The sequence below is a fragment of the Saccoglossus kowalevskii genome, chromosome 19, assembly GCF_978046115.1.
Source record: "Saccoglossus kowalevskii chromosome 19, keSacKowa6.1, whole genome shotgun sequence".
In the NCBI taxonomy this organism is placed as follows: Eukaryota; Metazoa; Hemichordata; class Enteropneusta; family Harrimaniidae; genus Saccoglossus; species Saccoglossus kowalevskii.
The window spans coordinates 8,258,346-8,399,877 of record NC_140659.1 but is presented as its reverse complement, the minus strand read 5'-3'; the positions used below and the strand labels follow the sequence as shown (position 1 = coordinate 8,399,877).

Below are 141,532 nucleotides of genomic sequence, written 5' to 3'. Positions count from 1 at the left end.
AATTGGTTTAAAATTTAATCATGTATCATGGCATAATTGTTAAACAGCAGATTGTTGTGTTTTTCATCATCTTTGTTTGGTGAGTGAACAGTTCTTTATGTATTTTGCCGCTTCAATTCTTGTTTAATAATCTTTATTAGTTCAAATTTTCTGATGTGCTCCCAAATGAGTTAGTATGTTTGTTTTACAAGAATACTGTTACTAAACGTAAAACATTATTCGTTTTCCAAGGCATGTTCATCACGAAATGAACATTTATATGTGTCGGTGTTGTTATAACTCACATTTGTAATGTGTGGACACTTATTTATGATTCTGTTATCGATTACCTGTAATATGTGTTTCAATCGCCTAACTAACAAGCACATATGTCGGGTTTCAATTCTTAATTACGGGCTGTATTGCGCGTGGCACTCTGAACTTTATACGTCATCACCTTGCAGCCTCGTTCAAAGTTATTTCTTAAATAAATAAACGCTGCTCGGACTGATAAATATGATATATAGAAGATAATATTTGGTAATCGTAGTCCTAAATAACTATTAAAAATAGCTATTATTTATTATTTAGCTATAATAGCTAGTTATTTCTTCACGCGCATGGTTACGTTCTGTCAATAAAAATCAATTAATTGAATGCAATTGTTTTCAGGGTTTTACCTAACACTGTGTGTTATAGATATGCATTTGGAGAAAGATAGCTATGATCGAGACGGCAGAGTTTATGATATGTCGTGGCAAAAATACCAAGTGACACTGAAATCCAATAAATTATGAAAAATAAAAATATATCATACGAGTTTTCTGCCAGCCACGGTGTTGCATGTAATAAACTACCAATAACGTAATTATGATAACATTCTATTTTTAAGTTGGCCACCTGCCGGAAATAATAGGATATTATGGGAAATAATCAGATTGCAAAACTTTCTTAATACACTGGAAGATTTGTGGCGGCGAGCCGCGTGACAGGTTTCCCGCAGAATGTGATATATCAAACAATAAACAAGAGTACTGGTGATGGTTGTAGAACCATAACTGCCTCAGCTCAAAGATTGTTATGTAATATAGGGGAATGTGAAGGGAAATGTATATTTAATGTTACCTCTGTGTAATTTACAATATATCTGCATTAACCTTCACTGTGAAGGACAATATGGGAGTTGACTTAAATGACTGGTAAAAGCAAGGCTGGTCAAATTCTGCGAATTAGTAGTTAGAATTTCCAGATACACAATCGACACATTGTGAGATATCAAAATATGGATGATAAACAGCAAGTGATATTTCCAGAGATGTAGTTGGAATTGAAGCAAAGGAGTGGCCTATTAATCCATGAAACATACTCACACATATCCGTACATATCATCCTGTCTTATTGTGTGTGGGCAAAGCTGTCATGCACACAATCGGAAAAATATGTTATTACTGTAAATAATTATGAACAATGAAAACTGAAAATAAAAACTATGAACAATTAATAAGGAAAATATGTGATTTGCTATGCAGTTTCCAGAAAATTATTACAAGTCCCAGAAGTGCATACGAGTCGTCAAAAAACGTACAGTTTGGTAACAGAACCCAAATGAGAAGTCTGGAGTCACGGCGAATACTTCTAGCGAGTCACCCCTCTAAAAACGTCATCACTGTGCCAATGACATTGAACTTTGCTCTTCCATAAAGCAGCAGTTTCCATCTTCAAATAATCAAAATAAACTTGATACCCTGGCGAGGCATGTCTATTGTTTTACAACGACTGTCCCAGGGGATTTTCGTCTTCTCAATTTCTCAAGATAAACTCCCAGGGTTGTTTGGTGTACTAGAAGGGCATGTTTATTGGCAGCATTTCTTGTATTAATTTCCATTGCACAAAAAAAGAAGAAGCAAATACTGTTACTGAAGCACAGAATTTGCATGCATTTTTCTTCCCGGCCATTCACGCAAACTGCAAACGAAGTCTTTTACCGCATCCATAGTTGTTGACACTTTGCATCCGCCTTGATGGATGTATTGTGACGTATTTTGACCCCGGATTCTGACCTTGCGTTCCGGCTACATGTACTGCCCTTTCATACCAGTTCAATTTTCTTTCATTATTACATCTAAATATCATGATATTTAATATCTAAAACCAACCTTTATTTCACAGTCACTTTAGTTTTCACTTTTCTAAAATTAATTTACTGATCAAAAGACTTTTCACTCCCGTCATGCAATCTCCCATAGTACTTCCGCAGACACAGCGTCGATCGCCAACATATCTACAAATAACCTCGCTCTCAGGAGCTGAGGAATCACAAGTTTATTCCATGGATTGAATTACAAATCTTTTTAGAGGCGAGGAAATAAAATATTCAAAGCAGGTTGGCACATGTGGTGCGTAGAACGATCTACAGCTCACTGGCTTGTAATTTCAAAATGCAGCTGTCACCAACCTTGCTTTCACGATTCAGGAGGATTAAATTGGCGAGTTGACGATTTCTAGTCGTCATGGCAACTCAATTATAGTGCGTTTACATCTGTATTGTTATTGAACGATGGAAGATGAAACATAAAATAAAATGAGGACTACTTTATAGAAAATCGTGGTATTGGATAATTCAATATGTTAATTGTTGATCACTGAGAGTTAATAATGAAAAACAATATTAATTAAAGATGTAGCATGGATGAAAACATGTCGCTGACAATAACGTTGTTTGCTACTGTATGTTGAAATTATGACAAATTATGATTTATCGTAAAGTCGAAATGCTGCCTCGTAGCATGCACCGAAGTGCTCGTTCGATTAACAATTTTATGTACGTACCGAAAACAGTCAGCGCACGTGCGTAGAGAATTTAATTGTTTTATTTTTAACAATATTAATTAATCGTGGTCCAATGTATTCATGAGATTATAGTATCGAACAACAATACTAAAAATGACGTGGTAATTTCTGTGAGAAGCCTCTATTATTCAAATAAGCAAAACGATTATTGTCTAAATTTGGTAGACAATATATTTGTGACGTTGTGGTGGTACAATAGTGCAAATAGATGCATGGATTTTACAACTCAAACGCACGTATCTCCAAATATTGTGTGAATTGCATAAAAATTGTAAAATTTCTTTTGAAAAAACAACAGTGCAGCAATACACCCTCGAAAATTTCCCCTTCCCCTTGACCTTTAATGGAAAACATGATATTCCGTTTGTATATAATATGAGCCTCCCTCTCATTGGCGCTCTCAATGTAGAGGGGGTGGTGCTGGAATAACGTTGCTCACTAAAGCACAGAATTATATATATCATCAAGAATTCTGTGTACTGTTCACTGATAGCAAAATAAACAGTAATATGCTAATGTGAACATTTTATAATGCGAAACCATCACGATAAACAAACAAAAAAGTATTTTTCCCGCGGACGAAATATTTTCAGTCCTGACTGATCATGCGCTCTGAACTCTGAACTTTCTGTTGCAAGGTTTTAGACTCACGAAAGCGAATATTTTTTTATTGGCGAACAAAGCAGAGCCCATAAAATTATTTAGACCCAATTTCTGCGATAAACCTGTGACCTTTCGCCGTGATTCAAGGACACATATACTGATAAAACTTATTTTGTGTCTCATTATTTTTAATGTCAAATGTGACAGTTTTAGTTAGGTAGGAGAACAGAACCCCCGATTGTCAAAAATGGTTCTGTTTGTTTCGTAAATTAGTCGTTTGAGTGGATAAAGACTTGAAATGTATTCAGGCGTAATCATATGCCCACCAACTTCAAGGAAATATATACATTGCCATGGTTACATCATTAACTTACAGGGAGCAATTTAATTGCCAATTATAATCTATTTTCTCAATCTCTACCTCGAAGATGAATATGAATAAGAAAAAAGTCATTGTTAATAACGATGTTTGCTAACGCGTCTTGAAATGACCAAATTTATCGTAAACCAAAATATGTTGCCTTGCAGCACACACAATGTTTCGATGAAAAACACTAATACACATGCGCAGTGATTATTATTGTACGTACTAAAAACAACTGAAATCACAGAATGTCATTGTTTCAAGTTATTTATGTGCTGAAAAAACAACATTTTTAGGTCGTGATGATTCATTATTCAATCAACATTTCTTCTCCATATTTCCACTTTAAAAACCTAAATTATGTAAATATTACATTTTTTCTCAATTATTCAAAAGAATATATCCCAGAACGGTTTGACTGTGTTGTATAATATAATGTAAGAAGTATTTGTTACGGGACAATCCTTCCAGACACTTTTAAATTGTATCAGCGCGGAGAGTTATATTACAGAGTCTTTTAGATTCTCTTTATGCTGATATCAACAAAATGTCTCACAGTTGATTTCCGTCTTTTTAAAAACATGAAATGTTTTGAGCCCATCCGAAGTTGCAGCCTTTTCTCGCTATTCTGTCAAAACCATAACCATTTTTTTCTAAATCGATAGGAATGTAAGATCTCAGTTGCCACGTTACATTCAATATCTGTTCACGCACTTCATACTGCGATTTATACTGGACTCAGTGTGATCCAATCGTGGAGTCAACTTATCAAGAGCGGATGCGAATTCCTGGTTTGGCGCACTTTTTTAATGACGTCACTACAATAGGCAATATAGTGTACTTGTAATTGCTAATGAAGACCAAACGAGGGCGTTGGACTCATCTGCTCCATCTCAGTTCAATTCACTCAGTCATTTCTTCAAACAGTAACTTGTTCTACAACCTGTAGACTTCTTTCAATAATAAACTGCGCGCAATTCCGTGTTCTATCAATAAACGCCCTCTAGTGGTATTCATTTAAACAAATACTACTCCAATACTACTTTATCTCTCCGTGATTGGTCTTTGTATATTTACTCACTTCTGTCTGTTTCACATTAAGTCAAACACGTATATCACAACACTCGCATTTACTTTTTGTTATTTGTTTCATAACAAGTTCAGCATCGGAATATATGAGCCGCCTTTAAACACATAATAAAATACAAACATTTAAAAAAATTATACATTAGTCGGTGGCACCAGCATGACTGGGATGCGCGTATACAGTTTGTGTGCATTTACTATCTTATATTACGTTCACGGATCACTGACTTTCAACTAGGGTGAAGAATTGTTTACTCTTTGTGACGTGGCAAATTGGCGATTCTAATACGAGCGCAGGACTGGCACTAACGAATGTACACATGCATAAACGAATGTTTCGTGAATCACGGTATTTTGCCAGCAGCATAATTAAAAGACGGGAAATACTGCTATCCGTTCGAGCACTACTTGTTTTGTACAAATACGCGGTACTATTTAATTGTACGCGGTACTATTTAATTGTACGCGTGCGGGCTACGTCTGCATTACGTCATATATGCCTCTTAGTAGCACTGCGAGTGTATTCCCGACAGACAAGATCATTCACCTCGACATATGGTTGTGAAGTTGTCTTCCTGTTAGTACATATCACATTTATAATACAGTATTATCACTGGGATGCGATTACAATAACAACGTTATAAAAAGCATTTCTTTCACCCACCTACGTCACAGAAATATCATGTCGGTAGAGGGCATGCCATTCAAGAAGGTGTATCAGGCTCATAGTTGATGTTAAAATCAATTACACACAGTTTCGTGGAAACCAGGCCGGGGATAAGCATATACGAACAACAAATTTAAGGTATTGATACATGTTCGTCCGCACTCGCACGGTCAAAATACCATGAAAAGGGCAAAATAATTTGGCTGATGTCAGATCAGTAATCGATCTTTTTTACGTGAGAATCATCATAACTTCATTATAAGTATCTCATTTGCTCGTGGGGTTTTGCCTTGTTGTCTGTAAAACATTCAAACTACGTTGGAGTCTCGCTCGTGGGGTTTTGCCCTGTTGTCTGTAAAACATCCAAACTACGTTGGAGTCTTGCTCGTGGGGTTTTGCCTTATTCTCTGTGAAACATTCAAACTATGTTGGAGTCTTCTACAAAAGACGACGTTGGCAACGCGTTTTGTTTACTTGTACATCAATACAGTGTGCCCTCTAACAGAACTTATTTTATAGAAATTCTGAGTCAAACTGGAATGTTCCAACATCAAGTTTAGTCATCTTGTTGGCTGCTGAGTAGGTCAGACTTATAGTAAATACATTGTATGGGTCGGTATAGATTTCCTTCGTATTTACATATTTCACAAGTTAGCATTACGTGTCGTGATCTAATTCGTTGACGTGTACCCCTATAATCGACTTTATATCGAATTATATTTTTATCATTTGCGAATTATTAATTGCAGAAAAACTACGCATAAAGTGCACAAAATCTATTTTTAAACATTATTTTATAGCAAATAAAAATTATTAATTAGAATGTACATGAGATTTTGTCACCGAATGCAACCGGGCGAATGGTAACAAGCTTAAAGTCATTATAATATCACGTATGTATAACCTATTTTTTTTCCAAAAAAGTAGTTCGCTGACCATATAGTTTTATCTGATTTTTAACCTACTGGCCAGGTACCGTCGATGATGACATTCCAACAACGGTGTCAGGTTTCTGGTATGTAATACGAAACCACCTTAGCAAAACAAAATGAACATTCAACTACAACTACTGCTTAAAACAAAGAAAACACAACTTCTTTTGTGTGCAACCGACATGGATAAAAACCTTCAATACAGCTAATACAATTAATGCCTATAACAGTCGAATTCAGCATCTAAAAACTTTTATTATTAAATTTACGCATGCGCAGCGCCAATATTTACACTTGTAACGATACTATGTATGCTTAATTGGTGTAAGCTGGTAGGATCGATAAATATAATATATATGAAATGGCAGCAGGTAATTGTAGTCCTAGGTAATTATTCAATGTAACTAGACATTTTGGGACAAAATAACCTTTCTCATTGATAAATAAATCTCCGTACGGTTCCAAACATATACTTGTTATAACGATGCAACGTTTGCAGATCTAGACCACTTTTTTGGCAATACCTTACACCCAAAACTGGCCCCTATATTGGATTAACAAAATTTGCATTTTAACAAATTGTATATTATTCTGATTACTTTAGTAATTAATGTAAGATCTTGATACAGCGTTATTAGTACCTTTTTAAGGTTAAAATTGGCGTTGTGGTGAGTGGCTTATAACATAACTGACCTACATTTTTATGCCCATGTTTTCTAGTAATCATGCATAACAATTCAAATCCGTGATTACTAAAAAAGAAAAGCTATTAGCTGTCACTGAATTAATAACTAAATGCATATGAGCGTTGTCGTATTCCACGTTGTGCGCTTGGATAAAAACCACATTTACCCCGGAGAGTTACTTATATAATCATCTATCAGTGTCGTCTTTATTGTGTCTGTCACGCGCAGAAAGATGTGTACCCAAGATTCACCAAAAATTGTAATAATATATCTGACAAATTTTTTTTTCATTATTATAATATAGTACACTACTCAGGCATCGAAATATTTAATTCCATTGGAAATATTGTCTCAAATATTATCTCTAGGAAGGATCCGTTTAAGCGATTGTGGAGTATGACCCTGCAATTGTGACATGATAAGTTCCACTCGCACCACTACAGTACAAATAGGTTGCACTACTTTTTTCTACAGTTGTGATTAGGTTAGGTTAGGTTAATCTACTGCGCTGAGTGTCATTTTCCAATAGAGGTAAACACCCTATCGCCTTCATTTTTTTCTTTTTGAAACAGATGCATAACAGATTGCTCATTGCCACAATTTGTTGCGTGGAATGTGAACAAATGTCCATCTTATTAACAATATTTAAATAGAGTGATAATTGTCACAGTTATCCACTTACATTTTTGCCACTGTAACATTTGTCCTCTTAGTCCGTCAGTTTATTAAATCGAAAACTATTTTTGACGACAATATATTGCGATTCTGGAGAGCACTAGAATATTTTCAACCGGGTTGAAAAAATTAGTCACACATAAAGCTCCTGGTGAGTGTGGTTTTCGAGTTTCAATATTCATGTAGTTGTGTATTAATTCCTCTATTACCGTATTTATCCGTTCTACATATACTTTGTATTTAGCACTTTTGTTTTGGAATAATCGACTAGTCCAATACTATACATCAGTCATGATACTTGAACACCTACGGGGGAGCAAGCCACGCACGCATTTTCTAGTTAGTACCTTGGGCAATGACTGTAACATCTGGAGATATTGATAAAGATTTATGTAGGTTTTTTTGAAAAAAATAACCTTGGTTGTGATACACAGGTGTAGGTAAAGTGCATAAATGCCCTGGAGTAATGCAAGTGAATTTACATCACATTTATCAACCACACTTTGTAGTCTTCAAGTAGATGTATTCTCACGATGTCGTGTTTGGCGCTGTACTACTCGTATGTTTGAACATTTATTAAATAAATAAATAAATAAATAAATAAATAAATAAATAAATAAATAAATAAATAAATAAATAAATAAATAAATAAATAAATAAATAAATAAATAAATAAATAAATAAATAAATAAATAAATAAATAAATAAATAAGGGTTATATTCGTTAATAATTTTAAAATGCAATTAAATTAATTGTGAATTCGTGAAATGCAAAAGAAATAAAAAAAAAAACGTGACACTTTTCAAAAAGCATGACGGTAACCGTGCTGGGTTGCTACAGTCCATCGTTAGCAAGATTAAAAATCCTGGGACGACAATTTCAATAGACTCGATATCATTCCATCTGTACATCTGTTCGATCTTATTTCATACAAGTATCTGGTCCACTAGTTGTTATTCCACCTCCAATAACCCCACAAATCTGAGCAACTTCAGAAGTGTGTCATAATCGAGACAAGATGGCGAATCGAACCGCTTTAATCAGTATGCAATGAAATTGTATTAAGTCCGTAACTCAGAATTGTTATGTAAATGAAGGTGGAATATTTATCCACAAATGTAAATTTGGATTAATAAGATAAATGAAAAATGCAGTAAAATGTTACATTGGTTGTCTCGTTTTTCGAAAAACAATGTGTTATCACAGGTGACCTACATCAGTATTATGAGGTACATATGCTGTCTAATAATAGATCCTCCTTAGATTGAGCTTGTGAAGTGTAAAACATCATCATGCATGATTTGGGCTTAATTCTAATAAATCTACTTACAAACAATTTTTATCAACGACGAAATTCAGAAGAGACTAATTATGCCTCAGGGTTTTTTTTTTCTTTACTCACCTTGAAAAAGATTTTTTATAAGTTGGCTTCAATGGGTAGACTCAATCTAAGTCCTTCAAATGGACATTCAGATTACATCATTGGTGACTATTTCTTTCCACTAACAATTGATTCTTATGAATGTACCAACAACTGAAATTGAAATTAAAGAACATAAATATGCACGGAAATTGTCAGCTTTCTATTTGTCTGCAAGTGAATGAATGAAAAAGATTATTTTAATTGTGCAGCGTCATAAAGTCTGAGATATTGATTATTTGTACAGATGTACAGAGTTCTTGGAGTGACAGCCATTCTTAAGGCAACGAACGCACCGAGCAGCACAGACACAATAACAGGTACACTAAGCGACTGACTGTGACGACGGGCGACTAGTTGTTTTTCAGGCTACGTTGCCAGACCCATCTTGGCGACTCAATCATACCATACACACGAGACGTTACCTCATGCACTGCTCCGTGTGAACTTGCCATACAAGGACGTATTGGTGTAAACCGTAGTTTCTGGCACGAATTTACATGAATGGCTGAGATTGATATACAGCGAATATTATGTATATATTATGATATAATGTTCGTGGCCTATATATCCCTCGTTTAGCGATTCAACCACGTAACTGTCAGTCGCTCATTGCTTACAATTTAGAAATTGATAACTAATTAGAAATTGATCTATTATAGAAAAGTAAATTGGAAACACGTGAGAATGAAGGTGAAGTTCTTATTCTGATTAACGGAGACCTGTTAGGCATCAAGGACACGATGCTTATAATAACATAATTTTACGTCTATTAAATACATTTTCCCTCTGGCAATAAGTACACACATAATACGACCTCGTTCATGTTGCAATAAACTATTTTTGCTCGTCCAATATATTTGTGTTGTTACAGCGCTAATGAGAACCTGGATGACTTGAAGAAAATCAGAAGGCGATGCTCTCAAACTGAAACGTGAACATAATCTTTGATTTTCCGAAATGCAATGCAAACGTCACTCTTACGAGTAGACAGGGGACAATAGCTAGAATTGAAAAAAAACTGCGAAATGTACTTATAGCCTCATTCGGGTTGCATGTAATTAGGTGCCTGGCAATCACGTAATTGTACGCGATACATGTATTACAGTGACGGATCTACTTATACAGTTAACGAGGCATTGAAACCAAATTCAACAATTACTCATGATTATTTTTTTTTCACGTAACTGCGTATTGTTCAATACTGTTATTGCCTGCGAATCTGCATTATAAATTTTGATTTATATTAACTTTCGATTCACGTATTAGTAACTTTCGATATTCTCACAAGGTTTGTTTGTAATCTGAAAAAAACGAGGTGTACAGATATCTAGGGAAAGATTGTATTCGCTCTTTTGCCGGCTCCCCCTATACCTAAAATGAGGCAAAAGTAAACAACATACAGTACACTATACCGCAGAGTTCATTATGATTTTGAACATTTCTTGGACAGCAGTGATATGGTGATTTCAAATGACTCAAATCTCCTTATTCAAACATTGCTAAGAACAAAGTAGAGACGACGTGTTCAATACAACCAAAATGTACAATGCAAAAATACGACAAACAATCTTTTTAGACTTCTGTAGTTTAAACATATAACCGAGGCAGGAGTCAGCTTATACGGAAATAAATCTAGCTTAATCATTTTTATGGCCTTGTTACGTCAATTTCCCGGAACGCCAATTTCCTTAGGGTGTTGTGATCGTGTTGCGTGGAGGATACATTTCATGTGTTAGTCTCGGTCCATGCTGTGAGTTATTAAATAAGTTTCTACTCAAGTAAGAAAAGAGGAATATTGAGCGAATAAGTGTTTGATAAATATCATAATTAATTAAAAATGTTGGGCCTTTCCAGTTCCTCGTGTTATTGGACTTTGCTGATTTCGACAAAATAACATACTTTATAAATATTATCTGCTTTCATTTTTTTTAACAGAAAAACAATAATTTACAATTATAGTCAGCATTTCCGCGTTATGCATTTAAATATTTCTTTTAAAAACAAAAATACTCATTCCGGTAATTGATGCGAATCAGCCGAATTTCAATTGTCTCACTCCCTGTCAACCGAAGTACTAGCACGCAGTCTGGTGATATGATACGTGCTTTTGTTAGACAGTATGTGACATTAGGCACAGACCCTAAGAGTGTGTATCAGGGGTCCAACAGAGCCGGGTTGTGTGCTTTTATTTGAGCTGGCGTCAATCTTAAGCTCTAGGGTTCTATCTAATCCAATACCTCTCTTTGCACGTTCGGTTTTCACGATACCATACTTTAGTATTGTGAAGTGGAAATAACATACCGAACCGTAGATCTTTAGACAAGGTTCGTCTAGGAAAATTTACAATTACAAAAAGTCAAAAACAAAACTGACATGTACACTATATCACACTACATATTCATGGTATATTTCAGGTATATTTCATGGTATATTTCATGGTATACATAGAGTGATGTCAGATGTTTGGAAATCAGTAAACACATCCTGCTCCACATTAAATCCAAGTGTACTATGGCTATATCAGATTGAAACCTGGGGATTGGGGATGCTAGATTATTCTTGAACCAAATGTTGTCAAGGGTGAATTGAAAAAAAGTAAAATTTTGTACGACAAATGCATTATAAAAGAATTGGGAAAACGTGAATTCAATAGCTGTCGTCAGGCATATGAGAAAAAAATATCTGAAAAACAAATTCTTGCTCCCGAATCCAAATGGGAAAACCCCTTAGTAACAGGAATGACATTCAAATATGTACCGTACGTGGAATAGTCCAAATACAACTCACAAACAAACTGCACACCAAGATCATAGCGATGTGTCAATTTGAAAGCAGAGTGTACGCCATTGTGTGGCATCAGATTTACTCGCTGTAGACTGTAGTTTGACAAACAACGTCGTGACAGACATTTGTATTTGTGATATTAGCGGAAATACCACTTTGGTTATCATGTACGAATAAAAGTGACATGACGTCATACCCGATTCTGTCTGAATGTATCTCACAACGATTAATATATCCGGGCTGGTTTCAGTTCTCCTGGTGGAAGGGAGGGATATATGTTAGGCTGCAATTTTGTTTAACATAACGACATTTTTAATCGAATTTCGCCATTCTTTTAAATTATTCATCCATTATGCGCAATTTGTTATTTGTTCTCTATACTCTCGACAGTTTATTTTCGAAAATCCCCTCTCAGCCTTAAAACTGGGAACCCCTAAATCATTAAATGAAAATTGGCCACGTCATCTATTACGTTGTCAATTGTGCGGCGCGTAGATATTCAATATTGATTATTTAAATAGAGTTACATTTCAATTACGCAACATAAATCATTATACAGTGACATCTCTCTCGATTATTCTCAATTATAGTGGACAATTAAGGTAAATAGTATTATTTTAATCGCGCAACTTTTCCACCTGCCCCAGATATCTATCGATTTCGCAGCATAATGTTTATCATGTTGGATAGACTTTTTAGGCGGATCACAACACATGCTGAAACAAGGTGAACTCCATGATTATATCGATTTGACAATAATTATCCATACACAGCACATGTCTACTGCTAACGTTATTGTGTTGACCGTGATAAATTATACATATACGTACGTATATGGTATCTTTTGAATGGAATATTTCAGGCTTAATAACGACATATTTTCCTTGACACTTGAAGGTCACAGTGTCATTGCTGCAAACTGGTTTAGTAGTAGAATGCAGACTTCGTCAACTCTTGTTTTAGAGTCTCGCTCTTATCTCCATCCACAGAGATTTTGATGTCAAATTCTAAATTACAAATATCGACAACGAAATCACCAATGTGGTATGAAATTGCAGTCATTCGGAATAAGTAAAAGGTTAAACGATTTGAATTAAATTTTTCATGCAAATGTTCGAGAGTGGCTAGGTTAAAGAAGCACTCCGAAGAAGAACATTTTTGGTATTGTTGTTTGATAATGTATGTTGGTAAAAATACCTGACTCTGACTTATATTGAATTATTTTGCGTACACCTCAATTTGAGTATTCGTTCGACGAAACAATAAAATTCTCCTATACGCATGTGCACTGCTTTTTACACGTACAATAACAATGAATGCACATGCGCATAATCTTTTAAACCATTGGAAAAAAACACTGATATCAGATTTAAGTCGAGCCCAATATTCGCACGTGCAATCAAATTGATTGTAAAAGACGGACTGGTCAGAATTTCAATACACTTTTTAATTAAATGTTGTATTATTTTACGGCATTTGAGTGTTCTTTCTCGATTTACTTCCAAAACGCATACATCGTGCACAGGTACATCAGAGAGTGTACACGAAGTAATTTATAGGTAAGGGTTGTGATTTCCCTTAAAAATCAATACTGATTTAGCTTCAGCACAGTCTCTTTCGATGTATTTGAAACGAAACCATGCACACATGATTGTATAAGTCATCTAATCTAATAAATATATTATAATAGAATGTCACCTGCTTCTGAAAGTGTATGTATATGGTTGAATTGTTTATTATTTGAATAATTATCATATTCTAAGAAAAGATTGAATGAACAGATTTGAAAATTCTGAAGACCATCACAATCCGAAGCAAGTTAAGTAGTCAATCACGAAGTGTGAATTCAGATAGAAATGCACATACCGCAACGGCTGTAAGTGATTGTAAAAGAAATAAACATTGCCATTATACGAACGAATGATATCGTCTCCTTACTCCGACAAATAAATCGCATCAAGTATAACAGATTTATTGTAAATCAATACATTTAATGGCGACATAGTCGATGGATCAATAATTTGATTTATATAATTCGTGAAAGCCAACCTGCATTGTTGAAACTGAGCATGGCAAAGTATCAGGGATTGTTTTTCCTCTGCATCTTCAGCCGTGACTTATAGGTGCCAACAACTCTATATAATATATCATTAGCCTTCTATTGTCTGTCGCAAGAATTAGCCATGATCAGTTCATTGACTCGAATTACTGTTACTGAACACACTGTTAATATTCACACTATTGTCAACAGTGTTATAAGCTCATACCTATTACAAGCGCGGTGTCGTTAACTAGTTTAGAGTCGACTTTAGTGCGACGCAGATTTTATTTGGACTTCATCTGATTTGGTTTGTTCTGATATTAATAGCGGTATGTACACTCAGTTCAGAATCTCGTTTCTAGTTCCGATATATTCGTCAGACTGTATACTGTAAAATACGTCTTTTTAGCTAGCATGTCATTTTAGCTAATTTAGCTAACCTGTAATTTCGCTAATTCAAGATGTCGCTAATTTAGAACAAAGTATATTCTCACAATGAGTTTATTGGCATTTTAGCTAAATTAAGATTTTGATAATTTATGTATTGAGTCAAATTCGCTAAAAAAGCGGGTAGATATTTCAGAGTGTTTTACAGTATTTAATTTGTTATGCTTTATATTCATTCAATATGAACTTCAGATTCCATGTGCGAGTTGAATTATTAATGTATTAGGAATATGTAATGTATTATGAACAGTGTGATGCATAGCAACAAGACGATGGGGATGTTTAACAACAGAGACAGTAAAATCTGGGTCGAGTTCATTTTGTTATAAAGTACAGTATGTTGTAACAGCAAATATGAATATCAGATTACTTGAGTATTATCCAACAAATTTGCTTATTAAGCACACCGATTCCATCTCGACCAATCAGAATGCACCAATGTCGAATTGTATGAACAATTAATGTACCGTTTCGGAGTCGGACTCGTTTACTCAAGAACAACGCGGAGTACTGTATTCAGGCAATGCGGAGTACTGTATTCAGGCAATGCGGAGTACTGTATTCACTCAATGTGGAGTACTGTATTCACTCAATGCGGAGTACTGTATTCACGCAATGCGGAGTACTGTATTCACGCAATGCGGAGTACTGTATTCACACAATGCGGAGTACTGTATTCACGCAATGTGGTGTACTGTATTCACGCAATGCGGAGTACTCTATTCACGCAATGCGGAGTACTGTATTCACTCAATGCGGAGTACTGTATTCACGCAATACGTAGTACTGTATTCACACAATGCGGAGTACTGTATTCACACAATGCGGAGTACTGTATTCACGCAATACTTAGTACTGTATTCACGCAATGCGAAGTACTGTATTCACGCAACGCGGAGTACTGTATTCACGCAATGCGGATCACGTACTGTATTCACGCAATGCGGAGTACTGTATTCACGCAATGCGGAGTACTGTATTCACACAATGCGGAGTACTGTATTCACGCAATGTGGTGTACTGTATTCACGCAATGCGGAGTACTCTATTCACGCAATGCGGAGTACTGTATTCACTCAATGCGGAGTATTGTATTCACGCAATGCGGAGTACTGTATTCACGCAATGCGGAGTATTGTATTCACGCAATGCGGAGTACTGTATTCACTCAATGCGGAGTATTGCATTCACGCAATGTGGAATACTGTATTCACGTAATGCGGAGTACTGTAATCACGCAATGCGGAGTACTGTATTCACTCAATGCGGAGTATTGTATTCACGCAATGCGGGGTACTGTATTCACGCAATGCGGAGTACTGTATTCACGCAATGTGGAATACTGTATTCACTCAATGCGGAGTATTGTATTCACGCAATGCGGAGTACTGTATTCACGCAATGCGGAGTATTGTATTCACGCAATGCGGAGTATTGTATTCACGCAATGCGGAGTACTGTATTCACGCAATGCGGAGTACTGTATTCACGCAATGCGGAGTATTGTATTCACGCAATGCGGAGTACTGTATTCACGCAATGCGGAGTACTGTATTCACTCAATGCGGAGTACTGTATTCACGCAATGCGGAGTATTGTATTCACGCAATGCGGAGTACTGTATTCACGCAATGCGGAGTACTGTATTCACGCAATGCGGAGTATTGTATTCACGCAATGCGGAGTACTGTATTCACGCAATGCGGAGTACTGTATTCACGCAATGCGGAGTACTGTATTCACTCAATGCGGAGTACTGTATTCACGCAATGCGGAGTACTGTATTCACGCAATGCGAAGTACTGTATTCACGCAATACGTAGTACTGCATTCACACAATGCGGAGTACTGTATTCACACAATGCGGAGTACTGTATTCACGCAATACGTAGTACTGTATTCACGCAATGCGAAGTACTGTATTCACGCAATGCGAAGTACTGTATTCACGCAATGCGGAGTACTGTATTCACGCAATGCGGAGTACTGTATTCACGCAATGCGAAGTACTGTATTCACGCAATGCGGAGTACTGTATTCACACAATGCGGAGTACTGTATTCACGCAATACGTAGTACTGTATTCACGGAATGCGAAGTACTGTATTCACGCAACGCGGAATACTGTATTCACGCAATGCGGATCACGTACTGTATTCACGCAATGCGGAGTACTGTATTCACGCAATGCGGAGTACTGTATTCACACAATGTGGAGTACTGTATTCACGCAATGTGGAGTACTGTATTCACGCAATGCGGAGTACTGTATTCACGCAATGCGGAGTACTGTATTCACGCAATGCGGAGTACTTACTGTATTCACGCAATGTGGAGTACTGTATTCACGCAATGCGGAGTACTGTATTCACGCAATGCGGAGTACTGTATTCACGCAATGCGGAGTACTGTATTCACTCAATGCGGAGTACTGTATTCACGCAATGCGGAGTACTGTATTCACGCAATGCGAAGTATTGTATTCACGCAATACGTAGTACTGTATTCACACAATGCGGAGTACTGTATTCACACAACGCGGAGTACTGTATTCACGCAATACGTAGTACTGTATTCACGTAATGCGGAGTATTGTAGTCACGCAATGCGGAGTACTGTATTCACGCAATGCGGAGTACTGTATTCACGCAATGCGGAGTACTGTATTCACGCAATGCGAAGTACTGTATTCACGCAATGCGGAGTACTGTATTCACTCAATGCGGAGTATTGTATTCACGCAATGTGGAATACTGTATTCACGTAATGCGGAGTACTGTATTCACGCAATACGGAGTACTGTATTCACTTAATGCGGAGTACTGTATTCACGCAATGCGGAGTACTTACTGTATTCACGCAATGCGAAGTACTTACTGTATTCACGCAATGCGAAGTACTTACTGTGTTCACGCAATGCGGAGTACTGTATTCACGCAATGCGGATCACGTACTGTATTCACGTAATGCGGAGTACTGTATTCACGCAATGCGGAGTACTGTATTCACGCAATGCGGAGTACTGTATTCACGCAATGCGGAGTACTGTATTCACGCAATGCGGAGTACTTACTGTATTCACGCAATGCGGAGTACTGTATTCACGCAATGCGGAGTACTGTATTCACGCAATGCGGAGTACTGTATTCAGGCAACGCGGAGTACTGTATTCACGCAATGCGGAGTACTGTATTCACACAATGCGGAGTACTGTATTCACGCAATGCGGAGTACTGTATTCACATAATGCGGAGTACTGTATTCACGCAATGTGGAGTACTGTATTCACGCAATGTGGAGTACTGTATTCACGCAATGTGGAGTACTGTATTCACGCAATGCGGAGTACTGTATTCACGCAATGCGGATCACGTACTGTATTCACGCAATGCGGAGTACTGTATTCACGCAATGCGGAGTACTGTATTCACACAATGCGGAGTACTGTATTCACGCAATGTGGAGTACTGTATTCACGCAATGCGGAGTACTGTATTCACGCAATGCGGAGTACTGTATTCACGCAATGCGAAGTATTGTATTCACGCAATGCGGAGTACTGTATTCACGCAATGCGGAGTACTGTATTCACGCAATATGGAGTACTGTATTCACGCAATGTGGAGTACTGTTTTCACGCAATGCGGAGTACTGTATTCACGCAATGCGGAGTACTGTATTCACGCAATATGGAGTACTGTATTCACGCAATGTGGAGTACTGTATTCACACAATGCGGAGTACTGTATTCACGCAATATGGAGTACTGTTTTCACGCAATGCGGAGTACTGTATTCACACAATGCGGGATAACATTTATATAAATACTATATCATAAATCATATAGGGGCATGGCTCCCGTTTTCCAGCATACAATGTGTATATTGTTATGGCGGTAGACTATAACATTTTGAGTCAGATCAAACCCTCGACTTTATATTCCGAAAAATTCCTTGTAGGTAATTTAGTATTAAATTGACAAAAATAATCTAACACATACAGAAACGTGCTCGTATTCAGATGCGTCCTCAAATATATTTAATTTAAAAGAAAGATGCCTAGAAACTTGTACTCAAGTGTGATTACATCAATTGAGCAGGCCCGTAAGATATCATCAAGTAACACACAACAGTTAGACCAGCTAAACAATCCTTACTTAGGGTCAACCGATGCAAAAGACAGAACAGTTCTTGCGATTGGATTGTTGTTGTTTAATAGATTCCTGATCTATCAAATGAAAATGCTATCAACATAAAACATACAAGTAGACCTCACTCATTTCTGCAATCTTCACGCAGCGTAGACAATTACAACTCAAGCAACAACAACCTTCCACTGTATGTTATGATGTAAGTGTTAAGACACAGCAATTGTGAAGTGAATTCCTCACTTAATTTCTAGTTCGTATAGTTGACCCCCACAGGGCGTGTTTGTTGTGAATGACGTGTTTTGATGACGCGGTAATGCGAACGCAGTCTTTACGAATTTATGAATCCAGTGATGATAGCACACGTGAGCGTACTCGATATTTGCTGTTTGCAAAATATGCGCACTCACCCACAGCCAAGGTAATCGTTCCCGTTTGGCACTATACCTTGGGTTGGAATAAACTACACTACACCATTTATAGTTACCGCCTCACGTTGTTTTAAATATGTGAAACATCACTTTCAGAACACGTTGATAACCTAGCCTGACATTTCTACACATTTTATTTCGTGTGCACTGGAAGTTAGACCCTTAGACTAACACACCTACAATGTAACTGCTCTTCAAAGACAAAAAAGCCCCCTAACTCAGTGAGTGTTTACAACCCTTTAAACATTATCAAAGTAGAACATACATTATGACAAGAAAAAGCACTGAACCTAATTTAAGAGACCCGCTCAAATGCATATTATGTAATTATTTTCTCTCTACCCATCTAAAGTCTCAACATTTTTGGTGAATATAATGGTCAGGGGTTATACCTGAATTGTGAATGTTCCCGTCGAACACCGTGCACCCTGGAGTAACCACGATTGTAGGCATACTGCAGACATGTTTGATCGCATTTCTTTGCACGCGAAGACTTCCAAATAATTTGAAGACTTCTAAACGCTAATATTTTAAAATCAATTAATTAAAATATCATTATTTTCCGTGCTTCTGTGTTTCTGAATACATTTCACGGGAATTATTTTCTTCTCTTACACGCATTGACGAATGATTGAATAATAATTGGTTTTGGAAATGACTGACGATATATTCATAACAACGTAATCAATTCGACTGGGGTTCATCGAAACGCCGATTTCTTGATTTGATCACTCATCTCCTTTTGTCGTATCATGGATCTAAAAAAAGAGTTAGGTTTAGTTCACTTGCTAAAACACTAAAAAAATAAAATGACGATATTCAAACAATAGTTTCATGTTTTTTCTCGTTTTTAGGCAAGAATCATTGAATTGTACCGTCAGCTGCTGCTTTTCATCAACAAAAAATCGATAACCATGGAATGGTCACAGCTGATATTTAAGAAGATATAAATAAATTAATAAAAATGTGTGACGCGGGAACGACATTACCCCTACATGATGGAGATGATTTCCCCGTGCTTAACAAGGCCTACTGGGGCACTGTAAACATCGGCTTACAGGTCAGCTTAGAAGATCTCGACACACTGTCAAGGCGGCGCGTGAACACAGCATCCCCGAAGAGCGCCGCCGACAGAATAGTTCAATTAGAAACTGGAATTATAACTGGAGTACCAGGGAACAATGCCGACTACCCGATCGATTCCGAATCCGACAGCGACAATTGGGGGATGAGTTCGGAATATCCTTCGAGTGACAAGAATGAAAATTCTTTGGATGCCGATGACAACTTTGAGCTTAGGGACAAAACGCTGGGAAGTAAACGCGACAACGGAAATGGGAGCTTAGCAACGAGGGGCAGGAGCTCGAAGGGAAAACGGCGGTTCATCTCGGTGAATATGGACGAGGGAAGACAACACAACAATGTGGAGCTCGAGATGACGGAGGCTGAACATGTCAGGCCCCATGGCAGACCAAGTAGCGCGGGCATGACACTGGCGCAAGTAGTTGAGCTCGCACAGACCAAAGAGAGAAAAATACCGGCACACAATTTAGGTGAGTACTTTCAATTATTGGAATTAATGTTGTTTCTGCATTACGTCACTTCATATTGAATTATGGCACGCACTCGAAAAACGGATAACTCTCTCGAATCGTCACACTATACACAACTAACATATTAATCCCCTCCAAAGTCGTGTCTAGTCCAGGTCAGCGCCGGGTTGAATAAACATGACACGATTGCACACGAATTGGAAATTTCCGGAAAGCATTTCATAGGCATTACATTCTTTCCTGAGATGGTATAGTATACGATTAAACTTTGACGTCTGATAGGTGTTTGTTAACATATAAAAGATAAACGGTAACCAACCACAAGACAAGTGCATACTATTTATCCCATTTCAGAGTTTGAAATCGTATTCAAATAGTGTCCATTTTTCTGTAAATATACATTATGTACAATGAATTGAATTTGCGTAATTGAATTCAAACGTAAGACGCATGCAAGAAAATTATTTAAAAATGAGTTACCCTCCTTTTATACGGAGCTCGACTTTGTTAAATTAATGTGACACAGAAAAAAAATATTGGATACCGTCTCAATTTCTATCGCAAACAAAAGGGGGAATACTTATAGTCCCGGGTGACCTTCACAGCGAGGAATTCTGAAACAAGTTTATCAAGGTCGAGTAAAAACACGCTTATGGTCTGTTTTACCCTAATATTAAGCACGATTAATGCGCAGTATGTATGTAGGTTATCGACACTGTTTCTTTCTTGCAAGATTCATTAAATGTGGTGGAGAGTTACTGAAGAGCTCTTTCATCGAAATTCGATTTCCACCGTTACATTCACAGACACAGTAATGATAATTTCGACTACCGCATGTCGTATGATTATAATAATAATAATAATACGAAAAGAAAACATTCCTATTATACCAAGAGTCTCGGAGGGTTTCGAATACCGCACTGAGGTCGCCTGGTTAATGGACAACTCGCGCCATATTGTCGTTTTTTTTTTAAATGACGTCACGGCTGCTAACAATTGAATGCGTTATATTTGTGTGGCATCATTACGACGTAACACAATTACATTGCGTAGTAACGTGAAAAGAACATTTGCTGAGAATTAAATAAAAGTGTAAATACATTGATAAAATATGTTACCATTTATTGGTCTCCTGCTTTCCATGCGACGTCACTTTCAGTTTGCAGTTATGCACGCACTGTGAAAATACTTCGACGACAAGTCCCTATTATATAGTTAAAGTACACACGTGTCTCAGCCAACACTTAGAACGTGGTGTTTTCATCCAGTTTCTCGTATAATTATTATTCAAAATAACGGCGGGACACTAATATGGCGATGGAATCGCGTGCGAGTTGTATTGACCCGAGGTCGGGCCATGTGACCTCTCATATTAGCCTGTCGATGATGATGCGGGGATCAAGAACCCCATCTTGAGTTTTAATTTTCGCGGAAGATTGCTTTCAAATTTAAAATTCACAACTATATTACAAATAAGTATGAAGCAAAAAATAAACGTGGTTCAGTCTTAATTATTTTGTTGAAATAATAACGCATGTACGAGGGTAAAAAGCACAGAAGGCTGCCACCCGGCATCTGTAACCCGTTACCTTTACACTATCATGTAATAAACACGACACTGTTGGTTATTTGACCCTCTGTGCACGTGGTTTGTTGAACGTAGCTAATTCGTCCCAAGCTAGTCTAGCTCGCTCCGACGCGCATCACTCAAATGGTTGTGTCGTAAAATACAATAATATACAGTTGTTCTATTCAGATGTAGCTCCAGTTACAAATATTTACGCCTCTTTTGTTTTTATCAAACACACAAAAAGTTTATAGCCACATATGTGTGTAAGTAGAAACCAATACTAGTATATATTATTACAATATGCAACGCCGTACCACGTATAAAAGGCAATGAATACGGATTCATAACAAACAACTAGTTACTGGAATTCTCGTCCGAAGGATTTTTACATTGATACGAAGTATTTTCTTCAGATTGCATGACTTCAAACATGACCGTTTATGGTTGTGCTTGTATGGTTTGAGGCGATGTTCAGTTAATTGGTCAACACCGACAGTTATTGACTTTTTTTTTGAATTATTATATCACTTTTCATTCCACTTAATCGCCCATTTACGTATTGCACGAATTGGTTTATGGCAGTCAGCAATATCATTGTTTAATCTGTATTGTATGAACAATTTTAAAAACCTCCAATTACGTACGTAGTAACTTACGTGTATTTCAAACTATTAGTATATTTATTGCATCATCACGACGGGATGACATAAATGCCATAATTAATGAGACATGAGAACAGTCACATTATCTTATTTTGTTTGCAATAAATGTATGGACCTGTAAATATAAACAGAAATGTAATTAGAATTTGTCATCTCCACGTATACGTGCGATGCGCTATGAGAGTAAACTTCCCATGGAACACAGGGATTACTCATAATTAGACTGGAACACTCTAAACTAAATGTCAACTTTTTGAATATTGTTGGTTATATATTAATGACAATAGATATTTATTTTTTCAAATAATTTCGCTCAGTAATATTTCTAGATACGAATAATTATAAATGTTTCCATCTTCCAAGTCATTGTTTACTCGATGCTTGAAAAATCAAACGAATTGTTTTATTTTTTATTTATTTTGTTATTTATTTATTTGAGATACCAACAGGTTTCCACAATTACAGGCACTCATAAAATACAAATACAAACGTACTTACAAAAATGATCTAAAATAAAAAGAAAGACCCAAAGCTCAACTTATGGCATTAAAACAGATGTCTTAAAAGACGACAGACTCGTAAAAATGTCTACTGAACCAGCAATATAATTACAATTTAAAAAGTCAAGACATGGAGAGATAAAAGAATATTTTTTGAGATTACTGCGACAAAGAGATATTTTGAAGAGATATACGGAGCGGAGATTTCTGGAGGGGGCATAAAAAGAAATGTTGGAAATAGTGTAGGATGAATCAAAATTATTATTAAGGCATTTATACAAAAAGACGGAATCAAGGACATTTCTACGATTCTCAAGTGACAATAAATTAAAACGAAGGCATAATTCACGATACTGCGATGATCCAAATGGGCGAGAAATAAGATAACATAAGTGTTTGACAAACTTTTGTTGAACCCGCTCAACTTTACCAACCAGGTATTTTTTGATGTGGTGACCAGATTTGAGTACAGTATTCAAGACGACTTCTAATTAGCGAAATATACAAATTGCGTAGACATGTAATACTGGTAAATTGTCTACATGTGCGCTTTATTAGACCCAGCATTTTGTATGCCTTTGTCGCAATAGTGCCAACATGAGCGGATCAACTAAGGTTATCCATCAATATGATACCAAGGTCGTATTGTACATAATCAGGTCACGAACCCATTATAAGGATGAATTTCAAAGTATAAAATATTAAAACATACGTAAGCTTTGTATTTGCGCTGACTGACGAATCCAGTGACACAATGATTCTATACTTAAATTGTAACAGTTTATTTAATATTATAAGGTTATATGAGGCGTCAGAAACGCACTTCACAAAAACGGTTGTTTCTCGGCAGTCGTTGAGTATGTATCCCCTAGATGACTGACTCCGCTGATAGAAGTACAGATCGGGTAACTGTGTACATTATAGGTGTATTACATCAGTGACCTTACATGCGAAAAGGGGCTGTAGTTTTATATGTCTTGGTAATTGACTGCGTGAATGCAAAGTTACATTTAGTTTTACTTTCACATTGCATCACTCTTAAACCCTCTGAATGAACCATTGAATGGTGTCCGAATCAGTATCCATGGTGACACATTCCTATTGTTTCTATTATATTCAAATAATATTAGCTTGGACACATGGTTTTCATCATTTTGACGTCAAACTTGAAAATCATCCTCTAAATAAAACTTGATGGTGAGGAACACTTTGCACAAAATGCTAATCGGATTTATCTTTAAAACAACAACAATCTGTCACAATCACATACAATATTATATTTTACGCGCATAATAATCAGTATTTCTCATGTCCAACTGAGACAATCGTATTTTAATGGTCGTGAAATTGTTCTTTCTGTGCCCTTCCAATTGCATATTAATCCAATTATTCGATTACTGTAGTCTAGAATCGGGCTTTATAATTTCACCGGTGACTGGCGTTTTCCTAATCAGTTTTTTTTTTTACTCCGAACTGGGACTTAAGTTGGGTGTAATTGATTTCTTTAGCGTTTCAAATCTATCGCGGTATCTGTAGAGTACATTCTATTCACGACACATATCTGTAAGATCAGTCTTGTATAGACTTCTGATTTAATTATATACCACAACCACAGTGTTAGGAATGTCTACTGAGATTATTCAGTAAATTGAAGTATTTTAAATTTGTAAAGCACGCCAACGGAGAAGACTTTTAGTTACATTGAACATTTGTATCGCATTCGTAGCTGCGTGTGTGTGTTTCGGTATGAGATATCATAGCCATATCACAAGACAATTTCAAATCTTGTTGATATCTGTCTGTTCCATTGAATTTATTAAATTTGGCGAAGACCATAATGTTTCACTATAAGAGTACATGTATTATGATTATAATTTTGATTACTAGAGACAACTTTTATCACCTCGCACACAATTAACCGAATGGACATTTTTCCAAAACATTTAGAAATTGAAGTTGCAGGGAAATTGGCTAATTTGTCCAAATGAATAAAGGAACTAATACAACGTTGCGTCAACATTGAATAAACTAATGGATTTATCATCTTAAAATAACAATTTTACGTCATCGGTGGGTTCAGGATTTATGTTGGCACGATGCCCATAAAGTGGCCACATGGACGGTGAAATTAACATGCGTATCTCTTCGCCACGAACTTGTAAAGAAATCACATACGCATTCGACAATTACGTATTACTATGTGGTTTTGCTTCATATCTATATATCTGCCTGAGCTGCCTGGAACCGTTCTCTTCTGAACCTTATTCGCCGAGCAAACAAACCACTCTAAGTGTACGAGGTAAACAGTGACGAGGAGAATGGTACAGAAACGTAATGGAACACTAATGATATAAGAATGATACGTGTACTGATCTCTTCTTGCCTTATGAATATGTAAATTTATATGAGTTTCTACTTCAAAATCAAATGAGTGCGGAAACCATGTGAATCTCAGCAGGGCACTCTGTCTTTGAATTGTGACACGCAGCTCAAAAATGCTTCCAATTTCAAAAATGTTGAATAGACTTAAATTAAAGTTCCTATTAACTGTAACACTGACGCTGAGTATAGGAGGTGAAATATAGCAGTTATCATTCAGTTCGTAATTTAAAATACTAACAAGTCCCATATACATGTTTTTGATCACACAAATGCAAAATTGCATCCAATTTATTTTATATTGATCTATATGTATGATATATGTCTGCACTTGATACATACGAATTACCCTTTAAGAATTGATATGTGAATTGTTCAGTGGTAAGCATAACATTTGACCAATTCGTATATATTACACGAACGCTTGTACAATTTGTAATTGTAGATTTTATATATATCCCATATATCTAGCAGCTAATAGTGGCTTTCCTGTCAATTTGTAAGCGTGTAGACGCAAATAGACGCAAATACACAAACAAACAAACAAATAAACAAATAAAATAAATAAATAAATAAATAAATAAATAAATAAATAAATAAATAAATAAATTATTTATTTATTAAATAAATTATTTATTTATTAAATAAATAAATAAATAAATAAATAAATAAATAAATAAATAAATAAATAAATAAATAAATAAATAAATAAATAAATAAATAAATAAATAAATAAATAAATAAATAAATAAATAAATAAATAAATAAATAAATAAATAAATAAATAAATAAATAAATAAATAAATAAATAAATAAAATCTCGACTAATTGTAGTGTTATTTCAACCGAACAGTCAATTTATTCAATTCACAAACACATGCGGTTGTACACAACAGTCAGGAGTAGTAGCCTTTCTCGATGCGAGAACTCCTGCTGTGAACCACGACTTCAAGTAATTAAATTAAAGTAACCACAAAGTTCACGTATAAAAGCTTAAAGGAACAGCAGAGAAACAAAAGTGTTAAACACTTGCCTGTGATTCAGACACTATCTGCACATTATCAGGCATGCTATTATAACAATCTAATCTTTAACAATCTTTGATACAGTAGTGCATACGCCACAGCAATAATCTGACAGTCAATCGTACATCAAAGAAATATAGAGGTAGTTGTATCCTTTGTGTGGTTTGCAGCTCCACATTCATTCTTGAGTGTTTTGTTATTTTGTGAGCAATTTTCTCGATAATGTACCTGGACCAGCCTGCGTATGGAGTTGTCATCATTCATGCTTTAGTTTTGTAATTACAGTCCGTCCGTCAAACCTGTCAAACAAATTATCGGTAGCATGTCAGTAGTCATTTGACCGTAACTAGAAAACAAAGGTAGATTGCGAACGTCCAAGGCAATTCATGAAGCCATTCACGTGTCTGAAAGTGTTAAAAAAACAGCGTTTTCAATGAACAAAATAGCGAAATTGTCTGTCGGGTGATTCCTTGAACAAAAAAATATGTCGGATGTACTGCCATATTCGTATATATTTAAGAATTCAGATTATGCATAGATTTTTATAGTAGCATTGCTCAGTAACATTTGGAAAATGGTGTCTATCAATTTTAAATCTTCTTTTTCCTGTTGCTACCTTAAACGTGTGAAGAAATAGAAGTAAATTGGCGAAATGCATTCTGTTTGGTGATCGGCTGTGCAAAGTCAGCTTGACATGATTAGTAATCAACACCGCACTGGATATACATGTCATCGCCGCCGACTCGCTAAAGTGAAGTACTTGAAGTAGATCGTTTACTTGCATATGAATATTATTAAACTAACATGGTCACATCGGATGGATCGGAAAGTTGTTTTTTTGGTCTTTATGGTTGGAAAGCCTTATGCACTCACTGCTGAACCCGGCAATTATGGGACGAGATTTATTTACTTGTATCCGCAAAACTGTGATGATTGTTGATATACTACTGTCCTAGATGAAATGATCTATTCTGGTCACGTAAAGCTTGCACGTATATTTGCCACACAATCAACACGAATCTACTCAGTAGACTGTTAGACAGCCGGCCTCGGGCCCGTTTCTCAGCACCATAAATTAGCTTAATTTGACTAATTTTATGGAAATAACAATCTCCCAAACTGGAACGAAGATAACAGATATAAAAGCCTATTGCCTTGCAATATGTTAATGGTCGTGCAAGGTTCATCCCGTGACTACTGATCTCGAGATATGTATTAATAGTTAAGAACATGTCAGTTTGTGGTCCCATGTTTTTGTCAATGCGTTGTATGTTGGCAGAACGTCTCACCTAAATTGAATATATGTTAATATAGCCCTCAAGGCTCGATTATTCGGATTTTACTCACGGGATTGTTAACAATTATTGTACGCCTGTCACGAAGTCTGGACATTTGCAATTTAGAATATTTAATAAAGCTCATGGCAATGATTTCGTATTATAAAAGAATAATTAATACGCCAAATATACATACTGTATAATAACTGATAAATATGCACCATAACAAATTTTTAGCAGAGGCGGCGGCACGACATTTTGCATGGGAGGCGAGATCTTCTCACCAACCTCACGTCGAAGACGCGACCTTACTAAGCGGTCCGTGGGCATGCTCCCCCTATTTCCTGCATTTCGAGGGACAGATTTTGCTGACACAAAGGGTTTCAGCTTGATTTTGGAGGGGCGACGCTTCCAACAAGTGTTCGAGGGGTGAACTCCCCCATATATGCCGCCGCCACTGCATAGTAACCATGGCAATCGACCTCCGCCAGTAACTACTGAACTTATTGTTTGAGATAGAAAGATAATCCCTTGGGTGAAATAGACGCACTTGATTAGAGTTGCCGGCTACGCTTAGTTATTGGGAATTATGATTAAGTGTCACGATTACCAATTATTTTGTTCTAGACCTTTCGACGCATGCCAACACAGTGACAAAGGTTGAACAGTATAAGAAAAAATAATTGCTTAGCCAAACAAAACATTCAAAAAAGCATCATGCTTAGCAATACGGTTACCACGATGAACATGGTTTAAATTTTACCATGGCCGCTTTGACGTGTATCACTCGTCAACCCATGCGTAACTGCCTGCGTAAATATCTCGTAATATGTATAATAGTAAACTAATTTTTGCCTAGTATGTTATATGGTTATGACACTCGTTTAAATGTTATAGGATAGGATTGTGTGTCATTTGGTTGTGGGAAGTGTTAGCTTAAAGCGCCGCAGTTGCCACACTGCGCCGTGTTGGATGTGAATACCACACGAACGTATACAACGCATGTTGATAAAATACATTGTTTGTTTACACGCTATAAAAAGGCGCGCAGAGTAACTACCGTGGCACTTTAAAATCAAATATAATCCATAAAGTTTTATTGGGCTTGCTCTGAACTATTATATCAAATATATAATGGTATGAATATGCGCGAATCGCAGGAAACGTTTGAGAAATCGCCCTGATTCACACCTGTTTGGAATTACTGCGGAAGCGATTTTTTGCGAATCCAGGAACTTTGGATTAGAAGGAAATATGAGCATATAATCGAATGGGAAGTCGAAACGATTGCCAGCATTCGGGAGCTGCAACTTCAGTATGATTGATTTCAAAGTGCATCTTAAAAACGGCGAATTAATTTAAATATTTTTATTCTGTATTGCATTTTGATATACAAACTACATTATTATTATTTTTACTTATGTTTGTACGATGCGGCATGACACAAAACCGTAGTGTGGTTTGATTTTATGGTACGTACCCGTAAATCTAAACGCATGTACATTTTCACCCCAAATTAGCTGATTTGGGCGTCAGTATTGACAACATTTTCAGTTCACAATGCATCGCAATCCAGCGTGCATATCAACGTGCAATATCGGGCAGCGGTTGTCATGTAGTGCTCGTCAGAACTGTGGGTGAACAGGAAATGCAATTTTATACACACGTTGTATACGTCGCATGAGGGGACCGTCTCAAACACATCGCAACGACCACCGTCTTTTAACCAAGTAGTAATGTTGGCGCCCACTCTTTTCAAGAAAGGCTAGAATTAACAACACATTCTCAAGTTTTAATCAATTGATGTCAATCATACACAGCGAGATATTTGTTGGTAAAAATCTGAAATAAATTGATGACCAACCAGGTTCGTTTCTACCCTCAATCATGATGCAGTTGAAATGTTATTTTATAAAATATATAGATATACACATTTTTTCTCATAGTACTTACGAGTTATAAATGCGCATGCGCATCCACGTAGTTCATTATTTACCAAATACACGAGACCACTTTAGTTATCGATTATTATATTCGATTACTATTCAATGTGCGCAGGAGCATGATTAATACCCGGAGCACTAGCGACTGCAATTAAATACGTACTAGATTAAAAATGGAAACTCCTGGGTGCAATAACATCCATTGCCAAATTACGCTGGAAAATAAGTTAGTTATATCCATGTCAAGGTGGATTACAATTAATCAAATTAGATTTCAAATGATTAAAAAAAATAATCATCGATGTCTCTCGTTAAGTAATGTACACTGTTGAATAATTTGTTATCTAGTGAGATGCCGATGGGATTGTTAGGCTTATGGTCGTGGTCGCGTTTTGATCATTATTATGCTTAATTTATACTTAAATTATTTAAATCTGTAATGTATATTTATCGATACATTATATGCATTTAGGTAAGGCAAATAACGTAAACTCATTTATATATAATAATATAATATGTTTTGGTGTAACACATTAATTCATTGGTAAGTCCCGAGTTTAAGTTTCACTCGTGGTCGACCCCTAACCTGGGTGAGTATTCAATAGGAAGGCCAAAGCCCTGAGATTCAGTCACTTGCGGATCCAACTGCGAGGTAAACTTTGTTAAGGTCCAATGAATATTGTGTTCAACCGGGCCTGCCAGTGAGTGGTTAACGCGGTTTGATGGTCACACAGCTCAGTCACGTCGCAGAATGTTGCCTTTGTATTATGGATAGATTGATAAATAAATTATTAAATAATTGAATTAGATATTGAAGTTTTCTTGGTGTACAATTATTGCTTGCCCAATAAAAAGAGACAACAGTGACACACAGTGTCCCAAACAACCGTCTGAAATTGATTCATTGGTTCAATACTTTAGTTATGGACTCTTAAGGTCACGTGCTTGCTATTTGAACAAATCACTTAGTTCAAACAATGTACTTAAAATCAAAGAATACATATTCCGTGCTCTCGACGACATTGCGTGAAATCGGAAAACTAGACTTTTGTCCATGCACAACAAAATGATTTCTATACTTCTGCATGTCACTTTGCCCAAAGCAGCGGCTAGTTTGTGAAAACTTGGGTAAACTTTGAACTTGAGGGACGGAAGACTGTAGTCAATGCTCGAGATATTTGATTGAATGTTTGACTCATGTAATTTTTCAGAAATGTCCATTGTTTTTACCAACTTTCCTGGAGGTGGAGTCGCCAGCCTCGTTCAAGGACAATACAGACAATGGTGCTGTTAATCACACAATTTATGTTTGAATAATTGCACACAGTTTTCACCTTGCGACATTCAATTCCTTCAAAACCAATATGTCATATTCTCTTGAAACAAAAGAGAATATGACATATTGGTTTTGAATGACAATTTCTAGTTGCGATTAACGTACGAACAAGCGAACAAACAAACCAACAAATGCAAATATGCGTGCACTTTGAACTTATTATGCTAATTACGCACATGCGCGTTATCGTAGTTGATTATATTAATATCATTTGTGTACGACCAGCAAATATTCAGGAAAAGTTATAATATAGTGTGTATGAAATAATACAAATATATTCTTTGTATTTAAACTCGATAACCAGATAATACAGCTATTTTTACAAAGTCAAGTTTCTTTTCAGAAAGAATGTTTCAGATATTGCTCGGTATCTCATAGCAACAAGCATACTGTGATTATTTACATGCACGGTGACAGAAACATCACTTGGGATCAACGCCACTACCCCAAACATAACCTAGTTTGTCTTTGCGGAGTCATTGCCACACCCGACAGTGGGTGTGGTGTGGCCTGTCTATTGGCCATCGTTCGTAATCGTATGTACGATTTCAGATCGAATTGAGATTGAAATGACTCTTACCATTGTTCGCGGCATACGTCATACCTGGTATCTTTCATTACGCAACTTAGGCAAGTACTGACACGTCATCACCGATTAGAGGATAATTAGGATTTATGTGCTATTTATTGCATTTTGCATGAAAGACGTGTCGGCGGCTACTAACAATTCAATTTGTCGCGCTAGTTTACGTGTGAACCAAGTCAGTTTTTCAGTCGCCATGTGACCGATGGGAACATTTAATTTCCGGCGTGCCTTCGCCTGGGGAGGGGGGGGGGGGTAACCTTGACATCAATTCTCGGGTCTGAGCTTTGAACAATTTCCACTGTCTCGGGAGTATTTTTTCCGCCTAACCTGTTAGCCTCGTTCGAAGACTCAGTAGGGGCGAATTACGTAACGAGAGACTGTCCTTCGCATTTTCACATATTTATTAACATTATTAAGCTAAATTGAATTGGATTGTCGGAATGACAGTATTGTTCAATCAAAGTTAGTTTGATATGATGTCCATTTTTACCGAGTGTATGCAATTTATGTCAGCGCCTGTCACATACCACTTTCATCTTAGAAGCTGGGTTTGCAACATTTTGGTTTATACGGACACGCCGACGTTCATTCGCCGTTTATACCGGGATCGACATTTCCGCTCAAAGCTGTCTATTCCCGGGCGAGATAAATATTTTACTTCGTCTATTATTGTTGTTAGGATACCGATTAATTTGTGCATTTAATTTATAATTATACATTAAGAATCATGGACACACATATTACATCTGAGCGGCGCATAATAACGATGCACGATCACTCATTTACACTTCTGTCCTTGAATTTTCAGACGCCGACAAGCCAGACCAATTGCTTATTTTAAAATACATATTTAATCGTTTATCGGCATTAGCGTTTCGCGCAGTTGGGAAAAGTAGCTACTTAACAGAATGTCAACATAGGAAACGAGGTTTGCCGTCAGTCACAACAGCGAACGAATACAATCTCCAATGCACGTCATTGATGACTGCCTTTGCAAAGCCATTGCAATTTTTGATAGCAGCCGTGCTCAGTTAATCGAAGTTGCCTTGAACTGGTATAAAAGGGTCAGCCAGTCTGTGATATTCAGAAAGGACTGGCCCCATTTAGACGTGCGTTGATAGTTATAACGGAGGCGGGTGCCTCCCGCGCTGACGATACCAATTAGGAAACCAAAACGTCAACATTTAATAGCCAGTTATCAGTATGGAGTCCGTCAGTTGGTAATGATAATTATATTTTATGTATTTTAACGAACAACAGTTTGCTTCAGTGTTATATTAGAAGTTAATAGTGGCATATCGAATGCTTCCATGTACTAGTCGTAGATGTGTATTAAAATTGAAGGTGTGTGTGTGAGTGAGATATTATTCTTTATGGACTGGATACGGCTTTTGCGGCCCGAGGTCGTGCGGCGGAAGCGCCCGAGCTTGCGAGGGCGCGTAAGCCGTACGATCGAGGGCAGCAAAAGCCGTATCCAGTCCATAAAGGTTTTATCATATACCTTATATGAAAAAAAAGTCTTTAGTTATGTTATTTTTCGCTCGTCTGGCCCAAAAGAAAACCTATTCTATTTCATCCGGGTTTCGATACGGGCCTTTTTACTGGTGCGGATTTATACAATGGATTCTAAATGACGCAAACGCGTCAACATCTCGCACACAATAGACCGGTACCGCATGACAGGGATCTATAGACAAACGGATGTCACCAAATATATCCACACATTACGTTTTAATGAGACAGCAAATGAACATAAATTTATAACAATATTTTAACGGTAATAAATACGAACTCATTATAAACTTTTTTTCTTAAGAATGGACACTACAGTCCAGCTAAGTTGGTCATTTACTGACCGTCCGACAACGGACGATTTCTTGGAGCTGATGTTGTTGTAGCCACAGGTAAAGACGGGTAAAAACACGCTAATTTCACAGTTGTTAAAAACCTTAGTCGGTGAACGAGAAACAATTGCTTGACAAGAAGCAGTTTGGTTTACAGTTCCAGATTCTGGCGCAACCAAGAATATCTGAAATGCGCCGACGATCTTCCGTTGAGATGGCATCGGTGTCGCTGGGTGTATACCGCAACACCGATGCCAGCTGAATGTGAGTATCGTAGTGCTGTAAATTTATATTTATGATTGGTTGTGGTGGAATGCCGGCTTTCGTCAGGTTAATAATGAGTCCAACCCGTGTTTTCGGTATATTTTCCATTCACAGAATAATATCGTCAGCCATTATCGAAGCGCAGACGCAAATTACGCGCGTTGTTTATAAACAGAAAGTAGTTCCGGGAAATAGACGCGTTTACCAAATATGGTAAACGGGGCCCGGGCGTGATATGGAAAATTATTGCACGGCTCGCGCATCGGGATTCCCATAGCGTTACGAGGCCGGGCAATACGAGGTATATGATAAAATGAGAAACGAATTGGCATGTTTTTTTTATCACACTCGTGAGACTTGGTAAAGCTACTGCAATTGAATCAAACTAAGTTTAAGCACGGGAACGTCAGGCATGAATACGTTTTTATCAATTGCATAGAAACTGAATCAATACACGTTATGGTGCCAAATTATCCAATTCAAACAAAACGAAAGTCCTATTTCTATCGGACATTTGTTTTGTTTACGCCGGACTAGAATTCTTGTTCATTTCCCGTCGCTGTAAGCGTGATATTTTGAAACACCTGAGACGAATGTTCACCGGTAAGCTTTGGATGAATTCACTCTCAGACTAGTAAATTGATCCAATATAAGGAGCAATTCAGGATACAGTTAAGTATCCAGTACGAATATTGATTGCACCATGACTTTTTTTATAGCATTTAGTTTTCCTGGCTAATCTCTGAACGTTTCAACTCTTGGCATAAAATTGGGACCAAAGTTGACATTTATTCGTCATAGTTTTAGTTACACCATTTGCATATTTGCAGTTATTTAAATAATAACAGCAACATTTACATTCGCTTATATATGTATAACACGATCTATCTTTAGAATTGCATGTAAAAAAATAACGTTTTACCATTTCTTCTGTTTTCATTGATAATTAGTTTCCATTCGTCGATACAATGAATTAGTACCATACATTCACGTGGTATGCTAATTACACTGTCATATGCCACACAAACATGTATGGACTACTCTGATTTCATTTTTTGTAAATACGCAGTTTTTTTTTTTTTTTTACTGAATACCAACATATTTTTGATAGACTATTACTCAAATAATCAATATATATCAAATATTTAGACCTATTGGTATGCAAACTTGTCTACGTCGTTGTCCTAATTAAATCACTTCGTCTTTAAATAAAATAATCCGTGAAATAACCCATCAGATAATTTTAAGTCAGTAAACAATTCCCTGTGGGATCTTTATGAAAGCATAATTATTCAGGGCACCATGGATCTGCCCGTTGGTTAAAAAAACAAAACGTCATAAATAAATTGATATTATAACGTTTCCTATGGTTTATTTTTTGGTATGAAACGTAACACCAATTAGTTTACTTTGTGGTCACGTGACTACATTTATTTGTAATTGCTAATAATTTACGTAATATTTGTTACTAATATATTAGTATTACATATTGTCATCCACAGCGTTTACACGATCTTTAAATGGATTATGGCTTGACCTATTTTTATTTTTTGTTTCCAAAGGTTAATTTTAGCCCCGGGATTATTCATAACGCTTTATATTTGAACAAATTGTGTCTGAAATTTCAGAAAGAAATACCAACGATCGGATGATTGATTCACTATTCATATAGTTTAAGGTTTCACACCATTATTAGTTACAAATCTCCATTTATTTATTTAACTGCCATTCACGTGTTCACACTTAATTTTATCTCCTGTCTCATGTGTAGAACTATTCTCAAGATTTTTCCATTTTTTTCAAATTCAAAGTTTAATTAACTTAAAATACAGTTTCTAATTTTGATTAAAATCGTTCATGGAAACTATGGAAAGGATTAATTTGAAGAAGAGGTGACGATAACGGTCGAACCTGGAATATGCATCAATGGGAGTAGTTCGGTTTATGCAAATCGCTTCATCAAATAACACTTCGTCTCAAGGGTTTATCACAACTTTAAAGTTGCGTTGACCCACTGACCTAAATAAATTAAAACGCGTGCTCCAGACCTAATGACACAAAATTGTAAATTGTTCTTCACAAGTTACAATGAACAGTGTCCTGGCTTCTCTACTACAAAGAATACTATAGTATACTGATAAAAACAATAATATGTTATTTATTTTATTTGCCATGCTGTATATATTATTGATAGCCATACATGGACCCAACTTTATCTTAAAAGATTCATGAATGAATAATGATTGTTGAGATCTGATATAAGTTCATCGCTGTAAATTAGACTGAAGCGCGTGAATCACGTTCGAGTCGGTGATCATGTAAAGCACATGCGCAGTCAGTTCATTGAGAATAGTCTGTGCCATTATCTCACGATACATTTTAAATCGAAGTAAACTTCTTGTTCTTCCAGTGCATTATTATGTGTGTAAAGCTTGCTTAGTGCATGTGTCGGCCCATGTGTTTTGGCCCGTTTTAAGTCCGTGTTTGCCATGGGCTAATAAATCGAGGGGAAATAATGCGCTAAGTATGACTGTAATCCATCAACGTGCCCAGGGGACTCGTATATGCAAACATTTATGTTTACACTATAGAAATTAGGTCGCAGATAACCTGATAACTATCGTCAGCCATGCTAGAGTTTTTTATGTGTTTCTATATATATATATATATATATATATATATATATATATATATATATATATATATATATATATATATACAGATATATACACGATCGATACCCTCCAATACTCCACATAGTCTCGACATGTACCAGTCATAACGTTTGTTAATTGATCAATAAATCGAAAGAGAAATGCACAAAATATGGCAGCAATCCATCAACTCGCCCATGGGGATCACATATGCAAACATTTATTTTACATTATAGACGTTATATTAGGTCACTGCCGGTGGGCGTCATACTAGAAGTTTTATATGTGTTGGTCAGGTCATGATATCATTTCTTGCACTTCAATTGGGCCATGTCACATATCGTTTCTTGCACACATATTATATATTTATATTTGATTTATATGCGTGTCTTGTGCACATAAGATAGTGTACAAATAAAGCAGTTACCATTATTGTTTAATTGTGATTTATTGCAACACAATTTAATACTCCTTTAGTGACCTTTAATGCGCATGCTCTGTAAATATAGAGTAGATGTAACGTAGTCAAAGTACGCGTTTAGTTATACACTTCATCTATGAATAATCAAATAAATTCTCCAACAAAATCTTGAAGTACAAGTAATTTAATAATATAATATGAAATTTCGCACCAATTTTTACCTTGCCCGTACCATCAAAGATGGAAGAGAAAGGTATATTAAGGGAAAAATTTTGTCCGGCGTTGTCGTCGTCGTCGTCGTCGTTGTTGTTGTCGTCGTCGTTAATAATTGTTATTGTGTGCATAATAACATTACTAATTCTATTCCAAACTTTATCAAACTTGGTCACCTTATTCATCAGTATAAAGTCTTCCCTGAGTTTGAACAACAGATTTCCCGTATGAAAATATCATGCAAAAATTGAGAAAATCTGATAAAATATTTTGACTATTTCTACTTGACTGATCACTGGTGATACACATCAAAGGTCACTGATCTCAGTGGAAATATGCATTGTTGTATGTGTTCAATGAAGCAAATGATTTATCTTGTAATAATATCCCTGGTAATGTATCTCAGAATCCCATACTGGGTTTCAAAACCAACTCATGGAGAGATTGCACAGTCTGATACACATTTGCAAACCTACCAATAAAATCTTTACAGAAAACAAGATGTCAGAAAATCAATATAAACACTGCTATGAACTGGGTGCCTAACTTTGATCAAGATCTGAAGCTATTAGAAAATCTGTTTAGTTCAAAGTTATCAAATCAAAAACAATACATAAAAAATACATTAAAAGCAAAACATTTCATCCACATTTTAAAAAGAAAATTATTCTAAAATATATGTATTCTGTATTTGACAAACAGTTCATTCGACAAATGAAAACTCACAGGAATATGTTTCAGCTATTAGAACAGAATGATAGAGTTTTTATAATACTAGTTTAAAAACGCACTTCAGAGATTGCAGTGTTTGAAGATGCAGTTTCTCAGGAGGCAACAGTACTGTTGACTTCTCCCTCCACTGGACACCAACTATTTAAGTTGATTTGCATACAAAGCAGAGCTTGCAACATGATAGCTATTCATAAAGGGTGTTTTTTTTACTTTTCATATAATACAGTAGTCACACAATGAGGCAGTTCATATTTGTCTCAGTGAATCATTCATTTTTGACAGACACCTGTAAAAAATACTTGAACTAAAGCCAGCTAAATTTTTCTGTTATCTTGCATGTTTTATGAATCTATTCACATCTAAATGCAGCACTTTTTTGTGCAATGAGACATTTGTTTTTATTCTAAAATATCTCAATTACTTTCAATAAAGCTGGAAATTATGTTCCTTAAAATAATTAAACAAATAAGGCACCAATGTTTTTGTAAGATATTTACATCTTTTAAGGACATTCGGTAGACTGATTCCCCACTGTTGGTTCAACCCCAAAACTTGTTTGTATTCAAAATTAATTATGACAATGCATATTTATATTGAAACAAACTATGATAAAGGGAATTATATTATATAACAAAGGGCAAGGTCACCAGAGTTCAACTATGTTGTTGCCATTACGACCCGGAATGCTCGGGCCAAAACCGAGTCGTTGTAGGTTTCATCCTCTCGGACGTAAACAATAATCATGAACAAAATACTTGTACAACCGCAAGTAAAAGAAACTTAATTTAAATACAATGCAACGACCACGTTAGGCTCGTTCGCAGTTGGTTTATTTTGCTCACGACTTTGCCAGGCTCGTTCGCAATTGGTTAATGTTGCTCACGGCTACGTCAGGCTCTTTCGCAGTTAGTTCATGTTGCACACGACTCTGCCAGGCTCGTTCGCAATTGGTTCGTGTTGCTCACGGTTACCGGTTCATTCATGCGATTTGTAAGGTTTCGGATTTATTTATCTGCCTTGGAGATATATATTTTAATGACGGTTTAGGTGATTGCTAAACAACTCGCTGCGAACAAGACTGACTAAAATAGCAGATTTTACGACGTACTCAACTAAAAATAACACGTGATATTGAAACTCGTAAATAAATTCATTCAGTCGTAGAGGATTGACTAACACGCTTATATTGTTACAGTAGATTACAATAGACTTTTTTCAGTACCACGAGATTATACGCATGCGTAATATGCGAGGGTCGAACTCGTGCCGCAAAAATCGAATGATTTGAAATTGAGCTTGAATTTCTTTTTTGTATATCATTCCTACAGTGGGAAACATGGCGTCGCGATTGCTTTCACTTAATTAAATTTCACCGAATGCGTATAGCGTTACGTCTTTGTCGAATCCCACGTTGTGACTACACCTCTCATTTGTTTGTCCTGTTTTACGTTCGATTTCACTCATCACGCGTCTATTTTATTGATGCTATGAAATAATGTACAATTCAGATCTACAGTCAGGTCAAAGCATATATACAAGGCGGAATTGATACGTCAAAAAAAACAAAAACAAAATGTCAACGAACAAGTTGCTTTCTGATTGAACTGATTGGCTAAATCAGGCACACTTATGTTCACGCGACTTCGCATTTACTTCAGAGTTACAAAACCCACTAACACACATTCAAGGAAATCAATATTCCCACTGTCTCATTTAAAATTTACATTTTATTTAAATTACCTTATTCTTTAAAATCTACATATCGATGTCCGTTTTAGCCTCGGATCGATTACATATTTCGATTTGTTGGCATGCTGTAAAGCTTTCAGAGTAATATTTCTCAGATGTTAGCCAAAATAGAAATGCGTTTTAAATCACGTGTTTTAAAGTATATTGGGTTGTGTGCGAACAGACACAGAAGCGTATGTTTCAAATAACAACCCTGACGTTTTAGTCTAAAGGAAACTGACCCATATAAGAAAGGTTGCATGCTGTGCGTCGCGTAAAATAATTTTCCAATTACTATGAGGAGCTATGAGGATATTTGTGTAATATTGAACATGGTAACTTCTCATGATGGTTTGTAGACCTCAGGGGACGTGTCAATTGGATCATATATCATAGAAACTCAGACCGCAACTCGGTGTTATCTGTTATGACAGACGAGCTCGATAAGTATCGTTTACGTCTCTGGAGTCCGGGGGTGATCTGGGTGAATTCAAACAAGTCGACGAACTTTAACTAAAGGAAGCATTCAATACGGTATGATGATAGTGGCAGTGGAAGGTGTTATTTTTAACGATTTCATTTCATGCCTGTATATACGCTTATATTTATTTCCTGCCCAATACGAGAATCGTTACACGGTGGCGTACGTATAAATTCAAACAGGAAGTGTGCTTACGTAACCGGTCACCTCAACAACATAATACGTCAATCCACTTTGTTCTTGTCGAATGCCGTGCTGGTAATTTAACGTTAAATGAAGCCGCGCATTTATTCGTTTTTTTACCTTGCCCGTACCATCAAAGATGGAAGGGAAAGGTATATTAAGGGAAAAATGTTGTCCTGCGTTGTCGTTGTTGTTGTTGTTGTTGTTGTTGTTGTTGTTGTTGTTGTTGTTGTTGTTGTTGTTATTGTTGTCGTCGTCGTTGTCGTCGTCGTCGTCGTCGTTAATAATTGTTATTGTGTGCATAATAACTTTACTAATTCTATTTCAAACTCATCAAACTTGGTCACCTTATTCATCAGTATAAAGTCTTCCCTGAGTTTGAACAACAGATGTCCTGTATGAAAATATCATGCAAAAATTGAGAAAATCTGATAAAATATTTTGACTGTTTCTACTTGACTGATCACTGGTGATACACATCAAAGGTCACTGATCTCAGTGGAAATATGCATTGTTGTATGCGTTCAATGAAGCAAATGATTTATCTTGTAATAATATCCTTGGTAATGTATCTCAGAATCCCATACTGGGTTTCAAAACCAACTCATGGAGAGATTGCACAGTCTGATACACATTTGCAAACCTACCAATAAAATCTTTACAGAAAACAAGATGTCAGAAAATCAATATAAGCACTCCTATGAACTGGGTGCCAAACTTTGATCAAGATCTGAAGCTAATAGAAAATCTGTTTAGTTCAAAGTTATCAAATCAAAAACAATACATAAAAAATGCATAAAAAGCAAAACATTTCATCCACATTTTAAAAAGAAAATTGTTCTAAAATATATGTATTCTGTATTTGACAAACAGTTCATTCGACAAATGAAAACTCACAGGAATATGTTTCAGCTATTAGAACAAAATGATAGAGTTTTTATAATACTGGTTTAAAAACGCACTTCAAAGATTGCAGTGTTTGAAGATGTAGATTTTCAGGAGGCAACAGTATTGTTGACTTCTCCCTCCACTGGACACCAACTAACTATTTAAGTTGATTTGCATACAAAGCAGAGCTTGCAACATGATAGCTATTCATAGAGGGTGTTTTTTTTTACTTTTCATATAATACAGTAGTAGTCACACAATGAGGCAGTTCATATTTGTCTCAGTAAATCATTAATTTTTGACAGATACCTGTACAAAATACTTGGATAAAAGCCAGCTAATATTTTCTGTTATCTTGCATGTTTTATGAATCTATTCACGTCTAAATGCAGCACTTTTTTTGCGATGAGGCATTTGTTTTTATACTAAAATATCTGAATTACTTTGAATAAAGCTGGAAATGATGTCCCTTAAAATAATTAAACAAATGAGGCACCAATGTTTTTGTAAGATATTTACATCTTTAAAGGACATTCGGTAGACTGATTCCCCACTGTTGGTTCAACCCCAAAACTTGTTAGTATTCAAAATTAATTATGACAATGCATATTTATATTGAAACAAAATATGTTAAAGGGAATTATATTATATAACAAAGGGCAAGGTCACCAGAGTTCAACTATGTTTATGCTAATGTCATAACACGTGACGAGCCTTGAAAGCAACGGAATTCTCGTTAGCTACACGATCCGCCGGCATTGCCATAACCACATGAAGCCGCTGTTATTACCTGTCATATCTAAAACTAATTATGAGGCGTCGATTGAGTGAGTATGAATTTCAAAAAAAAAAAAAAATAATAATCAGTTCAGGCACTCGCTCCCCTCCACCTGAGGGCGCTATTCAGCTTTCTATACGTTTCAGGCGTAACACCACGCGGAGATCAGCAAGGCCATGCATGGAGCCAGCTATGTAAGATAATTTTACCGGTTAGCGTTGTATTGAGTTATATTTCACGTGGACATTGTCTACAGCATGTATGTTAATAGCGAGTTTGTCTATTACTGTGCCAGTGTCATAACATTTGCAGAAAGCTATACGCATCTATACATTAATAGCATTTTCAGAAAAAACGTAGGACAAATATATGAAATTCTTCGTGTCAGGAAAACTAGACGTTGACACGAGATTGTTGATTTACGTTCGGTCAACTGTGTACGCGAAACAAAATGGCCGACATTCAGCCCATTCGCAGGGTTCGAAAAATTCATTTTTGAAATATGCCGAACAATGAATAAGTATTGTTTGGCCCATTCGATTCTCTCGGTGCTTTATGTACATTGTGTAATAAAAATTTAATGAACGGCAACTTAAAATTACTCCATTTTCTGTTCTGCGTTCGAATCATAAACACGCCACATTATTGGTTCCAGCGCACCATATCATATTTGTTTCTAATCATATATGTATCATTGACTTCGTGTTTTCGCATGCCTAAGATAGAATCATCATGTTTTCCCAAACGAAAGTCAAATACAAATTTACTCAATCTACGCAGCAGGGAACTTGACCTCAATTGACTTCCAAGGTAAATCATTACTTTATAAAAGTCTCCATATTCAGTCAGGTTTATTCAGCTCTCTTATTTTTTCTAATAAAACTAACAAGACGATTCCGTCACTGTCATCTTTGGTATAAGTAGTTTGATCACTGATGTTACTTATTAATTACCTGACAACACAAATTAATTTCGAATGACAGACAGAATGATGAAATTCTTAAGTGAGTCTTCAATGGGTGAACATTGACAATGTTCACTGTCAGAAGATAGCGTCAGCGTAGTGATCACGGAACCTATACACTGCGAATTTCATTCAAATGTATTGCATTACTATAAATGATTCAGTAGCAATTGGGTTATCTTAGGTACGATAAAACGATATAGGAATCATTTTCAATATACATATCTCGTAGTTTTTTATAGAAAGATAGCATGATGATTCATACAAAGCAAGATTCATAGGATCTCAAATTGCTTAGCAACGAAATGGTGAATATGGTTGGTTTTAATTTACCTGTTTAAGAAATTTTCTTTATTCTCTCGAACACTTTTTCCGAGCTTATTTTATCTTTATCGCATAATTCGTCCAACACGATGATAGACTTCACTAATTCAAATATGCTATATACTAGTATCACAACAATTCGATCATGTTGTACTTAAAATTGTTCACTCAAGCGAAGTACAGGCAAAATACAAAAAAATGTGTTTCCATGGACACGAACAGATCTTTGGCGTCATCTATTATGTACACATATATTACGAATCTGTGCATTTCACGGAAAATTTGTATTAACGGAAGTAATTAGTGCATTTGTTAGAACCGACAGTTTTCAAATAGGACCATTACGTTTTCCTCTGAGTGTTGTAACCATGACGTACAATTATATGCATTGCCGACTCGCCAATTCTAGTTGAATCATTTAGAGGGCTGTACGTACTTTGTTACTGGCAGTATTAATATTGATCGCATAATTCAAGTATTCTAATATTAAAGTTACCACGGTGAAAATCCCCCAGCTGTTACAATAACGCACATAGAGTTTGAATAACTTTGCACAAAGAATTTAAAAATAATTTTTTTTTTTCGAACCTCCATTACTCTTGTTACAGTTCAAGCCCATTTACGCCGTCATTACGTGTTTACACCTGTTTTTCTCTTACACCGGTGTAAAATGATACAAAAAACATATTTAAACACGCCTGTAATCTCGACATTTGATCTGGGATCGGACTTTATATCCCAGAAGAGGCCCATGAAGGGGATTATACTTATAATTTGTATAATGTCCGAGTCGAGAGTTGTTAACCCAGAAGTTTAACACCAAATAATGATCGCTGATAACATTCTAGTGGGAGTTATTCAAACTCCCTATATATATATATATATATATATATATATATATAACACGTGACTACAACACAGAGCATGGAGATCTATCCCATCCACAGAAGATGCTAAACTTGCATCTCTGTTCAACCATTTGTTTCATCGGAACGTAAATCAAAAAAAGTTCCCTTTCATGTACTTTGAAATTCACAATGTTTTTGTCACACTTTTTAATTAAACTAAATTTATTACGCTAATTAACTATGAAAATGTATCATGTAATTAAATTTGAAAATAATGAAAGCCATGTACATGGCGTATACCAAGCCTCGACATGCACGACGACTGATGTGTTGACTAGTATGATGTGTTTCTCGCATCTTTCATCCTTGGTTCAATAAGTCTCTCTCTATACAGATGAAATTTTCAGACGAAGCCAAAAACAACTCGAGCCTTTATTGTTCTTGTTTGGCTCACAATCCCTCGTTAGTGTCAGTATACTAAATGAGCGTGTATTCACGTATTCCAACTGTGTAGTAATAACACGCTTCTTAGAATGGCAATGAACTCGTGCGCACTTAGCTAACCCAAACCAAGCTACATGGCTATTAACCGTCAAAATCGATCGAAACCACATGATTAACATGACCACCGAAATACACATTTCTGTATACGCATGCGCTGAAAAGAAGGCTGTTGAAAATCATGATCTTTAAAAACTACTTAAAAACAATTTAACAGAAGTCGAGATACGCCATAGACCATCATATGATCTATGAGTTACGGGTGGTTTAGATTGAAACTACCAGTTACTGTGAAATACAGATAATTCGTGTTAACAACCACGATATTCCCGGTACATGCCCTAGAATCATGTTGGCGAGTAGTTCGAGTTAAAAATCGTATTTACGCGTGATTCAATTCACGTTACGAGATGCAGGTAGTTAGAGTTCAAACCCACAAGTTCGATACGGCAAGTTCGAATTAAAAACGACGAGTTACTGGTACTGCGAGTTAAAAACTAGGGCTTACAAGGAGGTCGAGTTACGCTGCGAGTTACGGGCAGCTTGAGTTGAAAACTATGAGCTAGCTACGGGTAGTCTGCGAGTTACAAGTAATTCTAGTTACGCTGGGATCTGACGGGTAGTTCGGTTAATAAAACTGAACGTTACTTAACGACCCCGGCAGTCTCTTTCTCACTTGTAATCCCAATAAGGAGTACTTCCTTATTATTATTATTATATCTATATATATGGTTATTATCTCGCGTGTAGCAGAATGTACATACTCATTTTGGAGTTACCTGGTTTCACTACTCGGCTCTTTACCTCGATCTACATATATTTGATGTCACTGATTTGACCATGTAACATGTTTGTTCTCGAGTAGCTTCATTTGATATACAACTCACTGAAAACACTATAACAGCTGCGCATGCTTCTCCACTCCGACCTCCATGACAAGTGATCTTTTTTTTAAAGTTCTAGCTCCCGCAGTGTATTTAAAACCTTTGCTCGACTACACATTAAATATTCAATAACGAATCGTGAATTTAAAAAAACAACAACAAGTGTTTTTTATATGAAAAAATGTGAAAACGTATATATTTAGCAATAGAGTGAACAGCTGCAGCTTGAGGCGTTTATTGATTACATATTATCTTCGACGAGAATGTCGTGACGATGGACTTTCGGTATTTTCAACTGCCTTTAGGGATTGAGAAGGTAAAACGCATGCGCAGTAACAGTGTTTCCGCTCCCGGTTCGCAATGTACTCTGATTTACGAGTACAGCCACAGACTATAGAAAACTACATATAATGTTAAGTGTCATGCACTGAAAACACTGCATTCACACATGTTGACAACGAATAGCCATGACTTCCACAGTTACCTTCTGCTTGCCATGATACATCATATATTTGCTCGACGAACCAAGAATATTGTTACAATGATTAATCGCAATGGATCAGTTACTTTTTCTACTCACTGCTCATCAAATACACATTTTTCTTACATTTAGAGATGCTGTGTTCGAAATACACTTCCGGTTATAATGATATATTAGTGGTTCACAGCAATTTGTGATGTACACCATTCAAATAAGTCACGCCCTCTAGCGACATAAATGGGTGGAAGTAAAGTGGTTTAAATTATTTGTTCTGCAGTTGGTCGTCAATAAAATTAATATATTTGAGACATTAACTCTATTTTAAATGACAAAAGACTAAGCTACTAAACATAACTGTCGGTTTTCGAGACATTGATTTCACCCGTTGTCTTGACGTCACAGAAGCACTATGTCACTAGAGGGCGTATTATTGTATTGCGCAATCAAAAGGGTACCCAACGTCAGCTATTAAATTGGTACATCTTGTCATGCAACATTATACATTAATGAACACTTTCTGTATTTTATCAATATTAGGTGGGTGGGGTAAAGTGAAACGGTTGGTGCGAGGGATAGCGGATATGAAGAAAAGTATGCTTGTTCATACCAAAAGACAGGTTAGTAGTAGTACCGGCAGTTGTTGCATATGCACGCATGCGCAAGCTTCCACTTACATATAGTTATACAAGTCTAAATTCGAAGTATTTTCTTCCCCGTAGAATAATGTTTTGCTAAAGGCAGTTCCCTGTGTATTGAAACCCACCTTCTGTTAGCAGATATTCTCATTTAAAGCGGGGGAGTCGTCACCTGCACATGCATCAGATGGCCATAGCGTGTCATTGTTTATAAACAAGCATCTATCATTTTCTAACGGGCTAGTCTGTATTTAACATTAAATGCTTGATAAAAGTTACCATTGACAAACTTTATCCGAGGTAACCAATCTAACCAACCTCGAGAATTGTAAAATCGATTTACCTCATTGAGATTGCTGAAACATACAGCAATAACAAATTATAGAGATCCGGATATTGTACTTCATAATTGACTTTCTGACGTCATTATTCAAATCAACGAAAGACAAAAAAAAACTAAAATAAACGGGAAAACAGCTGTAGGCATCGATTTGTCTTGAGAACGAATGAAACAATCAAGAAATATCATCGGGATCTAATCGACCTACTGGCTTGGACTGAGATTATGTAAACCAAAACATGCCACTTCTCCGTAATGGGATTGGGAACGCGTACAACCTCGAGTTTCTAAACACGACACGGAAGTAATCTGTTAACTGTTGATATTGTGGATTGAACCGTTACAATCTGATTAAAATCTGATGTAGTGTACGGGCTTTAATTATTTTGGCTATAAACTTATTTTAATTTTATTTTTTATTACTTTTGTTATTAATGCCTTTTTATTTTATTATTTTACTTTGATTTTGATTTTTTTTATTTCCGCCCTACATACATCTGAGCCGACGCCTACGTAAGTCCCGTTCAAATCTCGCGTAAGTAACAGCCAATCACAGGCCCCCTTTTATAGAGGCTGTCGGTTGCTTACTTTTCAGTGTAGCGATACTCTACGGGCAATCTTTCTGTACATTATATTTTGCCCACTTGAATAAACCATTAATAGAAAATTGCTAGTATATTTTTATTTACAAAAGAAATTCCACAGCATTTTCCAATTTTTGTCATTACATTGAATATTGTGTTCACTTCCAACAAATGTGTACACTTCCTGATACATCTTCGCCAGCCAAGGTTCGTTTATTCAGTCATCGCTTCAATTTTACATCAAACACTGAGCATAATTATCTAGAATGGAAGCAAAAAAATAAGTAAATCGTAATGATTAGAACACTGTAAACAGCTATAGTAAACAATGCAAATTTTAAATTGTATAACGGTCACCGGCCCACGGCATCGACGCAGAAAATTGGAGCAATAAAATATTTCCTGATCAATTGCGATGTATTCCAAATAAAAAATATGTTATTCCAGTCCAAATCAGCTCAATTACTTTAATAAAGAGTTATTGTATAATGTACAAAATGTTGATACATTTTGATGAATATTTACAGCTACGGCTTCAATACCGTAGACGGTTTTGACCCGATCGTCAACAAAAAAAAACCCGTCTCCAGGGCAAGCGACTGGAAAAAGACACCGGTGTTCGGTCGAACCGGTGGAAACAAACGTCACTCCCAGAATAACTACGCAAAGTAACGATCTTCGAGCCACAATATAAACATAAAAAAATGACTTTCGTTGCATTTGACAATGATAAACTTACCGAAAAGCCGTGTTCTTCTCGGTCCTAACGTCGGTATAATCCGCCATTTTATGTTTGAGTGTGTTTGCCACCTGACTCTGCCCAGTGACGTCATCATGTGCGCTATAGAAGAAGGTCTGTGATTCGTTGACTAAAATCGTCGACAGTGGGTCTCGTTGAAATCTCGTTACATAGGCATCGGCTCAGATGTATGTAGGGCGGAATTTTAAAAAAAATCACAAAATCAAAATCAAAGTAAAATAATAAAATAAAAAGGCATTAATAACAAAAGTAATAAAACATAAAATTAAAATAAGTTTATAGCCAAAATAATTAAAGCCCGTACACTACATCAGATTTTAATCAGATTGGAACCGTTAATACCTAGAAGTCCTAACTTGAATTGTCATCTCTTTGACATAATATCAACATTATGGGAATTCTACCTCCATTTCATTTTTTTTTCAAAACAAATTAGATGCCATAATTCTTGTTTCGTTCCAGTTTCTTATTATTATGTACAGAAACAACGGCCAACGTGTGCACAGGCGCAGCGCGTGTTCGAATTCCATGTAAACAAAAAAATTATTTAGACTTGTTGTGTACTTCGCTGAGTCCCATATCTAATCCCATGCTAATGTGAAAAAAAAAATGGCGGACAAAGTCCTTATAGCTGAACACCGGTCGTGCTCGCACACATTCCCTGTCAGCTTTTGTGAGAACATTAGCTTTCTTCAAATAACACTATTATAAATTATATCTTTTTCCAGTTCAAATTATTTTCGAATTTTTACAGATGTAAATCAGATTTAAATTAACGAGCTATAGTTCGGAACCATTATTTAAATGCACTAAAGACTGAATGGGAAGTAACGATATCTCAAATTTAATGTGTATGAGGGGAATAAAAATCTGTGGCTGTTCCATGATCTGTCGACACACCCTGTCGTCCTTCGTAATTGCGTTAATGTACAAAGACGAACTCGAAGATATGGAAACAGTCAATTATAGCGTCAAAGTTGTTCGCCGAAGGTGTGGAGAAAATGATTGCAATTATCTATCTGCCTCTGCATGCGGTCGTCTTTTAAGTAATCGAATATGCTCTCCAGATTTGAAATTCTAATATTAAAGACAGGACGCCATAAGCTAAACATTTTTATCAGGAAACCCGAAGCAATATGTGTAGCGCTATATGTAAAACACGATGCACGTGACCATGTTTGATAAACGTATTCCGCGTTAGGATTACAGCACGCTCTCACGAAATTTTACTAGCCAGTCACCGGCACTCGGTACTGTCACAGCTGAAAACTATCACGAAGATATTTGAATTCGAATAAATATTGATGTAGTTCCGTATTTCAAGTATTTCAGAACATCGGTCAAATTACCCACGCGGCTTCAGTTACAGAAATATATATTAATTGCATATATATAGCAGAATAGATACGCGACGCGTTCTGTTCGATATGGGTCCCATGCGACATATACAACGCGTGTAAAATACACTGTTTGTTTACACGAAATTCAAAAACGCAACGAATGTGGTACTTTAATTTAACATACTGTAGACTACGTCATTTGCCTTCCCAGAGTTCCCTGCGTAAAGAATGTCGAAATTACTTCAGGCATCATATGGCATTTGGATGCTGTGAAAAGACCACATCACGCGCGTTTCACTACCTATGCAAAATTATTTCATTTGGACACTCATGTTGATTTTTTGTCAATGGTGAAAAGGTTTTAAAATGGTTTATCGACTATATTAAAAAATAGTGTGCACCCTTTTTCATGTGACTAGTAAAATCAGGTCACGAGAGTTAAATCTGGCACACAACGCATGCTTGTCCGACTACCAATCACTTTGTATAACAGAAAGTCAAGAAAACAGTCATAATCTTCAAATATTTTACGTCGTGTGTTTAAGCAACGAGTTATTGAATGGTGTTCATATTCAAAAGTAGTGCCTCTCTGATGCATCAACATCAGAAACGAGATGCTCACCTTCCCGTGCGTAAGCGCAAGTGGTCGCGTTTTATGTTGGGGGGGGGGTCACTGGTCGTGTTAGTTTCAGTTGACCTTTAACCTGAGATGTATGTCATGTGTTATATGTTCTATGTCATTAATTTCTCCAACGGAAGAGGAGAAAGCTTTACCAAACCCATGAACATTAGAGAACAATATTCAACGATGCATACTACCCCCGCCCAGCGTGTCATTGACAAGGCCAGACGCCAAGATTGTCTAAAGATGTGTTTAGAAGACTTGAGGTCTAGACGTGGTGCCTCGGTGGGCTCATCAAAGCAAGTCGATATCGGCGATCACACTCAACTATACAATTAAATTATATGATACATTGCATTTGTTACCTCCGCCAAGGATATTGTGTTTTTGCTGACGTTGGTTTCTAGGTTTATTTGACTGGCGGGATGTTAATGTGAACAGTTATGGACGAATGAAACAATTGAAAAACAACATTTTAGGAGGGGTTACCTAGTATGAGACAAGGACCTCGTCATTGCCAAAACTATTGAAAACAGTTGTAGATGAATTTTCAGGACATTTTCCGAGGGGCTATTCTTTTATTTGAGGGCATATTTATTAGGAAAGATGGAAACTCTAGTTTTGTATTTAGCTTTTCTGTTTAGGAAAAATGATCTCTGTGTTTGAGTGCCACTCATAAACAAATGATTCAGCGTAGCGAAATTCACAATATGGTCATGGAAATTCTCTTCTTATGTAATCTGTAAAGTTGGAATGACAAAAGAGAATAGCGAAACTTATAAGCTTGGTATCAGGGAACACATGAGTAATAAAAACTGGAGCAGTTCATTTGGCAATATACACCTACTTCAGGTTCCATTAGAATTGTGATTACTGCTTGGTATTTCGCCAGGTACATAAGTGGACGGAACTTTAGACTGTAAACCTACAGTACATAATAGACGTACTATCTTCAGAAATTATGCTAAATATTACTTCTAGTAAATAAATGTACGCGACGTCGGAAATTCGCGCACGTGTCACTGTAGGTGCGTGTTCATTGCACGCTATATCGAACAGTGTTTTTTGGACGTATAGTCTGGCGTAGTGCGGTGCGCGTCTTCTTTGTGTTACGTATTGATATGTTCGGAATATAACTATTAACAGTTTATTTTAATCACTACTGATCAGATATTTATACATAGTTTTGAAATATAGTGTCTGAATGAAATGATTGTGACCATAGACTGATTGACATATTGTTGATTTAGCTTACAGTTAAAAAAAAATGAAGAATTTTACAAAAATATTTTATTTTCCCCCAGAGATTAGAGGAGCGCGACTTTCATAGGGAAGTCCGACCTACTCAAGACATCAAGAATTTCATGAATGAAGCTACGGTGATCTTTCATCTCCCAGGTACTAATATCCATGACGTCATCATGCCAATGTTAACAAAAGTGCTGACCAACGAGTCAGGGATTAAATTAGAAGAAGCAAGACGGGCACTATTTACTGACGAATCTTGTAAGTTTGCAGTCATCCTCATATTTTCACCTCGTACCAGGATTCATGCGTGACCCCGAAATGTCACACATCCTGGTACCTTTTAGGAATATTGTTGTACTAATCGCAATAACAGTGGATTACAACTGCCTCCTATTAGACATTGAACCAAATGACCACTGAGAGCTAGTTGAGGACAAGGAATCCACTCTCCCTCTCTCTCTCTCTCGTGGCTATTGTCCCCTATAATTGTACAAGTAACTACAATATTTGGAACAATGAACACAAAGTAGGGGTAGAACGAACACTTTGAGGGCGCTGTAACAAACTCGCGCGGCTTTCTCGCTCTCAACGAAATCTCGACGGCCATTCGCGACAAAGCCTGCGCGTGATATTTTTGTTCGATTCGGCAACAAACGTTCAAGCTTGTATGAGTTGTGTTCACGTTGTGTAGTCCTACATACACAAATTTGCACCAAACATCAAATAAAACATTCAGTAATTTATTAGGATACCATAAGATCTTTCTGCGAAATAGGAAAAACAAGATAGCGGCTTGGTGACATACTCGGACGAAAATAATCACTTTACACTGAAACCCGCCAATAGTCCATTGAGTGTGTCCGCAACTTGTCTCTCCTGATATCGTAGGCACCCGCCGTGCTTTGCAAAACATTCATTTTACCTCCGCAGATTATCCACCATTCATTCATGCATCGTCTTTTCCCTCCAGCTTCATTACTTTCCCATTCACTGCAGTCCAGTGTGATGCTTGGCGGCGGTATGTTTTTTGAAGAAAGTTGGTTATGTGCCTTGTAAGTAAGCAACCAAGTACTTAAAGCAGGGGACTAGTCATCTGCGCATGCGTCAGACGGCCTTGGCGTGTCATTGTTAATTACCATCAAGCGTCTAACCATGAGCCTTTGCGTTTTTAGCGTGTGTTGTCATCGTCGCTTGGGACTCGATTTCCGCGCGTGCGCAGGTGACGACCCTCCCGCTTTAATATAGATGTTTTTCCTACTATCTTTCTTTCTTCTGTCTAAAAAGAGTGACTAATTTAAGGCCACGAAGAATTAATGAAAACATTTCTGTCATAAATTTTACGAATTTTATGAAATTTCGGACGACTGTATTCTTTAATACGATATAGTGTAGTTTTATTGGATGAGCGATTGACTTCGAATAGAGCATGGCGCTGAGGTAAATGGGCGTTTACCCTTTGCGTTTTCAGCGTACGTTGTTATCGTCGATTGGGACCCAATTCCCCGCGTGCGAAGGTGACGACCCCTCTACTTTAACAAGATAACCGATGTGAACAAGCACATGTGTTATTCACACGAGAATACACAAATTGCTTGCACAATTCAAACGTCTTTTAAAGCCGGTCTACCATGCGAATGTCTTGTTTTGTCTCTATTACGCAAGATCACTATGATTAAAAACAAATACATGAGTGTAAGTTACGTTGCCAAAAAGATTTCTTAACATATTTCGAAAGGTACGTACAAGAATACAACAATTGTGACAAATAACGTGCAGAAAACCAGGATAAAAATAAAAAAAAAAACAATAATGGCGGGACTGAATGTCTTTACAACCGCCACATGATAGAATTCACTTGGTGGATGATGGTGGTTTTAACCATAGTCTATATTTAACTTAACTTAAAAGAACATTTTTTAAAAAAAAGTGTGGTCGTTTGATATAAATGTCACGAACAATATTCTAAGGAGCTTACGCGATGTTGTAGCAATAGAAGAGAGTATCACATGTGCCAAACACATCAGACGGTATTTTATTTCGTTGTCAGGGAAGGATTGAGACTGTAAACGAACGGGGGTGGTGTGAACCGGAGATCTTTATTCGGAGTCGTGACATCATATAAGTACAAAAGTTGTATCTGGGCGTTGGCCCAACGGCCAAGCCCAGAGAGCAAACAAGTGGACCAGGTCCGGTGTGTCTCCCTGAGTCTATATCTGTGTATCTCTAAGTCTAGAGTAACATGTCTTTTTATAAGCTAAATCACGTGATCCAATTTGACACGTTACATGACTCAAAACAACTTTATGTTAGGACAGTGATTCAATACACACGCATAAGTTTCCCGAAATAAAATACATTGAATAAAAAATACAAAAGTGATTTTAGCACTTCCACATCGTGGGTAATTGCTTTACCTGCTGATTTATCGCAGGTGATAATGTCATACACTGTCAGCTGCCCATATACCACATACGTGCTAAAAGCGATACGGATATTGTTTTAGAAACCACGCTTATTGATAGCAATGTGAAGATACGCTTGATATTGTTTCAGTACAAGCGTCATCCCGTGGGAATCCTGACAAAGTCCATGACGGGTGTCCGTACGAGCGATATGACATCGTCATTCGAAAACGCGCACATTAGAGAAGAGACAATATAATGACTATTTAACCCTTTTCACCACAAGACTTTCTCACACAATTGTTTCTGCAATTTCTTGATAATATTTTGCATTATTTCTGAAAATAGACTCTAATTTTGGAGCCAACAGACAAAATATGACTCTTTTACTCACAAAATTTGTCTATTTTTGTCCCAATCATGTGAAGGAAAGTGTAGACAATAAACGCGACTATTTTATGAATTTGTGATGAAACGAGAGGGAACTGGTGGTGAAAAGTGTAAATAGTTCATGTGTAAATTGCAGACTTAAATGCAAATTTTCAAATTGAAGCAGGTAAACTACTTACAGTTGTAAAACGTTTATCTCGGCAAATGAAATGTTATACTATTATATGCATTATCCGTCTTTTTTTTTCTTTCAGTGCAAGTCACAAAAATTTACAAAGACGCCACGTGGCAATAGGCAGACTTCGGAGACCGACCAACTTGGGTTTTACCTGCAGCGATGTACGGTTTGTTGTATTAGTATTGGCGCCCGCAGTTGAGGTAATGTGTATTCCTAATACTTAATCAATGGACCTGATATGCAAATGGCCGCCGTAATCGAGATCTCGGCGAGTGCATTGTTAGCAACATAAACTACATATTTTCCTCATCTGCATTATTTGCATTCTTGTATTCAAAATTATAGAACCTTGCTAAAATGTCCAAATATTGTAAATGAACATTTTCGATTAGTGTGAGATTTGAGCAATTCCTTCGCAAAGCCTGTATGAAAAAGCGTATGTTTCCCTACTCGAAGCATAATGTATCACGTATGTGTTTTATTCTAGAAAGGGACCAAGAATTCTATGGAAACAGCCATCACATTTGGTACACTGTTCACGGATATTAATTTTCGCGTGTCTCTCTGGGAAGAGGCTGGAAATGAAGAAGAGTTCTTGAAGGTGAGACCAGTCATGACTAACAGTACATAGCTGCGAGATTCATCGATGTGGTCTGTGTAACGGGCAACCCTTCGAACGCCATATTTTGTCTCACCAAAATAATTGTGCCCACGTGCATTTTTCTGTAATTTCCGCGTTTAGTTTGGACTACATATTTTGAGTAAAAAGTTGTTAAAAATGTTGCACAGGTCGCAGGGTTGGATTTGTGAATTGTGACACAATGCGCCCTGTTCGATATGAGACTCATAGCGACGTACACAACGCGTGTAAAGTACATTGTTCGTTTACACGAAATTCGAACACCGACCACCACCATTTGAAGTATACGTATATTACTAAAATGTGTTGGTTAATTGATGTTATTGGCGTGTTGGTACGGATGAAGTGACCATAGGTGCATTGTGGAAAACGATTTTTGTATAATCTTTGTGTAGTTAGGATGTACAAACTATTCTCATGTATGTAGCTTATTATTTGCATCTATTAGCATAAGCATGCCCGCATTTTGTGCTACAAATGTCATTTTGGCTCAGTCACTACATTGGTTATAATATACGAACAAAATGGTAGCTCATGTTTCTTCAATACAACTGATATGACATCTGATTCATTTCAGATACTGCGAGTCCGGGTCAATGAACTTTCTGACAACAAAAATATCCGTAATGTGGTAAGGCGGCGAGATAGCCAAACGGATACACACAATCCTTTCCTCCAAGCAGATACAGTGAGTAACCACGTGACACACATATGCTACTTCACACAGAAATAAAAAAATCTCCCCCAATAGGCCGGGGGTAGTGTGGATTTGTTTGCGGGGTTTCGTCATAACATCACACAATTTCAATTTCAATTTATTAAAGAACGCTTAAAACTCCGCAGAAGGTATTGAACTACAAAAAATACAATTATAAAAAACAGAATTCAAAATATAACACTGTAATAAGCAGAACAATTAAAAAAGTTAATTTGGAAGGAGGTGTTGCTGTATTTTCTACGATAAATGTGTTTATATGTTACACACGACTTATTAATCTCAACTTTGCGAGGCTGTGAACAGGACCCCTTATCTTACTGCATATAGTACACTTTCCTGTAATATAGTTTGTTGTAATGCACGTCGACCTTGGACATTGCCGATTAATTATCTCTAAAGAAAACATATAAAACTTAATTTAATCTGCAAAATTTGATTTTAATTTAGTGAATCCAGTTTATGTCAATAATATTAAATACATAATTTAATAATTTTATTTTTACTCCTTGTAGAGAAAACGCTGCACTGTTCTCAAAGGTGTCCGAGAGGACATGAAAAGACGCATTCCAAAATATAAAAGTGATTTCAGGGACGGTAAGTCGATGGCAAATACTCGGAGCAAATTCGAGCTCGGTTCAATTTGTCGTAGACGGCAATCACACTCGCAACAACTCACGCGTGATGAGCTATGTGGCCACATTGTTCGCGCGAGCTCCAACATGGTGTTACTAATAAAAGCAAGTGATTCGTTGTGTGTTCAGACAACTAGTTAGAGATTTGTGTTGACATGATTGATGTCATACTGTGTCTGTGATTGCGTGCGAATAAGTAGTATCGAACCTAGATCGGCTCACGCTTGGTCGACGAATCTAGGAACCACGGTGACCACCAAACCCAGCAAGTTATACGAAAGAGTCACAAAAATGTTTGTTCGCGGCGAATGAAGCAGAATAATTCTTGTATAGCTGTTAATGTAGGCATGGCGCTTTGTTCAACGAATTGAAATGCTGTGTATTACGTTGTTGCTCTAGATTTTCCAAGGAACATTGGGATATATAACATGTACTTTATGATTATATGATCATACGTGTTGAGTGACCTTTTTCAAGTTCATGCTGTTTCACAGCATGAACTATTAAGTACTATTACTATTGATACTATTAAGCAAAGTATCGTGATTTCTAAGCAGTCATCTATTTCTTAAAAGAAGCAATGCATTTGGGATAAAGCCGGAAGCCATCACGATGTTTTGATCAAACTCGAAATATTCTGAATGCAACACACATCTCGGCTCATTAGGCTCATGGCGAAAACTAGTTTCCGATTAAAGAAAACGTACAAAACACATTAGATTTGTCGATGTGTAAAGCCCATGAATTTTCCCAACGTATGGAGAATAAAAGCTTAAGTGGATGTAAACTACTGAATACATTTGTGGTACCCTAACGCGATTCTGATTTGTAATATAATCGAGAGTTCCTCTCATTTTGCATGCACATGAAGATTACAAGATTATACTGACCTCATATCAAGCAGACGACGTCAATGTGAGCGACATGGACATTTTACAGTCTAATTGTATTTTCATCGTCACATTCTGCATTCAAAGTTGCCACCTTCACTCAGTGATCGGTTCATTAGGGTAGAATCCTATTCTGCGATATGAATACGAAATTCTCTGAATCTGTAGAGTTCAAATTAAACTCTTATGAGGATATTAATCGTGCTGTACTTGCAGAAAATATTGTTTCTAAATTAATTTCGATTTTTTTTTATCACGGTTTTTCAAAGATATTTAACAATTCTGGGTCGGGTCAGGATTTAAAATCGGATCACAATAAAATAATATGTTATCGTTCTCATGGAAATTGGAATTAGAATACAAATCATTATGTAATATTCATATTTTCTCTAAAATATATAATGTTGTATCGCGTTGCATCATCGCTTGTATTGTTACAATCTATATATAATTATGACGAAATTCCGTTTACGGGAAGATTATTTTCTGGCTATTTGGCCAACTACACGCTATTTCTCCTGCTTGACAAGCGTCAGGAAATATTGTAACTTACTAAAAGGTTAAGAAGGTGGAGTTCGTACGTAGACGCTATGACATACAACGAAAACAGCGTTTTTCCATTTGTATTTTTCAGGTATTTACGGCGGAGCTTACACACTGCGGGTCCTGATCACCACGATTATATTTCTATACTTTTCATGTTTACTGTTCGCCTTGTCTCTGGGCGTGTTGAATGACAAGAACACACATGGATATATTGGTAAGAATACATTACCCGTCGTACAACAGTTAGTTGGTTTTATCTTTCGCGAAGTCACGTTCGGGCGTACTCGGATTACCGAACTAATCCGACTGATCAATGTCATGATATTTGTTCTCGGAAACATCATTTTAACACGTTTTTAACCGTTTCGCATGCCTGACTAATTGCTTTTAAACCTGACATGAATTTAATACAAATTGGATTGTCGATGCGCCGCAGGCGTGTGTCGCGATTGGTTTCAACATGAAAATGGCCGACTGACAGCCGCTCTGTTGTATATGCGTATGCATGTGTTTCAGTGACTCTTTTCCCGGCTGTCACTGACCCGGATGTTGTTCAACGTCGGTAAAATTACGACAATTAGAAATGTGCAAAAAAAAATGTATCTCATTTCCACCTGACCTTATGCGGATGACTGACGTCATAGACAAAATACTTGAACATGTCAGTGACTTTTTGTCGGACATACCTGGGGTTGTTTAATTCAAAAGTATTATTATTTTATGAATGACTTTTTTTATAATGTTGTTATTAAATATGATATTAGAATGCAAGCCGAGAGGTGTGAACACAGGGAGCCCAGGAACTATAACCAACTGTAATACGCAGTCTCTATGAGCGCGGGGGGGGGGGTTATCGGCTAGTATCTAGTGTAAGAAATAGACAAGGGATGAAGGCTCCAGCCAGCTCACATTTTTTAAACTCGAAAAAACAGACGAAAGAAATAAAAAAATGAAATCTAAAAAAAATACCAGGTTGAAGAATATTAGTTGCTCCTTCGAATTTCGCCAAAGCCTTACCTACATTTTACCGATATCTGCAGAATAAATCAAGAAAACTACACAAATTTACTCCTTTTACGAATTCCTAACGGTTAGTCCGAACGCACGACACCGTTGGAGGCGTGACCTGTTCAGCATTTGTCAACAACCAATCACAAGACTGGTTACTGACCCCCCCCCCCCCGCTCATAGAGACTGCGTATTACAGTTGATTATAGTTCCTGGGCTCCCTGTGGTGTGAATAGGCATTTCATGTGAACTAGTCAGATTCGAAACAGACACTAGCCTTATCTTTTCCAAAATGTGAATTCATAAGAGGATTGTTTGGTTTAGTTTTAATAAAAAATAACGAAGCATGTGCCATACAAATGAATTCTTGATCCGATATTGCTTCATATATTCTGTTCTACAGTGTTATGAACAGTGTATATATTGTACGAAACCCACAGCTGTTTTTTGAGTTGTCATCCGCACTTAGTTGGCTAAGGCTAGCAATATGTATATTTCGATGACATTCTTGCAGGCGAATTCAGTTTAGATTAATTATTTTACTGGGTACGCACCTGCTTTTAATTGAGATTAGTTGCGAATAATAGAGCTGTCACGTGGCATGGACTGTACATTCGAATTGCGCAGTGATGGCGAGTTTTACTGCAGATGCGGCGGCTGGAAATAGTGCATGCCTGGGCGAGATCTGCTTGCCATCCCTTGCTCCCCATGGGCGGAATGATTCTCGCATTGTTTATATTGTATGCACATGCTCTGTTTTGCAACTCGGGATAATAACGGGAAATATTTGTTATTGTTTTTGAGGGAAAACTTTTTTTCCACAAATACATAATAATAAGTCTTTATGGTTACGTTTTAAAAACTTGCGGCTGAACGTTTTTTGACTTATGTTTTCAGGGTGGTATTTACTTTCTTCCCCAATAAATTGCATCGATCGTTTCACATACATTCAGTGAACACTCTGTTTATTCACTTATGAATGTCTCGTCTATTTTAAGTGGAAACATATCGTCAGATCTGCAACTATCAACAAAACATGGCAGCCATCTTGAATCACGCGCGCCTAGCTATTTTTAGCGATGATCATATTCGTCCGACACCGGAGCGCTAAGTGCATGCGTAGTGAGGAAATCGAGGTACAAATTCAAACGATATACTCAGAGTTTTTGAAAATGCATGTGTGCGCATGGCTGTATATACATGTACCGGTGAGAGCTAAGGACCTTACTCAAATACATTCAAAATGTATGTTATGCGGTTTTATAAAAACACTGCGTTTTTCTATCGTTGTGCGTATTAGATTTTGGATTTATATACTTGATACACGAGAGGAGAAAATAAATCCTAACAAATAAAATATTTCTAAAATATTTCTTCAAATTTGCATCATGCATGCAGTCGTACGAGGCTAAATTTGAACGAGCGGGGACTGCGTCCCAGAGCGCTAGCGGCGCGCCGTGTCTTGTGCACATCGCAAAAACGAAACTGTATCGAACATGTTTAATCGGTTCTCTAAATCGTATTAGCCTGAATTTATAAGATAGTGGTAAAAATGACGGGAAATAACGCAGACGACACACCGCCTGCTCACGAGAGTTTCAATAGTTACCCGAGTAAATACTTATACAGTTTATTATCTATTGATCTATGCATTCAATTTTGTTTTGTAAAATGTAATTACATTTCGTATGATCGCACATCCAAAGATCCATCACATCGAGTTTTAACAAGCGCTTTATATTTGACATCAATTGACAGGTATATTGGTTTTTTGACGCTCTCCTCAGTCCGCGAGTGAACATTCAGGACATCGATATTGTGACGTTACAATATCGCGCGATACTCATTTGACACGGCATTTGTACTCGTTGACTCGTGATCATTCACATGTTTTTCATTTTAGGTGTCAAGAAAGCCCTTGTTGGTCAGATAATAGCGGGGTTGGTTGGAGGCATATTCGGTGGACAGCCTTTAATGGTTTTGGCGACATCGGCACCATTGGCGCTCTTCACAAAAGGTACATCTTGTAGTCCAGGGCTTTGGGTGTATGTAGCCCTGTACCATGAATTGTTATAGTAATTTACGGTACTAGTAAATTACTGTGTGCAAGCAATCATGGGGCTATACTTCCATGGAAACATGGGAAGACATCGTTTCATGTGTTACAGATAAAATCATATTCTGTTAGAACAAAAATAGCATTTTTTATCCCCAGACTGTTGAAGTGAGTCAATATATATTTTTCTTTCATCCCACCATGTCGCCAGCCTATATTAATTCGATATGACATAATATCTCCACCATATAAACTAATAGTGAAGAGTTCTATTACGGACAAAATGGCTGCCAACAAAGAAGCTGCTGGGGACCTCAAACTGTCAATATCCTTATATTAACCGGAAGTACACATTATGCATTTTGCATGTTCACGCCGAGTGCTATCGGAATGTAACATTCATGAACACATGGAGACTAGTGGTATATTTTAATACATTTGCATTTACAAACGACGAAGTAAATGCCACCGAATCTGGGTGTAGTATCCAGTCCGAGTTTTCATGATACTTGCCGGATACCGTGATAATAATAAAAAAAAAACTTTGGTAATACACTTTCGGTTATTATGATGATGCAATTATGGGCAGAAAATAATATTTGTATTTTGATACGCACATTGTAAAATGTCTCCAAGCAAGTTTTGTATTCCACTGAACGATTTCTCAGACAACTGTTATAAAAAAAAAATGTTCGCGGCCACGCACAGTTCTGGATCTCTGTGTTCTTTGATTGTTAAGATGACGCATACCATAACACCTTATGGGGGGGGGGGGTTATAATGAAGTTAAAAAAATCGTAAATATCTAAAAGCTGCCTGGGCGGTATATGCAAATGAACGACATCGAACCGAGCAATACGAGGACTTTTGTCAACCTAACGCAAGTTACGCCCTCTGCCGGCAGCTGAACAATCATTACCGGGAGAGGGCATACTTTGAAACGATTCATCTTAACATTTTGATTACAACTACTTTTACGTGTTTTAATATAGCGACGAATAAAACGCTTGTAAAATGTGTATTTCCACTGACAAAAACCTAACGTTCTCTTTTTAAATAAAAGTGTTATTTTAAACAAATATACGTACTTCTTTGTGGTCATTATTGTGTTCATTCACTTGAAGTTAGAATTTAAAAAAAATATAATTAGATATTTACAGCGAATCATTCACTAGTTACAATCACCACACTTTATCTGTCACGTGGTTATCATTTCTTGATGGCGCTATGAATGGTTTGTTTGTTTGTTTTTTATTTTAGTTATTTACATGTTCTGCGAGGAGCGTGTCTGGGACTTCCACCTCGTGTACGGGTCGATAGGTATATGCAGCTCTGGATTTCTCATTCTCTTTGCCGTGCTCGACCTCAGTAAATACATGAAATGGTCGACTAGATCCGTCGATGAAGTGTTCTCCGTATTTGTGTCTTGTACGCTCATTAAAGAAGCCATCGACGCACTACGATACAGTAAGTCAAACTCGACTGTGGAGGGGGAGGTGTTTATCGGGGTCTCCGCTAAATATTTCGACTCTGTCACTACACTCCACTGCCACGATTCTTGGTCTACTTTTATTGCGCTGGCAACGAACACCACCTAGCGATAGGTTTTGTGAATGCTTTCGTTTGTGTGAATGAATGATGTTTAACAACTGACCGTTATTCTGTGGTGTTTGTTTCATTTTCCAGATTTCAACCAGAATTATAGTTGCCTTAAAGGCATATCGGAAAACATGTACGTTGCAACAAACGTCACCTGGGAGATGACGAAGACGAATATCACCCACGAGAAGTACGAAAACGAAACGGGCACTGTAGAGGGCGTTTTACCTGGCATGATCATTCACAACACCACGACCATTGTGCGAGAATGCGTACACGGCACTTGTTACCCAGAAAACAGTTTGTTGTTTTTAATGCTGATGCTGGGCGTCCCTTGGGTAGGCATAACACTATATAGATTTAAAAAAAGGTAAGTGATAAATGAATGAATTAGACTAATCATGTACAAGAAAATGTGTTACATGACGTGTCCAGACCAATCATGTACAAGTGAATGTGTCACATGACGTGCCAGACCAATCAGGTAAAAGTGAATATGTCGCATGACATGTTCAAACCAATTACCGAGTTTCGATTAATTACTGAACAAAAGTCATTTGAAGTTTGTGCACGGCTATTGATGTTGTAAATAACCTTATTTGGCTGCTACAAAACGACATTTTGACAACAGCTTGCGTCAAAGTAAACGTGTTTTGTTTTCGTTTCGTTCGATATGCACCCGGATGATGCTTTTGCGTAAGTTATTTTTTTGTTTGTTAAATACGGCTTTAATGAGTTACATTTTAATACTAAACATGTACGAGACATTACTGTCGGCTATGTTCTCATTGAAAATGCACGTACAACAAACAGACAAATAAACACACGCGAATACCAATAGACCATTTTCCGTTCACTGCGAGAATCACGCGTTATGCGTGAAATCGAACGTAAAAACAGGACAAACAAAGGTCATAGCGTCGTAGTCGCGTCAAACATCGCGTGGGATTCGACAAACACGAAAGTATTTTGGGGGACATTTCCATGCTTAATAATGTGCTGTCCACATTTGATGATAGGCAATTTCGATTAAATAAGGGTATTCGGAAGCAATATTCCTCTGTCGAAGATCGGCCGGTCGATGTGAGCTACGAAATAAAGAAATTCGAGTTCAAAATCAAATTGTTCGATTTTTGCGGCAGACGTTCGACGCTCGTCTTTCATGCATCTCGCGAGAACTCGCAATTGTACGGAAAATCACCTATTGAAGAAACTATTTTTCAAATCATAATGTGTAATGTAGCACCAACTTCGAGTCGTCATAAGGTGCGTCGTCACCTCCAGTGCACTGGACCTCACGATTTATCAAGGCCGTAGGAAGCAAAAATTAGTTGGTCCGGCCATCCATCGAGGACCGTAGGCCCGAGGCGTATGTTGACGTATGCCGAAATAGAGGGATGGGCAGAAGTGGTCTGGCCATAGCCGGTGCGGTTCCTATGGCCTTGCTCAGAAGTCGTGCACATACCATATATAGGGTGCAGCGTAAACATACACCGCGTCAAATTGTGCGCGTTGTGTGGATGTACCTAGCCAGCAATCAAGCCATACCGAGTACAACCATCGTACAACCTAGTTTCACAATCATAGGCACACCCTACAATATCGGGTAGGAACTATGGACTATAGGGACTACGAAAGGAATACAGTGTGGGAACTTAGCCGATGGCGCTTACACTGTAGAGATACCAGGAATACACATTAGTTCATTACACAGATAGTCCAGCTTTATTTATCCAAACGGGTAGCTGAGGTGAAATCTTACAAAATTACAAAATCTTACATACTCTCCAATAACAATCTAAGGCGTGGCAGAGTAAACATGTGATCAGCCGTTGACATGATCACGTGACTACCTGGGATATGTCTCAAAGGTTAAAACCTCACTGGAATTCCCATTACTGAATACAATAAGTAAACAACTTGAATGCATTTATAAAAATTCTGAAATATGATGTTCATAATGTCTACTTTAAAGCGCGGTGGTCGTCGCTCAGCGCGTGTTCGAATTTCATGTAATTAAACAATGTATTTTACACGCGTTGTATACGTCGCTATGAGTCCCATATCGAACAGGACGCGGCACGACGACTGCCGCACTTTAAACATGCAATTGTTGATCCTAAATAATACTGCAACGTCGTGTGAACTAAAGAGAACGTTGGGTGCGTGATGTCATCATGGTAACAGGTGTATCAACAATTCTGGCTTTGAGATAGACATCCGTGAAAGCGGTCCATGATCGTCACGGTATCCAATACTTAACTCTAATTATGTTTTTTTTTTCCCAGTCCTTTTTTAGCAACACTGTATCGAGAACTACTTTCAAACCAAGCTTTAGCAATAACCGTTATATTGTGGTCCTTTATCGGCTCTTACTGCTTTAAAGATGTCCATTGTGAGTTAATCAATTATAGTATCCAATTTATTGTTGTCATGATTCGCGCCCTGTAGCGACGATACGCGTTTGTGAAATAAAAAAGGCTGTTAGAGGGAAAATAATTATCGACAATAATTGCTGCGTAGTTGTTTACCACAAGCTAGTATTTTTTTTCTAAAAGCATCAATATTATGATTTATTGATGGGGTTATACAGATCAAAAGAATATCGACGCGGTGAACAGCCTTTCTTCAGCCCATTTACGCCACAGAAGCGCATCGTCGTTAGAGGGCTAGTATTCTGTATCGTTAGTCGTGTTTAAATCGAATATGCGGGACGTAATGTTTCTGCCAGTATACGCACCTCAATATACGGTATGTTTGGCGGTTTTACTTTTATCATATAATATTTCAGAATCGGATGTACTCTATATAAATAGAAACCATGACTTCACCGCGATATCACACTTATATGGGCTGGTGTGCACTCTGGAGTAGCGATAACTTCCAATATTGGCGTATACTGTTAAGCTGCTGAGCTACACAATTGACATCATATATCATATTTCACATCTTAGTAACTCGACATATACCAATCATTTATCTTACAGTAACACCATTCCCATACAATCACAAAGCCGATGTGTTTACGGTCAGTAAATATAGGGAAGCTGGCTACGCTATCTGGCTATCTGCGCTGGGCCTTGGTCTTTCTCACGCTCTAATGGTATTCATGGAACACAATATAACGGGTTCCATTCTCAACTCGCCAGAAAATAAGTAAGTTACCTAGTTACGTAGGATTAGTTTCGCTACCGATATCATTCATCGATATTGAGTCATGGTTTTAATAGCGTAATTCGAAAATGACGTCACAAAACATCATGTAATGTTATTAATTATTCAATTTTCCTTGTAGATTAAAGAAGGGGACATCGTATCACTGGGATCTGCTCCTGTGTGGCATCCTTAATTTATTCTTCGCTATATTCGGACTTCCAATGGTACATGGTATTGTACCTTTATCACCTATGCACGTGCGAGCGTTAGCAGACGTAGAGGAAAGAGTTCATTATGGCTACGTGCAAACAATGTGAGTCTGGGTATCAGTGGCGCTGTAGTGTGGCAGTACTAATGCAAACGCAAATTTGAAAACTATTATTTTGCCTAGTCAATGACTCACGTTCGAAGTGTTGTTGAATCACCTGTATGATTCTAAAACGATAAATTTTATGTAAATACAATGTGGATCACCATATGCTATTCTCACTAGAATAAGGGCATTGATTATTTCAATTATAACCCATTCCAGAACTACTTTTGTTCAAAGAGGTTGGCAACCATCTTGGAACGTCACCCCATATTTGTTATGGTACAAACCGCTTGATTGGTTTCTTCAACACATAATGGAGACGTGCGCTGATTGGTGAACAACAGGAGCCGCAAAATGGCCACGGTTTACGACGATACTATCATTCAAATACCTGTATAGTATGCTATATCATTTCATAACTGTATTTGTTTGTCTTCTTGTTTTACAGTATTGTGCGAGTCCGAGAAACTCGTCTCACTGTCATAGTGTCTCACATATTTCTTGGCGTGTCACTGCTAATGCTGCCGCTACCTTTGCAATATATACCAATGGCAGTGCTGGCAGGAGTGTATATATTTCTAGCAATACAACTATTCGTCGGCAATCAGCTATTTGAGAGGATGTTACTTTTTATTACCGAACAAGTAAGTACCGAAATTTGCAGCAGAGTCGAAGCACATATGCAAGGTAGAATTTGTTACGTCAGAACAATTTTGAATAAACGCCCTGCTCATTGATTGGCATTGTCGCAGTATGTACATTGCTGAATTTATTCATTTGGATAATTTCAGATATCGAGACTCGGTGAAAATACTGAACAATCGATGTCAGTGATCACATTTGAAAGAAAACACAAAAATTCAGTCCAAAAGATTGACAAAACCGTTGCATACAGTGGAGTGTATTTCACTTGTCGTTCTTCACCGATTTTTATCTTTTTTTGTTACAGTCGGCGTATCCGCCGAGCCATTACGTTAGACGAGTACCTCAAAGAAAGATGCATCTATTTACATTAATTGAGGTCGTTGAGTTGATAGTGCTGTGCGTGTTTGGTTTCTCATCGATATCCTACATGAAGATGGTTTTCCCGGTCATATTAATACTCTATATACCTATAAGGTGAGACTAATAATTACTCAAGACCAGTTACGGGTTGTCTGAGTACGGCATGAAATCCGTCATTTTCTTTCAGCCTCGTTCATAGCATCCAGTGTAATAATCAGAAAATCCCCCTAACAACTACTCGGAATTGCTACTTTCACATCAGGCGAATGTTGCATTTGACTACCACAACAACAGAAAAATACGTGTGGTTATTTTGTACAGTATACTGTTGACCTTTCATTTCAATATAACAGCATAAACCATGTGTTCTTACTGTTTCAGACAACTGTTAATACCACGGATTATCGAGAAAAAATATCTCGAGTCGTTAGACATGCATTGAGGGATACTGTCCTCTACTTTGCGAGATTAGGAGAATGTATTTGAGTAGGTACCGTGATGGAATTGCTGACATCGTCTGCAGCGGCTAAAGGTTTCTGCACAGGAATACAATCTACGTCGGCGCTACGTACATATGATTTTGGATGTTTGACAAATATTGAAACAGTTGATGGAATGTGGATTTGGGAAAAAGTGTATCGTCATCATCAACGTCGATGAATTGGCTTTAAACTGTTTTTACGATTAAGAAACATCACCGGGAAAAAATGTCGTTGTTACAGTATGAATGTCACCCGTGAGTGAGAACATTAACACTCGGACAACAAAACTTGTTGTCAATCAGCAATATTTTACATTATTTACCAGTATTTTAACTGAACTATGCATCACTTGATATGAAGTTAAGATGACCTGCCATATTTGTGCATTTATCACTCCGTGGATACCATTGTGTTATATTTATTAACAGTGGATTCGTGTAACTTATTGTAAAACGCCGCCTGGATGCACAACATATTTGATTGGTCGAAAACTCCTCACGTTCGTTACGTGGTCATACCATGTATGGCTTTGCGTTGATCTGGTAACACCCATGTACACGTATAACTGTACATATTGATTACAATTATGCACTGCATGACCATATGACCATCTACTCAATTCTCGCTTTGAGCAAACCAGGACAAATTTCACACTTTGTTAAATACCTAACGAAGTTTCTTTATACTGGAGAAAACATGCGCGTTTAAAAAATCGCGGATATTAAGTAAAACAGTATTTAGTTCATGCAAATGCAAGTAATTAATCATCTTCGCCAGACAAGGGAGGTATATTCGGCCAAAACCTCGCCACTATTTCCTTGCAATTGGCGAGTGTGTACTAAAGTGCGCCCTCTTTGGCAATTTGGACAACCCGCCATTTTGTTTTATGCTCATTGACACAATCGATGCAGGCATTGATTGAGTGCGTGCTTGATATTCAATCGAAGTCAAATACTCGATTTCTTGGTAGAATCACGCACGGCTTTATAACATAAAGTTAAATAAAATTTTTCAAAAATCAGGATATTGTCAGGATTTTGAAAAGCGAAAATATCCGACGATTCCCAGAGAGCTGTACAACATTTTCTGTTATTTTTAATTCTGCCAGGCAGATGTTTCGGAATATATATTATGTTGCCGAGCCATCGGTGGTTTGGCATCAAAGTTCGGCATATTTTTGACGTAGAAAATAAGACTTTAAAAATAAAAATCCACAAAGATACTGCACGGCGTTTACTAACTTGCATCATTCCGTATACACGGCAATATCCCGGTGTTTGGTAAAGATAGTGATAAGTGATTTTAAACATGCACTCTATTTTACAGCCTTTTGATATGCACGTCGTCCTTTTGACAACATGGAAACTATTTTATGAGCGAACCTACAATTTGCCCAGAGCTTAGCTCGACGAGGAACAAAAAGTAATCACTGCACGAGTTTAATACTAGTAATTGTAGAGTTACGGATTAAATATTCCGTTTATCCCATAAATTCGTTTAGAAGCTTCTAATTTGAAAGCGTATTCAAGGTATCGTTTTATATGTTTCAGTCTCATTTTCATGAATAGACACTTTTTTACTACACGTTTACCTTCACGCAATTACTGATTCAATTTGTGCCACCATCCGTGAGAAATAACCACAAGAATGAGAAACGCACGTACGAGAATTAAAAACGGTGCCTAGTGTATATTCAGCTTAATAACACAAATTTGTTTCACTGATATCCGAGACTACAATACATATTCGAAGCAACATAATTGTAGTAATATGATAACAACCCATAAAAACAACAACCTATTGAACAATTTGCGTATTTTTGATAGTCAGCCATGATGTCAGAAGTTTAACCTGCATGGACCAATCAGATTTCATAGTATGAAGATATCGTACAATATTACACTGCTTTATAAAACAGAACTGTCAGGATATATGGAATAAATGGTATTTCATTTTTAATATTTTTTTAAATTTCTGCCTTGAATTGAAGTTTGTGAGCACGCCCGTCATGTCTCCACTTGTGGTCGCTCTCGATGCTGAGTATTGCCAAAACCGCGGGTATGCGACTTCCGCTGAAGCTGGTGCTGAAAACACGTTTTCAACGCATGTAATTTTCATTGTTTACACGGAATTGGAACACGCGTTGTATGCGTCGCTATAGGGTCCATGTCGAATTCGAATAGGACGCCACATGGAGAATTTGTCAGTCATTAATGCATACACAATAATGACAAATTGCTTGTTTCATTTTTAGATTTTACATATATGAAAGACGTTTCCCCTCGGTGTGTAAATATTCCAGCTTTTTTATTTTTCTTCATCATTCTTGATATTTAACTTGAAACTTTAATATTTCATCTTGCAAACGTTTTAATAAAATTTCAAAAATTGTAGTAGAATGTCTTTTTTCTTTTCAATCATATGATCAAATGATTCCTATTGGATTCACTTTAGCTTAAACTTAATATCTTTATAGCACTAACACTGCTCTAAATAAAGAACAAAATGATCTCCTAATGTCAATGGATGGCCAACACGTTTCTGTTTTGTTACTTCTCAATTTAACAGTGGTATTTGGCACTTTGAAACATGATATACTATAATTGTAAAAATTGCAAAGTATTTCGGTATCTCTCAAACGTCTGCTTCTGTTAGAGGGCCAGTTGAGCAAGGCTAACCGAGTCGTGACCTCGATGTGGTTCGTAACTAGTCTTGTGATTGGTTGTTGACAAATGCTGAACAGGCCACGCCTTCAACTGTGCCGCGCGTTCGGGCAAACCGTTAGGAATTCCTAAATGGAGTCAATTTGTGTAGTTTTCTTGATTTATTCTACAGATATCGGTAAAATGTAGGCAAGGCTTTGGCGAAATTTGAAGGAGCAACTAATATTCTTCAACCTGGTATTTTTTTAGATTTTATTTTTCATTCTTTTCGTCTGTTTTTTCGAGTTTAAAAAATGTGAGCTGGCTGGAGCCTTCATCCCTTGTCTATTTCTTACACTAGATACCAGGCGATACCCCCCCCCCCCCGCTCATAGAGACTGTATACTACAGTTGATTATAGTTCCTGGGCTCCCTGTGGTTTAATAGTGCAGTGAAAAAGAGTGACGAAACGACAACCTCCTTGGTGTACCTCTTTGATGGTTTATCAGCAGACAACGGCAACCAATGACCACAGTCGACGGGTCGTTTGATGGTTCACAGCGTCGAAGTGTTTACGTCCGGTGATCACAGATTTTTACAACAATTTATTTATGTCAATCGTTCTAGGTGTTAAAAACTTTGCTGAATCCAATAAAATCGGGACATCTTGTAGCAGTTTACCATTCGAAAATCCACGAGCAATCTGGTAACATCGAGTTGATCTATACACAGCGAATACGATGCGACCTTTCACCTGTTTACTTTATCAGCGTCTTTTATCTAGCGTTGGCATGGCTACCCCAGTGAAACGCAAACGCTGTGTGCTCGATTTGGACGCGAAGGTGTCAATTATAAATCGACTAGAACGTGGCGAAACCGCAAGCAATCTATCTACCGAGTATTATGTGTTGGTAAATCGACGATATCCGATATCAAGGCAAAACGAAAGCTGCAGAGTGCCATCTGTTCAAATTGTAAGATCTCTAGCTAACATACCTACGTACATTTACTTGATTATTCTCCATTATTAATTCGGATATATATTCGACTTAATTAGCTTAATGGGAGGTTAATTTGAGCGTCTCCTGGTTTTAAATGCTTCAGCAATGATCAAAGTGAATAACTACCGTTGCTAACACGCAAACGCTGTGTGCTCGATTTGGACGCGAAGGTGTCAATTATAAATCGACTAGAACGTGGCGAAACCGCAAGCAATCTATCTACCGAGTATTATGTGTTGGTAAATCGACGATATCCGATATCAAGGCAAAACGAAAGCTGCAGAATTTTTTCAGTAAAATGTCCCCCAAACAGTACGGATAATCGACGTTCTAGTGTACTTCGTTTATGCTCTAGCTAACATACCTACGTACATTTACTTGATTATTCTCCATTATTAATTCGGATATATATTCGACTTAATTAGCTTAATGGGAGGTTAATTTGAGCGTCTCCTGGTTTTAAATGCTTCAGCAATGATCAAAGTGAATAACTACCGTTGCTAACACGCAAACGCTGTGTGCTCGATTTGGACGCGAAGGTGTCAATTATAAATCGACTAGAACGTGGCGAAACCGCAAGCAATCTATCTACCGAGTATTATGTGTTGGTAAATCGACGATATCCGATATCAAGGCAAAACGAAAGCTGCAGAATTTTTTCAGTAAAATGTCCCCCAAACAGTACGGATAATCGACGTTCTAGTGTACTTCGTTTATGCGCCACGCCTTTGAAATGCAATTCCAAACAATATTGTTTTGTTTCACGAAAAGGCTGGTCAAGCTCAAACCACAACATTAATCAAAGTAGCCTCTAACGACTGAACTATTCCCGGCAAATACATACATTAGTCTCTTCAGTATCATGTAGCATGCGTGAAGTATTGTTCATATAAATGTCTTTGCTGTAGTGTGCAAGGTAATTGTTTGCTGATTTGAAATCTTTTTCCCGTTTGCAAGATTCCAACTCAAACAACGGCCATGAGTTTGAACTTCTTATATAAAGTTTAGCACTGGCACATGACAGTCATGTGACTAAATGTGATGGCTTATGGTTAGGGGCGTGTTGGCACACTGTTACTATAACAATGGCGCAATCATCATATAGAATATAATTCATAATATTATGCAATTAATGTTAACGTATATGTTTTATGATGACGGAGAATATAGCCTTAGATGATGACAATGTGATAGGCGTGTATATGTTTATGGCTATGGTTATTAGAAAGTCACTCACGAGAATGGACGAGCAGTGATATTAACAAAAGATTAGAGCAGCACTGGCATGTTTATTTCTGACACGTGTCACCTTATTAGATACTAACTGCGCTACCAATATATTGATTGTTAAAAGTAGTGGCACACTATTACAAGTAATTTGAACTCGCTGACCAAATAACCGGTCATTAAAGTGACTTTGACTGTTATTGAGACAGATAACACTCAAATTGATCTCCCATTGGGTTAATTATGGCAAATAAAAAAATGCGAACTGAGCCGATTGTATCAATCGAGAAAATTCACGATATTATGGGAAGTTGGTAAGATAGAGATCTAAAATTCTTGACAGATGACACCCAGAAATAATTGTAGACATGGAACACAATTTATGTTTGTTTTATGTCCGTGTTCTATTGGTGAATTAATTCGTGTAGAGTGTTCAGTGAATACGAGACCAGTCTCTGATGCATATTTGATATGGTGTTGCAAAAATTCTTTTTTGTTTATGACAGCCTGCCATGGAATTTACAAACATCTTGAAAAAGTTTGTTGTGAGTATGTTTGATTGATGGACAAATTGCATTTACTGCCAATCTACAAAGTAGTTTAAACATTTCGATCATTTATATGCAAGGATACTAGTAAACGCTGGAATAAAATACTGTAACATGTGTTTGCTCAAATAGTTGGAAATTTTTACTTGTAAATACAGGTCTTACGAAATCAATTTGGGTGAAATAAGTTAGAGATGACACTGTAGAAATGCCCTATACATAGCAGACAATTATATGGAGTTGCTGACGTATTGATGGTTTATAAAATCTACAGATGATATTCACATTAATTTTATCGTAAATTATGTTACATTACACTATTATTATCATTTTGTGTGTATCAACATTATTGAACACATGCTGGATCGACATTATATCCTAGAATTCAGTTTGCAATCGACGTAACAGTTGAATGCATATCATTGTAACAGATCATTTCATGTATATATGTATTGCTGAGTGCCATCTGTTCAAATTGTAAGATCTCTAGCTAACATACCTACGTACATTTACTTGATTATTCTCCATTATTAATTCGGATATATATTCGACTTAATTAGCTTAATGGGAGGTTAATTTGAGCGTCTCCTGGTTTTAAATGCTTCAGCAATGATCAAAGTGAATAACTACCGTTGCTAACACCTGCTAACATTTTGTTCTCTCTCAAAAACGATATAATTAGATTTTGTCACCACTCAACTTGTTCTAACAACACAAAACATATACATTGTAGACTGGGAAAGCTTTTGGAGGAAGGCGATTCTCGACAATAGACGTCATCAAGACATTTTAGTGTAATATTGTACAACAAGTTCAGTGTCATGTGTTATGATAATAATTATCTTGTGATAATGTGTGATTCCTTCGTCTGAGTGACACTTCACTTGATTAGTGCCAATACTATACAAATCATGTCATGTTATAACAAACATGTCTCTCACTGAATGTTGTGTCGTTGCTCATGAATGAACTTTTGAATTGTGTAATAGTATGAGCGATGCATCCTTTAAAGGCGATGGCGATTGATGTCTTCTATACGTCATCGCTGTCATTTATTTTAATTGATCTCATGTAATTATATGAGAGGATTTCGTTCGTAGATAAAGGTTGAAGATTTAATTAAATTCTTCGAACGTGTCTTACATGTTTACACACACAAACGCTATTATTAAATTATCTACCGACATTTCGTGTCTCGAATATACATGTTTAAGGTAGAAGTCTAATATAGAAAGTTATCTATCAACATTAATGATTTCCAAAAAATAAGTGGTCATTAACATATTTAAAATTCTGGATTTCAAGATTTTTGAAGGGTTTAAAAATAACTAAAATACACCACCAGTCGCGATAAGTAATCTTTCATCCTAAGTCATCAGACAACTGGACCGTGTATTGCTGTAGTGTAAACCAATCATTCTTGAATGGTAAACCAGGCTTTCTAGCAGTGTGAACCTGACATTCTCGCAGTGAAAACAGGCAATACTCTCAGTGTAACAAAATATTGATTCACTTGGGCCAATCATTCTTGCAGTGTGAATCATGCATTCATTTATTACGAACCAAACATTAATGGATTATGAATCAGACATTCGTGCAGTAAAAACCATGAATACTTACAGTGTGAACCAAACGTTCTTGTAGTGTGAATCAGACATGTTTTCAGCGCGAACCAGTCTTTCCTGCAGTGTGAATGAAGCACTCTTGCATTGTGAACCTGGCATTCTTTCAGTGAAAATCAGGCATTCTTGCAGTGTGAACCTGGAATTCGTGATGTGTAAACCTAACATTTTTGAACTATACATGAACCTGGCGTTCTCGCTGTGTGAACCAGTCATCAGTCATTCTTGAACCACTCATTATTGAACTAGTCATTCTTGTAGTGTGAACAAGTATATTTTGCAGTGAGAACTTGACGTTAATCTACACTATCGCTTGGACGTTCCTGTAATTCATTCATATCATAAGAATCAGTTTGTGACCAACTAATATTCCAAATTGCATAATATTGATCAAACTGACAGTTTTATTTGAACAGTTGTATATCTCCGCCATATTGTTTATTTTTTGCAAACCAATGAAAGCATAATATATAAACTAGATTGTAGTACATTGTAATGGCGGTTAGTTAGCTATAATTAACAAAGTATTCAAAAGGATACTTTCATGGATGATATACTATGATAAGTTTAATCAGCTTGTAAACTGAAATGCCGAAAGATGTGATCATCGAGATGTAATCACAAAACACGAAAATTCAATTTCGACTTAAAATATGTTATTTCCTATCTTAAAAAAAAGCTTTATCCAAGCATGTAATGCGTTGTATTTATACAAAGAAGTGTCACTAATCAGTCGTCTTGATCTTCCAACAAAAAGGTCCTGACATGTGGCATCAGTGTACTTCCTTGAACCATACCTGTCCATGACTGTGCACTAAGCAGACGCGGGCAAGTCTAACATATGTGTAATCTCTGTTATCCCGACTTTGTTTAATTGTGGAGAGTGGAGAACCTTGAGTTTACTTTCCATCCACAAAGCTACTTTGGTTACATACTAGAAGAAATAATCAATTAACTGAAAGCGGCTTTACGAGGTTGACCTAAACAAGTGTATATTTTGTTGTCTAGAATATTAATCAGCAAAAAGACTTGTGTTAGGACGACACAATACCATAGATTCAATGCGGAGTGCATATAACAATTCTTTGTGTTGGCGACTAAATAGAAACAAAAAATGTTACTGCTGATCAATACACATTTCAATCAATCTTATGAAAATTGTGTGCAATATTTAAAAATGTTATTCGTTAAGCAAATAATAACCTTGTTAACCCATCTATCAATCGAGTAAATGACATTCACAAACGACGCGACAAAGTGACGTAGTCGTTTCGTAAAGCGCGCCATCTTTTTTTTTATCTTGCTGATCGATGTTCTTCTGCTCGTTAATTCATGTTTAATTAAATTGAAAGATGACAAGAAATGATGTAATGTATAGTTTTTTACAAATGATTGAATATGTTTGTTTAAAAAGGACAAACACTGAATTAATGCGTTGAATTTATATGTTAGCAAAGGCCCGTTTAAACATTTTACGTCGAACTAGGGAGTTTTGCAGTAGGGAGCAAACTTGGAGTCTTTTTTTCAGATTAAAAACTAAACATCACCAAGCACTAACCAGCAGTCCAATCAACGGTCACTATCCATGTAGGCACATGAGTACGTCTACATTGATTACACACCCTTCAATTTACATTCTTTTGGAAAATAGTCGGCGGGACGAAACGTCCATGCGAAATTCAGGGAAGACAGATTTTATTGTTAATAGCGTTGTGTATATTCATATATAGTAGTAATAATAATACAAACGAGATAACGTCAACTGAATTGCGCAAAATAATAAAAATTTGTAAAATGAGGTTTTGTCACATTTCAAGCACATTTTTGCCTTAGTTGTGTTTGTAGTCACAAACACGTTAATCATACATGAGTTTAAACAATGGGAACCATGGCAGTAGTATATTAGTAATATGGTGCAACAAACGAATGTTAACTGAAAAAAAACATAATTTTGTTTTAAAATATTGGATCTTCATGGGGAAAGAACATATACCAATGATGTGAGAGTTAGCTTCCAAACGATTATCCATGATACTATTAATGTTGTAGGCATATACGAACAAAATACACAAATACCCTTTCAGAGTGAATAGGCGGTTTAGTTAGTGTAGAAGCAAGTGCCGGGTATATAAATTGCTAATATGACGAGGAACTGGCTTAGTACCCTGAGCTTTTGCCTTCAGCGTTGCGTGAGAACGACGACACCACATATACGCATATTTTGAGTGGATGTGGCGGGAATTAAATCCAACAGCTGGTCTATATTTAGAATATTTTATTCAATCCATCCTGGATTAAATATCCAGAATTGACATTCCGGTCTTATCAACCATTCTAACAAATAAATATAATCAGTCAAATGGTATTATTCAACGGTAACAGACTGTAGAATATTGACACAATGTGTGTATAACGTCTGTGGAACTGGAAGTACCCACGTTGGTCTCTCTTCGTTTCCTTTTTTTCGGCACACTCCAATGTTGTTGAACTGTGGTTACATTTCAGTTACAAATCACTGAGTGAGTCGCATGTCTTCTAATTCATTGAAGCGATGATTTGAGTGTGGACCATATCCACATGTTTCGTCATACGTACGTTTAACGACACATGCGTGTTATATATAAAATACATTATTTTTAGGCAAAAGCACTTTAAAGTAAAAAATATAATAGAAAATGACTTGAATCAATTGTTCAAGTATTTTGTTCATTACAGACTGGGTGCTATATTGTTAGGACGATTGTCTATTGTATTAATAAACTGTGGCGGCGCGATATGTTATCAAAAACCACCCAATAGTTCGTCTATCACTCGTGCGTATATGTGGCAGAACTATTCAAAATCCTTCGACAAACTAGCCAACGAAGTGATATGAACATATTATATAGCAAATCCTTTAGTAAAATCAAAATTTGATTCGATTTTCTTCTAATTTATTGCGAGATTTGAATGCAAATTGAATTACTGGTAACTCAATTTAAAGTACATTTTTGAGAACCAGATGTGTCCACTGTGACCAAAATTCAGAACATCACTCTACTGTGCCTAATTAAGCATTTCCTATGAAGTCATCCGTATATCTCAGTACATCAAACAATTAATTCTAAATTTTGAGTTTCACACCAATTGACAGCAACTCAAACGGTCAGAAATGTTATCAATGGTAATCACAAAAATATGAAGTGTATTTAAACCATTTTTACTAGACAAACAGTAAGTGGCATATCATGTACTGATTTAACCGCACATCAAAGTATTGTGTTTTGGTCTGTTTCATTCTGTAATTGCGAATTGATTTGCTCAATGTACAATTATGAAGTTTCCGCTAAATGTATTCTTCAAAGCACTTGGTAATTTTATTTAAGATTTATGCCAGTAACGGTATGTTTCTCGAGAGTCAACTCATTGGTACATTCATAAATAACTGATCAATGTTTACCCAGAAGATTTACACTTTGCTCTAATCTAAAAATTGATTTTAGAATTCAAATAATGTTAGATGTTTATATTAAATCAATGGGTGAATTATATTTCATTTTGAATAACGACTTGCAGTATCATAGTAGTAATTTAGAATGAAGTCTCCATAATAAATCACATAACGAGGAAAATTGGAAGGCAAAACAGCATAGAAATATAGCAAATTTTACGAGAGATTAATATTCGCATTTTTCTAATATTTCTTTTTCGACACGCATTTTGTGGTTGCTGCAAATACTTTTAAGAAATTTATTTTTGGAACGATGCGACCAAAATGGCATGATGGTTTCGATATATAATGTTAAACTTTGTAAAAATAATATATCTGATTACATGCAATGCAAAACCTTAAAAAAATAATTGTACCACGTGTTTCAGAATGTCGAAAAATTACATTTATCCACAATATTTTTGTAGCCATGTTGTCAATACAAATGAAAATACAAATGCAAAAACTCAGCCAAATTTAAATTTGGCATTCATCATGCATCGTTAACAATAGATGTGCTGTCACTGTGACAACATTCCTCGTAGCCGAACCAAATTAATATGCGATTTCTGCTCGAGAATATAGCACTCATACATAATAAAAGATGTATTTGATATTTTAACTAAGATAGATAAGACTTGATTATTAATAACTTTGTATATCTTGGTCTCAATATTTGATATTATGATAGTCATATCTGTATTTGTTGTTTATTGCATAGCCATAGACACTTCCTTTTTTCCAATATAGCGGTTATAGTTGAAAAGTGAACGAGGCCATAATACCCACTTGTGAATTGTATAAATCATACTATACTGGCATAAACCTGCCAGTACGCATGAATATCACTACTCGACTAAAATGCGGAATATTGAACTCTTGAGGCTAATATTTCAAATAATTCCAAATGCAGTCAATTACTGCAGATTAAGTACTTGATTGAAACGATTATTTTTATTAGAAATGTCATCTCATGTGCCACATGATGCCAAGATGAGCCTTCGACGTATTCAAGGAGACAGGTCAATTTCACTTGTCGCTTAGATATGTCATGTTTCAATGCCTGTAATGCTTGCTTATATACGTAGATATTGTTGTTGCTATTGCAGACAGAAATGTATAATCAATTCTAAACCATCAAAACCCCGACCCGGTTGCAAATTTGAATCGCATTTGTCCAAGTTGCCAACACCGTACTTCAGATAACTCGACGTACTATCAAGTTTATTTGCCGTCGACTTTAAACGCTAATAGCAAAACAAGGCATGGAACCATTTAAAACGTTAACAGTTGGGATTAGAACCACTTTTTGAGATATTCATGCATGTAATGAAAGAGCCAATCAATTTATTTTTCACGCCATCAGATATTGATGTAGGAATACTAAACCACCTCAGTAATATGATTGAATAAACTAACGGGTTTAAAAAACAAAACACGATCTAGAGTTTTTTTTATTGTCAACATTCACCCCCTCAACTTATTGTTGTCCTGACTATCGCGATTTTCATGGTTGAAACTACTAACCAAATTACTGTACAACCTCTGATCCAATATTGTTCACCAGATCACTTCATAATGACAGCGGGGTCGTTGACAGAATACGGCTCAGCTCGACGCAAATTTAATGATTTCTTCACACATCCAATTGGCAGGAAAACAAATAAACACAAGTCCAATTTCTAATATAACCCCCAGTGATGAGGCTATTACGACGTGCATGTATCAACGCTGCCGCAGTTAAATCGCTACAATTGTTACGTGGCGCGCGTCCCAATTTTGTCCTTTTTTCAAGATTCATTTTACTGATTGTAAATGCCCATATTTATTGATCTTTGTAAAACAGCATGTACATTATATACGTGGAAAACATGTAAAATGCTGCATACATGTAAACACCACCTAGACAACTGGAAAATGAAAATTTCAAACAAAAACTTGTATACAGCTATTTGCATGTCATTATCTTCAGTAACGTGTTTATTTAGTTACGCGATAGTATTATAATTATAATATTAATATTATAACAGATTACTCACACCCCTAGAAATTATGCGAAATTGTGTTATATTTCCCATTCCCGAATTTTGTTGTAATGTGAGCAGTTTTATAAGTGGTGAGTTCAAGAACGAATTCGGGAAACATAGCTGCTCCCAACATGTGTTCAAGTCACCCAAAAGTATGTATTCACACTAATACAACTATATGACTGCAATATCGTTTTATTTAAAACGGTACGTGCGCCATCTAATGGCCGTATAATTCACTTGACAGGCGAGTGTGTAAACATTTGGAGTCAAGCACGGTTGTGAAATTCGAGTTTATATTAAAGGGCGGTAGTCGTCGCACCACACATGCGTGAGATATATGGGTCTCATATCAACAAAGATGGCGACTTCGACTGTTGCGCAGATCAACAAGTACAAACTGATACGATTCTAAGCTTTAATTAGGTAATTTTAAGGTTATTGGAAGGAGTCGCTGACGATAATCATTGCGTACCCAGATAAAACTTATGATTTCCATTTGAAGAGTACATTGGATCGTAAGAAAATCAATGTTTATCAACACAAGTGCGCAGCGCGACGACCACCGCGCTTTAAAACAATGCAGTTTGATATCTGGCCAATCTGATATCTGATGTAAAATATGGGGTCATTGAACTACTTTTTGACAGCCAATTTGATTGCAAATTGAGTGAACGGATTATTCTCATCACAGCTCGGTAATCGCAGTTCTAAGGGTGATAGCGTGTTGAGTGCGGCCTGCTGTCATACCGTTTGTCGGCGTCCTTTGCTCGTAGGATGTTTTCTCTCGAGGTGAGTGTCTACCTGATTTGATAATTTATTGTATATCATATTTACGAAAATCAGTCGGTACCTTTATGATAGATTTTAAGGGCGGTGATCGCCGCGCAGCGCGTGTTCGAAAGTTACGTAAACAGATAATGTATGTTACACGCGTTGTGTACGAACGCGGCGCGACGAGCGCCTAAATTGAGCTGTTATCAATATATGGCTAATATTCTGTTAAGCTTGTAATTCAATGATTTTAGCAGATCCTACGCGTACGGCTTATGGCAAATAAACGTTCCAAGATTTTTTTGACGTCAAATATACGTAACGAATGCAAGCAATGTCATTCATGTCAATGGTTTACCGTAATTGCTGTTATAGGGTATGAACCTATTATTATATTGTGAGTAGTAATTCGACATTCCTGATACTTTGGGTTATTATGGGATATCTCCGTAAGAATGTGTTTTCGATTAATAGGTTTATGGGTTAATCAACAAGACGCCTAGTAAAACTGCACCAGGAAAACTCCAGTTAATGATTTTTTTTCAAACTCTTTGTGTTGTCGAGTGGTAGAACTACATTTGATGTTTTATTCAATTTCACCACCCACGTCGACAATCTATACTGCGCATCCGGCTTATGTTCTCATTTTCTCTTTTATGTTTGCTCAGCAAATTTTGTCCCTGGTTTTCTTTGTTCGTCAGATAGAGTACTCTGATGTACTGTCGACAACTTGAGTTTTCTTTTCGTCATGGGGTTTTGGAAACTCTTCACCCTGTCCAATAACCTTTTCTATTTTTACCAAGCATATATACTATTTCTTGAGAAAACTCTAATTTCCATGCTTTTAATTTAATACCCAGTGACATAGAGGAGTCAGTTTTGTAATTTGTATTGTAGTTATTGGTATACTGCCCTGGCACTGGATTCTTAAAATATTGGTGAAACTTAGCCGAAAGTTAAATCTGAAAGTTATGGCGTTAGCGAGATATACTGATCAAAAGTCTGTTATGCTTCTTAGATTATATAGATGTTTTTGGTCACGTGATATTCTGTATCGCAGGCTCGTTCCAAGTTGTTTTATAACTCACACAATTGTTTATCCCTACTACGTTTCACCCTGTAACTCATACATGCTCAAGTATGTACCATGGGAAATATATCTCTGTATACATTTGCCCGCCAAGTCTAATAATTTGAAGGACTTGTTGACATATTCGGTAAATAATACCACATGACCCTGATACAATCGTCAGTGTGCCCGCATTTACATAGAATATAATCTAAACAGATTTTATATTCATATATGGCAGAGCTACATAACTTAGTGGACTCTAATCATAAAAACACATGCCGAATTACGTATACAATGTTTAGGTTTCAACAGTGATTATCCAGCACATTGGTAAATGATGTCATGACGACGATGACGTCACAGTAGAAGCTCGTCACCATTCATGTGCAGCTCGTAGTAAACGATAGTCGGCAGTCGCTAGACTACTTACACATTGCTGTGCACTTTATTATCGTGGCATTGCTGCAATTGTATCTACCAATAGAAAGGTCGTTTTTCATCGAAAAGCGGCAAAAAAACATACAGCCTGACAAACCTGGTGGAAAGTCTACGAGAAGCGTACCACTTTCTTATGGTCATTGACAAATGCCGTCACGTAATATGGAGGGCAGTTATTTCACGGACCCATGTGACGAGAATGCAAAATACGTTGGTAAGTTTGAATTAAAGCGTCGTTATTGTCATACAGCGCATTTAAATTTGTGTACATATGTATTTTGCACGCGTTTTATACGTCGCATGAGACCCATATTGAACACGACGCGTGGCGACGAACACCGCCCTTTAACTATACTATGCTCACATTATTGCTTTCTTTGCAAATATTGAATAATTCTTAATAGTGCTGCACTAGTTGACGAAAGGGACAACATATTTGTGTTTTCTGTTTTTATTTGTTCAATGATGGATTATTCAGTCAGACTCTATTTTCGCATTGTTTTACAATTGTGGTTCAGGATAACACCGAGTATCAGAATAATAAAATATGCATCTTTACCAAATCTGATTGCGATTAATACGGCTTACCGAGTTGTTCTCGATGCAGACGTGGGGATTTGTTTATCTAGTAAAATAGGTTCTGTGTAGCTTGGCTTTGTACAATGACACAAGGGAATAAACTGAATTAATTTGATAATAATACGTGTACACTGTAATCCATATGCTGCGTGGAACTTGTTAACTAACGCGTACAACTGATGTGGTTATTACTCTAATCGGAAACATCGTTGTGTGGCTACGCTACCTAGGGCTAATAAAAACATGTAATATCTTGGGGGAATAAATAATTTAATAAACAACACAATATTGTTTCAACAATATTGATGACAGGCACCTAAAGGAACCTGCATTTGTCGATATTATTGTTAGGCGGGTGATTTATATTTTATATCTACTCGTTGAAACACGACTTATCGACGCCCGCTCAATTTATTTGTACAGGGCACCTAGTGCAGTTCGTTCAACGATATTATTAAAATGTACTTACCGTTTAACTAATAATGTGCATGCGCGCAAGAGGTAACAAACGTCGCTACGGTCAAAAGGGCTTCTATTGTAAAGAAATTGACAGCTTTACACAAACACATTCAGAATTAATTAATAACCTAGTTATTTATAAATTAAGGGCATGCAACTATTTTGATATGCAATGGAAATCACATTTAAGGCCACGTCAGGTGACTACATACCAATTGCATATTTTAGAAAAAGTACCGACCCGGTGAAAGAAATGTACTCAAGTTTTTGTTTCACTGAGACGATAAATATGACATATTTCTTTCACATGTTGTTTCTTATGTCATTTCATAATCGGAGAGTGAATATTACGTCACCTTAAATTACGACACGTTGGGATGTGTACGAGTCCTAACTACTCGTAACCGGAAACTAATTACTGAATCGTATATCATATTTTCAGAGATACTAGTATTTGATACTACCGGGCTGTTACTTTAAGCGATATATTATCATAAATCCAGATATAATTTCCCGCTTGATAATGTTAAATCATGTACATAAACGCTTTAAAAGTGACCATCGCTGGTTTTCAATTTTGCGATTTGTCCCGCGTCGTACAACCGGAAATTACAACCTGATACAACCATGGACTACCTGACACGGTATTATATATTTGTATCAATTCATAAACTGTGTTATCACAAAACCCTTCATTGTCTAGCTTAGTGTACGATGCCAACAATAATTGGAATAAATGTGACTTTTAACCACATTTGAAACCTCGGCACGGTGATTATTGAGTCTGGGTAATATAAGATCATCCCGCGCTATGCAACCTGTCCAGCGTCGCATTAACTCAAGGATGATTTGCATCGCAATTAACCCAACCGGATGACACTCACTCTTGAATAATCTTTGTTTTAACCGGAATTAAAAGTGAAACTCGAGCATCTACTTTATCATGCTTTCCCGCCACCTATAACAATTACAGACCACCATAAGCTAGACTTGGTAACGTATGTAGTGCGCATGCCTTGAGTGGACCCACATAATCGATTTGACATGCACATAGCATCTAATCACGAACTTCGACAACTCAGAACAAATTTGCGCGGTATTTATCTACACGTTTGAAACTTTTTTAAACTCTTATTTCATTATGAGTTATTCAATCGTGCGCGAGTGTAGTCGTGCTTCCATGTGTGTGTGTATTTGTATAGAAGTAGAAGTGGAGCCAGTGGTCCGGAGACACACCATCAAAGTGGCACCTTTTGTGGAGCTGCACACATGGAAACTCACAAAGTTTCATAATTTATATTAATATTTAATCGAATTTAAGTCAAGTTTGCGTAGCTTAGGTTTAGTTAAGGGGGAAGGTATGGTTCAATTTATATTAATATTAACATAATTGTACCATACCTTCCCCCGTTACTAAACATAAGCTTCGCAAACATTTCTATGTTCCGTCACGAGATACTCAACTTTTATTTAATTAAACTTAATTAAAACGCAATTCTACATTGTGTCGCTTTGTAATTGAGTTTAATTAAACTCCAATTAAAACGCAACCCTATTTTGGAACGCGTTTTAATCGAGTTCATATCGCAACCATATTTAAAGTTACTTCAACTAAAATATTAAAATTTAATCTAATGTGTGGCCTCACAACTGCGGTAAACCGTGTATGTGTGTGTTGTCTGTGCACCCCGGTTTGTCTTCACGTTTACCCCACTATTACTTATACTGACAATTTTTACCTCCCTCCCTATAATTTTTTTTTCTTTTCGCAATATTCGAGCCCTAAATTAACTGATAGTTTGGGCAAAAAGAACAACTCGTAAAAATGCCCATGTGGTACGTATTAAAGTCGCATCCGCTAGGGTGTGTGTGAAAGGATTTGACTAATTGTACGAATTGTTGACGATAATGAGACACACATTTACAGAAACACAGCTGCAAACATTGAACAATCTGTACATATATTAAAACAACACATGGAGATACCATTAAAAAGTCTAGTGTATTATGGGTAGTTCCCGGATGCGACCCACTGGAGCGTTTTTGCTTTCATAGTGTGTGGTAATTCAGTCTAGCGTCACGGGTCAATTGAAGGATATAATTAAATACGATATAAATCAAGTTGTTGTAAATAAGGTAATAAACTAGTGTTTCAATATTACGATAGGTCACAAGTCATGCATTACACTAATATGTTTTCTGAGTTTGAGAAAATACACCCCGATTTTAGAATACAATATATTTAAGTAATGTACATTGGTTCCACTCCTATATACTAGTACGTTTTGTTGAAGTAAGATAATATCTGTTGTCACGTGTAACATTTGATTGAATTATCATTTTTCCATATAAAATGAGGTTCTTGTAAAAATTCTAAATAGTTACCTCTAACTACTAAATTCGCTTCTTTCACTATAAGCAAGTACATACGAGTGATGCTATAATGAATCGACCCTATAATTTAAACCCAATTATGCAAAATGTAGCCGATATTGTTAACAAGGTCACAAAGCAATAATAACTTACTTGAAATTGCTTCGAAAAAAAATCATCATCGAATAAACAACTTCAGAGATTTTTATCATTGCGATCTGGCTTGTTAAACGTCATCCGTGAAGTCTGCTGGATAATTCATGAATAAATGAGTTGAACAGAGTTCGAGTATGCAACAAAAATAACGACAAGCTCAGAGTATACAAATTCTTCTTCAAGAACAAAAAAATGGATCCCTGACGCCGAGAAGACGAGGGATATAGATAAACATCATACAAGATGATTGAATAGACACATATATCCAGTGGAGATTAAATAGTCAGCGATCATCACAATTTGCTGATTTCACTATAATGTCGGGGATATAACACTGTAATCAATGAATTAAAATATAATGTTAGGTGAGTGAAGACGTAAAAGAGAAAACGAACAAATCAATTTAAGGAGCCTGCCAGTCGTTGGCTTCATGTGTAACTGATATTAAAAGTTTTACTGAATGCACAGTAATCTTAAGAACACCAATAAGTTAAGCTCGTAAACCGTATTATTATCCACGATGCGAAACAAATAAATCTTTTGCATCCTTTGCATAACAACATATCGGTTGCCGTGGAGTATGCTCACTGGCCTGAATGAGTCTATCTTCATCTCTCTGTGCTTGCACAGAGTTGAGCATGGTGTATTAAATGCATAATGATATTTACAACGACATACTGTTTCTTGATTGTTACAGCCGACCCAACTTTCTTCGAGATTTGTTCGCATGAAAATTGAGGATGCTATCCGGTGGGTAGTACAATAAGGCCAATTCAATCTCGGGTACTTTCCACCCATCATAGTCAAACATCCTACTGGTCAGCTAGTTGCAACCTTTGATGTAGACAACCGATATTCGATGTCGTCATCCACTCCAATAATCATTCAGACTGACCGTCACAAGAATCTAAATTAATTTAATTAAGATCATGTTTTTTTGTGAATTTATGACACTGGCCCTGTTCTCACATTTAACATCTTTTATGATGTCCGGTTTTGTTTGTTTGTTGTTAGTATTTGCTCTTTGTACCTGATCAATATGCGTTCATATACTCATCGTACGTGAGAAGCAATCACATTATAAGAACACGCCGAATATATTGTCCGATACGAGTAGAGTCTAACGGTGTAGGGGAACTTAAATTCAGGTATTTTCTTAATAACCTTAATTAATTGCAATGGAAGGTTCAGCCCAATCACCGCATCGGCACTGTCATTGATGTATATCAATTAGTAGATAGTGCATGCACTCTCGCTGAAACATTTTCTGTTTCTTATTCGGTCGAATCTGGGAATCAGATTCAGCTGGCGTGGAAGCAGTAATAAATATGACCTATTTAGCTATATTTACTTCATAGGTTACTTGAGGCTAACATGAACTATTGCCAAATACATGAGAGATAGTATCTATAATTAAGGGTGCACATCATCATCACCTGTCGCACAGAATGTAACACAATGGATACATTGTGTGCAACATTGCTAGATGATTTTGTTCTACATTCGTATGAGACGAATTCATTCAAAAGGATATGGTCGGGAAGAGACATTATGAAGTAGATCCTTTGATTTCACAAATAAATATATTATTGATTTTATTTCTTTAAGTAATTCAAACGTGAATGGTACTTGTTCATTGATATATTCATCGGAGCTGGATGTTAAAGAAACAACTGAATCCACATTTGCTGTTTCATATATTGATATTTATTTACATTGAACTACTTCCTACATCTTTACAGTAATATTCATATCTCTCCAGTCCATGGTGTGTACATATGAAAGCTATTTCGTTACAGACGAGCGTGCAGTTTATATATACTATTTTGCATTATTACATCCATCAAATTACATTGCATCGGGTTGAGTTATATTCATAAACGCTGCAAAGAGTCATTGAAAAAATGTTAAGGTAGAAACTACAATTCTTGTGAAAAAATTCTCTGTTACTATGATAAAAATGGACTGTAACATAACATAATTTTCTGAGTAGAAAATGTTGGCATACGCTGGTGTTAGTTGTTTAATTCCAAACGATTTAACACACAGTTCTTGAATGTGCTCACTGTTTTGGAAACATCTGCCGTTACCTCTTCGTTGGTTTCCAGTAAGTATATTTATCTCTCTCTGAATTAACAGTGTTGTGTTTGTTCTTTCTGTTTTTCCGGAATTATAAATTTGTTTGTGGATACTGTTGTTCCCAAAGTTTCTTCATTGACGTTGGCACTATTGCCAATATGCAAGATTAATAGAGGACGACCTCATCGGCAGATAACAAACAACTTCATCTCCTTAACATTTATGAACTGTTGCCAATGTAAGAGATGACCAACACGACTATTGTCAATGTGCAAAACAGGTAGAGAAAAAATCTGCTGTGGTTTGACATCATCACCACCATATTCGACATGTTCAAGTAACTTGCATAACAAAATGCCTCCAACCTTTTTCGAGAGATTGAGAGCAAATATCGATGATGACTGAGCTTATAATGGCCAATTCGTAGTAAAATATCGCAGTCAATAATCATTTTCGGAAAAGACACAACTTGCATTGTTTCTCAATGCTCAATTACTAACGATATGGAACGATCTCAAGCATGTGCATATTATGTTGATATAAGTTATGTATAAATAAGTAAACAAGTCCTGGGATTGCACTGTAGAATATGTTTAATGTCAGGAACAGAGCTCTCCTGTTAATTCACAGTTAATGGATAGTTGTTCTCGTGGACATATACATGATTTATCCGCATCTTCTCAGTAACGTCATTGCCAAATGGCATTATGGTATAAACGTGGGGATCTTTTTAAATCTTTTCTGGATTAGCGTAACAAGGTGAAATGTACATGAACATGCTGCCTTCGTTACATAGTGCTCCAGGCATCAATCTGATTAAAATCTGATGTAGTGTACGGGCTTTAATTATTTTGGCTATAAACTTATTTTAATTTTATGTTTTATTACTTTTGTTATTAATGCCTTTTTATTTTATTATTTTACTTTGATTTTGATTTTGTGATTTTTTTTAAAATTCCGCCCTACATACATCTGAGCCGATGCCTATGTAACGAGATTTCAACGAGACCCACTGTCGACGATTTTAGTCAACGAATCACAGACCTTCTTCTATAGCGCACATGATGACGTCACTGGGCAGAGTCAGGTGGCAAACACACTCAAACATAAAATGGCGGATTATACCGACGTTAGGACCGAGAAGAACACGGCTTTTCGGTAAGTTTATCATTGTCAAATGCAACGAAAGTCATTTTTTTATGTTTATATTGTGGCTCGAATGGTTCGAGTTTAGATCGTTACTTTGCGTAGTTATTCTGGGAGTGACGTTTGTTTCCACCGGTTCGACCGAACACCGGTGTCTTTTTCCAGTCGCTTGCCCTGGAGACGGGTTTTTTTTTGTTGACGATCGGGTCAAAACCGTCTACGGTATTGAAGCCGTAGCTGTAAATATTCATCAAAATGTATCAACATTTTGTACATTATACAATAACTCTTTATTAAAGTAATTGAGCTGATTTGGACTGGAATAACATATTTTTTATTTGGAATACATCGCAATTGATCAGGAAATATTTTATTGCTCCAATTTTCTGCGTCGATGCCGTGGGCCGGTGACCGTTATACAATTTAAAATTTGCATTGTTTACTATAGCTGTTTACAGTGTTCTAATCATTACGATTTACTTATTTTTTTGCTTCCATTCTAGATAATTATGCTCAGTGTTTGATGTAAAATTGAAGCGATGACTGAATAAACGAACCTTGGCTGGCGAAGATGTATCAGGAAGTGTACACATTTGTTGGAAGTGAACACAATATTCAATGTAATGACAAAAATTGGAAAATGCTGTGGAATTTCTTTTGTAAATAAAAATATACTAGCAATTTTCTATTAATGGTTTATTCAAGTGGGCAAAATATAATGTACAGAAAGATTGCCCGTAGAGTATCGCTACACTGAAAAGTAAGCAACCGACAGCCTCTATAAAAGGGGGCCTGTGATTGGCTGTTACTTACGCGAGATTTGAACGGGACTTACGTAGGCGTCGGCTCAGATGTATGTAGGGCGGAAATAAAAAAAATCAAAATCAAAGTAAAATAATAAAATAAAAAGGCATTAATAACAAAAGTAATAAAAAATAAAATTAAAATAAGTTTATAGCCAAAATAATTAAAGCCCGTACACTACATCAGATTTTAATCAGATTGTCCAGGCATCAGATGACAAGACATGCATTCTCATGGACTGTATACAATGCATTGAAAGCCACTTATACGCTCAGTCGACACACACTTAAAATTGAAATATGCATTGAAAGTTTGGATTGTCCATATGGCTGATGCTGACACTGATTCACAAACACGTTTTCGTCTCACACATGAAGTATTCATTCAACGAGACAGCTCTGTCAATTGGAAATCAATGGCGAGGCGATTGTCTCTGCAAGTAAGTGGGTAGAAAATTCCTATATTTGAATATTACGCAATACTATATATATACGATTTATACTACCACTTGGTGGAGAATTTACGTTATATGTTAAATTGATGAATATGTAATAACGCCGTAGGTCTTGCTGTCCGGCGTCTGTCATGTTGCTTTATTTACTCCAACTTGCAGAACAAAAGACTTGGATAAATTCTAGTTTTTGCTATATTTCAGTGTAACTCTTGACATATCTCCAACAGAAGCATGTTATGTTTGCATTTTCACAACATTTTTTGTGATCATGAACAACTTCTAAAAAATCAACACTCACCTGTGTTTTACTCCTGTTGATGATGTACGCTAATCAATAAGCGGTGATGAAATGGGATCTTGTTTTAAAGTAATTGGTTTCTTGTGTCCATGTTAAATGTGTCTTGAGCTGATACACGTACCAGTCATTCAATAGAAACGTGTTGTCGTCGTAGTATTTCATTTGAATTGAATGATTTGAGCATAAGTTTGCTCTTATTCTCGCATAGCAAGGTACGTAAACTGTTTAGAATCAGTCTGGGTGTGCTGGCATTACAAGTTGAAATACCTGGAGATGGAAACTGGAGTCATTTGGCAGTATATTCCATGTATGAACTAAATGTTCATTCATGCTTACTGAATACATTGGTACATGCTAATTATGATTTTCTTATGTCTTATTTGAGAAGGAAGATGTTCAGTTGATTGTTATACTATTCATAGTACTAGTGTGCTTAGGATCTAAATATCAACGGTGACAATTATTGTTCCTGTAAAACCGAAGTTTAGTGTTTCACCTTCAAAGGATTTTTCTTTCGTTATCCCAAAATATCTATAAATGTGGGTTGACCTGGTGTACGACTGGAATCAATTATTTCATTGTCGAATATTTCATTCTACACCAAGTAGTATATGAACACTTTGTATGGCCATCAATTGGAATACAGTGCACACCCGAAATCTTATTATTTTGTAAAACTATATTTCACTATTTATTCAGATTTTATTTTTTTAATAAACTTACCTAAGTGTCGAATATACGTCCATGATTCTATATTTGACATAACATCGATAACTATGTGAATTGTCACAGTGGGTGTTCTACAGGCAAGTGAACCATTAATGATATATCATCACATCTTGAATAAACCACTTTTAGTTGATTACTTGGGCTATTAAGTAATTCTCTCAGCGTATATTACGTATGCATTATCCATAGTTCTATTTAGTTGGTCAATTGCGATAGTAATCAAACTAATAACCTGCGTGCTATGGTACCCAATGTTACGATCTGACATATGATTGCATATAACAAGTAATTGTGGAACATTTAGGTTTGTTTGTATTTTTGTTGCAGTTTTGCGTTTATATGGTACATAGCATGGCATTTCTTTATATTCACTCAGTTCCATTGAATCGATCGTTAGCGAGTTACAGAGTGTGTATAATATTTAGTTACTTCGTTATTACATGCTGAGCATCTGCCAAATAAATTAAAGTCTGAATCACTGTTTTTGTATAGGTAAACCTTATTAATACCTAATACGCAAATTATAGCACTGTATTTTTCCTGATTTTTCATTTTGACACACATTTCTGTATTGTAGTAAGTGAGTCTGAAGCAGGTAGTTTATACAGGGGGCGCCCTTCCATTGATGTTTGTCAATTTCCAAGAAACTAATTAAAATAATTACTATTAGGCGAAAATCAATGTTGTGGTAACAGCAAGGATTACTATAATATGATTACTAACTTAAAATAAACCCAACAACAATCTTTTAAATTGCGACCATTATAGCTTTAAGCTAAAATTGTAATTTTGGATTAGCGCCAAGATCATTGACTACATTGACTATTCGGCCAGCCATTAACTGACACCCGCTTTCATAAACATTCGAACAAATTGGCGAATAAAAATAAAAGTTTGAATTTGCGCAATAAACATACAAAACTCAACATCATTTTACTTCCTGTCTTTGTAATCTTTATAATCATCAAAACCTTGCTGTATAAAAAGTAAATGTATGTATTTTGCATAGTGTTTCTTAGTACTGTGCGGTGTGTGATATATTCTTGTTGATGTATGTTGTGCTGGTTTACGAGAATGGTTATGCTTATATGCTGCTAAACAGTTAAACGAAAACACGTATTTTGCGTTTCTAAACACTTTCCTTCTAATAATACTGTGTTTATTTTCTTTAATGAATTGACTTCACTGCATAATATTAACAATTTAATATTTAGTAAATGAGTTATAAAAATAAGGTATCAGTTGAAAAAATACAATTTACATCTTTTTGTCAAGTTTAGATTGGTGTTATCATGCTGGAAATTAGGATCTTTGAGCTTGCCCTTGATGTAAAGAATGCTGGATGGTGTAACTATCTATCATTACGTTTTTCTGCTGGTGTGTATTGGATGCTTACACTGGCCAATCCGTGTCAAATATATATGGCTCTCGTCATCATCTCTCATCATCCCTCGATTTTTGCAGACAGACCGTCTCTAAAAAGATAGCCTTCCGCATTGTATTCTGGGAATGATCCACATAAAAGACATAAAAGGCTCATGCGTACTAAATGTCGTACATAATTAAAAAAAATGTCCCGTACAGTGGCTCAACCGACTCACTGTATTATCACAATCCCTTGTCAACAAAATAATGTGCAAGTGGTATTCTGTAAGACTGGATGTGTTGGGGCAGATAGTTTGAAAGTCACGTGATCACGATGTAGAGACTCCATTACAAAGAAATTAAATACGCTGAGAATTTAGCGTCACTCGAGATTGTACCACTTCTCAAGATTGCAAACCAATCATGCGTTATATGTTTTATTAAACCCTACCATCAACATATTTTACGAGAATAAACGATTAATGCCAACCTCTCTAACATCATCGAACCCTACAACTGATATAATCTGAATATGTGATAATTAAAGTTCAAATTATATTGCCCATATATGAACTTGTCTAATATCTTTTTGAATGAGAATATGTACTCGCATATCACTAGTCTACTTTGGGGTGGAAAATGATCACATACCAATCGACACGCATGCGATGCGCACAGCACTTGTGATGTCAAAGTGCTACATTTGTGTCATTCTTTACAAATTAGGTAGGTACCTGGATGTAGTCATACCTGCTAACTACTATCAACGTCAACAATAGAATTCTTAAAATTACACATGTTTTCAATAACATGCCTATTTCAATAATGTTGTAATGTTTTTATCAAAACCCGTCCTGATTAACAGATAATATCACTTGTTCGCTTTCGAATGATTACGCCGTAATAAATGAGGAAACATGGTGTAATGAGAACGAGATTCGTAGTTCAACATTCAACACAATATTGAGGATAATAGTCCACTAATGATTGCTTCGATGTACGCTACTTATTTACGGTATCTGTGGTCAACTGCGCTTATTATCGTTGTATGTAATGGACACAGTGATGTATGTTTCAGGCATATTCAGTCGCCGTCGGGGAAATGGAAATCTACACATGGCCAATGGTACGTAGTCCGTAAACACGCAAGGCCATGGTGTACAAATCGAGATAGCAATTACAAAGTATTCTATTGGTCAATTTTCATTTCATTCATTTGTTAAGGTGATTCAGGTACTTCAGCGAAGAAAGTCACGTAGCATGCGATGGATTTAGATAATTAGATTTAATCAAGTCAGTCATTTTAAACTTGTGTCTATATGATAAATGTATTCGTCTGAAAAATGTTCGTAGGATGAAGATGATATTGCACGATTGGAACTATTGTGGCGTTATTTAAACGAAATTCGTTCGCTGGATCAAACAACGGCATTTCCCCCAACAAGGTGTCCCTTAAAACAAAAAAATCTAAAGTGCTTGTGAAATAACTACCTGCACATTTATATTTTAGGATTCAGTTGCCTTGAAATGAAAAAATGTAAAAAAGAAATATATTAATTCATCTTCGAATAAAGTTACAATCAAAATATTCTGAGTTGCCATGCCGCACTCGACGCCGGCGTTCCGACATATACCGAACTGCAACTGTGGCATCAAGCGACATACAAAGGGGGAATCCATGCGAGAAAACAGTATCGAGCAATATGTCTACTGGTGTTATTGTACTGCACACCTATGCACAGTCAGTATCCCAATACGGGTTTACTAACTTACGATCGTCACTTACCAAGTGGCGTTCGTTGGCGGGTAAAATGGAAAACTGTTTGCAAAAATAAAGACCAGTGACATATCAAATGAAACGCCCCGAATTTTCATCTAACGTGAATGTGTGTTTCATCTGGCGGTAAGCGTTTCACAAGCACTTTAAAATTGGACAATATCGGATATAACAATGATATCGTCTTGATTTTTAACCCAAAAGTATAATTATTCATAATATTCTCCAATATATACCATAAATGCAAACTAAATATCACGTACACGGAGGCACACTGGATTCCATGTATCGTAAACTTGAAAATATGAGAAAATATTCTCGTTGTCCCCAGGCTTCTCGTCTAATCAAACACTGTGAATGATTTATAATTATTATTTTTGTTCGTGATGATATCTCAGATGTACGAGTGGCTTCCCCTAAGGCTGTCACCATAATTCACAATATTCATAATTAAAATGGTTTAAACAAATGTAAGTAAGTCAGATATCTCATGCATATCTCACGGGCATCAGAAGTTGACGGTGTTTCTAACGAGTTCTAATATCAAATCAAAAGATGTTGTTAAAATTAATGAACCAATCTTTTCATATAACAATTAAACAAGTGCAAGTAATACAGTACATGTATCTGTGTTGTATAGTTCATTTCGTAATTGTCATTCTTGACAGAAAGGGAGATTTACTCAAGTTTAACGGCGACCTGAGAAACCAGGTTGTTTCTGTTTTTTATGGAAAGTCCTCAAACAAATACGAAATCCCAACTTTATCGTGCATGGTTGATTAGGAGCGAGAGATACCAATCATTATCATAGCCTTGCCTGGCACGAAATATATTTAGCAAATTTAATCGTGTTTTAATGCAGTGTTTGTTTAGTTCAGTAGTTTGAGTAAATGATAATTAATAATATCGACCGACTGGCGATTATTTTCGTCATAAAATATCAACCTGTCTAGATGCATATCGGATTAGACGATTTTGTTTTACATAGTTCAATGGTCGATAGAACGGCGTCGTGATATAAATCTCCGACATTTTACAATTAATTCCGTTGCTTCTTTCCCGTATTTGTTCCAGAGCAATCACGCCATATGTAACATCCGGGTTAGAGACTCGTGAAATCGTTCTATGTAATCAGCACGTAAGTTTGCGACGCGTCGGGACACTTCAGATGTAAAGTATGACAACTCAGAAATATAGTAAGTGTATGGCATGGCGTCCGTACTTGAGGCAGGACACGTACAGCGCAGTGTCTTCCAGTGAGACGCAGGCTTTTTTGAAAGATGTTTACAGTGTGCCGTAAGAGGCGTCCACTCTGGCTCTGGTGTCAAGAACTATACGAAACATACTTAATTGGCTCAGTCTTTAAGTGACACTCGTAGCTTATAAGTGTTAATACCATCACAGTGCCATTCTTGATGTCACCATTTCCGAGTTTTTTTGTTTTTTGTTTAGCTGTTCTATTTATTCATTTTTCTATTCAATCAACAAAGAAAAACGAATACACAACAGAAAAATACAACATATAACAATTAATTGAGTCCATAAACTATAACATAATTCAATATACCTTAACAATTAAATAATTAATTAATTACATGTCATAGCTGCTCTATTTATTCATCCTTGTCAGTTCTGAATAAAAATTATGATCCGACCAAAGATAATCTATGGAATTGAATTGAAGTGTTAGTAACAGCATGTGCAATTAAAAACCACAGTCGCCGCGCCACTCCGTGTTTATGATGGGTCCCATGCGACTTGCGCAGCGCTTGTACATTGTTTGCTTAAACGAAATTCGAACACGCGCTGCACGGCGACTCGGTGATTTCAGTATAATCAAGTAACACGACTTCATTAGTCTCATTAGTTTGTGTGTGTATTTTTTAACGGGAATAATTAATCACAGATGGGGTTATGATTGTGTGCAATTTAATAAGAACGTATTAGTACATGTAGTTTCCTTTTTATCATTATTTGTAAGGCAACTAAAATTTACATTCAAACATCTATACTAGAATTAAACACGATTCGATGGTGACACGAACCAATCAGTTACTATTAAATTTACTGAACTCATAGTCGCGTTTAATGTTGAAAATCAGATACTATACATTGAAACTTTTCAAATTTATATGAAAGTTCTGCTTTAACAATACTGTTATTGTCACCGCCATATTGTTTCGAACACCAAAACAGCAACGTTGCCAGGAAACGTCGAACTAAAATAGTGGGGGATTTGGATAAGTTGCATATAAAATAAAGATCGCGACACGATTGCCTTACAATTCATTTAAGTCAATCTTGAACATTTTATATAATAAATAGCAAATTTATTCAAATAAATTCTATGTACTGACAGTGTATGAAATGTCAGAACACAGTCGAATGATGCCGTGTCATAATGCCGCACCCTCGTAAAAGTGGTTTGAAGTAGCCAGTTTTAATCAAGTGATGATATCCAGACGCGCTAAGCAAACCAGTCAGGAACTTAGCAGGCAATGTGACTGTTTTGGTATTCAGAACAGTATGGCGGTGACAGTAATGTTAAATATTTGAACGCCAAAGTCCACATGCACAATTGTTTTCAATACTTTTGACTTCATTATTTTATGGGGAACTTAGCCAATGGGAATTATGTGCATTTGGTCCGAAATTATCAATGAAACTGCAAAATACTCGCCATACAGCTTTTTATATTAAATAAGAACGCCGAATCACTTCAAATCATTGTTCGTCTTCTCTCGTTAATCACGGAGCTGCTCATTTCGTAGATTAAAATCGAAAAATCTATCTGAAGCATATTAGTTTGCTAGCCATGCCACCAAGATAGTCTTATTTATTAGTGTGTCCGAATTCGATCACGTTCGTTTTTTAGTGGTATCATTTTCTTCACATCATTCCAGAGAGCAATGGTAAACAATCCAGTAAAAATTCGGGATAGAAACACTAAAGTTGTCCCTAATATTTAAAGGGCGGTGGTCGTCGCGCCGCGTCCTGTTCGACATGGGACTCATAGCGACGTACACAAGGCGTGTAAAACACATTGTTTATTTACATGAAATTCGAACACGCGCTGCGCGACGACTACCGCCCTTTGAACGCATGATGGGTCGCCGTTCTACACAACTATGCCATGTGAATTATACAGAAACGACCGATCAGATTATTACTGGGTTATTTATTAAAGTTTGGATATATCGAAATAATTACAGGCAAACAAATATTCACATTAAAACATCAAAAACTTGATTCGTACATGTGCATGCACAAGGTGTAACGGCTCGCCAGTGAAAGGGATCGAGTATATTACAGTATATTACAATGCTTTACTGCATGTAACTGCCATGATATCCAGGGACTAACATAACGCTAACTAATCATATGGAAATATTCATAACATAGTAGTATTTAATCTCAGACTACATTGAGGTGAGTAAACTGCGCTGAAGACATACAATCATGTACATTGAAATTCTTTAAATAAATGATGGTAATGAGGTATTTCTTAATTTTCAAGCAAACAACCTTCATATTGAATTAATATATAACTTGAATTGGTTAATGGTTATGTGTTAAACATGAACATTGTGTTTCAATTCCATCTTTATATCCTAGTTCTAAATTGTTACCCCTAATTTCGCGTTTTTTCCACGTTGCGCACCTTGCCCCTCCTGCCAAATAAATCAAATAATTAAAAACAGTAGTAATATTAATCCTAAAGGAATCAATAGAATGGGCGTGCTCGCACAATATATTATTATATAAATTTTAACTTTTTAATCGTGACAGATTGCAATCTGTCCGACTTTAAATCTCACTCCTTCGTATCCTCAAATACACGTAATATAATTTGTCATTATGGCGAGAAACCAACTATATTGTATAATAACATATTTAATATCAGATAGATAATATATCTTGGCGATGGATATGTGTACGCATGTGAATGTAAAATGACAATACATATATTAAATGTTCAAATATACATAACACCGTGGAATTGTTTGAAATGAAAAACCATTCGGTCGACACATATGCAAAGTCAGCAAATATATTTAAAAATCTTTTCAAATTTTCTTGGATACATAGTATTTATCTACCAAAGTATGAAAAACCGGTTGTCATCGTCACTTGGATATGAATGGCAGCGTGTCTTTACCGAGGTGCATGTCGGTATCATGTTTCTTCAATAATTGATTCACAGCACCATAAAGGGTTCACAGCAACAGCTCATACAAGTGTTTTGGGAATATTATTACAGGAACAATTATATCTTGCCTATATAGTTGCTAATATGACTCACATTTACTCTGTGTTCTGTGTTGAGCCAACTAGAATATTTTTAATATGAGGGTTCTCATCGAACTACCATCGTCTATATCCAATGCTGTATACATACGTGATTTGGGGTGTGTAGTTGTGTTTTTGCTGAAGTTGAAATTGTTATGTAGGAGTGACAGGGACGGGTACATACACGTTTTTGTAAATTTCGATCTAAGGCCTTGCAATATCGATGTTGCGACCGGCATGCTTGGCACATGTATACGTCACAGAAGCGATGGATGGCACGACTCACTTTTTTCTGAAATGACGCCACGCATCTATCGAGCCTGACCTCGTCACTTAGCGCACTTCACTTTTTATGACATCTGTGATGTACGTGGAACTCGTGTTATGCCTTACAAAACAGTTATCGAATTATGTTAACTTATAGCACACTTGTGTGCATGTCTTCATTCATGTTGTTTTCATTTCTTGGAAAATGACAGAAAAGACTGTTTAGCGACACTTATCACCGAAACCACTGTGCTCACGATCCAATACAAATACAGTGCATCGTTACTGTCCATTGGCGCCATGAAACAACGTAAACCCCAGTTTTATTAGAAGTAAATCATTGCAGCAAACGTGGAAATAACTCATCGCATTTTATTGGTAGTGATCATCCCGTCACGACCAATAAACTCCCTGGAGCAATTTCCCGTAGAAGTTAATAAAAATATAAATCTTAATTCTGTTATCATTAATCAATTAAATATGAAACTGAACATTGTGATATTACCTTCAAACAACGGAAATGTCGTGAACAAAAGCATCTCACGTCTGCTTCTCAATTGGCGCCTAACAATATCTGTCGTCTTTTATCTGACGAAAAAGGAATGAGTAATTAGGAAGAGTGTTTCAGATTGAAAAATAGATTAACAAAAAGAATGTGATTGTTACTTTATCATCTTTTTTTTAGTTATTTTGGACACTTATGGAGTATGTTTTTGATAATTTAAAATGATTAGGAATAATTTGTTGAATTTTATCAAAGTGGGTCACAATTGTATCTTTTGTGCAATCTAATCAGCTCATAAACAACCAGAAACGTGTCAGAACCCATAATCTGCCGTGTGTCTGATTCTTGTTCAATTCAACTCATCAGTTGTCAGACATGTTATGTCGAACGTAGACTTTGCCGCGACGTTCGAAGATCAGACCTAAACTCAAGGTATGACTGCAAGGCATCTGAATTCTGAAGGTAATTATGATTTTTCTTCACGAAAGGTTTCTCATTACGATGCAAGTTGTCTATTCTGCACGTACAAAGTTACGACAACCGTTTCAATCAAGGGATATTAGGCAATTTTTTCAATATACCAGTCCGTTTGTGGATGACGTAGTTATCTCGACTGTTTCTACCATTGTGTCAAATTATGTAGTACGCTACGCTTCAATATTGTGATTTCACACACACAAACAATGATAGAGTTCTTCGTTCATTAATTCACACAAAAATATTTATAATTTCAAGTTGTATCAATGCGCGAATGTTCTTAACACTGTTTTATTTAATATGATACCAGGATAGACGAGCATTGAATTTGTTAGCGTAATTTCATCAAAAACAGACAAGATTTTAATTTACAAACTGACACACTAGAATGCCGCTGACAAAACCTATCCATACATCCGGTTAGGGTGTGAGCAGACCAACTTGTTTTTGGAGATCTTTATATATATTTTGTAAACGTTTGCATACGTAGTCGTCCACGGTGAGTTTAATTGTAGTTTAATTGTCTTAATGTTTAGACGTTAACGCGTTGTGTTTGTGTGGGCTTAGTTTCTCAATGTGATCTAACACTTCACGATTTCACAAACGATTTATATTCGATGCAGTTGGTCAATGATTTCGCATTTTCATCAATGTTTTCAGATAGTTGTTTGTCGAGTAAGTTTTCAAGGTATTTTCTCATTTGTCAGTGCGCCATCACGGTGAAAGTGAGAAATGTCTGAGTAGATACAATTATCTGCATTGAAACTAAGATATCAATCTGAGATTAAAAATGAGTAAAAAGTATGAGGATGATGTTTTCTAATAATTTATGAGGGAAAAATAACACCCTCCCGAAATAGTGGGAGAATTAGATATACGGTTACTACCCTTGATGCAGTCGTGCATAATATGTGCTCATTGAAGTAAGTTCAATTACGTCATTAAACCGTTACAGCAATCTAACGCATTAAAGTCTAACTAGATATAAATTAGGTTTATCAACTTCGTAAGAATTGCTTTTCGAATTTGATACATTTTATTCTTGCGTATGAGTCGTATGAAACAAATGGTGAGATAATTAATTACAGTTAAAAGAGATCGTAAATACACAAACTTGTTGAAAATATTCCAAAGTTCACGAAATAAATGAACTGCAAACATTAGATCAGTTAGGCAATACTATCGTCATTATTTACATCTCTGGTGTCTCACGTTATATTGTCAGCGCTTGTCTACTATTCCCCGTCGACTTTGCTGGGCACTGTGATTAATGTTGTACGTGAGACTCAGCTCCAGTTCCCTCGGACTTAAGTTGCTATTATATACTGTGACCGAAAACACGTACATGGTGTTTTAATGATCATTATATATTGTGAATATAAGTTATCTGGCGATGTTCAACACACATGAACTGGATAAAGTCAGTTCTTGCTTTAGGTGTACTGAGAGACTTAAATGTGGGGGAATTGGTGATGTGATGATTTATTTCAGGTCATACCTGCTCTCCGATTCTCGCCGTCGTTACCTTAGGTAAATATACATATGGTGTCATCAGAATGATTATTTTTTTTCACCTGTAATAATTAGTCTATCCACGCTACACGTAGTCTCTAGCGTTTTCTGAATCAAGCATGAACGAACACACAAATACTGATGTAAAAACAAATTAAAACGCTGGCTCGGACACAAATAGTATACAATAGCAGTAATTGAAATTAGAGTATGTCGATAATACCATCGGATGCGTGTTTAAACTGATTACTTTTCAAGATATTCAGATAGTTCGGCGCGTAGAAGGGGAAGGTTATTTTTCAGAATAACGCAATTGAGCCTGTCGTCTGCGAAGTTCGGTCAGACAGGTCATGTGACCGTAAAGCTTGAAATTTGTTGTGTCAGCGTGGTGCTGTACAATGTATGTGGCGAGAGATCTGCTATTAAGAAGCTGATGTTATGATTCCAAATTAGTGATTAAAACACTCGTGATATAGCCAAATTAAATATGACTCAATGTGTTCCATAAAATAGACACAAGCCAACGTTAAAAAAGTAACTGTGCCTCGTGTCGCAACGTTTGTCAGAACGCCCAAGAACTTCAACATTCTGAATTGTGCGGTCTTGCTTCAAGAAGAAGACTACGTGCCAAATGGGTTTCTGAGTGTAAAATGTTTCGATCAGCTCATATCTACAATGAAGCAGGGACGAGTTGCATGACATAATTGGCTGTCAAGATTTACATTTCATTTGCATAAATTAATATTCATGAGCGATGAAAAACTCGTCTTTTCATTGAAAATGTGCGAAAATACTTTCCTATAGCCAACATGATAGTTATAAATTGGCTTATTCTATCCTTTCGTTTTTGATCAGACTTCAGCAAACTGTTGAAAGTAACCATAGATTTTGTCGTCACCGTGACCGTAACAAGTTCAGATGTTCATGGAGAATGCAGAAGCACTTTTATATTTCACTTTAGTACACTTGATCAAAATGTTTTCAGTAACTATAATCAAGTTACCTAATTAGTATGCATTCCAAAAAAACACTGTTGGTGTGCATGCTCAGTTTGTTATAGCCGTAATATATCTGCGGACCATCCACTGACTACGAAAATGTTCAAGTTTCGAACAAACTCCCGACACTCCTTGGACGATATGCATCAAATCGGTGTTGAAATGACATCAACCGACAGCGTCAATGAAATTGACGTGAACAGTTAATTTATTTCACAAGGTTGCATAGTTTCAAATCATGTAAATAACTTATTCGTCTACGCGTCTAAGTTGATTTTCGTAGGCGCTAACGAAACACAACGTGTCCATGGAATGAACATATCTAAACGATATGCTTCTTAGAATTAAAATGTAATGATACCGGATAAAGACGTCTCTCTAACTAAGCGCTATGTGAGAGCACACTTTACAAATCAAACCTAAATTGTGAAGTTCTCCATTGTTTTAATTATGGACACTGTCAAACATTTGAAATGTATTTTAAAACTGATTTAACCAAAACTTTTTAGTATACAAGATAGTTGCATGTTTGTTTTTTTCAACTGTGACACATAAAATAATTAAACATCATTAAAAATTAATGAATGTGTAGAAATCATATCCATTTACCTATCAATAAGGTGCCTATAGTTAGACAACTTGCAGCCAAAAACATAAACAAATGTAAAAAAAAATCTTCAAAACTATTTTCCCAGTAAAAATATGGAAAGTCCAACAATATAACCATAATTTATTATTTCATCAAATAACGCGAGATCGTGCGAGGTGTACAGGGAATATTATTAGTTGGGCCGTAGTTCTTTTTTTTTCTTGGTAAAATAAGCTCCACAAAGTTTTTTTTTCCGTGTTTATTCTCTATATTTCTGTAATTATGAACCAAACACGAATAGAGATAGCTGAAAGTTATGCTGCATCAAAATAACTGCTTCCTATTAAATATTCAATGACTGGAATCGCTTAGTTGCGTAAGAATATAAACGCATTGTGCACAAGTACTACGATGCGTCCACACAAAGGAACACCACCGAGCCTAGACTTGCTTGTAGTCTGTTGCGATTATGATGAAAAATTCTTGAAAAATAAATATAAATAGCGTAAACGAGGGGTGAACGCGAAACTTATGTGACTGCGAAATTCCAACAGACTTGCTATCAGTGTATGCGCCCTCACATTACCGGCCAGATTCGGGCTTGTAATGATTGACATGTCTAATATGTTTCAACCAATCAGAAGACAGACTAATTAACATATCAACTGAGACCCCGGAAACCATACACACTTTCTTGGATAAACTTAGATCCCGAAAACTTTACCTACTTTCTCATATCCAAATCGGAAATGGCATTTTATTTTGGATTGAATTTCAAAAAAACAACGTGCAATGTTATCATGAGATGTCAGGTTTATTGTTATGATCCGTGGCTCGACTGCTCCAGCCACCGTATGACTTTCATGCAAATTTAGAAGCCCGAATCTGGCCGGTAATGTGAGGGCGCTTACACTGATGGCAAGTCTGTTGGGATTTCGTGGTCACATGACTTTCGTGTTTACCCCTCGTTTACGCAATTTATATTTATTTTTCAAGAATTCTTCTTCGGAATCGCAACAGACTGCAAGCAAGTCCATACCGAACCAACATCGCAATTTGACCTTTAAACAATTTCACATTTTCTGGGAAAAATTCAAAATAATGAGAAAAACTGCTATAAAGTTGCTCATTGTATATTCATAAATGTCATAGACGAAAGTATGAGCTATTAGATATGCTGTAACTCACCCAGATATTGGCCGACTTGAACAGAAACAACGATCGAAAGATCAAAACACTCAGATTTCATTTCCTGTTAGATCGCAAAGTACTAGTATGCGCATGTGCGTTTGACACTAGGATGACATTAGAAAAACACATGAAGCGAGGTAAATGTCTGCCAAGCCACGCATTCTACGGGCGCAGACCCCAATTCACCGTGACACCTACAACAATAGGTGTTGCTAGTCTGTCTATTGTAATCTGAGAATAAAAATACCGTTTTTTGTCATCAACGCAAACTGATCACAAAGATCGCCACATTTTACAGTTAGGTTATGAAAAATGCAAAAAACAAACAAACAATCAAACTAAAAAAAAACATATGTACACGAGCTCGAGGTATTTTCTATATTTTTCATTTAATAGCATTTATTGAGTTCTGGGTAATGTAGAAGTGTGGTCCAATTCCGGTCATAAAACCTAAGTCGTTCCTAAACATTATTTGTTGATTTTTGTAGCAGTGTTTCTCATGTGGTTGTTGGAATCGAATATAGATTTGATGACGGCTCAATCAGGATTTTATGCAAACGCTTAAGCTTAAGACTATTCTAAATGCCGAAATGTGTCTCCATGTCAGCTGGTATTATTGTTTGACCACATTCAAACCCAAAAATATTAGATAGAAGACCCGAAGGACACATTTTCAACGGTACTTTTTATATCGCGAGTTTGTCACAGAGTATTCAATTATTTTATGTTACGCCCTCTAGTGACGAAGCCCGGCCGAGACGTAGTCGAATGAAGACAATGTTCAAATCGACAACTCTGTTTGGCTGTTCAGACGTTCGTTATTTGAAAAGTAGTGAATCGCATTAGTTATTTTACCGACGGGCGAGTGCAGATCACAACAATATCGATGACGTCAGCAAAACGCTTCACTGCTAGAGGGAGATTTGCGAGACATATGTCAAAGGCTGTTGACTTACTATGGCTCTAATGGCACCGTTCTTTCATTGCGGTATTTGAGGAATACAATGTTTTCAAACCTTGACAGAGATCAAAACCCGCTCGATGTGTCGTAATTACATATACATTCACTATTTGCATCTGGTGGTGATATTTAAAAAACAGGTAGTCGTTTCGAGTAATTAAACAAACAATGTATTGTAAACCCGATGTATGCGTCGTCTGAAACCCCCAATGAACACGTCACTCCTTGGCGACTTCTACCAACATTTATTTCACTATGACCGAGAATGCCGCTAAAACATTGCCATAAGTTTCAACGCTTGTCGATGTGTGTTGGTTGTATTATATGATTCATTTCCTGTAACCATGGTTATCGCCCCAGTTGCTCTCACTTGCGGTGATTCATTCTACTCGCCTTATCGAATGCGGGATTCTCAGTTTCTATGAAAAACCTAACGCAGGCACGTGGGCTTTTTTCGGAATGCCTTGAATGGCTTCCCCTATTTATGCGGTGATTATAACTGCATTTCATGATCAGTCCTTTGTCGATTTCTGAAGGAAATCTATACCGATGTGCTCCTGGTCGACCGAGATTTCAGTAGGAATTGACTAGCCCTGTTTACGTCATCTTTTTATTTCGTTACTATTCACTGTCTCTGTGATAACTTGATATCAATCCTGTAAACCATAGCAACCACCACCGAGAACTGCTATAAACTCACCGTGTAATAAATTCACATGATCCAAGCAAACAGACTTTTCAGCCATATGAACTATACATAATATCGACAATACGACACCACGTATAGGGCCGCTAAATCCATGCAAAATAGATGTTTTCTCATTGTTAATACAGAAAGTTTGCCGACAATAACATGGTAGTTATATTTGACCGTGTATTATTGGCGATCTGCTCCGCTAGGATAACCATTAAAAATCACTTGTGTGTGTATGTGTGTGATTTTCTCTGTCTACAGGTATTATTTATTCTGTGATTTTTTGGCTGAGCCGATTTTGTTCATACTTGACAGGCAAATTATATCGTATCGAAAAATTCCTGGTCCACCGTTGACATAGAAACGGTAAAAAAACGATTTCTAAATACTTTTGCCCCATATGTATTTCCTCCTACCAGTCCTGTAATAGCAGTGTTCAAATGATCAACATAAATCCCAACGTAACTTTGAACTTTGAATGAACTTTACATTTCACGTTCAAACAACAAATCTAGACAATTCAATTGCAAAACTGAAGACTCTTTTCTTACTTAGTATACGGCACCCCTGTTTTAGTTATAAACCGACGTTAGCTTAACGTTCATGTCATGCCATGGCAACAGCCGAGTACATGTTCTTTTTATATTTTAAGCGGAGCGGATCGCCAAACAGCCTAGTGGCTTGTTTTTATAGATGTTGTTTTGAGAAATCATGTTTCTGAAATCAGAATACCATACCACGTCTGAAGATCTAAATACCATTTCCCGGACTTGGTATCTACGGCATTAGTTTTGAGATTGTTGTTAACACGTGCAGTGGTACGTTTTTTTCTCATCAATCTCGTCTCTACCCATGTTTAAAAATGGTTCTCCCCTAGTACAGTTAGATATTGATAAGCTGTGAATTGCGATGAGAGCTTATTGAATCTAGCGCTACCATAACTGACATATTCAAAGCGCAATGTCTCGACAAACCTCCGATGGCCATTCATTGATATCTTTCATGTCTATTACGACTGAGTTCTCGGACAGTGGCATTTTTTGCGTTTGTAATCCTTCACCAGGTATTATTATCATTACTGTCAAACCTAGTTCCTAAGTGAGTTATTAACCATCGTAAGACGGTTATTGGGGATTTTTTTCCGATTATCGACGTCACGGTTTGGAAGATACATGTAGCTGGACACAAATGAGGGGAAATGCCATCATAGGTGTTATCAGCAGATTTAATTTCACGGTTTCAACTCTAAACTGTACAGTTATTGATTATCTTTCACTTATCGGGGCTAGCTATCGGGGCTAGCTCTTCGGAATAGAAGAAACGCACTAATCAACATTGATCTATTCTCAGTAATGAGTCATCTTGAATTGTAAATTAAATATAAGGCTGGATATAAACATGGAAACAGTTATTTGTTGTGTACTACAATTGTGTTCATCGGCAGATATAATTAAGTTAAGTTTTGATTACGCAACATCTGAACTTTTCAACTTCCATGGCTATCCTTTTGCCCAATCACATTAGTGTCCAATGTTAGCTCCATAATAGTAGACCATATGGTGTATCTTAAGACAGACTACTGTAAATTACATGGTTGACTCTGATGCAGTCTCTGTGATAGACCAAATATTAAACTCTATGTAAGAGCTCATATGATATAAACTCTATTATATACTATATAGTGGTAGACACTAGATAATATGGAAGACACTATTATTAATACGCCTTACTATAGAACTATAGTATACCATATAGTAAACATAATAGTTGACTCTATGGACGAGAATACTATCGGCAGTCAAAAGGAAATAGAAAGACATGGATGTACGAGTAATAAAGAATTTGTCAGATTCTGAACTTGACGTCATAGTGCAGACATGGTCAGAGTCTACATGCCTAATAGCTACCCGATTTTATATTTTTATGAATCCAACAAACTCTAAACTTTCCTTGAAGAAGGTGTTGTTATGGTTAGCACGTCAATTTGACCTGTTTAGTCCATCCTACTATGCAATATTTCAGGCGGGTTTAAGAGGTTTAGTAGGATGGACTAAACGCCACGTTACCATTTTAACGGTTAGTAAAATGTTTCAATGTTCATAGCATGGCCTTTCGTTTTCGAAAGCTTACCGCCTTTTAGAAATAAAGGACAAGAATATTGAGGGACTAAGTGCTTTCATGTTGTCGTCTGAGAAACTATTGAGCTTACGCAGATGGTGAACCATGTCTACCTCGCATAGACAGAAAACATTGGCAACAAACATAAAACGTCGACATAGACGTTCTCCAGAAAAACAAACAAGTGTCGACTTTTGGTTGTTTGAATTCTTTGAGTTCGCAATTGAAAACACTCACATCTCGAGAAGAAGAGTTCCTACTTATGTTGCACCGTAAATCCTGACCATCTCCTTGGGAAATCTAAAACAGATCGGAAAAATTCCTAAACGTACCAGCACTAAAGAAGAGTGTGTTAATTTGTATTCACTCAGGAAGCCTTTCTTGTCCGCTAAATTCTTGTGATAATTTGTTTTCATCATCCATATTTCTTTTATTTACAAAATTCGCCTCTTGGAGTCTGGATTTTGCTCCTACATTATTGAGAATACAATCTTAAGCACAGTAGCGTCTCAATCAGAGAGGTCTGTGTAATATGCACTTGACACACATAACAAATACTGATACTAATACATGATTGTACGTCATCCTCCTGAAATTAAATTCTTATTATCGACTGCCTTAAACATATATAACCTCCATTACGCCATCTAAATTATCCCGGTAAAGTATTCACAAATAAAAGCACAATGTTCATGTTTTTCGACTCACCCACCCACGCAAACAACTTATTCATAGATATCCACTCTTATTTATCAGAGAGTAGTCACTTGCCATTCTCGAAACCTAGCATATTCAGATATGTTGACTCTACTGACGCATGCGCAGTTCTGGTGTTGACATTTGTGCTGCGAACGACAGCCAATCACAAACTGACGCCAACACGCCACAAACAACTTGGTAAACATGTTATCTGTTAAAGGTAAGAAACGGGCGATCATATTAATCGACGTTCAACTCATTAACAATTAAACCAATCGAATAGTTACGCAGGTATTCTATAAAGCTTCTATGGCAGAAACACGTAAACAAAATTATGGGATACCGAAGACGTTGCTGAACGTATGTTCTGGCATTTTTTCGCGATTTGGACGTAAGTATTGATTAACACGATCATGATGTAATATTATATATATTGGTTGTGGACTGGTCCATCGCCCCATGGCATAATATAGTGCCTTGTGTCTGTGAGTCAGTTCAAAGAGTGTAAAAAATGGACATGTTTATTCCGAAACTGCCATAGTGTCAGATGACACCAAACCGACCACAGTATTAGGAATTGTATTTAGTGATATGCACTGTAATGCGGTAAAGCATGTCCCATTCCTATTATACAGAGTAATCATGACAGCACAATTAAAGTAGGTAGCTACGAGTGCAATTACCACGTCTTGAACAACCGCTACTTGAAAAATAACGCATGTGAATAAACATTTGTGGTCGATTTTTATTCGCCTGTGAGAGACAGTCCTATGAAATGCAATTATTGGTTAAATAATCGTGAGAAATTCCCTAAATCACACACAGTGCGATACAAGCCGTGTAAGATCTATACGATCTTTGTCGTGCCGCCGTGAGATCCAGCTTCCTCACAAATTATTCATTAACGGATGACAAGGTAAGAACTTGTCTTCATCTACACGTTGTCAAGAACGCATTAATCCCATCCTCTCAGTAGACAAAAATGAATTTGAAGGACATATAGATGAGCAATCAGATCATTACTGTTAAATTTCTAAAACAAAATATTTTCCTGTTTAGGTCACATCAATATACGTCAAGGATTCGTCTAAGAAATCTATCATTTTTCTGATAATATCATGCCTTAAGAGGACTGTGCATTCACGAGCGAAAGGTCGCGACCTCGTGTTACTGAGGTTGATACGATGTAACTTGCGAATGCGCCAAGGGTACACATTGACAAATTGACAAAACAATGTTTGATAAAAAGTACTCTCGCAAAGCTCGTTAATTGCCGACACATGACGAACTTGACAAACCAAGGATAATGTGTTAATTCATTTTAATGACACAAGAAACCTATTTTCCTCGAATCTACTGGTACAGCCCTATCAAGGTGTGAATACATCGCGAGGTGTGCGCACACTTTTATTGAAGAGTTGGGTAAGCGAAATTGAACTGTTTGTTTCTTGTGAAGTTGTATAACAAAATAATGTTCGTCGAACAAGTAAATAAATATGTTGTTAGTAAGTGCGTAAGTTGAGCAGATATACGTAGATGCACGAACTGTGACATTACGTGACATCATAAAAGTGCACAATTTCTAGTTCATACAACAGCAATTAATTACATATTTCCATACACCTTTTTTCACACTGTTATTGATACGACCAACATGTTTACTCCATAGTCCTGTTCCATGAAGTTATTTAGCGTTATTTTAAACTTTGTCGCTACTGGCAGCTACTATAGGTTTAATATCCAAGACCAACCATCTTATTTTTTCAAACCCAATCCTTGGACCATACGAGAGCACTTTCGTCAAGAAGGGTTGAAGATTTAGACAAAATAAAGAAATTCTGCTTTCAGTGTTGAGTTTTGTTTCCCATACAAGCTAATGTCTATCGAATATAATATTCCATACAAGTTATATATATTCAAAAGGCTGGACAGGACAGCCTTATCAGAATGTGGGTAATTATTGTGATTTATAATAAGGGTTTGATGTGTGCCGGAAAACAACATTTTTGAAAAAAAAATTACAACATTTTTTTACATATAGTTAAAAACGTCTTGTCGCGAAGATAAGAGCGGGCAGAGAGTTAAGTACTAAATTAAGACTGTTGTTTTGGTTCAACAACCAAAATTATATATTCAGATTTTTAGTATAAACAAAACTTTTATGCATGTTTTATATTCATATCCATTATTATGTTCAAGATATCAAAACATACAGACACTATTTTAAGGAATGAAACCACAGATGATCGGAATTTAAAAAAAAAAAAAAAACAGACGACAAAACAATTGAACAAGGAGTACTTAAACTTTCACAAATTGTATTTCTTTTTAAGTGCATAGAAGTAAACATAGCCATTTACTAATTTCTAAATGCATTATTAAGATTTGAATGATACAATTTAAAACAAGGAAAATAAGATTTATTAGCTGAAAGACAGCTATGTCCCTCTAAGTCTTTCAAAGAAATGCAAGATCAAATAAATCGATGTAGTGTAAAACGTCGCGCGATACTATGTGAACTGTCAGATTGATGGACGTATTGCAACCAAAGTTTGAAATGGAATGAGATACTGCTTTGCTGTTGTGAACCATCATTCAATAAGACATACTTGCAGAAAAAAATTATTTGATGGATGAACGTTGAATGATATCGTCTGCTATAACATGGTTTGATAAGTTGACAATTACAGGCAGCTAATCAAAACCTAATGGGGAATGTATGTGCTTCTAATTACTCAGTGTGTATTGTTCTATTTATCAGGTACACGAACCTGCTGAATGTCACTAATGTCGCGTTAGGATTATTGTTTTTTTTTTTTTTTTTTTTTTTTTTTTTTATAAAACACACATTTTGAAAGACACTAACACTTTAACCGTATTTATGTACTTCAATATATAATAGTTTTCGATTTAGAAAAAAAATGTTGCCAAAGTATTTAACTCGAGTGACTAGCCGCCGCATATTTGTCTAATTCTATTATAATGCACGTATACAAAAGATGGCAGATAAAATGGTTGGCAATTATTTATGTTTTAATATGCTAGCAAGATTTCATTACATCAGTGCGCGTTGAATCCTCCACTTTCCATTGTATTACTATACTCCATTAAGTGTATGACGTACTAATGAAAGCAACGGTATAACTTCATTCGGAAGTTGTATTTGTATTGCATTATTGACTTATTCACACTTCAAAATATGATATGTCTCAGTAACATGGTATTGTTTGTTGTGTATACTGGAAATTGAAATACGCTGATGACGGTCGCTCCATTTATCATTTGAAGCGAAGATGTAACATCTTACCTGTATGTTATATTCCTGGAATCGTATTTAAAATAACAATAGATAACTTGTCAACATAATCAAAATTAATCTGTTCTGTGTAAAGTTAAACATTTAACAGGATGAATAAATTATATTATTTATAATTTATATATATGATTTATAGTCACACTTAAATTGTATTAATATCGCTATGAAAAAAGCATGCAGATAATAATACTATCCCTACCTTTGTGAAATCCCAGAATGGATCAGTTATTGCAGCATAATTTGCAAATCATAGTAAACACGTGGTAGACACTAATACAATTATTTAGTAGTGATGTACAGTGTGTAAGGTTGTATCAAAATACTTTTAAGATGCACAGGTCCGTGATACGGTTGATTAACTCATCTGTCAGATAGGGTTACTGTTATCACAACGGTAACAGTTTATGTCGGTTTGTTACGGACGTAAACACCACAAGCACTGTGCGACCCGATATCTTCAACTGCAATAAATCAAATTGTTGCTGACGTACATTCTGTTCTCCGAGCGTCTCGTTGTCTGATATATGATATTTTAGCTTACCCAGGGGAAGGAAGCGCTCGACGAACAAACACAGTTCTTGGGAACGGCATTAACAGACCAAACTTCAAAGCTTCAAATAATGCGGAAGTAGATCGTAATTTCAATGAAACAAAAAAATGTCTTAGTATTACAAAAAGCCGTACCTGCGGAAACATAGGTAGGCTGATACGTGTTAGGTTATTGTCAGTCATACCCAACATTTTTCTTGATACAAGTTTGTTGTATTGGTACAATATCGAATGCAGAAAACTGCCAGATGTTGTGATCGCTCGACCAAATCAACATATCAAATATATTCAACTAATGTCGTTCATGCCAAAAGAAAAACAAGAACAAAAACACGTCCATATTTTTGGCAAAACCGAAACAAATAATTATTCACTATTGGCAGCCAAATGTCATGTGAAAAATGTTTATCACTATGATGAACCTTTTTTAATTATCATCAAGGATAACAAACTAAAAATGTTGCCAATTATTGATACTAAACAAAACTGACCTCAGCATGACAACAACAAATTCATAAACATCATGGAAATCAAAATGCACAAATTAGTTTCATTTCAAGATGATCTATAAACTATAAAAGACCTACTTCATTCAAAATGGCGGAAATATTATCGAATCTGCGCGAGAGCAATACACGTGATCAATACTCTGCCATAACTATATTATTAATTAAATGCGATTATCATGACGTTATAATATTGCATGTTGCTCATTGTTATCTTACCGACAGATAACTAAAATTTGCATATAAATCTATATACGTTTTGCTGATTAGATATTGCGTTATCAAATTGAGGTTTGAGTTTAGCTGTTATTCTCATCAGAAATCCTAACACATCCTGCCACTTTATAACGTCGAAGGGACCAGAACAGTGACAATTATTGATATTTTATTCTTCGAAATTTTAACAGAGTTGAGTGATTTTTGAGCAAACGAAATAAAAACATAAAGGGCAGTCATGTGTTAGAGATGATATATCTCTCCCGAGAATAGACATTATTATTATTATTATTATTATTTATATAGCGCACTACACTGCGTTCGTATATACTTCTCTAGTATAACACGGATACTAAAACTCATATTTTTACTGCCAATGATGCATACAAGTTATTATTCTTGTACCTATGGCTAAATTTACTCAGATAATGACATAAATAATAAAGTGTTCAAGTCTCGAGTCTATTCTTGCGTTCAATCAATCTTTGTTTTTAATATTATTCGTCATGTTGCCGGGGAACTAAGCAAGTGCAATTTATTTCAAACCAATTGTTAGCTATTTGTTAATCTGTCTACATTATTAATAGTGTTTTGCTTCCTCATTAATGTATCTGTTGTTTACACGTTTCTATGCAGAATATTTGACTCTACCCTGGCCCCAATGTATTGCTTCTAACAAACTGAAATAACACATTAGCACTAGCAGTATAATGTATTATCTGCTTGCAATACCTTGTCTGGAATGCAATTAAACCTATTTTAAAATGCCAGCACCCAACCAATGCCTATTAATGTTTCAGCTCAAGACTTATACTCTATGCATATTTTATAGATTCATTTGCAATACGCAAATACTCACTCGTTGTCACGTCAGTGCATCAGAACATTAATACTCTGTGAGTGTAATAGATGACTATCGCTCTGAAATAAACAAACTGTAAATGCAACGAATCGGACACGTGAAGTCTGCAAAAGAGCATGAGCTGACCTTTTCCCATCAATGTTCATTTCATGTCTAATTCCACTGTTTTAAAATATCCCATTGATTTGGTGTGTAATACGCACATCATGGAGCAGGATCGAGTGGTGAATATGTTAATTTACGCGTTGTGTGCATTGGCTGTGTTGCTCTACAACTAAATGTTTTCTAATCATCTGCCTGTCAGCCCATTGTAACGTTTTCAATGTATCAGTGTTGTTGATAGCGCGGTCCTTGTGTTTCCATGAATGAAAGCGATGTGGACACAATACTTGTCAATACAATGCTAACGGTATAACGCAATGAAGAGCTTAAGAAACCAATGTTCACATTCTATATTTATACACGGACACAGATGTGGGTAATGTAACTCATTTTAGCTTATATTGGCAAGTCGAAAAAACTATCACCAAGAAGTGTATCAATCAGAGATAAAAAAACAAACAAACACTGAATCAACTAAAGGCATACATTGAAACAACTGTCTGTATAACATGTCAAAGGTCATGGCAATTATTACTCACATTGTATGACAGCTTGGAGATACATAAGGTGTGACAGATGAACAATACAGCGATGTACCCGTCCGTATGCTTCGTATATTAACTGTTGGTTAACCACAACAGACAGAATTGAATAGGAATTCATTTTGTTAGAATGAGCGAAGCGTAAGGAGTAATGTATTTTTCATCTGAAATCACCGTGCTGTTATTTCAAAAGTGTTACTGATTCTCTCGTGGAAATGAGGAGAGTGATACTGATGTAAACAGCGCAGTATTTATCTGCAAATCCCTTTAAGTTTGTCTTCGAATACATTCTGTTTAATGCATACAGTATAGTTGTATACAAAGTTGTATGTGTCATGCACTGTTATAATTATTTTTATTATTATTTGGATTTCTTCAAATAGTCATAGCGTCATGGAAAATGCTGATTTTGAATCACGCCCTTAAATAATTATCATATTATGAGAACACATGAAATGTGCATGTTGACTATGTAAACTATACTCTAATAACCCATACCAAACCCAAACTAGCCGATATAAAGAAAGCATTACTTTTAGTAAACATTAATATTCTATAGAACAGTCAACAACATATATCTAACGAGATATATTATGACTTCTGTTTTGGTAACTGGCTATGAGGTTGATACGATTGCACAGTTTTCCGACAGACGCCGCAATGTGTTTGAAAATACGAGTTCGATAAACATGTCACACGATATTGTTGGGATAATTGGCCTTTATCGTACATACTCTGATTCAATCCACTATGCAAACACATCTAAATAATTTCAGATGATTATCTTTTACTTAATCGAATTTTGGAATCGATGCATTTGGCAATTTACTTATCTGCTGTCCATGAATCTATACTGATGGAGTCGAAATAAGAATAGTAGAGAAATCATTATTTTCTCAGACCAATGTATTTTATTGTCCACGTAGAATTGCATAACATTGATTGTGTATCACAGGAATAGGCAAATTAGATGTATTTTGTCCACGAGACAAAAGCTCATTACATTTCACCATGGTGACTTACTAATTTTTACACGCATAGGTTAATTACATAAACGATAACAATGATATTATAGTGAAAATTAACTATATAACTTCCACACCTGTCGTACAAACGTATATTAAGCACATGCACACTAACTTTAGACGTTCTAAAAACAAAAGAAAATTCTCGTGCACAAACTGTTATATTTTTGGAAAGAGCGATTGTAATTGGTTTTATTCGAACTCGTGGGGGTGGGGGAGGCAATATTACATTTGGATACGTAACCGAACACATTAAATGTGAACTTTTTGCATACTAAATCAATTGAATAATTGATTTTACATGTATAAATGTTTAAAGCGGGATAGTCGTCACCTGCGCACGCGCGAGAATTGAGTCACAAGCGACGATAACAACACACGCTATAAACGCATAGGCTCATGGGTAGACGCTTGTTTTAAATTATGACACGCTTTGGTCATCTGACACACGCGTAAGTGACGACTCCCCGCTTTAAATGATTTATATATTTTTAGATTATTTATAACACATCAACTTAAAAGTCAAATAAATTGTAAGCATAATTTGACAAACTACTCTATGCGGTTCGGTGATAATATATTTATCAATGCAGCGTTGACCATCCAAATTGTTACACCACTCTTCGAGAAAATGGCAGTTAAAGGAACAAAGCTCATTGTTCATCTAAAAACAATTGTTTTACATATTTCATAATATGCACGGTGACTACACAATTATATATCGTGATCTCAGAATTTCATGCTACATTTAAAACGTCTTATCTTTTGCGCCATTCTCGAATTAGAAGCTCAAAATATATATAGTGAAGCATTTAACCTAATTCTCAAATTGCATGGCCAATTGCTTTTGTTTCCGGTGTAGCAAACTGCATACACGTGGGCTGGCACATGCAACCTGTCCCGGAATAGGTAAGAACTATTAAATCGATTGAAAGGACAGAAAATGGCGGGAGGAATTATTCATAGACATAATAAACTATGTAACAAAGTGGTGAAAGAATTTAAAATACAGTAACATGGGGGAACAAGATTATCCGGAATACGTAACAGGTGTATCATATTTATCATGAAAGCACGGTGTATGACACGTGGCTAATAATTATAAATAAAATAAACATGGCTTCATGTCATGATAATAACATTTCTATAACTTTAGTTCATTTTTCTAAAAATAACGATTTTTTGTTGTTGGATATTCATATTACGGGCCTCACTTGGAAATGGATAACCTATCATAATGGTAGGAGTGCCTGACAATGCTCTATTTATTCAAGACTTGTAAGAATAGAAACACGCCCTCATCACCATAACGTATTCATAGCACGGACACACTGGTATAATATAATTACTATAAATTGAATAGATATCATTGCGTAATGAAATGTATTATATTCTATCACGTATTTCTTTTAGACTAGGTATTACTTCTTTGAATTACATAGGTGATTGTAAATGCAATTACGTCCAGACTAAACTACAAAAATCATATAAAGCACTCTTTCCACATCAATAATTACTCCACTGTGGGCAATTACAGTACGAAATACAAAAAAAATTGACATTAATGATAAGAGTAGCTTATCAGCTACATCTAATTGCAGTTTTGTGTTGTTTATACGTAATTGCTTCAATGCGTATCCTGTGACCGTACCAGAAAATGTAATGATGCTCGTCCAATTACATTTTAAACTACTGTGCGTCAGTTCATTATTGGTGGCGGGAATGCGTCAACGTATACATAGAGATTATCTAACAAGCTATAATTGGAATATATAACAAGTTAATGTTTGGAATGATGTAATTGTTTAACTTGTCATTATTCTCGACTGCGCCACTGTGTTTGAATGCAATTTTTTTTCTTTAAATAACTATCGCGTTGTTATCGAATACATTTCTGGTAAGGCTTGGCGTTTCACTCGATACGTTTTGTGAAGGATCAGCTGACCTCCTAGGAAATTTGGCGGGATAGTTTAAATGGTGAGTAATGAAAGACTATTTTTGCGGTTATGCAATACTAATTATCGAGTTTATTTTTTTTAGTTTCGATCAACGTATAAGTTGTATTCTTTTAAATGCATAATATTAAAACATGTATTAAATAATTAACGCCAATTGCTGTTTGCTGAAACTAATAACAAGTAATGACTCGATACATTAAATGTAAGTGAGTGGATACTTGCAAACGTAATTAGCGATCAATTCGTTGTTCAAACAGTATATAATATGAGGTTTAGGAATTCTATTAACACTACTTCTCATTTCGTATAGCGTTTTCCACATGTTGTTTGATAGTCAGGTTTCGTATTTGTACTGTATAGACATTAAGCGCAAATGGCCGCAGATTTCTCGTTCAGAGATATTGTTTTTGCTTTTCAATTAATGTTTCATTCTGTATTGTCATCACATCAATTGTTACAAACGTCATGGTTACATATATCTAGGGAAACAATGGACACGATGACCGTAGAGAACGGAACACTATTTGAGGTGCAAAAATTAGTCTCGTAGTTATCTCACATTTGACGAGATCTTGACAGCCATGTGCCTCTGAAGTATACTTCCCTATAGGGTTAAAATATGCGTTAGCCTTATTAAATTATCTTTTTATCTCTTTTTGCTTAAATGTTTTTGTGTTATTAAATTATCTTAATAATATATCAATGACATGATACAGATATCACATGTACATACACTATTAGCATCATATCCACATGAGAGAGCGATAGTGTCTTTCATTTGTGTGAATATGACGGTTTTATTTGGATAAAAACGAATATTCAAACACGCGATTAAATTTCAAAGAACCAGTATATTATATTATAATCACAATGTGATTTCTTGCAACTGGTTGATAACAGTTAGAAACAAAATTTATATATAACCCATTTCAAGTATCATTTTTGTTTGCGTTACCAACCTATCGATTGATTTTGATATCAAAATATAGCCTGTGTTAGTAAAATATTACAACTTCAAAAAAAATGTACGTCTGGTCTAGACACGCACACTACATTTACTGGAGTGCTTTTGGGAATACAACAAGATATTAAAAGTAGTTTCTTTGCTCTGCTTTAAATTCACGGCAACGAGGTATATTTCTTGTCTAACGTAGTTTTCCATATGCCAGTGATATGCGTCCTTAATCGCCTTACATTTAATACCTTACTTGCTTTCAGAATTGAAATTTGCGTCTCTGTGCTTCGCCTTGTTTTCATTGTAATTATTATGAGTGACATTTGTTCATGTGTGCTATACAAGTGATTTCTGCACTGCATGATACAACATTTCAGCTGCCATTTTTAAAATTTGTCAACACGCCATTATAAGTAACGGAACACAGAACACATTGAATAGCTAAAGTTGTTTTAAACCAAACACACGTAAGGGAATGCAGATTGGAAAATGTACTGACATGAACTGAACTATCAAGGCGATTGCAAGCAGAAACGGAAAACGTCTTCTGGTGGCATGATATTTATTTCTACGTCGCGTGTGTTGGCTTGCGTGTATGCTACTGTTCTTTGTAAAAGCTAAAACTTGTCTAAGTAATAATTACAGAGTTTTATAGTCCCTAGTCTTGGCATCGTAACAGTCTAAGCGAATTGTAGTGATTTGTACAGCGTCATGGATGAGTGATTTAGTTAGAAATATAGAAGTAGGACATGATGCCGATCACCAACACGCTGAATTACGGTGCTTACTTTACATCGCTACAATGTCAATACAAAGGTGACACACTAAGCCGAGGTACGATACATAATTAAGCGTCACAGGCAAGATGATCGTTGGCGTATACCAGTTTACGATGTATGCAGCGCGAGAAGTATATCAGTCTTATTCCTTAAGGTGACATGATACTGGTAACTAAACTGAGGGACTTGGAAGGCTGTATTGGTTGATTTATTTCATACATCTCACTATGGTGTGAGGATTTGCAGGCGACAGGGTGTCAAAAATTTAAATAAACAACATCGAGATTTGTAGCCAGATTGAAAGACGTAATACAAATAATAATAATACATAAGGAATAAAATAAATGCATTGCTGGTAATTTAGATTGTAGGTTAGGTAATTTAGATTTAGGTTGTAGACAAATGTAACACAGTTTATCTATCAAGGTATTTTCATTATTGATTTCAATCATTTTGATTTTGTTTGAGTAACAATCTCATGAAATATTTCTAAACTCTCCCTATATTTGTAATATATTTGATCTTTGTTTCTTTTGATTTGTGTACACATCACCTGTGTTTTTATTCGCAGATTACAAACCAGACATTGTTAGAGTAAACGATATTACGTATTACTATATAAAGCATACGCGCATTAACTTAACCAAAACCAAATATTTCATCCCATTCTAAACGGTGACAGGACGGTGAACAATTCCGAAAAAAATCGAATGTGTTACATGCAAATGCTGCAATTCCTTAATATCCGGATTGTCAGATTTCAAACTATGTAATGACATTTAGTTGAGATAATTCAGAAATAAATTCGAGCGCGTTTGCTCAGTGTATATGTTTTGAATCGATGTATAATTTCCGGAAATTCAGTTCCACTTAATTTAATATCTATAAATATCCATGACAACAAGTAAGGCTATGTAGTATATTTCATTAAAGATTGATTTTTTACGTGATCTCACGTTATACGTATAAAGTGTGAAATGTACATCTGAGGATAAAATCGAATTATTCATTCAGAAATTGTATTTCTTTTGTTCGTTGTTGAATGTCAAACTACCGATATTTCAGATGGGAATAAGACATTCAGATACCTTTACTTCGTGAAAATTTACCGTCATGAAATCTAATTACGCCAATCCAACAAACACCCAAATTACAAACACATACTATTTCTCCATTGCTTCGGGTAGAACGGGACACTAGTGTGTCTTTTTAACAAACTCATTTGTATGTCTATTCATTATAAAGTAGGGGTTATATGTACTGACTCAAAATACTGTAGTCGTGGATCAAACCAAACTTGGCTATTTGTTTCTCAACAGTTGAGAAAGAACTCGTGTTTTCCTCTAAAATTACAAACCGTTATATTCAGTTAAGCTCGAAGTAGTTACAAAATTAATACATTCATAACAACGGGTCAAATGTCAAGAATGGTCTGAATCTATAAACATAACTACGAGTATGTGTGTGATGTATGTCAACGGTTCGCTTATGTAACAACACGTGATTGTCCGCGTATTATGGGTTTCTCATCAAATACTCGTAATCAATATAAAGTCATTTAAATCCCATTGTGAGTGTGACAGCTGATGAATAGATAGCGAATTGTCTGTTGAAACTGAAATAAATATAAACAGACGCTCCCGCTTTGTCTAGCTATTGTTGTGAAACAAACCGTGAAATTAGATGTTTTGTCACGTGAATAACGAAATAAATATGAACTCTGATGTAAGTATTTTAAAAGAAACAAGACTGCCCTGAATACCTTCTTATCTTATCCATGTGTGTTATTTAACATTTTCAAAGTATTTCCGCGTGGGATAGCATGGGTCATATTCCTAAATGTAATGACGTGAATACAACAACCTTTAACGATGCTACTGTAGTACACGCAGAGCTATAGCTGGGTAATTTGGAATTACCGGAGATACACTTCGACGTGTCAAGTATGTGATAGGTGTGATTTGTTGACAACAGTGCCAACCGTATTTCACTTTAGAATCGTGAACAGGGTGTTTGCACTTGCTTTTGAGTGTGTTTTATATAGCTTCTTATAACAAAACGTGCGTGCTATGTGTGTTCATCGGGTAATAATACACGACTTTAAGAAGATGCTTCTCAACCTTCTAATATTAGTATGTTTCTAATGTGATCTTCACAGTAGAAATATTACTGCATCATTACTGCACGGCTTGTTAGGAGAGCTTTTCGCGGAAATATCAGCTCACTTAACGAGTATCCCGTCACCAATTATTCAGGTTTCAGCAAACGCGATAACGCGGTGAAAGTAGATGGAAACAGACCTTATCTACTACGTCGACTGACACCGCAAGCACGATCAGCCTGCGAGTTGCTTTTGTGATGCAATATCAGGACCATACCCCGGAGAAGCTCACAGAAACTCCCATACGAAATAAAATCGTGTTGCCGTGACTTCCAATCACTCCAGAAGTGCTGACTGTTTTTATCGAAATTTCAATCGATTGTATGCACTGTATATCAGTACAAATTGAAAAAAAGCCCCATAAACACTGGAAGCTGAGACGCACAGCTTGTGAATTTTCCCACAATTGCTCAATCGCCGTTGTTCGCATACATCGGGGTTGATTTTAAGATAGGCATGTACGTCACGCGATGAATGTTTTGAGTAGCGCTTAGGGAGACTTACTGCCTATGTTGTGTTGAAACAAGATCAGGTATGCGAGTTCTCCCATGGGATGTGTAACAGGTAAGATTAGAATATTCAATGAGCCAGCCTGAAGGCATCGCACTACTTCTAGCTTGGCGAGTCATGAAGAAGCTTCACTTGAGCAGGAAAGAGAAGGAGCCTTCGATTTACAAGGTCTAAAGTGGTGTTTCGCTACCACATTATGCTCTGTTATACTGAAGAAGGGTATGGTGGACGATGGTCTTCATTATTGTTAGTGAGTGTATTAACATGTTATATTTGGTTTGCCCTCCGTTTATTTTTTAAATTCCTATTGTAATTGTCCAAGTCTTAATCAATTTACAAAGTGAAGAAAAATATTTACTAACATGCTAAAGATCATTAGTATGTGCTAATTCCTTTCGAAACACTAGACATTACTTCATTTATACCATGAGGTTCATCTATTTGTTTGCTTACTCATTCGACATCCTGTAGTGCATACTGGTATTTGTACTAATGCGTTGTTTGTCAGTCGTTTGTGATGTGTGACTTTCTCTGTAGTACTGTGCCCTGGCGTGTGGCGGATCACTTGACTTCACTTCATGTATACCATGGCGTTCATATATATTACTTTTACTGATTTGACTATGTTGTGAAATATACTTTTCATTTAATTGTTTTGTTCTTGTGGATTGTTTAACGATTAACGTTTTGGTATGTTGTTTCCCATTTTCAACTGCTGCTTTGAAAGAACTTTACCAGAGAGCACGGATAATGTTATGTCATTATTTCGGTATCGGACCTTAAGATCACTTGAAGTCTCAAGATAGTGAATACATTATATATTTAAAACGCCTTTGCGCGTTATTTATTCAAACGGGGGACTATTACCAACAATTAGTCACCAAATCCATATCAAGTAAAAAGACATACATTACTATACAAACATTTATGTAAAAAAATAATAATAACCAGTCGTTCGTTGCGCATATAATTACTAACAACACCTCAAATGTTGTTAATATAATACTCTATTCATCGGGTTCTTTTTTTTCACTAAAAACGACAATTACATTGATTGACAAGGTTATATACCCGAGCGATGTCCGTGTTTATTATAACCCTAATGGCATATCATCGGTAATAACACGTTTTTTTCCGTATAAATGTCGATAGAGAGCATAGAGAGCATCAAGTAGAGTAATGATCTACGTAATATGTTTTGCGAACGCCATTTTCAATTGTCCATGTCGGTATCTATTCATTTAACGTGTTTTTTTCCAATACTTAAAGCTCTGGCATCTTGATGATATACAGGCGTAATGGTTACGGCCATTTACACTATAGATTTTCCCTATGGAAGATCCTAATTGTTTGCAAGCCAATCGTCTACCTTTCTTCAGTTGTAATTTTAAGCAAGTGGTACGCACGCACACATATACAAATACACACAAAAAAGGAACGTGTGATAAGCGTCACCTGCATTAATTGTTTTGGTTAAAATGTGAAAACGCAGCTACAAACATAATTGTACAGTGTAGCTTGTGTCGAAGATGTATTCTCAATTACATTCTGTCACATTACTGTGTCATTAGTTGAATGGTTTTGGTGATACGATCCACACACGCTTTTTGAAAAGCATAGTATGATCATGATTAAGTAGTATAAGTATTCGATCAATAATCAATAAATTAGCGTTCATGATATTACCGATCTGCTGAAGAATGAATGGTAACATAACCCTGCCACACATTTCAAAGCAAGGCATATTGTATCTGTGGCAACATGCACTGTAGCCACTTGCAAACTGCGCCTACAAAAATCAGAGGGGACAAAACAGGCATTCAATGTTCGTAATTGTTCGCCGAGAACAAATATATATTTAAAAATGAATATATACTAAATATAATTGCTTTTCACTTTGGTGTGGTAAGACACATTGAAATAATCTGGAAAAATACATTTTATCACATCCAATTGCCAAGAACTTTTCTTTCTTTCTCTGTTATTAAATAGCAATGGCGCAGGGCAAGGCAACGGTGATTAAATGTGAGTGCCATTTGGTACTGATTTTTACTGAGTAAATTAAAAGCATTTATAAAGCGTTTTTATATCTCATTAAGGAAACGTAGATATTAACCCCCCTCACGAATGAAACACTGAATTTATGATATTCAGGTAATACAGCGAACACGTATGTCGGATTATTTATTACTAATTTTGTTATGATTAGTTAGTGGCGTAGAAGATTCATTGATATGGACGCGGTAAATTTGACTTAATTAACACTAAAGGATGCATTTCTGGGTAGCGTGCCCGAAACGATTATGTTTTCTTGATTGATTGATTGACAAAAAAGTCAAAATAGTGTATCCTGGTGAAAATCAATGTTATCAATATGCTAATCTGATTAGTCTCAAAACACTGTGATTCTTATTATCCGTTAATGAAAATACTCCAAGTGAAGAAAATACCAATAATTAGCTTTAACCATATGGCTATTAGATTTACTAAATTGAACTGGATAGGTATTGATTTTGATTGATAGTTCAAGTTATTTGATTTACCCGTCTCGGTATGTGAATGTAACTTCAAATAGTTTGTTTATTTGCCAAGGCGTGAAAGCCTTATGGGCAGCGCAGGTTCAATAAAATAAATTGAAAATGTATATGTAGGTACAATAACATGAACTTCCATTGGGCTGCTGTGAAATGATATTATTGTCTAATATTCATAAAGCATTGTAGTTGTTGCGTCGGATTAATGTTCGTTAGAACGGAGTTGTACTTTCTACCCTGGGTGATTTTGCCATATGCTTAATTCATTCGGTGACCCCTTGGTTAAAGTACACTTGTGCTTGTGTTTGATCGGGCCTTGTTGACGCCAGGATATCACATTAAATTGACATTTGGTAGAGATATAGCCACACAGCCCTGTAACGTAATCCCATACATGACTATGATTTCTGTGACAAGTAAAACAAACAGTAATATGAACAACACACAGTTCTAACTAGCACCTACATAACGGCTTGAGGTATAGGATTTGTACACAAGTTACTTTGAGTAAACAATATATGCCTAGCCACCCTAAAAAAATGGTGGTGTGCCATTAAGACTGTGATTTTAATATTCAATTCAAGGTAAAATTGATATAGTGACAAGAAGATTAAGTTTAGGTATCCAATACATTAGTTTCCACATACTTCGTTGAGTTAATTCTTCATCATAACACTCTTATACTAGTTAAGTGAATATTCAGATATATGTACACTTATGTATCGATTTACATATCTTGTAAATCAAATATGTGCACTGTACCACGAATCTGCCAGTGCTTGGTAAATGCTTCATTGCAGATCACTTTCTAAATTGTTTCTGTGCCACTTGGCCAGTCAAATCAAATAGTGTGAAAATCACTCTGACAGGCAAGGCATCATTGTCACTATGAGAAAAGTTTTTTCATTAGTCTATATTTGCGCATACTTCCTATTTTTTCTAACACTTAGAATTATCCATATATAGTACTAATTCAATATATATGTTATTATTATAATTCTGATGGGAGTGTGATAATTTGCAGTCTTACAAACTAATAAACACACAATCTCAAGGAACCAAAATAAAAGCTGTTGGCTATATTCCATAATTGTATCATGAGCATCACAGACTGTGTCTGATGGTTAGGTAAATAATGTAAGCGGTAACACTAGTTCTGTTAACATCGTCTTAAATGCTCAGTTTGTGTGGAGAGTATAAAATGCGTGTCAAATGATGTGTTACCATGTTCATTTATAATTCGAACAATTTAGTCCACGTCAGAGTAATTAGTAGTATTCACGCTACACGAAACACGGGCTCAGATTTGAGATACTCTCATATGTTTACACATCGGTTATAAAACAATACCAAAGATAAGTCAGAAAGTGTAGATTGCTGAAAACAGAAAGTTACACAGCCTCTCATAGTCAGTTGACTGTTTACCGAGAACAATATATCTGGATGTGTTCGGGTTGACTATCATGTCTGGAATGACATAACGAAATAAATAGTTGTGGACATAAAAGTATGTCTTCCAAATGAACTTCGATTTAAACCGTACGTGAACGCTACTCGTAAACTCGCGACAATGTTCATGTTCACTTATATAAACAAAAAAAAATACGATTTTAAAAATGAATAATGTTTGCCATGGAAGATCGCTTATCGACATTAGTGATGAGTAAACGCTACTTGTATATGTTAATGTTTACAATAAATGGTTAACTATGCTGGTTTGTGACGATTCAAAGACATAATGTTTCTATTCCCTGCGTTCATTTCCATCTAAATGCATAATATACTGTGTCTTAGTTGCGGGTTTATTAGTTGACACGTTTTTCTTTTCAAGTTGTATCTTTATGCATGTTCTTGGTTCCTTTAGAGACACAGTAACACTTATGAATATGACCATATACAGGCACATGGTTATATTTTTTTTTAATTATTCATTTTTTGTGCCATTCAAAGAAGTACATCTCAAGTAGACATACATGGTGTCGACATAATTAAATAATTCAGTACAATTCAGTGTCGTTTTGTGTCAATCAAAAAGTACATCATCAACAGACATGCACAGTGTTGACATAATTAAATAATTTCAAAACATGGATAACCACTTGAGACGTTTTACAGAAGCTACATGTAACAATTACTAGATACGTCATGTCTTTCAAATCTTTCATGTTCGTTCAAACCTTAATCAATAATTGATAACGTTGGTAGAATAAATTCAAAGGAGAAACCCCTATTCATATAAAAAATCACGAAATTTTGTCGCAGTGAAAATTTCTCTGGGGGTCCACAAATCGGTTGCCAGTAACTTTCGCAAAATAATGTCCTAACAAATGCCATAAAATGCTCACATCGCGAAACCTACTGGCTGCGAAAATTAAACATTTTACAGTATATATGCGTATATACTGACCGTATTTATTAAACGTATAAAAAGAACACACGTCTAGAAACATAGAAACATATTATATCCGCCAGGTTTTGAGCAAAAAGTGTGCCACCACACCAATTTATTTGAATGCATGAGTGACATAGAGGGCAATGACATTTGCTAATTCCGTAATGCATCTGATGGACGCCACAATGTAGTGCCGCTGTTGCCATGTGAAAATCTCCGGTATCAGTGAAATCATCAAAATGGTTATACTTTTTAAAATAACAAAATCATTCGGAAAACATTGATATAACGTAATATGTTTTAAGGTGCAGTCACGCACACGAAATAAGTAGATTATTTAATCATGTCACGAATAGTGTAAATATTTTCAAAGTGATATGTTAATGTATTGTCACGTAATACTTTTTAGTATAATTAAGATGCATGTTTGAACATATTGAATTTGTACTCAATAGTACACGACGATATAATAGCACATTTGACTACATGGGAAATTGAAGACACGTATTCTCTTGTAATTTTTTCTTTGTGATTGAACCTGATCATCATAAGATAATACATATTTTGCATAATGGTTGAGTGAAATGCATTTTTTTACATTTAAACCAATAACAATATCTCACTTTAAAGAAAATCGCATCTGCTTCCGTTTAATGATGATCGTTTATTTGGAAACGAATGTGCGCTTACAAGGACTTTGTTACTTGGCTTTGTTCTATTCTAAATGCTGCAGATCAGTCCTTTAATTATTAGTGTCTGCCATAACACAAATCGTATTTCTTCGAGGGCGAATATTACTTTATTTTATGTTGATGTGTCATTAGTTGTAACACTCGTAGACTTTGTGTAGCGGATTGCAGTCGAGGACATTGTTCATTCGTATGGTTTCCGACCGCCCAATGGATTCCAAATCCGGCAACAGCAAAAATAATCGCATCAAAGCTTACTAGAAAAAGATAACTTAAATTTTACTATCACCAGGACAGTGATGCTGCGCTATTATCCGCAATTCGACGTTATTTACTAGGTCAGCCGTGTCTAATTTGTGTAGATTTGTGCATTTGAATGTCAATATCGATATCAATTTAAAAAAGACATTGGCGCCAAGCAGCAATATTGTGCATTTTTGCGGTGAGTGACACGCTGGCTGATTTTAAGAAACATTCCATAACTTTACATACTGAATTCTTGTTACCGTTCTGGTGCAGCCAAACATATGGATAGGTGTCACTGTACGTTTGGGGAATTAATGACATCTTTGGAAAGCAATGATAAAATATAAACTGTAGGTGTTACTGCTAAGTTTGTACTTCTAATGTGCGTTATATTTTCATTCATGTCATTCACCATTCTTGTTGCTTGTTTATAGTTTTATTCATTGTCGTAATGATATGCAAATTTGGGGCTATTTAAGCTCCATTGCCCCATATACTATGATTTAACAAACAAATGTTTAAAAGTGAAATTGACATAATAAAAACAATTATCTTACAAATATCCAGTTGCCCAGAGCTCATGTTACTGAGAACTAAGCCTATTCTGTCGATCGAAATTCGTCATTATACCCACGAATTAAAGTGAGCATGAATCAAAGTAGACCAACGGTATCCAGTTATTGTGTGTATGTGTCATGTATAGGAACATCAACACCATTACCTTTCTGCTCACAATATTATGTTTTTACATTCCCATAGATACGGATTAACGTCAGTGAAACCTGCAGTCAATAACCATTAGTTGGGACATTCAATTGCCTTTGTCTGATACAGCTGTCATATTGTGAAGCCTTTGTATGGAATTGAAGCGTCTGGGAAAAACTGAAGTAGATATCACTGCTGAATTTGTTTTCAAGGATACTATTGGACAGTAGCTATCGATTTGTTTTAATTGTTCATTTTACACTCACGTTGATGTTGATCAAAGAACATTTCGGATAATAATATACGCTGATTTAGTGTATGCGTGATTACTGAACTTAGCAGCTCAATGATGAAAGCGTGTGATTATTGAGAAGGTAATCATCTCGCATTAACCGGGCCCGACCTTCGTATACTAAGTCGATAGATCCCCGGACGTTAACACCTCCAAATTTCAACGAAAAGATTTATAAACGGTGAATTTCATTTGTGCTGTCACGTTGTGCTGCCACGTCTTCTTCACCCAACAACGGACACCAATTGTGAATCTCCAATCAAAAATCTGCAATTATGGCATTGTCGTTCTCGTACAATCCAAGTTTGAACTTCACTCTAAATTCCACATTCATATCTTCAGTAGAATACGATTACGAGTACAACTGGAACGACACATGTCAAGATTTCCAACAGCCAATCATAGAGACCTTTATATGGACTTTACTTTTTGGCGCGATGATTGTAACAGCTGCGGTTGGAAACTGCATTGTTATGTGGATCGTCCTCGCCCATCGCCGTATGAGAACAGTGACTAACTATTTCATCGTTAACTTAGCTCTCGCCGATGCCCTAAACGCAATTTTCAATATCTCGTTCACTTTCAGCTACGTCCTCCGAAACGATTGGTATTTTGGGAATGCATATTGCAAGATCGTACGATTTATCTCGCCATTAACAGTCGCTTCAAGTATATTCACTCTAATGGCTATAAGTATAGACAGATATATCGCGATAGTTCACCCCATGAGACCGAGGATGTCTAAGGTTCTGGCTAAAACAATTATCGCCGTCGTGTGGATTACGTCAGCCGCAATCGCCCTCCCTTGGCTTATATTTACCAATATCGACTTTAGTGCATGTCCTCCTCCTGCGATAACGGACACACCCATCCACGTACGAAGAGTATGTGCCACAATATGGCCCGACCAAGAAAATTATGGAGATTGGTACTTCTGGTAAGTCTAAATTAAAGCATGATATTATGAGTTATAAAATGAAGGTCGGAATACTAATGATATATTAGTAATATCCTGAAATCACAAAGTTTGAAATATTAATGAACGTTTTGCATCTAAGATTAAAAAATGCTTGTATGTGTATCTGTACAATGAGAAGGCGAGTTATAGCGGAAGTTAAATTACCTGAACGATATCCGTGTATTTCCTTGCATTCCCTGCTTCAAACAGTTCCCCGAATCATTTTGTTATTCTTAAATACGTTTTATTACCTCCGTCGTTAAGGGATTTTTAGTGCACTGCGAGATTTCGCATATTGTGTGAAATTTGATTTTGAACTTGAATTTCTTTGTTTTATAGTTCAGCGTCGAAATGCATAGGTTTCATAGGCGATTATCGCGTTGAGATATATTTACTTCATCAAAATGCAATGTTCGATTTCACGCATAACGCTGGATTTCGTAATAAGGGGGAAATTTTGCCATAAATAAATTCTGATTTAATTTATATTTAATTTATACGTGGAGACAAATAAATAGTGAAACACAACTTTAATTTAAATTGCCTATCTGTTAATAAAGATAGTTTAACTGTATAGGTTTAATATAAAACATAACACGTGATATAAGAGTGATACGAAATGTATATACGTATAGTCTAACTATACGTCAATAATTACACTAAGTTTGTTTCTGCGTGATAAGATAGCATTTCACACACGTTATACTGATGTATAAGTTAATGGCAACGATTTAGTTTAACGGCGCTGGGGTCACTGACAAAAACACGTATTCTGGTTATTTCGCTACGTAGACGGTACTATAGGCTATGCAAGGAGGCACGGCTGTAATATAACATGTATTGATAAAATGGTGAAGTATTTCATTTCAAACAGATAAATCGATCATAAAAATGTGTCTGCATCAATTCTGCTAGACGAGGCGATTATATCATACGCTGGACGCTAAAATAATGCGTTTTTATTCAGAACACCTTGCATCATTATAAGAGGCGTGGGACCGTCTTTTTAATCACCCATTTAAACCGACTGATCGACGTAGTTGTGTAAAGAAAAACTAAACCTCTGAATGAAGCAGTGATTTCTATTACACGTTTTTAGTGTAGTCTTAACAACGTGTTTGATGACTACAACTGCAGTGACATCGTTTCCAATACCTTCAAACTAATGATTGGAATATATTATTGTACGCTTCCATAGTTAATTAAACGTTTTAATTAAATGTACAGTCAATAAAGGACGAGTCAAAGATTGATAGTGCAAATAAAAAGGTACATTTTCTTAGAAAAATGCCCGATAAACGTATTATACTACGTCATCGCTTAGTATTGTCGGTCTATATATCAAGTAATATCAGTTGATGATTTGTGAAACATATATCAATTGAAATTTTGTGAAATTTTTCCAGATTCTTAGTCTACCTCGACTTAAACATTATTGGGTTTATGGCAGTGGGATTCGATAAAATGTAACAATTGATGGTAGATGATAATGTTACGTGATAGTCAATGTGCGAGTTGCAATATTCGCTATGTTCCATGTACCCAAATGCTCTTCATTTCTACTATACTACATACTAGAGATATGTACAGATAGAGATGTGTACACAATTGTGACAATTTTGTAGTTTTGATCATGGTGTGGGTGAATGATGTCATGAAACAATTATTAATACACAGATCGCTGTTTTTGTTGGCGTGGATACGACAGGAAGTGAAATTAAACGTCAAGTACAGTTTTACTTTGTATATATGTAGGTACAGCTTCAGTTACATGGTGGCCACGTACTTCCTACCGTTGATTGCACAAGGCGTGTCTTATAGTATCGTTGGCTTTAAGCTATGGGGCAGTCAGGCTCCTGGTGAGATATCAAACAGACACAGAGAGCAGTTAAATGCAAAAAGAAAGGTATGTATATTGTAGTTATAATTCACAGACACAACTAAGTACAAGTTGGAGAAAGATATATAGAATTCAGGGTAAAGAGGTGAATATATCAAAGTACACATGTTATCAACCACCGTACGCTAGTAGTTCTTGGCAAACAACTGTCGTATTCCATTGACTTCGTTATATGAAATGGAGATTCTCTTTGATGTAGCAATGAATCAGATTATTGCCACTAGCCATGGTTCATTACCTTAATTTATTCATTCACCTATTTATATTTAATTGGAATACCATTTTTATTTGAAATAAAGCACAATAAAATGTATTTGACCAAATGTAAGTATTTGTCGATATGTGTGACCAAAAAATAATGTACGGTATGTAATGACGTTTACCTGTTTTGCATACAGGTTGTGAAAATGATGATTCTAGTCGTTGTTATCTTTGCAATCTGCTGGCTTCCGGTTCATATCTACTTCCTACTGGGACGAAGCTACAGCGATGTATTGTACAGTCATCCTAATGCCCGTGAGATTTACATGGCTGTGTTTTGGTTGGGAATGAGCAATTCAATGTACAATCCGTTCATCTACTGCTGGCTGAACGATAGGTAAGTTGTCACCCACATCATATCTCTTCTGGTAACTATGTAATGTCGTTACCTTTAGCATATGAAGCTAAGTACTTAAAGGTTTAATTGCGACAGGTTGTGGAGATTATCGACGATATTAACGGCTACTACACAATAAACATCCTGCTTGGGACAAACTCAGAATACATTAAAAGACTTGGTTTGCTTCGGAGGAAGTCAGTTGTTCATACAATCGCCTTATTATTGCTCAAGACAGTCAATATTGGCCGTCTTTCCAATGAACTTTCCATCAGCGCATTACTATGTCTAAATCCCTTCTTCTGAGAATACGCAAGATTATTTTGTTTCCTTCGTATAATTAAATTGAACTCTCTGTTTATCATATACTACCAGCATTCCAATGCTTCACTCCATTAATTTATAGCTTTAGAACAGGATTCAAGCAAAGTTTTCCATTTGCTTCCGTGTGTACACTATACCTCGGATGAATGGAACAAATTGTTGGGATACACAAAAGTGGCAAACAAAAACCGAGTACATGACGTATCCGCGATCAGAAATAAGATGATGTCACGAGTGTGAAAGCAAAGCTCGTTTCTGGTTGGTCGTTTTGTCCCACGTCGTATGCTCCCCTATGGAATGTGACTGAATTGCATGACTATTTTTTGATGAAACCATTACATTAAGACATCATGTAGAGCACAAGGTTTTAGATCCGTGTCTGAATTGATATTTACTAACCGGTTGTCTGCTATTTTTTAATTATTTGGGCATTAGTGAAATAGCTTCTGGGGGAAGTAGTAGATTCAATGAGCTACTCGGCTTTAAAGAGTTATGGGACGAGATTATTTCATATAAGTTAGTATATATGTTAATCAATCACATTTCTTTCATAAAGCACACTCCTTATCATTCAATTTTCTTGCACGTCTCATTTAGTTACATGTATAATACATATATATTGATTTTTGATTAACGGGTAAATTAAAACAAAGCTAATTTAACTTGTATTATAAACACTTTAGAATCACGTTGGCACGCCGGTCACACTGGTTCTCATTGCAAAGGGTCACGATCCCCCTGCTAAATGTTAACTGTTAAATGTAATACTTATATACATATACACACATTATATCCACTCTATCTTACTTTCTTGAATCACAGCACTTTCCATTTACTCTTTTTTTGTAAAATATCCTCAATCTTGAAATGAACTTTAACTATTGCATGTGGCATTTAAATCTCCAATGCGTCTGCATCCTACCAACCAATCAGAATCCGGCTCATGCTTCTGGATCGTGGTTGTACATAATGTAATGCATGTGTGACCAACCAAGACTCTACACAAAAGGCCGTTGGTGGCTCCACTATTTATTCACCTGGACAGTTCAGTCAGCAAATGTTGACTAAATTTTAGTGCGCCACCAGCGGCTAAATCCTCTAATATCATGATTTATATTATTTGATATACCTCATTGATGGCGCTTTCGCGGTTTAATACGAAAAATTACTTTCAAGAGTGCAGATAAAGTTGAAGTTTATTTATTTTCATTTAGTATTTTATAAACAGGGCGAAATCGTTTGCAATATTATTCAATACGAGATATAATGCGTCAGTTTGTTACTATGAGTTCATTATGTTTCTGCACATTCCTTACTACATACACAATGTTCACATGTGCAATTAGTGTGCTGCAGCCACTCCGAAGTGTCCGTCATTTCACTTAAAGATAGTATTCATATATACAATCACATGCTGCTCACGTGACTAGCTCACCAAGTTCACGACGTCTTATATAACTTACAAACTACGTATACGATGTTCATAGTCGTGTACGGTAATATAAGATCAGAATTATATTTCGCGAACACCAACCATTTCACACACTAAAACATTTGTATTTCAGTTTACCAAAGCACACCTGGATTTTGGTGTTGTTCTACAACGCACACGGTCATCACCCTGTAATACAAGTTTCTATACCATTCTCAAGATTTCCCAATAATCCAAATGTAAAACATTGCCAATTAAATTGTGGTGTAACTATGAAGCAAAATGGCGGATTTGATGACGTATGGCGACATTAATGACGTACTACACAACATGGCGGATATGACGACTTACTTGCGTCAAAATGCGTTTTCAGTATGTCCTTGATTATGTGAAACGCATTTATTCTCTTACAGATTCCGGCGCGGCTTCAGGAAGGCCCTTCGGTGGCTGCCGTGTTTCAAATGGGCGCAAGATGAACGGGTCGATTCTCAACGACCAACAACTCTGAGCGGCACGTATAGTACTACTCAAGGGATGAAGTTGATGAGGAACGGATCAGACATGAAAACAACGGTCGACGAATCCATGCTAGAGAATACGCTTTGAATCATTACAATTGTAATGATCTTTGATTTTGTCGGAAGAAAGTACTCTCACACCAAAACAAGCAAATGACGCAAGGCTACAAACTTACCAAAATTACAAATGTTTCATTGTAAAGTGAAATGCTGTGTTACTTCCGGCCAAAAATGATGGACGATAGACAACGGGGCGTATATTTTAAACTATATTTGTAGGTAATGGTATGATGAAGTCTTGAACCAATTTGTCAAGAACCAATCCCAAGACTGGTTACAGACCAGTTGAGCGAGGCTAACCGAGTCGTAAACTCGTTTTTGGTTCGTAACCAGTCTTATGACTGATTGTTGCCACATTCTGAATAGGCCACGCCTCCAACTGTGTCGTGCGTTCGGGCAAACCGTTTATCATTCATAAATAGAGTCAATTTCTGTAGTTTTATTGATTTATTCTGCATATATCGGTAAAATATAGGCAAGGCATTGGTAAAATTTGAAAGAGCAACTATTATTCTTCAACCTGGTATTTTTTCGCTCATAGGGACTGCTGTGATTTGGGTCGCAGCATGTATGCACGGCATAATTTGTTACGTCGAAAACATTGTTAATAAACAACCTGCTCTCTGATTGGTATTGTCGCAGTATGTACTTTGCTGAAGTCAATCATTTGGATAATTTCAATCGATATCAGTGATGACATTTGAAAGAAATTTGCCATATTTGGCGTATCAGCCGAGCCGCTACTATCCTAGTTACGACCAGTTACGGGTTCTTCGACTTCCGCAATAAACCGCCATTTTGTTCCGAACCTCGTTTGTGGCATTTAGTGCTATAACCACAAAAGTTTCTTTGGTGAGTTTTAATTGACTACCAAAACTTCCGTTTAGTTACTTTGAGCAGAATACTGATTACGTTGACGTTCGTTTTAACTTAATAATATAAACCGAATTTTGTTTCTTACTGTTTCAGGCAACTTATCGAGAAAAAAATATCTGAGTCGTTAGACATTCATTGAGAGGTAGTGTCGTCTACTTTGGGAGATTATGAGTATGTACCGTGATGATGTTGCTGTCATCGTCTGCAGCGGCTAAAGGTTAAAGCCAAGTAAGGAAATCTAGGTCGGCGCTAAGTACACATTTGACAAATATTGAAACAGTTTATAGAATGTGGATTTGAGAAGAAAATTAACACTCCGACCACAAAACTTGTTGACAATCAGCAATTGTGTAAGACTTGTATGAAATGCTCTTCGATCTCCTGCTTTCAGCGGTGCCTCCAAAATAACAGCGTTACCCTGCAAGTAAGACTCTTCGGTGTTGTGTTGTTACCGATACACACTTGGGCAATCCCCTATTTTAGTGAATTTATTCATCGTTTTATTCTGTGCTTTGTCTTGTCTACCCCATTATAGCAATGCACGAACGCCTGTCCACTGTGTGTTATGTGGGTGGCCCTATCAATATAAATAAGTAAGACTTACACTGTGACAAACATCTACACGCCGTATGGATGTTACAACCTGTTTGAGGGATATGCCAAATGAGGCATATTCGACCAACACCTCGTCACTTCACTTATTCTTAGCAATTGGCGGTTTTTTGTTTAGCGACTTAGATCAAATATATTAGCAAAGCCAACAACTTTTCAAATGCTTTTCATATCATTCTGGGCTGTTTTAGAACATGTTGGTACGGTCGGCTCATATGGCACTCTGCTAATATACGGGACTTTCACTTGCATTTTATTCACTTTTCCTACTTTATAACTGAACGGTTAGATTTGAAAACAACTTAGTTCAAATATTCACGCAACTCCACCAACTTTGCATTCACTTTGCACAACTTTGCACGCTATTAGTAGCTTACATCCTGTATGTGCCGACCGCAAAAACGAGTTATACGTTGGAAATACATGCAAATTTTAGAATATATAATAATCGGCACGTCTTTTTACTATAAATATATGACATCACAATAATGTGACAAAATCAAAACAAAAATTTCACCAGCTAGTTTGCTCAGGTAGTCTCCCATGCAATTTCAAGGGAAACAAGGGAAACAAGGGAAACAACTGACCAGTATAAATTCGATTTTGGTAGGATTATTCGTTTGGTGCCTCTTTTTCAGGAGAAAGATGTAGATCAATATTTCTCTCAGTTTAAAAAGTTGGCTCGTAATTTGAAGTTGTTTTTTGAATACTGGACAGTGTTATTACTAAGTGTGTTCTTTGGTAAAGCACAAGAGGTATACATCTCACTCTCGATCAAAGCGTTGAGTATGAGTATGTTAAACATCGCTTCCTGGACGCCTATGCATTGGTGTCAGAGGCATATCGTTTGAAGTTTCGTAATTATCAGAAACTTGAAATCCAACTTATGTTGAATATGCTCGTGAGAAAGAGTCTCTTTTTGACAGATGGTGTTCGTCCACCAAGGTTCAGGAAAATTATGATGCGCTTAGTGAGCTTGTGTTGATAGAGGCGTTCAAGCAATGTATACCAGAAAGCTTGAAGAGGTATTTAAACGAACAAAAGGTGACTAAATTACGCCAGGCGTCGGTTTTGGCTGATGAGTATTCGCTTACTCACAAAGATTTTATGTTTAAAGTTCAACCCAAATTGACTCCTAAAAAGGGGATAAGCCTGTCCGCAGTTTTAGGGCTGAGGTTAATGAAAAGAAAGTGTCATTTTTTCCGGCCGATTCGGGTAGTCAAGATTCTGGTGTGTCTTGTGCTTATTGTAAAACGCCCGGTCATCACATTTCTAAAGGGGCCTTTTCCTCTGATTGTTGGTGGTAGAAGTGGTGTTGATGATGATAAATTTGTGTTTGAGGAAGAGGTTCCAGATCAGTATGGCCCGTTTGTTACTGGTGGGTTTGTGTTTTTGGTTGGTACTACTGTAAAGCAGCCGATTAAGATTTTACGTGACGCAGGGACGTCTCGGAGTTTAATTTCTGAAGATGTATTGCCAGTTTCTGGAGATTTTTATGTTGGTGCAAACGTACTTATTAGTGGGGTGGAGTGTGGTGTAACCTCTACTCCATTGCATCGAGTGGATTTACAGTCTGAGTTGGTTAGATGCTTAGTTGTTTTTGTGTTTTACCGGTTAAGGGCGTTGCCATGTTGCTTGGTAACGACTTTGCTGGTTGCGAAGTGGTGCCGGTGATGTGTGTTGTCGAGACGCCGAGTTTTGAGTATAGTACCGAGCGGTTGGTTGGTAAGTTCCCAGGAGTATTTTTCTGCGTGTGTTGTGTGGCCCTCTGGGGTTTGTGCTGGCGGGCGTAGCGAGGTTAATGACGACAGGAAGTGTAGTGTGTTTAAGGATGTTGATTTGTTGGTCACCTTTTTGGCGGGGGCGTTGATGGTACGAAAGGGTCTTCCCCTGCTGGTGTGAGTTCACGATCTTAGAGTTGTAAAGTGAAGGATAATTCGTTTAATTATAAGGCAGTAACAGGCACTGAGAAGTCAGAGCCGTTTTCCTTTTCGTTATGTCGAAGTAGGTTGGTTGACGAACAGAGTAAAGATCCGGAGATCCTGCATTTGATGACACAAGTTCTGGATGTAACTGAGATAGAGGTTGAGCCTTGTGGTTATTATATGAGGTCGGGTGTCTTTATGAGAAAATGAAGGTGTGTCTACATCGCGCGTTAAAATTTGCATATAACATTAGCGCGTAAAGAAGATTGTGATAAAGGAAAGAGTGGTATAAACAAAGATCAATGATTACTTGAAATCGATACCAGGAGGGGGGTGGGGTAAATGAAAAGTTGTATAACATTTTATTATTTAATAATTATTAAAACACATAAGTTTGCCCAAATCCCTGTGTGTAGACTCACGCACGGCTCTATAACATAAAGTTAAATACAACTTTTTTTTTTCAAAAACCAGAATAGTGTCGGCATTTTTAAATGCGAATATATTCCACGATTTCGTCACAATAAAGACAACTAACTGTACAACGTTTTCTGTTATTTTTAATTCTGCCAGATAGATGTTTCGGAATATATATTATAGTGCCGAGCCATAGGTGGTTTTGCATCAAAGTTCGGCATATTTTTGACGTAGAAAATAAGACATTAACAATAAAAACTCACGAAGATACTGCACGGCGTTTCATAACTTTATTCCGTATATACACAGGGGACGGCAATATCCTGATGTTTGGTAAAGATAGTATTTTATTTTATGTTACAAGTAATTTTAACCATGCACTATATTTTACAGTATTTTGGTTTTCACGCCATCCTTTTGATAACACAGAAAATATTTTATGAACGAACCTACAATTTGCCCAGGGCCTCGCTCGACGAAGAACAAAATGTAATCACTGCACGAGTTTAATAAATGTGATATAATTACGGATACAATATCCCGTTTATCCCATGAAGCTTCTAATTTGAAAGCGTATTCAAGGCATCGTTTTATATGTTTCAGTCTCATTTTCATAAATAGACACCTTTTACCAAACGTTTACCTTTATGCAATTACTGATTCAATTTGTGCCACCATCCGTGAGAAATAACCACAAGAAAGACACGCACGTACGAGGTTAAAATAATTAAAAACGGTGCCTAGTGTATATACCGCTTTATAACACAAATTTATTTCACTGATATCTGAGACTACAATTAATATTCGAAGTAACATAATTGTAGTGATACAATACTAACAACCCTTAAAAACGACAACATATTGAAAAAATTGCGTATTTTTGATAGTTAGCCGTGATGTCAGTAGATTAACCTGCATGGACCAATCAGATTTCATAGTATGAAGATATCGTACAATATTAAACTGCCTTATAAAACAGAACTGTCAGGATATATGGAATAAATGGTATTTCATTTTTAATATTTTTTTAAATTTCTGCCTTGAATTGAAGTTTGTGAGCACGCCCGTCATGTCTCCACTGGTGGTCGTTCTCGATGCTGAGTATTGCCAAAGCCGCGGGTATGCGACTTCCGCTGAAGCTGGTGCTGAAACACGTTTTCAACGCGTGTAAATTTTATTGTTTACACGAAATTGGAACACGCGTTGTATGCGTCGCTATAGGTTCCATGTCGAATTTGAATAGGAAGCCACACGGAGAATTTGTCAGTCATTAATGCATACAAAATAATGACAAATTGCTTATTGCATTTACATATTTTACGCCGCAAAACGATGCATCAAATATTGGGCAAAAATCATCAATATGCCAAGTAACCGATACCCACGTAAATACTACAACATGTTATATAACATAGCAGAATCGGGGGTGAGGGCGAAGCCTACCTGGGTGGCAGACATAAGGAAACTATTGTTTTTATGTAAATTAGCACATGGTATTCGCAGAAAGTTGGCAATATTCAGGAATTTGTAAGTGTATTTTCATTTCGTTTTAAGAAATGCCTACATTTTGAGTGGCTTACTGATATTTGTTCCATATCAGAAATTTAAGGTTACGTTGCAGTCGGAAAAAAAAAATACTTAAAATCTGTTGGAATTTATTCCCATTGAGTAGCTCTTCGGTTTGATGTTCTTCTTACTGCCTTCGCATTGAAAGAGATCGTGGTGTAATTGAGAGAGACGAACGTATTTGCCCTCTTAGTGACATAGATGAAATTGAAAATGAGTTTCACTATCTTCTTTTTGCCCATATTACCATGAATTGCGAACCTCGTACTTACTCAATACATTATATAATACCCCATCTTTTGATACATTTATAGATCTTGTTAGTTCTCAACATTCTGACATTTTACAACCACTGGCTGCATACATCTTTCATGCATTGAAACTTAGTGAGATATGTGATTTTATTTAAATATTCTGTAAAGTATTTATATTTTTCGAATATTCTTCTTGTATGTGTAAATACTTTTATGGGCTGATGGCCTTAAATTTGTGAATAAAGACCATATATATATATATATAAACATGATATAGTATAATTGTAAAAATTGCAAAGTATTTCGGTATCTCTTGAACGTCTGCTTCTGTTAGAGGGCGCACATAGTCTTTTTGTGTTTTGAAGTCTGTTGCACCCCGGGTCTAATTGCTCGGTCCACGGAAATTTAATACGCATGTATCTCCGTTAGTGAGGATTATTGAACTTCAAGATGTATCGCATTACGTGTAAGCTGATGAAACGCAACTTCACATGACCTTGTAACAGAAACTTAACCGAATACTAATCGGATGCTAAGCTGCATTTGTGATTTGAAAATATGAAATTAATGCAGAAAAATAAGCTACACCTAAATCCAGATAAATCAGATAAGTTGGTTATAGGCTGGCAACGTCATATTGATCAAGCTTACGCCAACTATGTTAATGTTGAGAACACAGCCTAATTAAAAACAAAACTATTTAATTGTCCACTCATCGGTTCCATTCTTGCTTA

The 141,532-nt window shown here is 36.3% G+C and overlaps 2 protein-coding genes and 2 long non-coding RNA genes across 4 annotated transcripts; 3 read left to right on the top strand and 1 right to left on the bottom strand.

The window, feature by feature from the left end:
* Nucleotides 1-20,080: 20,080 nt before the first annotated feature.
* Nucleotides 20,081-67,784, top strand: LOC100376552 (solute carrier family 4 member 11-like). The gene is made up of 18 exons (XM_002730687.3): nucleotides 20,081-20,669; nucleotides 46,673-46,752; nucleotides 51,721-51,922; nucleotides 52,635-52,716; nucleotides 54,711-54,834; nucleotides 55,122-55,235; nucleotides 55,852-55,962; nucleotides 56,505-56,586; nucleotides 58,149-58,274; nucleotides 60,972-61,085; nucleotides 62,385-62,591; nucleotides 62,811-63,093; nucleotides 65,012-65,118; nucleotides 65,711-65,879; nucleotides 66,019-66,192; nucleotides 66,641-66,836; nucleotides 67,142-67,311; nucleotides 67,579-67,784. Exons 1-18 carry the CDS (start codon nucleotides 20,081-20,083, stop codon nucleotides 67,637-67,639), a joined length of 2,991 nt encoding a protein of 996 aa, XP_002730733.2. The 3' UTR covers nucleotides 67,640-67,784.
* On the bottom strand, nucleotides 47,644-48,640 carry LOC146730256 (uncharacterized). Its single transcript, XR_014927410.1, has 2 exons — nucleotides 48,434-48,640; nucleotides 47,644-47,955 (listed from the first exon to the last, which is right to left on the bottom strand). It is a non-coding gene; the product is annotated as an uncharacterized LOC146730256 (long non-coding RNA).
* A 21,315-nt stretch (nucleotides 67,785-89,099) lies between the features above and the next one.
* Nucleotides 89,100-90,106, top strand: LOC146730255 (uncharacterized). The gene is made up of 2 exons (XR_014927402.1): nucleotides 89,100-89,303; nucleotides 89,795-90,106. It is a non-coding gene; the product is annotated as an uncharacterized LOC146730255 (long non-coding RNA).
* A 39,527-nt stretch (nucleotides 90,107-129,633) lies between these two features.
* LOC144349874 (tachykinin-like peptides receptor 99D) lies at nucleotides 129,634-135,775 on the top strand. The gene is made up of 4 exons (XM_078008242.2): nucleotides 129,634-130,295; nucleotides 132,072-132,222; nucleotides 132,615-132,814; nucleotides 134,984-135,775. The coding sequence occupies exons 1-4, from the start codon at nucleotides 129,634-129,636 to the stop codon at nucleotides 135,174-135,176; spliced, it is 1,206 nt and encodes a 401-aa protein (XP_077864368.1). The 3' UTR covers nucleotides 135,177-135,775.
* Nucleotides 135,776-141,532: the final 5,757 nt, after the last annotated feature.

Excerpts from the sequence above, each read along its gene's own strand:
- LOC100376552 (XM_002730687.3), top strand. The coding sequence starts at position 20,081 with ATGTGTGACGCGGGAACGACATTACCCCTACATGATGGAGATGATTTC. Across the intron at positions 54,835-55,121 it reads TATTGGCGCCCGCAGTTGAG|AAAGGGACCAAGAATTCTAT; the intron begins GTAATGTGTATT and ends GTTTTATTCTAG. Across the intron at positions 63,094-65,011 it reads CTATATAGATTTAAAAAAAG|TCCTTTTTTAGCAACACTGT; the intron begins GTAAGTGATAAA and ends TTTTTTTCCCAG.
- LOC144349874 (XM_078008242.2), top strand. The coding sequence starts at position 129,634 with ATGGCATTGTCGTTCTCGTACAATCCAAGTTTGAACTTCACTCTAAAT. Across the intron at positions 130,296-132,071 it reads TATGGAGATTGGTACTTCTG|GTACAGCTTCAGTTACATGG; the intron begins GTAAGTCTAAAT and ends GTATATATGTAG. Across the intron at positions 132,815-134,983 it reads TACTGCTGGCTGAACGATAG|ATTCCGGCGCGGCTTCAGGA; the intron begins GTAAGTTGTCAC and ends ATTCTCTTACAG.